Source organism: Magnolia sinica, chromosome 12 (assembly GCF_029962835.1).
Source record: "Magnolia sinica isolate HGM2019 chromosome 12, MsV1, whole genome shotgun sequence".
Lineage (NCBI taxonomy): Eukaryota > Viridiplantae > Streptophyta > Magnoliopsida > Magnoliales > Magnoliaceae > Magnolia > Magnolia sinica.
Genome location: NC_080584.1, coordinates 70,328,038 through 70,472,216, shown reverse-complemented (window position 1 = coordinate 70,472,216; position 144,179 = coordinate 70,328,038). Strand labels below are relative to the sequence as shown.

Genomic DNA, 144,179 nt, shown 5'->3' with positions numbered 1-144,179 from the left:
CCATTTTCTGTATATCCTCGTCCCTAACTCGCAGCTGATGGTACCCTAATTTTAGATCGATCTTTGAGAAATATTAAGTACCCCTCAACTGGTCGAATAAATCGTCGATTCTGGGCAACGGGTATTTGTTCCGAACCGTCACTTGATTCAGTCTTCTGTAATCCACACATAGTCGCAAAGAGCCGTCCTTCTTCTTTACGAATAGGACCGGAGCTCTCCATGGCGACACGCTAGGCCGGATGAAGCCCGACTCTAGCAAATCATCGATTTGAGTCCGCAATTCTTCCATCTCACATGGGGGCATGCGGTAAGTAGGCAAGGAGATGGGCTTGGCTCTAGGAACCAGGTCAATCATGAAGTCTATCTCACGTTGAGGCGGTAGTCCAGGTATGTCTTTGAATACGTCCTAAAAATCTTGGACCACGGGTGTGTCCGTTATCGAGGGTCCAGTATATCCATCCTCCAATGAAGCATAACACAAAATCCTGCGTTCGTAGCTGACCTAGACTGAAAATGTGAGGGAAGTGCCGTTGTCCTCATGTATCTTCACTGTCATTGCATCACAATCGATTTCTGCTTTCACCACCGTCAACCAGTCCATGCCCAGAATGACGTCATAATGGAAGATTTTGGTCACTATCAAATCCACATGTGCCACCGTGCATCCCAAGTCGATGGGGCAATCATAGCATATCTTCGTTGCCTCTGAAAAAGTGCCGGCGGCAGCAATGATCTTTACCCCCACAAAGGGGCTAGGGCGTAGCCCCAAATACTTGACAGTTACATGAGATATAAGAGAAGCAGTAAACCCGGTGTCCACCAAAAGGAATACGGGAGTATCCTGTATGTTGGTCGTCACCTCAAAGGTCGTAGGAGTAGGGACTGCCGCATCTTGGCCCTTAACGGATAGGGCAAGTACCCGAGCCTACTGTGAGAAATTCAACCGTTGCATGGGCCGTTGTGGCTGTCTAACATGAGGTGGTGGTGGACAACAAAACTGCTGGTTAGGCCCCATTGCCCGGCGAAATCTGCAAGGCCAGCTGTGGGGGCCTAATGTTGCGCTGTAGCGGTGTGAAGCTGAAGTCTCTCATCCTCGTAAAACAATAGGGCTCAGAGTGTCCCCCTCTCCTGCAATAAGCACATATCTGGGCCGGTCGTGTAGAAGGGGCCGGTGTGGCGGCTAGTCGGGGTGGTGAGCTAGGGCGCGCCCTTTTTCCTGTAAAAGAGGAGAACGGTCCCTCCACCCTGTTCCGTGGCCCTAACTGTGAACAGTTTCGGGCGACTCGCTCCTCATTCTGCTCCGCCCTTATGGACATCTCAACAAGCTCGGCGTATGTCTTGATGTTGGCACAACACATCTTGGAGCGAATACCGCACCTCAGCCCTGCCGTGAACCGTCTCATCTTGATCGCTTCGTTGGCAATCATTTCGGAAACATAGCGGAAGAGTTTCGTAAAGCGGTTCTCATATTGGGCCATGCTCATCCTCCCTTATTGGAGGCAGAGAAATTCATTCTCCCTCTCATGCTGATACGATCGAGGGATATACTTTTCATAAAAGCGGGCCTCGAATGCCTCCCATGTCCATATGTGGTTCTCAGGAATAGATCGGAGGACGCTTTTCCACCACAAGTCTGCCTCCTTCTCAAAGAGGTAGGAAAGGAGCTCAACGCTCTCTGCCTCGGTACAATGGAGAGGCCTAAGTAGTTTGGTAACCCGATTGAGCCAGCACTCCGCTTCTTCGGGGCGGTGGGTGCCTGCGAACGTAGGCGGTCTGTACCGCTGGAACCGCTCAAATAGGTTGCTCACGTTGTTTGCGGGTGCGGTTAGACCGGGTTGCGCCGGTTGCGGCATACCCATGTTCTGGGCCATGGCCCCCATCATAGTGGCCATCATCTGCTGTTGTTGCTGCATATTAGTGACCATCATCTGTTGTTGTTGTTACATAAGAAGCAGCATCTGGTCTACTCGATCCATAACCGGTGACGGAGGAGGTACAGATGTCGCGGCCTCTTGGGTGGTGCTACCGGTATTCTGAGAACCATTCCCACCTAGGAGTTGGTCTCTCTCGACCAAACCGCCATGAGGTAGGCGGACATATCAACCCTCTTCTCGCGGAGGCATTTCCTGTAAAAACATCCCTGGATAGATTTAGGTACTAAAACGTCTCTCATACCCAGTTTATGCGTACATATGCAAGGTCCATATACAATCCATTCGTGCATATAGGTGACATTCATACAAGCATTTCCAGCGCAACAAGAAATTTCTGAGGCAATCCATAGCTTCACATTGATTTCAAAATGTCATTGGTATGGCCAATTACATGTTAAAGCATGGATTACAAGCATTACTAACACGCCAAACGAAAGAAAAATACAAACTAGTCAAGCAAGGGTCCTAACTATCTCCTAGTATATGAGATTTGATCTATCGGCTTAAAATAACTACAAGTTATCAGTAAGGCTGTGGAGCTACTCGTCTGAGTTGGGCGAAAGTGGGGGCGCTTCCTCCCCCTTGTTGCAGCAGATCAAGGCCTTTATGGCTCGGTACATCTTCTTGTTCCATTTCTCTTGCTTCACTTGGTTCCTTGCTTGGGTTTCCTTGATCTCTGTCACCTCTGCCTTAAGTGCATCGAAGAGCTCACGTATGCCTAGGATGGTAAGTGGTTCCCTGCCAGCTTCTTCGATCTCGTTAGCTCCTCTCCCCCCTTCAGCTTCTTCCTCATCCTCATCCTCCTCTTCGTTACTCTCATCACCCTCCTCTTCCCCTTCGTCTGCATCTCCGTACTTGTCAATGTGGGCCTGTTTCTGTTTGGGTCCCAAACCCATGGAGTTCAGCATCTTGTCCCCCACGATTTTCGTGGGTACGAGATTTCCGTCCAATCCGCCTATCCCATACTGTTCGGCTATGTGGCAGGCCAAACGGCCAAAAGGAAGAGCTACGTCCTTTCGTACCGCCCTTGCGGCTCTCACAATTTGGTAGAGTACGGTGCTAGGGGCGCACACATTTGCTCCTCGACCCACCTGATACATGAACTCCACCATGTAACGGGAGCATTCACTGCGATTCCTCATTCTCGGGTATATATTGTGTGTCGTAATGCTGTAGAGTACCCGAAATTCGGGGGTTAAGGGATATCACGTACAAGCCGACCTCTCGCTTCCAGGAGGCAAGGCAGCCACACAAGAAATGAGTCTGCTCATCGCGGGCTTCTCTCGAGTCGAGATTCGTTTCATCAATTTGCACCTCTCCTAATGGTACTCCCAATATTTCAGCAAAATCCTCAACTCCCAAGTGGACCTCCTTGCAGCGAACCAAAATATCAAACCCAAGGGGCTCGAATTAAGGATTTCTAATCCGAGTGTAAAACATTCTAGCCCGCCCCACATCGGCCTGCTCGTTCACATAAAACATGGAGCCCCAATCCTTTTCCATAAGTCGGTTGAGTAGGGGGTTATTACCTAGCAGATGCTCCTCCACGGAGGCCTCGAATGTGACTTGGCGCATGCGAAAATTTCCCAAGTCTTTAACGAGCGCCTCATCCTTTTGGGAATCGTTCTGCCTCTTAGATCAAAATTTTGAGCTTGCATCCCCCTTCCGATCGGCTTTCTTCTTACTACGCCGCTCTTGGCTCGGCCCCACCTTCTCAGGAGCCGCTCTTTTCTTCCCCATAAGGGAAAGAACTACTGGGATCGTGAAGAACGAGGCAATGATGGCAAGGAATGTCATCCTACTTGGTTGAAGGAGAGCGGGTCTTAGAAAAAGGGTTGTAGCTTGGGTTTGGGAATGGATTTGTGAGAGGATGGAGGAATGGTGGGTTGAAGATGTGGGGTTTGAGGAAGGATTGAGGTGGTTTAAGGAGAATGAAGTTGAGGAAATGTTAGGTGTTGAAGGTAAACTTGAGAATGGGATGGGTTTTGAAAATGAAGATGGAATGGGTTTTAGGAGTTTGTGAGGAAGGGTGAATAAAGGAAATGGGAAGAATTGTAGGAGAATGGGGAGTTGTTGAGAATGGGTTTTGGAAGAAGAGGAAGAAGAGTGGAAGAAGGTTTATGTGAAGGAGAGGGAGGGTGAGTGAAATGAGAGAGAAAGGGTGGCTAATAGAGGAGTATAATGAGGGAAAATGAGGTGGGGTGGTTGGGTTTTAAGGACACAAAGCAGTGGGGCCCACCCCATTTTTGGATTTCCCAATAGCCCACAAAGGAGGTGGTTTCGACGGGGAGCACGCCGTCCGGCGGGGCGCACGTGGATCGTCGGCGGGGAGCCCGCGGCCTGCTGGACGACCGGCGGGGTGCACGCGGTCTGACGGCGGGGCGCACGCGGACCGTCGGCGGGGAGCAAGCTGATTTGGCGGGGCGCCCGCCAGTCGCTGGAGGGTCGGCGGGGAGCCCACCGATTTGGAGGGGTGCACGCCGGTTGTCACGCCCAGTTTTCACAGGTGGGGTCCACATCCAGACAATCCACTCCATCCAACGGCCCTCTATGGCTCCAGACAAGCAAAACAAGCCCAATATTGGGCATATTTCGACGTATAAAAGGGTTAGGGAAGGTTTCAATGGTGCAAACCACCATTTGCTACGGTACGGCCCACCAAGACCTCGGGTTGACACCATATTTTGGTTCAATGCCTAACCTGAGGTTTGGAATGGAATGGACGGCATGGATTGAAGACATACATCAAGGTGGGGCCTACATGAGTGGGCCTCCTCCATTAGCTTTGGAACCAAGCTTGTATTTGTGTTTTCAGCAACCGTCCAGCGTCCCTGGACGCTGGACTCTCTGGCCGAGCAAGGTGAGCCTGCTCATGAGGGCCACCACTGATGGATGGTGTGGGTACAATACATGTAAAGTGGGTCCCACTTGTAAATGGTTTGGATAACATACTAACTTCATGGTGGGGTCCATTCAAGTGGGCCACACAATCTCATTATCATCACAAAAAAATTAAAATAATAGGGAGAGAGATAGAGAGTGAGACCCGCGTGATGGAGGGACCCCGGCACTATGGGCCCTCCCTTGCACTAAATCCTACATCAAGTGGGTCCCATTACATGTGGGCCCATTAAAATTAAATCCAACGGTGGAGATCCCTTCTCCACTAAATTAGACGGTCTAGATGACCCTAAATATGCAAGAAAAATAAATATCATGATGGGGTCCATGAAGAATAGCCTCATCATGGAATGATCATGATGATCCAAGTGGGCCATTGGCCACATCTTAGGGTCCAAAGTGAGATCCAAACCATTGATCGGTTGGCCTCACTTGGCCCATCTTAAAAATATCAAAAACTACCATATCAAAGCACCCACCACTTGATCTTCTTGCTCCCTTGGCTTCCTTAGCTACTTGTGCTTCTCTTTGATGGAGGAAGATGAGAAATGGATGGTTGAGATGAGAGATGAAGGGGTAGGAAAGATGGGCCACACATGTAGCTTGGGAGATATGGGGAGAGGCTCATACGTATGGATTTTTTTTTTGCTTGGGAAAGTTTGAAAATGAGAGAGAGACTTGTAAGGGAGAGAGAGAGAGGGAGTGATGGGTGATGTGTGATGGAGTGATGGATGGGAGAGAGAGAGGGATGGGTGTGTAAGGCTCTTTTTTGACTTTTGTGGCAAAAGTTGTAAGAGAGGTATGGGTTTGTGTAAGAACTTTTTGACTTTAGGGCTTTCTTGGGAATGGGTGAAAGGTGATGTGTACTTGACATGATGGGATTGATGGGATTGATTGATTGATGTGACACCTTGTAGAGATTTCCTCGGAACTCGCACGCGTGGCGTTTTCCTCGCACCGAACGCTGGCCCACATCTCCCAACAAGGGTATCGCCTCGGCGCGCAAGTCGCGGCATCGGAACCGCGGCGATGACGCGGTTACTAAGGTATAAGTCCTGGGTTGAGTCGACTCGAGTTGACGGCATGAGAATCAAGGTCGCGCGCAAATACCGGTTAAGGGTCGAAGGTTGCCGGAATTCGACCGGAAAGACCCCGGAAGCCTATGGAACGGTACGGTCTAGGATACGGGGCTTACATCGGTTCCCCCCTCCCTTTTTTTTATTTTTGACGCTCTCAGGAATCAAAATGGCTCCCCGAAAAGTGCCATATATGATTTTAGTGTGAGAGAAGCCGATCTACGCAACGGGCCTAGTGACTTCGCGAGAATCCTCCCGGTTAGGGGCCAAAATCTCAGTTTTCCTCCATTCCACTAATTTTGGTAGAATCTCGTTCACCCCTAAGCCCCTATCCTCAAACGGTTCGGAACTATTAAATTTTACCTGAAACTATCTTATTCATACGTGGATGTTGACTTTAACCTTCAAATTCTTTGATTTCCTGCTCTTTTCTACCGATTGGTTGAGGTCCTAACCGACTCCCCGATTCGTTTCTTGTCGTCCATGTTTTCCCTCACCACCCCATCCTAATTCCTAATAAGCCTCTACCATTTGCCTAAGATTGCTAACTCAAGGCTCGGGATGGCTCTTAGCGTCCTAAGTCCCTGTCATGTCATTTAATACGTATCCTCTCAAGTCAGCGGACGCGTCAGCGAGCTCATGACCCATGGTCCAGTTACCTCCAAACCATGCTCTGATACCAACTTGTAACACCCTGAAAATCGGGGGTCGCGCATACGCTCGACTCCCGAGTTCCCGAGAGTCACTTTTAACCGATTTCATTAATGCGTTTAATCAGGTTTAGTTGCGCAGCCTGGAGGTTCCTGGAGCATGAAACATAACCACGCCAGTCTACTGAAATGAGCGAAAATCAAACATACATTCATATACATGTCCAAAAATATGAAAGGGGTGCATATAACGCTATCCAACAAAATTTCAAAAGAATAGCAAGCCCAAAATAATAAAACTGAGCTCCCTGCTCAGTGATCCAATCCTGCCTCTCAAGCTGGCGGTGAGCCCTCCATCAACTGGAAGTAGGATAGCTCGTCCTCCTCGTCGAAGCTCGCCTCACCAGGCTCCTCTGCCCCTGAACCACCTGCATCTATAAATGGGCCTGGTTGGTGTTTTAAAACACCGTCCCAGAGTGGGAGTGAGTGATCAACTCAGTGGGTACTATTAGTCTCAAGTTATCTCAGGCATCAATTATAATATGGTCTTAATGAAAAGCAGACAATCACATACGTCTAAGTAATCTTATTAATGCGCATGTATGTAGCATGACATGATGCATGCCCTCACCACAATGCTCCCTCGAGCGACACCATCTAACGATCGCCAATGACAACACTCCCTCAGTGCGACCTCGACTGCCGAGTCGCCACCCTAACTAGTGCGATGCAATGCGATCGTGTTAGCCGAGTTATTAGTTAGGTCCATTCATCTAGCAGATTTGAGAATCTGGTACACCCTACGTATCAACGCCCTAAACGGGTTGTGAGGCCAAGACCCCCCAATGCTTGAGGCTGAGACCCCGCGGTCCGTAATCCCGTCGGGTTCCTCATCCCCGACTTCAAGCACATGAGGAGTGCTGTGAGAAAGGGATCACTCGCGGTCACTGCGGGGAGGCGTGGTACCCCAGCATAGGCCGACAGCTCGGACACTGTCTCATTCCACCATGCCCGGCTCACGAGGCTATGGACCAATTTTAAGTGGGTTATTGATGGGCTACCATGGTTATAGGGTATTCTAGGTTCCAAACATGTGTAAGCAAATAGGGTTAACAATCAAGGTTGGTCAGACGATAGGCCAGACCTCATGAGTCAGGCGAGCGTGAGGCGTGTGACATCGGGCACGAGGGTCCCATGTAGTCGAACTACAACCAACCGATCACACCCGCCTAAACCCACAAGTCCAACCATAGCGTAGTCCTACCGATGGGAATACCGTCTCTCCTCAAGTTCCTGACCAACCCAAGGGTAGGAATAGTGATTCATAGCATGCCAACAACCAATGCAACATCAAGCATATTCAACACCATGTTCTCATGTTGCTCAACATACCATTCAAATTCCTCTAACAAGTAACTATTAATATCATGAATAAAATGTTGGTGTGTGGCGTGGGTTTGTGAGAAAGTTAACCACTTCTTCCATCTCAAGAAATCATATGCACAAGGGTAATAAATCATACACACAATGAAACACCACATGTGAGGAAAAGAATCAAGCAAACATAGGCATACTATCATCCATACATCAAATCATGCGAGAGACAAGATCAACACTATTTTGAGAGCTAACATGCACATCCATACAATTCCAACGAACGTATAACTCCTAGGGTTTTCTCTAGAGTTTCAAATACAACATCCGAGCAATCAAAATCATTAAGCTCATACTAAAATTGGTGCTAGGCCACCTAAGAGTAATAGTCCGCACCTTCGGAGTCGTTGGAGGCTATGAACGACCTATGAGCAGGGATTTTGGGATTGAATCACCGGAATCCCTAAAGCATACATTTGTATGTTAGAATCCCATGTAAGGCTCTCCTCTACACAAGGGTTTCAAGCAAAAAGGATGAAGGATCTTACCTAGACGAGCAACAGATGATTCTTGGGGTTGTAGTGTTGGGTTTTCCCTTTGGAAGAAGGCTAAGGAGATGCAAGTTCAGCTACCTTAGTCCCCACCTCGATCCAGGGTCCACCTTGAATCTCCCTCCCTTTCTCTCTTTCTTCCCTTCACTCTCCTTTACTCTCTTTTTCTCTTGGTGGTTGTAGGAATTGAGAGAGAGTTATGGGAGTTAGGGTTTATTCCCTATACTTGGGCCTTTTGGCCTTAAGTTTCCTCAAATTTTTAAAATAGCCTACTAGGACTCACTTTTGGGGTTGGTGTGGCCCTAATACTCCTTTGCCCACCAAATTTGGTGGGTAGGTGCCCTATGGCCCGATTATAGCCCGTGTAAAATTTAGAAACAAACGGATGGACGGTTGTGGGGTTTGAGTCAATGGTTCTGACCTTTAAACGGCCCTAAGGGGTCCATTCTGGTGATTGGAGTGGTTCTGGTGGCCCTCTGCGTATGAAATTTCTAGGATAAATGCTTCATGGCCCGATGAAGGGCCATGCAAAGTTTGGGGACAATCAGATCTGGGGTTTGGTCGTACAGTTTCGATTTGTGATCGACGGTCACCGTTTCACGATCGGGTCCCAGAGTTAGTAGACGGGTGTAGGAAAATTCATTAGACCTCCACCGTAAACGTGGAAGAGATCCGACAGTTGGATAGCTTGGTATCTCGGTTTCATATGCAAGCGCCAGATTTCGGTCCTGGCATTGGTGGGGTGCATTTAGTCAGTGCCAGATCTCACTTCTGGGTGTCCGCTGGGTCCGTGGTCCGCAATGGTTTACAAGCCCAGTGAGATTTATGGTTCCCTTTATTTTTAGAATTTTCTGATCTTCCTGTGTCATGGTGTAGTCCATACGGGCTGTCACTAAGGGCAAATGAGCCATCTGGCTCGACGGCCCGCACCGGGTCCTGTCATGACCCGACCGGTTTACTCTAATGGGCCAATCCTAGGTTGATTTGCTTGTGGTACCTCACCGCACATGGTTTAAATAATCGGTCCTGTGGAAAATTCTACGTGGACGCCCCAGGACAACGTACTAGTTGGACGGGTTGTTACATAGGTATGGAATGACTTGGGACAATGACCGGATAGAGTTTGATGGGGTGTATGTCTAAAAATACACAGGTGAGATCAAACTTGACATCAATTGTTCGAGTGGTGGGCTCTACCATTGATGCCTCTTGGTTTTAAAAGCACACTTGAACAAAAATGCTTAATTGTCTAATTTGTAACCTTTAACTGGAGGGTGCAAAAGAAGTAAAAAAGAGGATAACTGGTCCACTTTTAAATGGGAAAATCTATTAATGTGTGTCTTGTATTCTCCAATTGGTGTTCCACTGATTTAAATGGCAGTTTCAACTGCAACTCACTTAGGACCGAAAGTAGTATCACTTAACCCAACTCACCTGTTTCGGTCTCTTATCAATCTGGTGACTCATTTTGTTGCAGACCAAAAAAAAAAAAAAAAAACCTCCAACGATTCGTATACGACAATACCTAAAATCATTTATTGTGCTCCATGGGCCATGAGCCATCCATGCAAGGGCCCACTAAATGGACAGTTTATATTCATGAACTATCCTATCGGCCTACCAACATCGAAGACTGGTTCATTGTGTGATGAACCTGAAATATCTCATGCAGATAATGCTCAAGTGAAAAGTTTTTCTCAAAAGAATGTTAGTTGATCTGTTGTACTTTTCATTGCTCTATACTCAAATTCCACGATCTCCACTACACTTTCCTTCTTTCTTCCTCTCTGTAATCAGCATGTTCTTTCAAAAAAGTCACAGAAAACAGGAAATTGAATCTTGTCATGATCAAGTAGACTAAGGAGTCTGCTTCACTTTTTATACTTTTTGATGTTTATATGTCTTTGTCATCAACTAGTAATTGTTGACCCGTTAAGACACACATGCTTACTTCTAGAGCTTACAGATTCCTGTCCAATTACATGCATTAAAAAGAATTTCTTTACTTCTTGAATCTTAGAAGTTCTAAAAAGTCAAATTCACTAAAAGTTTTCATCTTAAAATTTTTTTAAAGTGACAATTGATTCATCGATTCCGATATTTCTGGTTGGCATCCACCCATAGATGAAAGATCAATTCAAGATTCTTTGACTGCAACAGGACTGTTGAATGATTAATTTTAACCCATCCTTTCCAATGAATCATCCAACTTCAATTGGCGACAACAGAATGTGACAACAACAACCCAGTACTTCATGATAATTGAATTACAGATTAAAAAAACCAAGTTTCTTTGATGGGAAAAGTACTGTTTAACAGAATTGGTAATGGTTGTAACATTCTACTCAGCTAGTCTTTTTAACATGTTTGTGAGCATTCGTTTGAAATCTTAGGTGACCGTGAAACCTCAAGTTTAATTTATCGACTCCATCCATTTTTTTTTTCCCCTAAATTTCTTATAACTTTTTAAGAATAAGAATTTATAATCAATAGCTTGTTCAAATTTGAAAGATTGCCTCTTTCTAAAGCTGAGTTCTCTTCCATTTTCCAATTTAGTATTTATAAAATTATGATATCAAATCAGGTCACTATTGAAGTAACTTTTATCTTTCGTTTGAGTTCAAACCAACAGGACCAATTCAGTAGTGGGGTAAGGTATTTTGGGGTTTTGGTTGTAGCCGAATTTTTATTTGAGGTGAATTGACGGTGGTCTCAAATCAACTTAGTTCATTGAATCAGTTTGTAGTCCATCATTGGGTGGGGGTGAGATCAAACTTGGTGAGAATGGATGGGATTACAGTGCTCGAGTTTGAAATATCAAAGCTGTTTGTATGGATTCTCTGGTGAGGGGAATGGGGGCATGGAGCATGAAGCATGTCTGAGGGGTCAAAGGCTTGCACACGGTCACTGTTAGTTGATGTGGTATTGTTTTTGGGGGATCACATCTGTTCATGTATAGAACATATTGATTTTTTTTTCCTCCGATGGATGGGAGTGGTTGGGAGGCGTGATTGTTGGTTGAGCAATTAGATTGCTGAAGAGGTTTTTGGATCTTTAATTTATAGCTTTAATATAAAATGTAAAGTGTGTTACTAAATGCCTTTTTATTGGTTTTCAAATCATTTGACCTCTAGTGTTGTGTATGGATTGGGGAGGTTACTACCAGCAGGTTGCTGGCTTTCGTTGTTGAATGAGGTTGAAATAAAAAAACGTGGTAGAATGTCTTCCATTGTGGTCCCTTAAGCCATATTGGTGCCTGCTTTTGGTTAGAGTATGTAAAGCTAAGATGATAACAGTATAACACTGCACTGAATATTTTGTTTGGTGAAACTGGATTATCGCAACACAACTCTTGATTTGTGATGACTGGAAAGTAATCACATTGGAACTTCAAGTGGCGCTTTTGAAGAATGGGGCGAATATGGTGGACCCAATTGAGAATGGGAGAGCAGCAGTATTGCAAAAGTTGTGGTGAAGTACAGTTGCATCTCTGGAAGGAGTTGTTTGAACATGGGATGAGGCATCAACCTTCACGCTGCTAACCATGTAATCATTGTTGACGGTTCGTGGAACCCTACTTATGATCTTTAGGCTCGGGTTTGAGATATTTATTTTCTAAAAAAAATTAATGCTTAATCTTTTGGAGCGCAGTTTTCTCATTGTTGTTCTTTGTTTCTAAAATGTATTGCATTCTTGCATGTATGGACAAACAAAGCCAGTTTATGCATATCGTTTGATGGCACATGGAACTATGGAAGAAAAAATATATAAACGGCAGGTACAGACAAAGCATGACTACTAATAAATGACCTGTATGAGGCTTTACTTACCATAACATTGTGAATATATAGATCCCATTTTATTGATTTTAAAAGAAAGAAAAAAAAAAACCTCTAGATCTCATTTAAGTTTCAAATCTTTCTTCTACAATCAAAGTTTGGAAGGGAAGAAAATGGATTATTTATTATTTATTTATTTATTTATTTATTTATTTATTTATTTTGATTTTTTGTTACTGCAACAGTTGACAAAGGAGGGGCTTGCTGCAAAGGGTGGTTGATAGGCAACAAATACATCAAACCATTTCTAATTAAGGTCCTGCATCTCTTGGATTTGTATTTTAATTGATGGGACATAATTATGATGATTATTTGTCTAGTTTTCAGGGCAAATGATATTCTTTACATTACCTTATTTCATCATTAGTTGACGTAATTTTGACTATTTACTATATATTTAGATCAGTTTCTTAATCAGGCCTTCTGAGCATCCAAACACGAATCGATATTTAGTCCAATTTCATATTCAGCCCAATCTTGTGAATTATTTTTTGAATGACTATCAGGTGTAAGATTCAAAAAAAAATAAAACATAAAAAATCTGATACTTTTTTTTTTTTTAATTCACAGATATTTAGCGACAGACGTCGCTTGGTAATTTTTGAAGATTCATATTAGCGACGGACATTATCCGTCCCCAATATTTTGAATAATTCGGTGGGTTTTTTTTTTTTTTTTGAATTCAAAAAAAAAAAAAAAAAAAGGACTCAGTAAACAGCCACAGACCAAGTGACGGATGAAATCCATCGTTTATTTGCTTTTACGATGGATTTGGTTCGTCACAAATTCACGATTTTGGCATTGTCTGTCTAAACAATATACTAACCTAAGGAAAGAAAGATGTATGGAGAATGCACACTACAAGAAAAATGGCCTTGGCCGACTGATGGGCCAACCCTTCGCCGGCGGCCTGTTTTAACGGCTGCCGGCAGGGTCCTATGTATAAAAAGAAAAAAAAAAAAAGCAAACCTAACCTAATTCCTGTCTGCGGCTCTCTCTCTCTCCGCCGCTCCCTCTCCGCTCGCTCTTCATCTCCCTCCCTCTCTCTGATGCTCCCTCTATCTGCCGCTGCCTCTCTCTACCTCTCCTTCTCCATCTCCAGCCGTCTCCCTCTCGCGCGCTCTCCCTCTCCCTATCCGTTTCCCTCTCCGCTCGCTCTCTCACCCTCCCACTCCCTCTCCCTCTCACTCTCTTTATCCCTATCTCTCTCACTCTCAAAACCCTAGTCCTCTCTCTCTCTCTCTCTCTCTCTCTCTCTCTCTCTCTCTCTCTCTCTCCTCGGCCCTCTCCTGCAACATTAGGTCTCTCTCTCTCTCTCCGCTTGATCTACCGCACATCAAGGAGTATTCTGCTACAACATCGGGTATCTCTCTCTCTCTCTCTCTCTCTCTCTCTCTCTATAATTTCTGTTTATTTCTGTAATTTGAGAATTCAAAGTGCATTTCATTTGATGCCATTTTGATTTGTTCGCCATGGATTGTTTGAATCTGATTGTTCTGTTGTAGATCCGATTTGGCCACTAAATTGCTTTCTGCCATTGGTTTTGCTGTTGAATTGTCTGCTGAATTGCGTTGCATTCATCTTCTTCTTTTCCCCCCATTTTTCAGCCGAAACCTTTGATATATTTGGTACATTAATATTTTAAATTTTAAATTTCTGATTTAGGCTGATGAAAGTATCATTGTTATTTTTCACACATTGATTTGTTTTATCTGTAGGAGAAAAAGGGCCATGCATCAGCACCTTGCTGGTTTATCACTGCAGAGGAGCTTGACTCTCTGTCATCGTGAGTAGATATTCCTTATCTGAACAGTGATTTTGATGGTGTCTTAGTATCATAGTGAATCAATGATGTCCTTTGTTTGGACCATTCACAGCCATTTTTTGAGTATGTGGTGGAAGCAAATTGCTCCAGAACCAATCTATACTCAACTTGTTGATCTTTCAACTAAATGTTGGAAGGAAGAAATTGCTTTAGTTAAAGGCAATATGTCACTGTTGATAATGGGTTGCCTTGTGAACCCCACTATATGCTAGTATATACATGGAGATGGATTTCTAAGAATGTTGTGAGAGACGAGTGAAGAGAGTTCCGAGAAAGATCATATCTATTGTAATGCATCTAATTATTAGGGACATACATTACATATACTATTGAATGCTCACTTTTCCCACAGAGGCTTGAGTTCTGCTAAATTTTTGGGATTTGTATAGGAGCCAAATGGAACTCCTAGAACATGGAATGTCAAACCAGTTGGATAAATTGGCGATAATTCACAGGGTAGGCTACAGGTAGCTTCTTCACTGGCTAAATTTAGTAGATTTGTGTGGAGAATTCAGATGTCTACTAGGTGTAGTGGGCCTAGCAGCTTTACTGCTGTGATTATGTAACATAAGTCTCAGACTTGAGTTAATTGATCACAAAGCATCTACTGTTCATATATTCTTAACTGTCTCATACCTACCAGAGAAAAGAAAGACTGTCGAGTTTAGCAAGAAGGGCACAATGCACTCTGTTAGCCATTTTTATTTCTCCTTGTAAGTGGTCAGAATGTGGGCAGGGAAAGCTGAATTGACAAGGGAGAATTTTTATTATCATAATTCGAGGGCATCATATTGCATGTTTTCAAGCAGTTCAACTTCTACATCAGCATGTTTCAACTAAGTAGATACAGCCAAAGCTGCCCAACCAATCTCGGGTTTCAATTTTTCTGCATTGCAGCTATATGAGGGGGAGGCTCACACTGGACAAGGGGACGCTTCTGTCAATGACATGGCAACATATGTAGATGCTAATGCCCAGCTTATTGTAGCCCCCAAAAATAAGGTTGGTGTTGTGCCATCTTCTTCCAGTTTTAGTTTCGATTGATTTTTCATTTATCTTGATTTCCTTTATTTTGTCTTGATGAAGTTGGCAGAAGATACTTGGAAAAAGGCTCTAGTAAGTAAATCTCAACTCAGCTCACAATCTGCAAAGTCCATTTGAATAGTTACTCTATAGGCATTCAACTTCTATTCCTGTTGCCATTAGATGGCAAAGTTGAAATACAATGACAACATTACCATCGAAAACATGCAGGAACTAAGAGACATTGCAATGACAGAAGCGCTAAAATGAAAACATTTTTCCTTGAAACTGATATGAAAGGTCCAGGACTGAAGCTTGACAACACTGGAAAAGCAATTCTGACTGTGAGTGTTTGCTTATTATTATTATTTTTAATAACTATATGAGAGAATACAAACACAGTGAGTGCCATCCTAACATGCAGAAGTAGGGTATCAATGAGCAAATCATGTTCAGATTGCATTGTAGAGTTGAAAGATGTATTTGTTTTAGCATGGCCATTAGAGTAGCCTTGCTCCAAGATACGGTCATAAGTGCTTTCTAGAGAGAGAGCTACATCTTTGCATCCCTCACAACTAACTGTGGAACTTGGATTCTTTAATTTACAAACTGAATGAAGAATCTCCATTGCAGATCCAATTTTAGAACTGCACAAACTCTCCATTACCCTCTGGTTTCCCACCTTGCTGATTTCTTCTTTCTTTCTTTCTTTTTCTTTTTTCTTTTTCCTGACAACTTTAAATGGTTGGTAGTATAATAGTTGCTGCAGAACCATTTAGGTAACTAATCAACAGCTGATCACCAACCTGATGTTGCAAACTAGTCTATTTAAATACTTTTTACCTTAGAAAAATATGGAATTTGCTGCCCATCCACTTCCAACTATATTCAAATTGCTTAAGATGAAATCCTTTAAGAAGCTCTGATTTCATTCTTAAATAGGGAATTTGGAGTACCCCTATTTATATGTACACTATAAGAAAGGATGGCACAACATCTCCCTGAACTTCCCACCCCAACTCACTGGATGGAATTTTGTCGGTGGTGACCCCTGTGGAGAGAGCTGGAAAGGAATCATATGCTCTAGAGATGCCATCCATTCCAACTAAATCCTTGGAATGGATTGAGTTTCATAGTATCCCTTTGTCTTAGTGTTGCACATTTTATTTCCTCTTACTTTTGTATGGTTCTTTGCCATCTCACTCACTGATCCACATTTTATTTTCTGTTTTAGCGGCATTTCCTCAGGTAGGGTTGCTTAGGCAATGTGTCTGAACTTTGAATGATCTTTTTTCTTCGATGTCTGCGTTTTCTACCCTTCTACTTTGATTTTCCTTGATTTCTTGTCAGATCTAAGGTTCTTATGTGATATATGGTGTAGATATCTTTTAAAGTGAATGATATCTTTTTATAGATCGCTGATAAAATGCTTTATACCCTGTCCATTGTCTTCCGCAGGGATGCTAACACTGTTAATGATGTTATGGAATTTGTACTTCAAAACTTCCTAGAGATGAATAAACTTTGGGTCCGAATGCATCATTAGGTTAGTTGGAATTTTAGAGAACTATCGCTATTGTGTTTGGGCGCAAACAGTAAGTGCATGCCATAAATGAAAAACTGGAGCATGGGGGTTTGTGAAGGGAAGAAGCAGTGCAGGTTGAATTTCATGCTATTCTACATGTTTGATGAAATAATTATTGTGTTTCGAGCATTAGGATTTGTTGCCGACAAGGATATATTAGAGCATATATGCTATGACTTTTCTGATACTCAGATGATGGGATTAATTCCATCTAATGCAATTCCATACCATTTAATCCCGTGGTCCATACTCAGTTATTTTTAAGTATTCACTGCATGTTTTGTTGGCCAGATTGTAGTTCTGATTGGAAAAGGTCCTAGTGGCCTGGATATCTGTAGAGATATTTCAAAATTAGCTAAAGAAGTCCATCTAACATCAAGATCCATAGATGTTGAAGTTGCGAAGTTGGAGGGCCATGATAATATTTGGCAGAATCTGATGGTATGTTGACCCCTTTACTCTCACTACATCCTGTAGTTCCCACTACATAAAAGGTGTCTGTGCACATGTCTGTGCTAGATTATGAATGTTGTATCTATCAGGGAATGCTCAAAATAAAATGCTAGATTATGGTTTTTTTTTCCCCTTTTAAACTCATTTTTCTTTTCTTGTTTTGTTGGTGGCTGTGTTTCAAGATTCAAGCATTTGAAATGATGGCAATTGCTATGGTACAGAACAACCTCATATGTTTATACTAATATGGAATGGTTTATTGGGTTTTGTTTATGTTGATTAAATAATAATATTCTGATTTTTATTAGCAAAGATCGAAGTGTGAAAGAACTCTCAAGACAGAGAGCTAACATTTCTGAATTTTGCAACAAGGAGATCATCACTACAAGAAACCAGCCCTTAGCCGACCGATGGGCCAACCCTTTGCCGGCGACCAGTTTTAACGGCTGCCAGCAGGGTCCCTATATATAAAAGAAAAAAAGGGTCCGTTTTATCTTTCCCTTCTTCGCTATGTATTTATTTTCTCATGCTTTCTTCATTTAATTGCAGTTTGAAAGTGTTTCATTACCAGGATAATAGTTGATCATGTATGTGTATAGTGTGATAGTTTGCTGTATATGTTTGGATTCTAGAAACTAAGTTTGAAAATCTTGGATGGTTTTGAATCATATAGCAGCACGACCTATGTTGCCTTGAAAGGAATTTCGATAAAAGACAGGATATGCAGATAGTTGTATCTGCATATACTTAATGAATACAACTTCTCTTACACACTTCAAATCTATTCCACTAATTTTATTTTTTTATTTGACAAGTATGAATTTATGATTAAGGCCCTGTTTGGATATCGTCAAATAAGTTACTTTTTCAATTTACAGCAGTAGATAAGTAACTTATTTCAGATAAGTTTTGTTTATGATTAGTTATAAGTAACTTTTTTACTTACAAGTACTTAATCAATTCATTTATATGTGGATCCATCATGATGTATTTGTTTCATCCATGCTGTCCATCCATTTTTTCAAATCCTTTCAGTTATATCCTGATTTGTTTGACCATTCACTAGTATTTTTCTGTTCCAATAACTTGGGTAATTAATTTCTTAGCTTAATTGGTTGCTGATATTTTGTCCAATCAAATGACTATCCTGTTTTTTGGTTGGTTGGTGGGTCTGTGAGGCAAGTTACTGTGCTTAATTTTCTGGTACTTTTTCTTGGCAGATTGCTAAATAAGCTTTGATTTAGGCTCAATTGTCGAAAGAAGAAAATTGTACATGATGAGTAATGCAAGGGTCATTCATTAGTTCTTAACTTCTAACATCTTGATTTATGTTGAAATTTAAGCTTTCAATCCAATAAGAATAAATCCTGGTGGGTCATTGCAAGACTAAATTGTGTACAATGTGGGCAATATAGTTGATGACTGCCCTCATTTTGAAAATAGTACATAAGGCTTGTTTGGATTTTCCAATGGGTGCCTAACCATGAAGAGATGGGATGAGATTTTAGTACATTGTTTTGTTGGCCAGGGCACTTTTTCATTATTTCAGCTTTTGTTTCCAATCGAAGTATTGTACTAGTAGATATTGCTTTCCTTATTATTATTATTATTGTTTTGTAACTTTCCATCTGTGTTCCTATTTATGTTGTGCATGAAGTTATTTGGAAATGTTGTATCTATTATTAGCAAGCAATACTTTTCATTTTCATAGATGGGATCTGCTCTTAAGATGACGTGGCCCAAAAATCAATCATGACTAATCATCAGGCGGTCGCCAATCCGAGATGTGGCCTTCATGGTGATGCTGGTTTTTTGAATTGGCCACTTGGATTCTGATTCACCCTAAGCAGAGTAGCAGACCTCCTTGAGTAGTAAACCTTGATGATGGTGATGCTGGTTCTAATTGAAAATAAGTTGGTCCATTTGTTCCACTCAAACATCTTTCTTTGGTAGTCCAGCAGACTATGAAACTGAACCTTTTCTGGGTCAAACGATTTGAGCTTGTTTTAGTTGTTTCATTTAAGCAGAGCAAGTTTGATTGGATCTTGCTTGCAGCCAGATGAATGCATAATATTTCTCAATTGGTTTTGATTAAATTATTGTTTGGTTTTATCTGAATTTTGCTGGATCTGAATTGGCATCAACCAATTCTCATTTTACCTTTGATTTGTTGTAGGAAAAATCAATGAACTGGAATTATCAAATAATAATGCTGAGAGTTCAGCGGATTTTTGTTCCCTAGACTCGGACTGGTCTTCTCCTGATAAGAGATCCATTTCATCAACTAATGTGTATAAGGTGAACTCCCAAGGAAGCTCAACAAGAACTCCAAATTCTGAGTTGTCTACAAGGTGGAGGCATACCCGCAATTTCTCACCCGCTGCAAGCCAGTTAACACTCTACAAGGTAGAGAATCTCTTACAGCCTGTTTGAAGGCAAGTAGAGTGAACCTTAATGGCAGCTACACAGCTCACCAAAGATCGACAGAAGAAACCAGTCCCTTGGAAACAATAACAATCATTGGCAACAAGGAGATCATTGACATTAACCAAGGTATGTTAGCTGCTTAGATTGGTGTATAATTAAAAAAAAAAAAGCTAGGATACATGTGGGTCACCTTTTCTTTTCTTTTTCTTTTTTTCTTTTTTTTAATACTTTTTGATAAGAAAGCTCTATTGCTACGGATTTTAGGTGGCCGTGATCTCTATAGCTACGGATTTAAACCGTAACAAGTTTTAAAGAGCTACGATCCTAATGGCTATGGTCGTACTGTGGGATACTCATCTTCAGCTACGGATTTTATCAGTAGATTTTGACCTATATTCTGGTAGTGTAGCAAAAAACTGATAATTTAGCAGCGTCCAGCACAACTGTCAGTAAGGTCCTGACCGCCGGTAAAGCCTTTACCGACCGAGGCTTTACCGGCTGTTAACTAACCGCGGGCAAAGGATTTGCCCGCGGTTTTCTGGGCCTTTGCCGGTGGTTTTGACCGCCGGCAAAGGCTAGTTTTCTTGTAGTGGCAAGATGTGAATTTATGATTTTCTTGGAGCCGAGTATACATGTACCTGGCCCATTTGCAACACGTTGCAACCAGTCTTCAAGTGAGAGGATGAATTAAAATGGTGGGCTAAAACATATTTTATTGGAGCCGAGTATACATATACCTGGCCCATTTGCAACACGTTGCAACCAGTCTTCAAGTGAGAGGATGGATTAAAATGGTGGGCAAAAACATCTTTTCACCCTCGGTATAAAATAGGAAGCATGATTTGGTAAATATATGCTTTTAAAGTATTTTATGGTAAAAATAATATCTCAGAGGAATTTTCCAATAGAATCTCTGAAAAAAATACATTGAAAGAAAATGAAACTTTTGAATATATCAGTGGAAACCATAAATGTTTTGGGTTGGACATGGGCCAGGCTGATGGGCTTTAACACAGCCCAAGCCGGCCTCAATTAATAAATGGGCTTCACCTTTAGGCCTAAGCTCGGCCCATGGGCCACATATGCTAGCCCTAGTCCAAAAGTTTGGCCAATCTGGGGAGCCCGACGAGATCCACGCTATCCATCTGTTTTGTTGGCTCATTTTAGGGCATTGTGCAAAAAATGAAGTAGATAGAAATATAATGTGAATAGTGGTCATTAGATACCCACCATTAAAAACTTCTTAAGGACCACCATAATTTTTACTTGTCATTCAATTGTTGATAAGGTCACAGACTTTCTCTCTTTTTTCTTTTCCCCTCACACACACCACAATGAGTACTTGAACCCATGACCTCAGTGTCGAAACTCTTTTGAGTCTATCACTGAGCAATAAGTAAAGACCTCGATGAAGGGAAAACACACGTGTTAGCTTGATCCAAAACTTTTGTAGCCCACAAAAAGTTTTTAATGGTCTATCACCATTGTTTCTTGTGTTGTGGTCTACCTAAGTTTTGAATTGCTTCATTTTTTTCCCTATGCCCTAACATGATTTAGCAAAATAGATAGATGGCATAAATATAAAGCACATATATCACACTGGGCCCCCATGGTCAGGCTCCCACCCACATCATAAGATCGAGGGGCGCGTTCATTGGCAGCCTACCAATGGGCAAAAGTGACCCCAAAGAAGAAACGATGTGAGTTGGACCCTGATTGTGGGGTCCACCTCAATGTATGATTGTATTTCCATGCCGTCCATCCATTTTACTATCTTATTTTAGGGCATGATCCTGTGAACATTGGGCAAAAGAACAAACACCAACGCCGGGCATTCACGCATCATTATCGAATCGGTACTTGTGGTTGCACATGCCAAGCGTGGGCATGTATGATAGGATAATAAATGTAGGGCTAGACACACGGATTGATGATGTGATGGGATTCAGAAATCTAACAAGTCACAAAGCATACATCCAATGAATGTTCATTATCTAATGAATGATGAGATAAATTACAATTAGCTTAAATAAGACAGGATCCGAGATTTCGGCAAGTCTACATAATTACAACTAGTGGAGTGTCTAAATTTTAAGGGGTGTTCATTTTTATATATATTTAAAAAATCTTTGAAAAAAAATGAGATCTAGGCTACCACGGGTTGCATGATAAGACAAGATTCAAAATTCCAACAAGTTCAAAGCATAGACCCAATAAAAATATAGGGAAGAGGGGTTGAGGAGGAAAATAATGATGTCATGAACATCACTCGCATCAAGTACACCCCACTTATTTCCTTTGGCATGGAATCTTTAGATTATGAATGATTCACTTAATTTGCATTTTTCCGTGGTGGTGTAATACATTTCTCAGGGTTAATAAAATTGCTCGTTTGAGCACTTAAGGAGTCACCACTAGCCAGAAAAAAGGCTCAAGAATCTACAGTCGACTAGGGTCCGTAGAATTGCCTAGAGAAAAATGAATCCAAAGAATCCTCGCCTTGAATGACTCTTAAATTGATTTGCACCGTAAATTCTAGGTAAGGGCCTTATTTACAAAAAAAAAAAAGGGGTCAAGCACCCTTTTTCTGTCCGTGCAGAGAAAGGTCTCTACTTTGCGAGGCTTTATATTTTTAAAAGGGGGTTCAAGGAGCTTCGAACAAATTAGAGAAAGAAAAAAATTATAATATCCTATAAGGTTTATGTAAACAAAGAAAAGAATTCGAACAAAGTAAATGTATGAATTGCCAAGAAAATAAGGTAAAATAAAGGATGACACTAAACTCTTCGTTATTCCTTTAAACTACCTTTTTTGATATAGAAGATCCCCTAAAGGGGCAACTATAGAGCATACTCAAAGTGATATCAGGATAAATGCTACTAGTAATAGTGTACGAAAATGAAAATGAAAGCAAAATAAAATGCCGGTGCATGCAAGTACTTTGGATTCGTTAGCCGGAATATGTGGATGGAAATAAAGGTTAGCCCTTGGCTAAATATTGGCATTTGATTTCTCCGTTGAAGAAAATAAAAAAGGAGAGAGCAACTTAGAAAGGCTTGAAGCTTGATCTAGAAAGGAAGCCTGAAGCGGATTCTTCAAAGCTTTCATTCTTTGTGATTAGCTCTCGAATTTCTCCTTCTTAATCTCTCTTTGGCTCTGTTTAAAAAAGACTCTACATACCTTCTTTCCTTTTATTTTGTGAGTACTAAGATCCCTTTAAATAGGCAAAATTGACCGCTCTAGGGTGACATGAAGTTTGGTTCAATTTTGCCAAGCCACTAATCGAGTACTGCTGACTGGGCACAGTGCAAACCGGAATGAATCATTCGATGTACCATATATGCTTTTCTGGTAGGAGAAGCTACTTTAGCCAACCAACCTGCTATATCGAGTTGCCCATATCGAATTTGTCAGATTCCATCAGATTGATGGTTGAAAATCCTTTTTAAGTTCATTTTTACTGTTTATAGTAAGTTTTAATTTGATCATAACTTTGAGCTTTAGGAGTTGTGCCCAACATGAAAGGGCTTAGAAAATTTAGAAGAGTATATTTTTATTACCAATCAATTTATTTTCATATTTATTAGAATTTATTTCTATTTTCTATCTCTCCATGTGGATTGGAGGAATCTTCGTGGGGAGTGTAAAGCTCCGTGAATTCAGATAATTATCCCCGTGACCTCATCACGTATATACTTGCATTGTGTACTCTACTACGAAGACCTCCGTTTACCTTAATCCATGTTTCCTTTCACTGTACGTGGCATTCATTTTTAGGTGAATGCCATCCCAACCCAAGGTTAGATGGCAAATAAACACTATGGTGAGCCTTAGTAAGTTTTTAATGGTGGGCATTCAATTACTACTGGCTTTCTTATGGTGTAGCCCACTTGAGATATGGATCTATCTCATTTTTTCGGATTCATGCATGAAATGATCGATAAAAATAAATAGACAACACATACAGCATGGTGAGGCCCACAGCACTATCAAGTAGCCACCTCCTGTTGGCAGCGTCAGTAGGCAATCTGCGTCCCGGGAGTGCCTGCCGGTTGGAAACCAGAGATGTGGTGCGTCCCTGACCACAGGGCCTACCTCAGTATGTTCATTGCATATCCACGCCGTCAATCTATTTTTTCAGAAAATTTTATGGCGTCATCACAAAAACGAAGTAGATACAAATTCTAGGTGGACCACACCACAGGAAATAGTGGTGATTCAATACCCACCATTAAAAAATTCTTGGGGGCCACCGGAATGTTTATTTTCCATCCTACCTGCTGATAAGGTCAAAAATACATGGATTAAGGGACCAAAAAAATATCAGCTTGATCCAAATTTTCTGGGGCAAACGAAAAGTTTTTAATGATCAATCACCACTTTTTCTTGTGGCGGGGTCCACCTGAGACTTGGATATACTTCATTTTTGGCATCATGCATTAAAATAAACTTTCAAAAAAATATGGACGGTGGGGATGTAACGAAAATACATCAAGGTTGGCCCTACTGTGAGCAATCCACAGCATCCACCAAAGCCGCGCCCTCCGTTGGAATTTGGAAGTCTGTGCTGGAGGGATGCAGATTGCCTACTCGCGCTGCCAGCGGTGGGCGGCTACCGGAAAGTACTGTGGGCCCCACCATGATGTATATGTCTTATCTAAGCCGTTTATCTATTTTTCCATATCATTTTAGTGTATGAGCCGAAACATGAGACAGATCCAAATCTCAACTGGGCCACTGCACAAGAAAACAGTGATGATTGAACATACACCATTAAAAACTTCAAAAGGCCTAATGTAATGTATTTGCCATCCAATCCGTTGATTAGGTCACACAGACAAGGATGAACTGAAAAAACAAATATGAGCTTCGTCCAAATTGTTTGTGTCCCAGTTAGTTTTTAACGGTGGCCGTTCAATCAAACACTGTTTCCTATTGTGTGGTCCACATGAGATTTGGATCTGCCATATTTTTGGTTTCATTGCCTAAAATGATCTTGAAATATAGATTGACGGTGTGGATAAAACATATACGTCATGATGGAACCATAGAGCATCATTCAATATCAATGGGAATCCCTTTCGGTGCAACAGTCGGATGAGAAGTCTCATTTTAAATCTGGCCGCAGATTGGATACTACCCCACAAGACGTATCCATAGAGAGACGGTATTGCCAGGATATCTGTGGGGCCCACCGTGACGTATATGTTTGATCAATGTCATCCGTCTATTTTTACAGATTATTTTAGGCTATGAGCCAAAAAAAAACGGTAGATTGAAGGATCAAGTGGACCACACTATAGGAATCATTAGGGATTGAATTCCTAATATTGAAAACTTCCTAAGCCTACTATGATGCTTATTTTCCATTCAACCTGTTCATAAGGTCGCATAGATGTATCACAAGGGAAATCATAAATATTAGCTTGGTTGCCCCAGGAACTCCATCTGAGTATTGTGGTCCACTTGAGCCTTCAATCTCTCTATATATTTTTAAGCTCATGTCTTAAAATGATCTTTCAAAATGAATGGATGGCTTGGATGAAACATATATATCAGGCTGGGCTTCATAGAGCCCTTGATAGGACCGTCAGTATATATCTAGTTAGGTCTTGGTGGTGGTAGTACACATATCCTGCCAGACAGAGATCTCTTTTCTAAGAGAGTGTGCGGCCCCTTATCATTTCACAAAGTTATAAGTGGTGTGCTTTTTCTCCAAAATAAATAAAAATAAAAATAAAAGGCTAAATTGAACTGAATTTGCAATACTGAGTTACAACTAAATTGCAATTACCTCTTGTAGTATTTATATTGGAGTAGGCTCTAAATTGCAATTTATGTTACTTTCAGTTTGGACTCTGAAAGGAGCGATGTTGAGATATAAAGATTACTTCTTCAATGTAAATACAAACAAAGGCAATTGCAATTTGGTTATTTATATCTCTAAGTATTTCAATTCAATTGAATATAGCACCTAAATGCAGTCACATCAAACCCTAAATCACTGAACTCAACTACTTTTTTAATGCAAACATTAAATTATTTAAGGGATTTAACATTATGTTTAGATGTTCCATCTAATAATAAGAATAATTATTTTGAGCAAATAATAGCAGAAGCAGCAGTCGCAGTCGCAGTAGCAATAGTAATGGTAGTGAATCAATCAAGAGTATGTCTCAGCAATCTTTAAGAGGCAAAGGCATAGTTCCTGTGGTTTAGAGAACATGGGCATATGATCGGAACCATTGATCACTTTCACTTCTTTAACTGGGTCATTCTCAATCATCCAACGTTGGAAATTGTAGGTAATGCATATATCTTCGTCGCACATGATGTAAACTCGGCTAACGGATCCATATCTCTCCTCCGAAAGGATCGGTGCATTTGACTGTTCTTCTCGTGGTAATGGTGTCGCTCTTAACAGTGTTGTTGCCAAGGTCATGTCCTGTTAACAGCGAAAAAAAAAGAAAAAGACAATGCTTGTTAAGAGCAGATGGTTGTAGTTTTATAGAGCTTACAAAATTTTCAAGGAGAAATGATCACATTTAATCTCATCTTTTCTGCCAACGTGTTACGTGTGGAGGACATCGGAGCCATGCAGTAGATGGGTTACACCAAAAAGATTACCTGACTTGAAAATTAGGCCCATCTAATCATCAGGTGGGCCACAGCTTCGAGCTAAGAAGATCATCTGCGTTCATAGATTTTGATATGGTGCAGCTTGCTCTGTAAATGGACCAGACTGATTTTTGCATCAGGTAATCATCATGTTGTGGCCCACCTTTTGCACGGCTAGGGTGTTTTTTTTAAAAAAAAAAAAAATTTAATTTTTTTTTTTACAACAGTGATAGGTTGCTAGGACTGTACAAGGAAGTTCATTTGCACATTCTCTCTATAAACATTTCTAATTTATGAGATTTATCCTAAGTTTATAACAAGTTTTAATATAGCTACCACCTAATAAGTACGCGATACAATCTAGGCTGTTCATCTGATGGTCTACCACTAGATGAACCCACCTTAATCCCTAAGCCCCCAAAAATGTTTAGCTCTCCTTAGAATAGATTAGGTTTTCTTAGTATTTCCCTAATCCCACAATAACACCCATATATAGTGTCGTACTTGGAATAGGAAACAATTCCCACAATTCTGCAAAACTTATGTCGATGGGATCAACACCCATTGAAGGTTCTTCAATGGGGTCAAAGCGATATTTGATCATATCGATTTGGATCCAAAAACAAACTAATGAGCAATTGAAATATATCGGAATTTTTTTCGATAAGATCGAATAGGCTGTTGATGGGATTGAGTGGTCAATCGTTGCCATATCTAATTATAGACATATTTAAGACATATAATAAAAAGTAGTCTTAGAGAGACTACAAGATCTCTAATCAATTTTGTGTTCATGATCAGGGTAACTACTCTTTCCCTAAAATTTATTATTTGATACCTTTTTCAAATTTATTATTTGATGTGCCATTTTCAAATTTCAGGCATTGATCGTCAGTGAACTTATTTTGATTAAAAAAAAAAAAAACCCCAATCATTAAATGGTCATCTTGAAGGAGGAAAATCGGGATTGAAATAAAAAATTAAATAATGATTCGGAAGGTAAAGGAATGAGGTTTGGAATGAGAGAGGAAAAGAGATAAATTAAAATAAATAAATGGGAAGGGAAAAGGAGAAGAAGTGGCAACACAACTTACCTTTGTCATCAGTACAATGGCACCAGATAGTGGCAGTGGGCACTGCCGGCCAACCTGTACCTCTGCCGAGGCTGCAGCAACAATGATAGTAGCAGTTGCTACCACCATCAGCAGCAACAACATCAACAACACTTATTGCCGCAGGCGAATTGTAACACCCATACTTTTAGTACTCGAGTGTTACCTTAGAAATGTAATTAATGTGTGTATGTGTGGAAACACACATATACCTACTTTATACCCATGCATGTAAACCCATTAATCACTCATCTCAACCATCTGAATTCGGGCTAGGACAATACAAGTCATACCCGTAGAGCCTGAAATCAATCTACCTTTCATCTGGACCGTAACATCTACCGTTCATCAGATCCACAACTAAAATTAGGAGATTTAACCCTCAATTGCTATGATTAGGCTATCCGATCAGTTATTCGATTGATGATCTCTGTCTGGGCTAGACTATAAATCCCTAGAATCATCCTATAATCAAGTATATAAGTTGTCCTACCCTTGAATAAATGGAGACCAACATAACAATAGCATTTCAAAATCCATTACTAAGAAATTCTATCACGTGCTAGGGTCACTTACCCATGTAGTCCACCTTAAAATTTAGAAGGCTGAGTTAGTAGCTTCACTAACCGATCAATATATGGAAAATATACCATTACAGTTACTCAGAAAGTCTTTACAGTACCTAGGACCCTAAAAGAGTGAATTTTTAATGATCAAACCATCAAATTTTAAAATTGACCGTTGGATCATCCTCGGCCATCAACTAAACACAAAAAACCCTTGTTGTATGGTCTATTGAACTATGGATCTGTTTCATAGTCAGACTGGTGGCCTATCCTAAGCTTTTGAAACCGATGGATGGACTAGATTTCTGAAAAAAGTCATGATGGACCCCACAATGTACCAAGTGTACACTAACAAGTGTACATCCGCGGTGCACTGGACTGCATTGCCAGTCAAAGTCGGGTTGACCCGACAATTCCAAAGAAAGGGTGGATTCTTCCTCCTTTCTCGTTCCAGCCTGTAGCCGTTTGAAACGGTTTGTCTTTGTTTGATCGAGATGTGGCCCACCATCTCATCCCATTTGGAAGATCCAAACCGTCCATCGTGTCCATGAATGAGATCTGACCAAAACCCACGTAGTTCCACACATTTCATCACACGTGTACGTGTGCAGGAACACAAGCACAAATAGAGGTGTGCGTGCGGCAGTTTCCGAAAACGGAAACCTGCTGCCTTGCTAACCTGGCAATCCGTGTAAGCTCCCATCATCTATCTCGACCGTTCATGCCAAAGAAATCCTAGCCATCCATGGATAGCTACGTGGTTTAGGGTTCCCAATCAAACAACGGCCGATTTTGGTTGTGGCAACCGTTTGCAAATACACTTATTAACAGAGCACATCCCGACCGTTAAATCTTCATCCAACGGCCTATAAAATCTAGGTTTTCCCATAAGAAGGGAGAGAAAATAACTCTCTCCTGTCTCTTACAAAGACCCGAGAAAAACTAGCCGCCATCTTCCAAGCTCGAAACCCACCGAGAAAAGTTCATCTGAGCTTCGTTCCTTCCATTCCCTGAGCTTCCTGGGATCCAATAGATCGGCCCACAACAGCCAGATCTGAGGGAAACCAATCAACTTGAGAGGCGCCATTATCAACCCACCATCTTCCCCGACCCGCTGATGCAGTCTATAACCTCAACCCGGTTGTTGATCCCACATTCAAGGAGTTCGCAGGTGAGCCTTTTTATCAGCATTCCATCTCCACAAACCAAACTTAAATCCATGCCATACATTTAAGGCAGAAACACGACAAGATGGGTGTATGAATGGCGTGTGCACGCTGTCCACACCGTCACACCGAGTCCTCCCGATTTCAGGGTGGGTTTGTTCAATGCCAGATGCCTTGGGATGTAACTAGAGGGAGAAAGAGATTTAGAAAGGAAGGGAAGAGTGAGAGAGTGGTTGTACATCCATCCAGCTCCGCCGAGTTTCAGCAGCTCGCTGTGCGACTCGGTTGGGTTTGCCCAGACCCCATCCGAGTCCAGACTCTGAAGGATCCAGAGAGAAAATAGAGAAGGGAAGAAGAGAGAGGTTAAGGGTTGGTTACTATTGGAGTCAGGTTTTGGAACCGAGTTCGACCGGTTCATGTCTGAGCGTGGTTGAGTCGCGTCTCGGGTTGCCGAGTTAGCACGACTTAGGCTCAGTTCTGGTGTCCATATCTGGACCAGACCTCTGGACCAGACCTAGTGAGGATAAAAAGAGAGTAGGATGAAGAGAGAAAGAAAAGAGAAAAGAAAGCAAGAAGGAGAAGAAAGAGGACGAGAAAGCACTACCGAGTCGACTCAGTCCAGCCTGGACTGAGTATTGGACTGGTTAGTAGTCTATTATATCCAAAGGAGTTGTAAGGTGGGGCCGTAGAAGAAGAAGAAGAAGAAGAAATTATAATAATAATAAAGGGAAAGGAAAGAAAGAGAGAGAGAGTGGGTCGACTTGCTATCGAGTCGATACGATTCTAACAGTTGAGTCCGATTCGTGTTTGGGTCAAGTCATTTGGGCCAAGTTAGGGTAATTTGTATAGTCTTTGTGAGTTGACTTAGCTCGGTTCACTGAGTTTCCAATGTCATGTGAGTGAAGGCTACTTTGAGTCCTCAATCGGTTGTGTCAATTGGGTTGATCAATTGGTTTAGATTGAGACTGTATGTCAAGGCTCACTAGACTACATAATTAAGACCCTCACGTTAATCCTAACAGTATAGTTTCATAATTTGTGATAGGGTCTGACTTTAAGGGCGCACGCATTTCCCAGCATCATTGGTAGGCGATTTGACTTATAAGGTGATGAATCATTCCCCTTGATCTTTCCTCTTCCTTGTTAGTTTAAGTAGTAGTTCATTTTATAATTGATATCTCTAATTCATGATAACTCATGTTAGATATTGAATCTGATTATCAATCATATGCTCAACACTCAACTTGTATGAATATCCATATGTTGTACTTATGTATCCTTTATGTTTATGGATTGTTTATGAATTGCTTGTAGAACTTGAACCGCTACATCTATTAGTGGAAAACTCCACTTATATATATGCATCCAGACTGGGGATGTAACTTGACAGACTATGATGGTAATGGACCCTCACCTAGTGGCTACTTTGATTGATGGATTAAATAAAACATTGATGTGGGCTTACCATCTATGGATTGTTGTGCCTATATAGCTTTTTCATTGCATATTTGTCTTAGGCGGCTTGATGGATTATTTTGTGTGACGTTCATGCGATGGAAAGTCTCACTTGATACACTGTGATTGGCTACTGGTTGAGGAGAATGTCATTAATCATCATAACGATGAAGTCTCATGAGCTGAGAATGGTGGAATGAGACACTATGCCCCGAGCTATCGGCCTATGCTAGGTAACGAGCCCCCCATAGTGACCTTTGAGCTTTTCTAAATTGGATACTTGCAAATTGAAACAATAATGGCTGGGATTAATCATGCATTCATGGCACTTGCATTCTTAATGAATTGACTATTTGAAAGGTCTATTCTCTTATTAGAGATGAGCCGACTTTTCAAAAGGCATATCCCCATGCTTGAATAACCCGATTGTTTGAAAGGCTCATTCTTGCTTAATCGAGCCGACTGTTTGAAAGGTTCACTATCTTACTTTAGTGGGTCGACTGTTTGAAAGACCCGTTCCCTTGCAAGTTGAATAAGCCGACTGTTTGAAAGGCCCATCCTCTTGCTTAATGGACCGAGTGTTTGAAAGGTTCATTCTCTTATTAAAAATGGGTTAACTGTTTGAAAGACTCATCCTATTACTTGAATGAGCAAACTGTTTAAAAGGCCCATTCTTTGCTTAAGCGAGTTGACTATTTGAAAGGCCCACTATCTTACTTGAGCGGGTCGACTGTTTGAAAGACTCGTTCCTTTACAAGTTGAATGAGTCGATTGTTTGAAAGATCCATTCTCTTGCCTGAATGGATTGACTATTTGAAAGGTCCATTCCCCTATTAGGGATGAGTTGATTGTTTGAAAGGCTCATCCCCATGCATGAATGAGCTGACTATTTGAAAGGCCCATTACCTTGCAAGTTGAATGAGTTAACCGTTTGAAAGGCCCATTCTCTTGTACAAATGAACTGACTGTTTGAAAGGTTCATTCGCTTGGCCAACTGGATGTGCATCCCTAGTTGATGTGCATTCACGCATCCATGCACTTAAACAAGATCGCATCATGAAATGTTTTGTATGTCTTATTATTTAAAACTATGTTTAACTAATGCAGCGATATGTAATTTAAGGGAAATTCACACTAAGCTGGTCACTCATTCATCTAATCGTACAGGTAGCACATGCAATTTAAATAATATCCATGTCTAAATTGATGAAGAGTATGCAACAATTATCAGGGATAGATGGTTGTATCTGCCAAGAGAAGCTGCACGATCTTACTGCTCAAGTTTATATGCATTTTGTTATTAAATTATGTATTTCTTGTAATTGTTAACATAGAGACATTGATTTGTATAAGTCATTATGGGAAACCGCTCGTATATTTTAAATGTGTATGAAGATTCCCTTTATGCTGAATTTGTTTCTATTCCGGTAAGTTGCTCACTCTGAAAGAGAAAAGAAAAGAAAAAAAATATACTTGAAAGTTAATTATCTTTAAAGGCTAACACTCGGGTTTTTGGAAAATGAGTCGTATAGTCGGGTTCCGAAAATCCGAGGCATTACACAAAATCTCTATCTCACCCCTCTTTTCCTTTTCCCCTTTCCCATGTCGTCATCGAAGAAACTGCGGTAGAGGCTACCATGGCCGCCATCGCCACCCACAATCATCACGTGTGGCACAACCATCCTCTCTCTCTCTCTCTTAATCTCTTCTCTCTCTTTTGTTAACATAACTAGTGATTTAGGTGGGCCACACCAAAGGAAACAATTGGGAGTGAGATGTCCACCCTTAATTTTTACAAGGCCCACCTAAATGGAATCAACTCCAACCATAGATGCCACATCAGAATATAGGCCTAGGTCCTACAAATCAAGACCATCAATCTCTTTCAATCTCTATCTCTCCTTCTCTCCCTCTCTCACTTTCTCTCAATCCCTCCCCTCTCTTTGTTAACCTGACTAGTGATTTAGGTGGGTTACACTAAAGGAAACAGTTGGGAGTCAGACGTCCACTCTTAATTTTTACAAGGACCATAAGCCTAGGTCCTATAAATTAGGACCATCACTGATTCAGGTGGGCCACACCAAGGAATACAGTTTGGTGGGTGAGTGTAAGACCTGTATCCTAGCCCGTACCGTTCCGTAGGCTTCCGCGGTCCTCCCGGTCGAATTCCGGCGACCCGCAATCTGTTATTGGCATTTGCACGCGATCCTAAGTCGAGTCCCATATATCAAAGTCGGTTCGACCCGAAACTTGTACCCTATCGACCGCGCCGTCACCGCCTCTTATGCTCCGAGGCGATACCTAGGCCAGGAGATGTGGGCTCACATTTATTTCGAGGACAACATCGCGTGTTGCAATTCCCAAGAGAATCTATGAAATCAATCACATCAATCAAGTCAAGTACAATAGGTACTACACTCATGCCTCTCTTACCAACAAAGCATAACACCCCTCTCTCTCCCATCCCCAAAGACAACCTTCCTTACACACCCATCTCTCTCTCCTTACATCACCCCTTTCTCTCATTTCTCTCTCATTCCAAGCAACTCCCATGGGAGCAACCGTTTAAGCTTCTCATGAGAGAGATAAGAGTGTGGCCCACCTTCCTATCCCAAGATCTCTTATCCCTACCATCAAAACTTCATCATCCACCGTCAAAAGTTGAGCATAAGAGCTAAGGAGGCTAAGGGACCAAGAAGGAGTGCGATAGGTGGGTGATATAGGGTTTCCATATTTGATTTTGATGATTTGAAGACCCACTTGTTGTGGGACCCACTTGATGTATGTATTGTATAAGGGAGGGCCCTATAGTGGCGGGGTCCGTCCCCTTCACGTTTCTCTCTCTCTCTCTCTCACTCTCTCTCCTCCCTATTTGCGGCTTACCATGATACATGAATTTTATCTACGCCATCCACCAAGCAAGTCCACCCTGTTGGCCGTCCAGTAGCAATACCTTACTACCGTCCTTGAGCAAACGCTGGATGGAGGGGAAAGCACGAATATCAGCTTCATCCTAATGCAGGTGGGCCACTCTTGTGGGACTCACGTGATATATATATATATATATATATATATATATATATATATATGTTATATCCACGCCATCGTCCAGGGACGTGGACCTCACCTTGAATTATATACATAATATATATTATATACACCTTTCATCCACTGCAGGCAGCAGTGCTGCTGACACTGTGAATGAAGAGAAAACACAAATAATAGCTTGGTCCTGTGGATTCCACCACGATTTATGTGCTACATCTATGCATGTGGGGTGGCCACGTGTGGACCCCTCCTTGATGTGCTGCCTCCACCGTCCAGACCTTGGACGGTGGAGCATGTATTTCATGGTCTGGACAGTGGGGCCCTCTGCCTGATGTATGTGTTGTATCCTCACTGTCCACGTGGATGGTGGGATCAACTATTATGTACGTGTGGTGCATCTGCACCGTCCAACTGTAAGGACGATGGGACCCACCTTGAGGTTATGTGTTGTATCCGCACCGTCCAGCTAATGGACGGTGGGAGATGATAAGCTGGTGTACCTCTCGACAGGTATATAGTTGCTCTATTGACGTCAGCAAGTTGTGGGGCCTGCCTTGATGGCACATGTGGGCCCCACCATGATATCTGTGTTGTATGTCCACCGTCCAGCACGTCACCATGATGTAGTGATTTATCCACTCTGTCCAATCCATGGACGTGGACCACACCATAATGTATGTATTTTGTGGGCCACACATGATATATGTGTTTTATCCTTGCTGTATAGCAACCGTGGGACCCACACACATGTGGACTCCACCATACTGTATGTATTTCATCAACGCCGTCTGTTTGCTGGATGGGTGCGCCCCCCATGATTTTTTATATTTTTTTTTTATATTTTGCAGCCGTCGTCCAGTTCGCTGGGATGTTCAGCCCACTCGATGCATGTGTTGTTTGTCCATTTGTTCATCTTATGAGGCCCGTTTGGGAGGTGCAAGCTCACCTACTGGCTATGTAGGGCCCACCTATGGGGTGGCTCATTGTGATATATTTGAGGCCCATGGGTAGAGGCCCATTGTGATGTAATTGGGGCCCAGGCATGAGGCTTATTGAGATGTATTTGAGGCCCATGAGATGTGGTCCATTATGATGTATAAGAGGCCATATGATATGACCCAATGTAATGTAATTGTGGCCCAGATATGAGGCCTATTGTGACGTGTTGGAGGCCCATGGGTTGTGGCCCATTATGATGTATTCGAGGTTCATGGGACGTGGCCCATTGTGTGTATTTGAGGCCCAGGTGGTATGGCCCAATGTCATGTATTTATGACCCATTTGATGAGGCCCGATATGTTGTATATGAGGCCCAATATGATGAGGCCTGATGTGTTGTATGTGAAGCCTACCGTGTTGCGGCCCATCGTGATTATATGAGGCCTATTGAGATTGTATGTGGCCCATTATGTTGTGTATGAGGCCCTTGTGTGAGCCCATGGGCCCACTATATTTTGGCTTTATATGGGCCACTCCTTGGGAGCAATGTTGGTTGAATGTCCACATTGATGGGTAGTGATGGTTAAATGTCCACATTGTGACCTTCCCTTAGGCTTGTTTAGGCCATTCTCATTATTCTCTAGTGGGTTAACCCAAATTATTAGGCCCCCATTGATATCGCTTGATCCTTCATCGATCGTCCATCTATGGACCTCGCTGTGTGTCGAGGCTGATTATCGAGGCCGACTGTATAGGCCGATTTCGATTGTCGAGGTCGAGTATTGAGACTGATTCCGATTGTCGAGGCCAATTCCGATTGTCGAGAACAATTCCTATTTTCGAGGCCGATTCGGATTGTCGAGGCCGATTCCGATTGTTGAGGCCAATTGTCGAGGCGATTTTGATTGTTAAGGCCAATTCTGATTGTCGAGGCCGATTCTGATTGTCGAGGTCGATTCCGATTATTGAGGCTGATTCCAATTGTCGAGGCCGATTTTTAAGGCCAATTCCGATTGTTGAGACCGATTCCGATTGTCGAGGACGATTCCGATTATCGAGGACGATTCCGATTATCGAGGCCGATTTCGATTGTCGAGGTCGATTCCGATTTTCGAGGCTGATTCCGATTATGAGTGTGTGACAATATAGCATCATGATACATGTCCATACGTATTATCTTTATGTTTGTTATGAGATGTGGTTGACCATTGCATATACTATTGGGTATGTTGCTATGAGACTCCCTGATAGACGAAGATTATCTCACATGAGCGAATAGTATACGCATGATTGATGCATGATTGGATTGTGTGATTCATGCATCTCGCATTATAACCATTATACGCCCTAGCGACATCAGGGCCATAGCCTTAAAGCATATCATGGATGTCAGATGGGACGTCAAAAATCTGTTACTAGCATTGGGCTGTCATAGATGGCCCTGGTGAAAATTTCTAAACCCTCTTGGTACCAGAGGATGCCCCAACGTCTAGACCGAGTGGATATATATGAGTACATGAGAGCCGTATACCAGTAGGTCCCGTCTCCCACTGTGTCGTGGTTGGTTGAGAAGAGTGTGACCTTCCTACCTAAGTGAAGGGGCAATATCTAGGTTGAGTTTGACTAGCTTGAGGAATGGGTCTGCTATCGACGAGTCGGGTCCGATATTGGCAGGTGGATAGTGAGGTCTCTTTCACTTACCCAGTTGTGCGCTCGGATAGGGGCGGCAAGCTGGCGTAGATTGTAATAGACCCCGGTGATGATCCCAGAGGTGTACAGTATTGATATGTGGACTTATTGAGGAGGAGTTGTATACTCAGCATTTTACTCATTCATTCATTCATTCACCATCCACTCGGGCTGGTGGTGCACAACTATTTGTTACGTGTATCTTCGCAACGGCCATGATTTCGGTTGGGGTACGCAACTAACCTGAGATCTGGAGTTTACCATATTGAGTCTGACTATCCAAATTAAGTATGAGACTGGTTTGGATAGAAGTCCCTTGTGATGGACCCCATAGCCTGCGATACTACGTACTATCATCCCAACTTCATACTCAAGCATGGTCATTCCCTTCGCACCACATATTGTGTTACATCAGCGGCATATGACATTTCGGGTTACTATAATTCTGCGGCCTAGATACGGCTGACGATATTCGTAAACTCATCAGGAATTGTATATTACATTGCATCTTCGGCATCAGATATTTGACTCTTTATGACTCCTCATTTGCATAGCTGATCTGTATTACATACTCTGATATTGTATGACTCATGGACTTGTCAGTATTTTTGCTTACTCTAATATCGTATGATTCATGATCTTGTCAGTATTTTCGATATTGTATAATTATGACATCGTATTGAATACTTGGCCATTTCCTTGTACACACACTTACACCACCCTCTAAGCTTTCTATAAGCTTATGTATGATAGATGCGTGCAGGTGGTGTTAGGTTGCAGCAGCGTCAAGCTTGGAGCGTGCAACGGTCTTCTGGAGCTTTGATTTTGGCATATGTATTTCCTTTTCTGCATTTTATTCAAATGTTTATATTAGTGGATATGTGATAATGATGTTGCCTTTGTGATTTGGGTAAACTTGTGGTTATGCTTCTTATGAGACAAATGTACATTGGAAAATCCTTCTTATGGGATCCCAGGATCGAAATCTGGCGTATGGGCACTGGGAACCGAGAATGGGGTACTACGGAGGCTGTCGGCACCGGATTCGGCAATCAAAAATTTTGTGAGCCCGATTTTCAGGTTTGGGGCGTGACAGTGAGTGTTGCCCTTTTCACTATTTTCATTCATGTGGTCCACTTAAACCACGGATGGAGCCGAGTTTTGGACCGTGGGCTTCATAGGGGAAGACATACCAATAAAAATCATGGCGGACCCACCTAAGCTGTAGACCCTCTTTTTAAACATGAGGTAGGCTTTCCATAACTTTTTTTTTTTAAAAATAAAAATAAATTTTTTTATAAAGGTACCTGAATGTAAATTTTACAACCTTAAAGAGGTAGTTTTTTTCTGTAAAATTCCCATTTAAATAACCCTTGGCAGCCTAGTTTAAATAGTTCAAAATCCCACCTAAGTTCACATACAGTACTTGCATGGGGCTATTTCTCATTACGTATTTACCTCTGGCGGGGAGAGTTGATATAAACGTTGCGACAGATACTGAAGGCCGAATAACATCCTGGGAAGCTCTTCTTGTCCTTGATAAAAGTCGAATTTAGTGTCCATGAGATTGTACTGTTTCGACTCAAAAAACTATCATTCAAGAAAAAGATAAATAAATTAATAAAGGAAAATGGTAAATGACACACATCTTCATAAGCAGCAATTGACAAGCTCGAACCTTATCCAAGACAAAAGAGAGCCTGTTAGAAGAATCCGGCATGAATGCCGTCACGAAGACAGCGGCCGACACCTTCTCTGGGTACCTATCCATGGCTAGAGCCAGGGTCAGACCTCCAAGGCTGTGGCCCACCAGAATCACTTTTTGTTGTGGAGGAAGAGAGGCCATGATGTCCAGCAGCGGCTGAGAGTAGTCAGAAAACGTGCAGAACTCGTCGTTGAACTTCTTCGGATTGGTGCCCGAAGATCCAAGATCCAAGGCCGTGACTTGGTTTCCTGTGGATATTAGTAGTGTGGCGACCTTGTACCAACACCATGCTCCATGACAAGCACCGTGAACTAGAATAAAGTGCTGCTTATTCTTCCCTTCCTTCATTTTCTCCTCTCCTTTTCCCCCTTAATTTCTTCCTTTTATAGGCTCGTTTTGTGAGATTGAAGTCCCTAAAACAATAAGTGGGTGTTTGGAACGAAAGTTACCTTAGATAATCTACTGATGCTGCCATTTTTCGCTAATGAGTAAGATATGAAAAGTAAAAAAGTATATTTTGTTTCTAATATCACAAGTATTTATCTCTCTAAGTATGATTGGTCCCCCCACTGTCCATCATGTGCAGACAACCTTTGGTGTGGACTGTTCATTGTGTGGGCCCCACCTTTGATGTGAGTTGGTTCATCATGCAGGGCTAGCTCACCTTTGATGCAGGCCATTCATCATTAGTGGCCAACCTTTAATGTTCACCGTCTATTCTGTAGGGATTATCTTTGATGTTGGTCATCCATCATGTGGGGTTCACTATCAGTGTTATTGTTTATCATGTGGATGAATGATTTGGATCTCATGTGAACGGGTTCATGGCAATAGAGAGCATATTTCCTTTTAAAATTTCATAAGTTGCTACGTCATCGTTACTTTTGAAATTTGAAAAAATTGAAAAAAATAAATTACTTTTTATTAAAAGTTACTTATAATTAAGTTTAACAATCAAACTAAGTTATATTAAGAAAAGTAACTTATTAGCTTTCATAAACTTTGAAAAGCTACGTATTTGGTAGTATCCAAATGAGATAATAAGTACTAGAAAAGGTGGTAAAGTGTTGTTTGTCCAGCAAATGTCTACAGCATGTGGACGAGCAAGGCCAAACGATGCATCACATGGGCATGGACAGAGTCACATGATGCATTTCATTTTTATTTGTGGCAATAGAAAAGGTGGTAAAGTGTTGTTTGTCCAGCAAATGTCTACAGCATGTGGACGAGCAAGGCCAAACGATGCATCACATGGGCATGGACAGAGTCACATGATGCATTTCATTTTTATTTGTGGCAATAGAAAAGGGGCCTTTTTTGTTACCTCCAATCAATCTTGATTGTTAGAGAAAGGAGCGGTACCGGCTAGCAAGGATGGCTTTTGAGTCCTGGCCCAATACGGTTTGGGCTCAGAGACTGGCATTGGGCTCATTGGTGGGTGTTACCCAAAATTTGTATCCTGATTATTAAATGAGTTCCACCCACCTGAGCCTATATTTTGCAAACATTCTACTAATTTAGCAGACCCTAATTAGTTGGGATTAGCTTAGATGCTGATGATGATGAAACCTGATTCAAGTCAAGGAAAAGGCTCATTTTGATGCATTGATAGGGCTGTCAATGGGCAGGGCTTGGGCTAGGCAAAACTAAAATTTCAATAAGCCTGGCCTGAATAGTTCAAAATCGATGCAAAAGCCAACCCCATGCCATGCCTGTTGACAGGCTTACGCATGGACCTTAAATCAAAGGACTAACCACAAGACCGCCCAACTCATATACTAACGTGATGTTTCACCAGCTCTATCGAGCTACTGTCCATGGCATGGGTTACTTATGCTTAAAAACATACACCTATTGAATAGCGCCATCGATGACACTCAAGGACAATGTGGAAATGAAAATAGCTACCGGTACTAGGGCTGTCAACGGGCTTGCCTTGGGGTTGGCTTCTGACGCAGGGATGGACATGATGAGGTTCCTCGGGATAACTACTCTGAATTCACAGAGCTTATCTGGACTCATCACAGAAATTCTTTGAATCCACGAGGAAAAATAGAAAAATAAAAATAATTCTAATAAATTCAAAAATAGCTTGATTGATGATAAAAACGAATTTACAACTCTTTAAATAGTGATATGAAACCTAGGAATTTTAGAATCAAACTCCAAGTCAAACTCCCTAAAATTTGTGACTTACTATAAATAGTATACTTACAATTTATAGACGGCCATGATTTAAAGTAGACTACATGGTTTACGGCCAAAAGTAGTAAGTGTCCAATTTGGACTAACTACTTTATTCTCCTAATTTTTCTAAGCCATTTTCATGTTGGGTACAACTCCAAAAGCTCAAAGGATCAAGAGTTATGATTGAACTAAAACTTATTATAAATAGTAAAAAAGAAATTAAAAATGACTTTCAACCGTGGATCTGATGGAATCTCGTAAATTTGGCATGAGTAACCCGGCATAGCGTGGTTGGGTGGCTAAAGTAGCTTCTCATACCCCAAAATCATATATGGTACGTCGACTAACTCATTCCAGTTTATGAGATATGTCTGTTAAAGGGTTATCCTTATCACTTCCGCCTCCTATCGGGCCTTCTCTGGTCTATCTTGGATATGAAAGTGTCCGCGACTCGTTGTACATTAACTTCGGCCCGGATTTTGAACTGTTCAGGCTGAGTTGATGGGCCAGACCAATTTAAAATTTTGATTTTGTCAAGCTCGAGCCTAGCCAACCCTAGCTAATGGTCAAGTACCTAGTCAAATTGAAGAAAAATCGTGAAAGGTGGGTAATCCATTGTGGGATCTCTGTCTTTTGTAACACCGCACGTGTCCCAACTCGCACCATTGATAGACTGTCTACCACACCCTAGTGCACCCAGCAACCTCACCCAAGTGATTTATCTTGGATGACCTTGAGACCTCTATCATAAGGATCACGTCATCGTTGGTGTCGCCATGGCGAAAACCGTGCATCAATCCAACGCTCCGTTAGTGAGATACGACACATCGAATTCATGGCCTAAATTGCGTATCATGTAACACAAGAAATTTTTATTATGCTAGGCCCATTGGACTTGAGTTCATGTGGGCCTAAAACCCACTTTCTAGAACATGAAAATTATCACAAGATAGGAAAATCACTACATGACAAATTAGGAACTAGCATATTTAAGACAATGCAGTATAAGATAAAATTGGATTCTATCCCAAAATCCATTATTAGCCGTCTCCCCATGCCTTAGAAACTAATCATGGCCCATGTCCACCTCATCTTACACATGCATCCAATACATGTCTTGATTTGTGTCACATCACTTCAAACAATCAATTGTAACACTCTACTTCATCATCCACCATGCATCACCTACAACCCACAATCCTTTTTCACCCATTAGCCAATGCATGCTTAAATTTCTTCCACCTTGGCCAATGCATGCTTAACACCATCCACCTCATCCATCCACTACCTATACCATACACCACCTTCCACCTCACTTTTAACACCAATAAGACCACATAAACTTGCCACATCATCTTGCCACCTCAACTCCCAATTCCATATATAAGAGTATGAGCTCTTTTATACTCAATTCTTTTACTATACTTAGAAAATTCTGAGATTTTAAAAGAGAATGAAAGAGAGTGGAACTAAGGTGTGGCCCACTATCAATCATAGAGGGAGTGGACCGCACATCATCATCCAACCATCCATCCATTTGAGGTGAGTCTACACCCCCTCCTTCCATCCTCCTCATCCTCCTCTTTCTTCATTTTATATTCTTTCGATGCATGTAGGGCCCATTGGTGTGGAGCCACATGTGTTCATATATTACTGTTTATGGTGGTCAGAAAGGTGGCCCACGTTAGTATGGTCTACCATGATAAACATTATTTCTACACCATTCACACGTAATCCTGTTTTTGTATCTAGATAGAAACTTGTAAAACTCGTATAAAATCAATCATGCTAAGATCTGAGTTGAAACTTGGTACTAATTTGAAACACAATATGAGCTAACTCTGTGCCAAATTTCGTAGCCATCTAACGGTCTAATCATCAGTGGCATTAACTTTACTTGGATGATGTCCAGCAATACATAGAGGGTTTCGATTTTCCAAAAAGGTGACCCATTTGTAGTCCCTTTATTAATATCAACCCAAATTAACGCAAGCTTAAAGGAATCCCTCATCTTAGCCTTACATCTAAACCTCATGTAGATATCCATGTAGGAAAGTTTCTACATGAATCACATCATTGCTTGAGCAAGAGGGAGACATCATACATATGGAGAAGGAAGAGGGCGTATAGGCTTCTCCTTCTCTCTCTCTCTCTCTCTCTCTCTCTCTCTCTCTCTCTCTCTCTCTCTCTCTCCCCTCCTTAGACATTGGGGGTATTGGCGTGTGAGTGGAGAAGGGCACGCACACCCCTTTCAAAAGGAGTGGGCGTGTGAGAGGGGTGTATTTCAAATCCCACTTAGATTGGGTTTCTCCAATTTTCCCTTTTTTGATGATATTTCTTTAAATCTAACTTGTCCATTGTGTCAGGGTCATCGAATAGAGCCGGAGTATATGATTTTCTTGATGATCTGAAATTTAGATAGGCTTATCTTGAAAATTCTCCTAACTGGTGCCAAAATGAACTTGATCTTAATTAACGATGTTCACTTAATGATCGGGTCTCAATTTTGGGAGAAATGTGTAGTCAGGATAGGCAAACAGTTGGACAAATTTTGATGGTTAATCTTTGGTGGAAAAAGCTTAAATATAAAATTTCATCTTTTGTACCAAAGGGAAGGAATTGGCTTCAACATTCAACAGTGTAGGATCATAAATCGGGGTCTAAATTTTGTATAACCTCGTAATCATATGAAACCAAAGTATGGTCCAAATTTGAGTTTCGATGGACAGCAGGAAGTGGTTAAATCGAAAGATCCACATTTATAACGAGTTAGTAAGTTTTTAAAGGATAACTTCGCGCCTAAGGAAAAGCCTACCAAAGTGGGGTTTGCATATTTCACACTTGGTTCATATTATAGGCAATCCAAGTCATTCATATGAAGAGAAATATCCTATTACGACTACCCATGAGGTTTCTTTACTAGATGGACACTAAAATCAACGGTTACGTGACTGATTTGTCAACGAGTAACTTTTACAATGATCTAAGGGCTGAAATTCGGCGTGTATGGTTAATTTATGATAAGTAGGCATGGTATAAAATTTTAGATGAAACGGATCATGGGAACCATGTGATCTATAATTCAAAGGTCTAGATTAATGGCATTTTCGTAATTATTACTGATATGAGAGTTTTGAGAAATCTAATAGTTCTACATGGTTACAGGAATGTTTCTAAGTAATTCATATCTAAATAATTATGAATAAAGAATTATTCACCAAATTAATTAAGGGAATGTACATATATCAACCAACATAATGGATAGTCAGATGACATGTTATGTCACGCCCCAAACTCGGAGACCGGGCTCACAAAATTCCCGATCGCCGAATCCGGCGCCGACAGCCTCCGTAGAACCCCATTCTCGGCTCCCAGCGCCCATTCGCCAGGTTCCGATCCTGGGATGCTACAAGGAGGATTTTGTATATCAGTTTGATTCGTAATAAGCATAACCAAAGGCATAACCCACAAACAACAACCAAAAACTCCATCACATTTCCACTATAATCAAAAACTTTACAAGTACAATGAGCATAAGGGAAATACAATGAAGATAGACCAAAACTCCAAAAGAAGATCAGCCACGCGCCCAAGCCTCAGCGCTGCTGCGATCCAACGTCACCTGCACGCAACGGTCGTGCATAAGCTTATAGAAAGCTTAGAGGGTGGTGAAAGTGTAAGCTCAAGGTGATAATGTAGTTATGCAGTATCAGAGTAATGCGGAACATGCTGATGAATGCTAAGAATCCCATTAGCCGTACCAAGGCCATGCGGTGCAAAGAATGATGTCGGCCATACCAAGGCCATGCAATGCAGAATGCAAGTCAAGCATACAAATCCTCATCTAAGTCCACATGTCAATACGGCTCAAATCTGGAATATCACCGGGGTCTAGTACACTCCAAGCCAGATTGCCGCCCCATCGCGCGCAATAAGGTGAGTGGAAAAGACCTCACTATCCGCCTGCCAATATCGGGCTCGGCTCGTCAATAGCGGACCCATTCCTCGAGCTGGTCAGACTCAGCCTAGCATTGCCCCCTACTCTCGGGCGGGTAAGGCCGCACCCCCTTCCAACCGACCACGACACGGTGGAAAGCGCAACCGTCGTAATCGGCACCCAGCGCTCATGCACCCACTCGGTCTAGACGTTGGAGCAACCTCCTGGTACCATAAGGGTTTAGGGACTTTCACCCGGGGATATCTATCGCACCCCATGTAGAACAAGATTTCGGTATCCTCCCGCCAACCACGATGCGTCTGGAGGCTATGGCCCCGATGTCGCTAGGGCGTAATAACAATATCACACAATGCAAATGCATGAATCACACTATCCCATCAAGGAATCCTGCGCGTATCGTGCGCTCATGTAGGGCAACACCCCCTGTACGAGAGCCCCTAAACAATCTGCCCGAAGGCTATGCTATGATCAGTCATTTCTCATATCAAGCATACGTATGATGCATATGATCATGAATCATGGAATTAAATATGTTATATGGGGTGGATGATGCTCATAATGAAGACGGGCCTAGACGGCCTACATATTACACATATGGGCCTATCAGTGGGCCCAAGGGAAAGTCATAATGCGGACATTTAACCACACTACACTTACAATGTGGACGTCAAACCAACATTGCTCCCAAGGCACGACTGCCACAAATATCATTTCATAAGTTATTTTGGGATCACACATTGCAATGGACCTTAGGTACATCCATTGGGCCCTTAAATACATCAAATTAGCCAAGTCATATGGGCCTTACATTCATTAAGTGGGCCACACCAATGGGCCTTATGCACATTGCAATGGCTATAACCCGGGGGCTTCAGAACATATCAAATAGGCCTAAGCTTATGGGCCTTACACGTGTCAAATGGGCCTCGACAGTTGGGCTCCATATGTACATCAAATGGGTCTACTCACCTGGGCCTTATATGTATCAAATGGGCCTCACCAATTGGGCCCCATGTGCACATCAAATGGGCCTCAACTCATTGGCCCCATTACCTTAAATGGGCCTCGACCCATGGGCCCCTAATACATTAAATGGGCCTCGACCCATGGGCCTTTTATATACATCAAAGTGGGCTTCAACCATGGGTCACAAGTACTGAGGTGGGCCTCAATCACGGGCCTCAACATTAGTAAAAAAATATATACATATAATATAGTATATAATATGTATATAGTATATAATATATATACATAATGCATATATATAATATTATATGAAATATGATATTATATATATATATATATATACACACACACACACGCACACATCACAGTGGGCCCACACACTCATCACAGTGGGCCCACACATTCATCACAGTGGCTCCACGTCCACCGTCCAGGCGGACGGTGAGACTAAAGCACTTACATCACTGTGGGCTCCATGTGGGGCCCACCATAATGTTTATATTCCATCCAGGCCGTTGATAAGGTCACCTGGACCCAGGTGAAGGGTGGACACAAATTTCACCTTGATCCCAAACTTCTGTGGGCCCAGAAAAGGCTTCTAGGGTGGAGTTCAATTCACACTGTTTCCTACGGTGTGGGCCACCTGAGTCTTGGATCGAGCTGATTTTTGGGGTGGGCCCACGTCAGGTAGGGGCCCACCATATGAACGGTTTAGATAGCATATAGACATCAAGGTGGGGCCCACGGCTACAGCCGTGCTGGGCTGCTGGTACGCCCGTCCGCCCGGACGCTGGCGTGCGCAGGCAGCGCTGCTGCACCTCTGACGCAGCAGCAGCAGCAGCTGCTGTTTGGATTTTTATGTGTGATGTTTGATTTTTTTAAGGATTTTGCAGGTGGGGTCCACCTCTTGCAGATCTGCTCCGTCCAATGGTTCTTCTTACCTCACGACAGTCAAAACAAGCCCAATATTGGGCCTGTTTCAGAGTATAGAAGTGTTAGAGGGTGTTTTAATGGTGAACGCATTGTTTGCCATGCTATGGCCCGCCTGGAAGTCTGATCGGTCCCATCTTTGGGCTCAACGCCTAAAAAGAGCTTGGGAAGGGAATGGATGGTGTGGATTTAATACATACATCAAGGTGGGGCCTACATAAGTGGACCACCTCATTGGCTTGAAACCAAGGTAACCATTTTGCATCCTCCAACAGAAACGTCCAGCGTCAGTGGACGCTGGACTTTGTAAATACATTAGAGGTGGGCCCTGCTTAGGTGGGCCACCAAGTGATGTTAATGGATGGCACGAGTACTACACATATAAGGTGGGCCCCACTTATAAACGGGCCGAATAAAATACCTACTTCATGGTGGGGTCCAACCTGATGGCCCACACAGCTTCACCATCAAGACCACAAAGAAAATAGAAATAAATAATAGAAAAAGTAAATAAAAGAAAAAAAGGGAGAGAGATAGAGAGTGAGACCGTGTGATGGAGGGACCCCGGCACTATGGGCCCTCCCTTGCACTAAATCATACATCAAGTGGGTCCCATTTTATGTGGCCCATTAAAATTAAATCCAACGGTGGAGATCCCTTCTCCACCAAATTAAACGGTCTAGATGACCCTAAACATACAAGAAAATAAACATCATGATGGGGTCCATGGAGAATGGCCCCATCATGGAATGATCATGATGATCCAAGTGGGCCATCGGCCACATCTTAGGGTCCAAAGTGAGATCCAAACCATTGATCGGTTGGCCTCACTTGGCCCATCTTAAAAATATGAAAATCTACCCTATCAAGGCACCCACCACTTGATCTTCTTGCTCCATTGGCTTCCTTAGTTCCTTGAGCTCCTCTTTGATGGTGGAAGATGAGAAATGGATGGTTGAGATGAGAGATGAAGGGGTAGGAGATGGGCCACACTTGAAACTTGGGAGAAAATGGGAGAGGGTTTTATACGTATGGTGCTCTCTCTTGGATTTGGATTTTTTTGAAAAAAATGAATAAGAGAGATAGTTGTAAAGGGAGGGAGAGAGAGAGAAAGAGATGGGTGATGGAGTGATGGGGGATGGTTTGGGTTGAAAATTGTGAAAAGGTGTATGGTTGTTGTTGAAATTTGGAAAAGAGGAGTGGTGAGGTGGAAAGAATGGTGGACTTTTGAAAAAGGTGGAGATGGGTTGATGTACTTGAGGTATGGGATGCTTTAATGGTTGATTGATGGGACTAATTGTAGAGATTCCCTCGAAATCCGCAACGCGCGGTGTTTCTTCGGAATAAACGCTGATCGGCATCTTCTTGCCTGGGTATCGGTTCAGTGCGCAAGTCACGGCGTTGGAACCGCGGTGACGACGCGGTCGCTATGATATAACTTTCGGACCAAGCCGACGTCGGTGCGCGGGACCTGACTTAGGATCGTGCGCAAACACCGAATACGGTGCGAAGGTTGCCGAAATTCGACCGGAAAGACCGCGGAAGCCTACGGAGCGGTACGGTCTAGGATACGGGGCTTACATGTTAAGAATAGAAAAAACTTGATGGTTACTACCATGATCATGTATATAAATGGGTGTACGGTCAGTTTTGTAACTGGATGATCACAAGTGGGTTTTTGGAGTGATCAAGAGGCAAAACGTGTGTACCGTTAGATTAAAGTAAATCGTTCACATGTGTAAGTTTCTCGGATTGTAGTTTTGATGGTGGGTTAAGTATATTCATACGTAGTGAACAAGATGAACGGATCGGAATCTCAATTCAATGTATATGAGCAGATGGAGAGATCAAGTAGCTAGTTTACTATAGTCAAGTGGTCCAAACTCATAGTGGACGGTTAGATATCTTTACCTAGCGGTGAATAGTTAACTGAACGGTCGGTTATGATGGACAAATGAGAATACTTAAGTATATGATAATCCTATCTTAAAATCAATAGTCAGATGGCTTAATCTATGCATGGAGATTATTTCCAATGGTCAGATTCGTGTTGGAGAATAGATGTAAGGTTAGGATAGTTAGATTGGTATCGTACACATATACATAATAAGTTAAATTTTATGGTAACACTCGAGAACTTTCAATACTCGTTTATTGAAAAGTTTGGGGTGTTACAATATTGGTCCGTATGATAGTATTTGGGCCCTCATGTTGGTCCTTAGGCTTGTATAAAAGACCAGATGAGTTGGGGTATTTATATGCCTTTGTGATTATGCACTTGGTTGTGTGGGCTTTCATGGTGATGTATTTCATGAACAGGTGTTTTGTATGGTGGTTACGTGAAGGCTAATTTGGCAATATGGTTTATGCTGAGGCCTTGTGATGGCCTAAGTATTGATATTATTAGGGGTGCACATGGTTCGGTTTGGTCCGGTTCTAGGGTGAAACCGGAACCAAACCGTTCCTAACGATTCCAGGAAATTTGGAACCGGAACCGAACCGTTGGCACCCTAGAACCAAACCGGAACCAAACCGTTAAAACCGGTTCGGTTCCGGATTGGTTCCACGGTTCTTGGCTTTTTATAATCCAACCTAATTGCAAGCCCATGTCCATCCATGTTGTGGTCCATTTGATGAATGGTTTAGATGTTGTATAAAGTGTTCAAAAATACATTTACGAAAATAATTATTCTAAAGAAAATAATTATAAGGTGTGCAAAAATACATCGGTTCGGTTCAAGGTTTGGTTCCACGGTTCGGTTCTACGGATCGGATCCACGGTTTGGTTCTACGGATCAGTTCATGGTTCGGCTCGGTTCTACATACCCCCAAACTGAGAACCGAACCGATGTCACCGATTCTTTGATTTTTAGAACCGGAACTGGAACCGGTGCACTCTAGAACTGGACCAAACCAGACCATTTGGTCAGTTCCGGTCCGGTTCTACGGTTCTACCGGTTAAATGTGCACCCCTAGATATTATTGATGAGTTTTGAGAAGGGTACACTATGGCCACCCCGGGCTTAGATCTCGATATTGGAGATACCTAACCTCCAATGAACCCGCTAAGATTAGCAAATCGGATCCTCTTCTATCATGTGTCAAGTGGGGGTGAGTACAGTAGGATGGTTCCAAGAGTCCTTTCCACTGCCAGGACCGGAAAGGGAAGAGGTGTGACGACCCTACTTACCATCGTGTGCCGGGTCGAGGTGAGTGGTATTCCGACTGTTGAGGCCGGGTAGGGTGAAACAATTCAGGGTCCCCCATTGTTAAGCTGATGGTTAGATGGGTAGGCGTTGACATGCCCAATACTTTGCTTTTTGAAATTGTTGTCCCACTCTTATGTAAGAATGATGGTTTACCTATGTGTGGTATGTTTGTGATTTCTGGTGGAGATATACTAGCAGATGATGATGGATGTTGTCACACTCTTATGTAAGGATAGTGGATTACCCCTGTGTGGTATGTTTGTGGTTCCTAGTGGATATGTATTATGTGTTGTGGAGATATACTCACAGAAATGAGGGATGTTTAGCATTTAACTCATGAATTCATTCATCCAGTATTCACTCAGGCTGATAGTATGCAAATAAATCATTATGTGAGCCTTCACAATGGCTACGATTTCGATAATGTATAGGACTAACTTAAGATCAAGAGTTTATCACATTGAGTCTAACTATCCAAATCAGGTATGAGACTGGTTTAGATAGAAGTCACTTATGATGAATCTCACAGCTTGCGATACTGCGTGCTATCATTCCGACTCCACACGCCAGCTTTGCCATTGCATTTTCATCGTATGCCCTATAGTAGAATATGGAATTTGATTATCTTATACATGATGATTAGATATTCTCATGATGCATGGTCACTCGTTGAGTGACATGCCTAACATTGATGTCATGTTCATGATAACCTGTGTAGTTATACAAGATCTTGATGGATAACCTGCTCGCCTATGATAACATGCTCGATTGATAATGTGCCTATGATTTTTTTGGATGTCTTTATGGGAGTGCTCTAATAAGTCATGTCTTACTCCCAGCACGCAGTAGACTTATGAGTTATGGTTTACTCATACAGATGACTTATGATTTTTTAGGATGAATGCAAGAGCTGTTGGAGTTTGCCATTGTTTCCTTCATTACTGTTGAGTTGGTGCACCATATTATGTGTGATATGTTGAACAGGTTCTTTTTTGGATATGCGTTGATACCATGTACAAAATGTGTAACCGCCTAATCAAATTAACCGTTCAGAGAAAAATTTCATCTGCCATGAGTTGGGTTTAGTGTTCGGGAAGTTCGCTAATCGTTCACCAAGTCCGGTAAGTGGTGAGGAAGTTCTCCAACCAGAGTTTGAGACTTGGGAAGTAGTAGTGCCCGAGTTCCGAATTTGGGGCATGACATCCATGTTGGTTCTTGGTAGGTGGATTGACTGGTAGGGATGTCAATGGGCTAGGCCCATCCAAGAAAAATCAAAATTTTGATTAGTTCAAATAGTTCGAAATTCAGGCCAAAGTTGACCCGGGTCCCTCTTAACAGTCCAATTTAACAATGATTTGGATCATGCATGGTTCTAAAACTCAGCTCAGTTAACTCTTCGCGATGAGATTTTGAGCTGAGTCACTGAGCAACTCACTTGTGGGATGGGCCTGAATCCCAACTTGGTCAAACTAAGAGTTATCTGAGTCACAGAGTAGTCACAACTCACTTGGTTGGTCCAGCCAACCATTTACAATAAAAATAAGGATCCTTGAGTGGGTTAGTACATGGTGCACCATGCCTAATTTTACCAAAATTTGCCACAAAATTCTTAAGGAGTTTCAATTTTTCGAAATAATGCCCACAGGAATAAAAAAGACAGTGAAATGTCTTTCGAAGAATAAAATAACAAAATTGCACTCATCCATTTTTCTTCTCCTCCTCCTTTTTATTTTATTTAAGTGATAAAGTCAAGATTTGTGGAGCTCATGTATACTTGTATGATGTTCAACCGGTCCAATATATGAATCATATCATGAAGATCGTAAGATTGGAAATTTTTATCTGTTCTTACCAAAAGATGGGCCACACCATAGAAAATAATATACATTGCCAAAAACATTCAAATTCACATCTAACCCATCTTATGATTTGATCATCGACCAGATTTTTTGTTCAATTGATCATCAAGGTGGGGTGCATATTTTAGGGGTTGGAAGTCATATACTTACCAAGAGGATTTAGAATTCTCAAATTTATTACTTTTTAAATAACTAAATAAATAAGCATATGAGGATAATTTAGTACTTCTATTCTCTAAGAATCACTGCCTCATAAATTCAAATCGTAAGGCATTATTTGCTAAAATCAGCATTTTAGAGGAATTTTGGAGTAAAGGTCCTTGTTAATATTTTGTTTTTGACATTTTTCTGGAAAAATTCATCACGATTCCAACATTTACCAAAGAATTACTCTACACAATAAAAAATACATGGATAGTGCTTTCTGAGTAAGGGAAGTTAATTACCAAATACCTTTTTATATTGTTTTTCTAAAAATAAAAAATAAATAAAGTAGAAACTTTTAGACCTCACATGGTATTGATATCACATCCAACCCTTCAAACAAATACACCCATCCATGTTAACCTCGTTAACCAATAATCTTTCTGATCAAATCATCAAATGGGTTGCACGTGAATTTTGTTTCAAGTTGTATATTATTTTTTATATTGTGGCTCATCTTATGCTTAGATTGATCCTTCTTTTTTTTTTTTGTTATTCTGAATCTCATGGCAGATTACATTTATTAATGGAAGGGTGGGATATGATATAAATATCACATGACCCCTATAATTCTCCAATTTACGACTTTCTATGGAGGAAAAAAAAAAGAAAGATATACAATGGGTATTATGTTAATTTCTGCACTTAAAAATCAATTCCTGACATTTCGTTTCGTAGAGGCATTATTTGTGAGGAATAAAAATTCCTATGGGGAACGCTAGTTTATTCTAATTTAATTGGATTTATTTTTTTTTTACTGCAAAATACCTCAAAGATTTAGATTTACCAAATAGTGCCTCAAGAATAGGGTTGTACATCGAGCCGAGTCGAGTCAAGGTGGGCCAAGCTTGGCTTGACTCGTCCATGCTATCCTCGAGTTCGAGCTCGAGCTCAACATTGAAGCTTGGCTTGTTTGCCAAAACTTTCGAGTCGAGTTCAAGTCGAGTTGAGTTTACCTCGGTAGGGTAAGGGAAAGAAAAAAAGGGAATGGGGACAGGTAGGGTCGGATAGGGTTTTTTGGTAAAAACTTTTAAGTTTTAACTTCTTTTTATTTTAAAAACTTTTATATATATATATATATATATATAATATATGTATAATATATATATTATTAAAATATATTACTCGAGCCGAGTCGAGCTTCGAGTTGAGTCGAGTTGAAATACACCATGGTCAAACTTGGCTTGAACTCAACTTGAGCTTTAGTAAACAAGCTTAACTCGCCTTGAGTTGGCCTTTCAAGCCAAGTCAATCCAAGCTGAGTCGAGTAAGCTTTTCGAGCTAGCTTGACTCGTGTACAGCCCTACTCAGGAATTGATATACCTTGGTAGTGCTTTTTTAGAGGAGTATTACATTACTACCCTCATTTAGTTTTTTCTTTACAATAAAGTGGAGAATCAAAAATTATTTTTAGAAACAAAATTAAAAAGTTAGGCTTGTTTGGTTGCCACTTAAAAATGAGTTCATCTCATTTTAATTAAATGTGAAATCCTAATTTATGACAAATGTTAAAACATCAGAGTGATTTGTAATTCAAGTGTGCTACACCGAGTGAAAAAGTTTGTAGGGTGAGTGTTGTCCCATATATAGGTTTTAATTGTATTGTCCTCCAGAAATATGAACGGAATTGATTTTTAGGCCCTAATCTTAACATGCAGTGTGACACTTGGTGGTTGAGTGAATTTAACATAAACACCATGGTGAGCCTACCTAAGCCAGAAATCCCTTCCCTCAAAAGCAACTAAAACTTAAAATTTGAAATTAATTTTTATACTCTATCGGCCGAGCTAGGCCGCAAGGTTTTGGATGTCTAAGTCTAAGCCCATCCTGATTTAGAAACATGCCTGAAAGTTAAGCTCGAGCCTAACCCTTGGGCCTCAGAGTCCCGCCCAAGCTCGGCCCAAGCCCAGAAGCCGGATCGCCAGGCCAGGCCAACCCATTGACACCCCTACTCACTATAATGTTTATTTGCAATCCAACCTGTTGATAAGGTCACAGAATTTTGGATGAAAGAAAAAAACAAAGCAAAGATCAGCTTGATACAAAACTTTTGTGGCCCACAACAAGTTTTAAATAGTCATCACCACTATTTCCTGTTGTATGGCCCACATCTCCTTCATTTTTAGGTTCATGTCTTAAAATGAGCTGGCAAAATATATATATCAATGGCATGGATATACAATATATACATCAAGGTAAGCTCTAAATGGCCCATCGTGTTGGTTGTGGCAGGGGCGCACTTAATCTGCCAAAGTGGAGGGAAATTAATTAAAGTAACTCTTAATTATGATGTAATAAAGGCGTTAATCTCAGCAATTGAAGTCATTATTTATTTAGACATATGTGCACTTTTTGAATTTTTTTAAGAACGAAAAATGCTCTTTTATCAGTTGTCCCTTTATACAACGGTATTTTTTTGCGGAAGTCGAGAGGGCCTTTTGAGAATGGCGATGTAGGCTTTACTAAATCAACGATTGGGGTCACTCTTCGGCCGATATAATCCGTTCACTTTAATCGAACAACTGTGAACCCGCAATAGAGTCATTTCAAAGTTTTTTGGAGTTGTATGTAGCCCACAACTGTATTAATGTTGTGAGTTAATTCTAAAATGTTTCGTCTAGTGTGGTCCATTGGTGATGAGTTTTACTGTAAAAATTGAGCAAATGAAATGAAATATAAAATTCCTTTTATGTGGATCACTTGGATCTGCTATAGGATGATCCAATGGACCCCATACAAGATGTGGGATGAGTTCAATGGGCGGGTCCCTTGCACAGGAAGGTCATTTAGCATTCTCTCTTCTTTTTTTCTTCATTTTTTTAATGGGAGGGGACCATTTGGCTGTTAAGACTATTGCCACCTTAGTGAGACCTACTTTGATGAGCTTCTGCCTAAAACTGGGCATCAAGTTGAGTCGGACCGAGTTAGGGCTGGCCAAACTTGATCTGGTTTTGAAATAGGCTTGACTCGAACTCAACTTGACTCGTTACCGAGTCTAGCATGCCTGACCCGATCCAAGTCCGGGTTTGGCCTGGACTGATCTGGATCGAGTCTAACTCATCAGAAATACCAAGTCAGGTTGAGTTGGGCACCGAGTCGGACTGAGTCGCCAGGTTGGGTTACTAGGGCAAGGGCTTGGGATCAAACACTTGACCTGAAGGCTAAACCCAAGATTAAAAATCTAGCCCTAGGATGTTCAGACTATGCTGGTGGTGAATGCCTCGGTGCAATCATTAAGTGGCTCACTCCTGTACAAAAAGAATGAATGGTTTAAAAGTCATCGATGACATACATGGTTTAAAATATAGGCCTCTTAAAATTACTTCTTTCCTCTCTCATAGATATTTCAATGATCAAAATCATATGTATGAAACAAACCTACATTTTTCGACTACTTCTCTTTTCCTTTCCCATTTAGTGGTATGAGATTAGTCATGTAAAAATTAAAATGTGCCTAGTTGCATTTGTCATATGTTGCAATGCAAAGAAGACCCCTCCTAAAGCTGGGTATCAAGTTGAGTTGGACCAAATTAGGGGTGACCCGGCCCAATCTGGTTTTGAAATCAAAGTAAATAAACCATATCTATAAAATGAATAAAGTAAATAAACATTATAAAAAATCAAAAGTATGATAAGAATCTCATATGGAGTTCCACATATAAACCAATAAGCCATCATTCATTCAATATCCTTTATATGATGAATGCCTTTGTGGCATGTAACCCGAGTAGCCTTGTCTATAATAGTAACCTCCTCTTCCACCTTCGTCGCCAGAATCATCCTTTGGTTCTCTTTTTACGGCTTGAACTGCAGGAGAACTCTGGACTGATCGGTCTGAGTTAGAGATGTCTAAAAGATGGTTGTTTACCTTTGCTCAATCGAATGGTGGAGATGCATTTCCATCATCCTCATTCATAGATTTAACAAGTTTTTTCAGCCTCTTTTTATGATGTGATTTGTACACAAAAATTGTCCGTGCACCCACTGTGCACCATACCATGAATTGGGTCAAATAGGGTTTGACTTGACCTCTTTTAGAAAAAGAGAGATTTCTCTCTCCTTCATTTTGTTTTCACACTAGTGGACGGACAACGTCTGTTTATTTAAAATCGGGCCCACCACCTTCAACTGTACAGATGATTAGAACCATCCATCTTATCGGCCACTCAGACCCGACCAGGACCCCAAAAAGAGAGATTTCTCTCTCTCTCCCTTTTTTTTCGCATACCTTTTAAACTGGTAACGCCCGTTTGCATCGGTTGAGGCCCACCATTTGGAGTCGTTGAGGAGATCAAAACCATTTAATCTTGTAGAGAATTAAAATCCAACCAAACCCCACCTAGTTTTGCACCCTGGAACACATGCATGCACACATTTTTCACTGTAAGTAGGTGTTGCATGTGGTTGAAATTTCGAAAATGGAAACTATTTCGGTTCCACATTGGCAATGCAAGAGGATTCTTCTCCTACTATCTCAACCATCCATTGGAGTTAATCTCAGCTGTTTAAAACCACGAAACACGGATTGCCAGCTGTTCAAATAAAAGATCCGTTAGAGAGATGGGAGCCCTATATTGAATCTTGACATCCACTCTTGATCCAATAGTCTAGGATTGTTATGGCGATGCTATTAGAGGAAGAGGATCAAACAACAACATTTTCTTCTCCATTCCTTGCAACCGCGATCAAAAACTAGCTGATTCGTTCTTCCCTTCTAACCCACAAACCCAACCCTCTCCAACCTTCAAAAATCCACGTCTATAAGCTCTTATGAAGCTATCTGGACCACCCACAACAATCAGAACTCCAAGATCCATGGTGGAGTAAAAAAATGCCATTGGAGCTTGATGTCTTCCCTGACAAACCTCGGCTGCTAATCTGTTAATGGCCGTGTTTTGGGTGTAGTTGAATGAAATGAGAGAAAGGAAGATGAGGAGAAGAAGAATGAAGCAAAAAAATAAAATAAAAAATAAAAATAAAAAATAATAAGAAAAGGAGAAAGGAATGAGGAAGGTGAGTTGTTGCTCGCGGTGTGATGCCACACTCTTGCCGAGTCAAGTCAAGTCTCGGTTGAGTCCGGACTCCAAGAATTTCAGGGGGAGAAAGAGGGAAGTAGGAGAGGTATAACATAGATATAGAGAAGAAGGAGAGCTATCGAGTTAGATCTTTGCACCCTTCGAGTCAATGATGCACCAAGTCGACTCACTGTCGAGTCATTAGGTTGGGTCCGAATTTGCTGGATGTGTTTGGCAGAAAGAAAGGTGGAAGACAAAAGATGAAGAATGAAGAAAGAAAGAAGAAGAGAATGAATAAAAGAAAGATGGGATTAGGGTTAGTGTAGTTGTCGTGTCGACTCTGCTCGACCGAGATTGAGTCAGGCCGGGTTTGGCGGCCATTGCTGGACGTTTTCCAGTAGGAAGAAGGAAAAGAAAGAGATTGGAAGAGAGAAGAGAGTGGGAGGTCGGACAACAGCCGCTCTCTGAGTCCGAGTACTGGGTTAGGTTTAGTGGTTTGTAACCCAACTCGCTGCCGAGTTAACTTAGCTATCATTCTAGTGAGTTCAGGTCGGGCTTTGTCTGAGCCCGAAGATTGATGGACTTCTATTAGAAGAATGAAGGAGAAGATGGAAAGAAATAAAAGAGGAAGAAAGAAAAGTGGGGAGTTAAGGTGTGGCTGAGTTTGACACCAATTTAACTCAGCGATTTTCGTTGAGTCAAAACCCCCCTATTGAAACCGAGTTGGGCTACTTCAGGATAATAGATCTAGTGTGGAATTCCATCTTAGTTCTTCTTCTAGCGGGCTGGTTTTATGCTCCCTGTTGAGCTCAGTTCAGGTCCAAGTTGTGTGGGGTCGAGTTGTCATTGCTTGCATTAACTCGTTGTTGAGTTGAATCATTCTAAGCTCATTGAGTTAGTAGTGAGTGAGTTGGGATTTGAGGGCTGATTCAGTCCAGCATTCCAACAAATGCTCGTGGAGATCCAACAACATTTGGGTGACTCGTTGAGTTTGGTTCGAGTTGAGAGCGAGTCGAGCTTGTGGGTTGAACCAAGTCATTGTAGGTGAGTCATTTTTCATTTCCTTTCACAAATCAGATTCATTACTAATTACTTTTATTATTAATATCATTATTAGTTATTTGATGTTAGTGGTTAATGTCATTTTATTACTATTGATTAAGATTATAATTGATATTATAAATTTATATTAGATTGTTGTATTAACTAGAATTATTATTATTACCACCATCGATTATAACTTCTATTTTTAATTTTCATACCTTGCACAACTTAGATTTCAGAATTCGTAAAATGACTAACCCTAAATCTAAATTGTAGATCAAAGCCCAATGTTAAGATCTTAATCGTAAATGGTATATGTAACTTTGATCTAACCATACAATTGTACAATTCATGGTAAGATTTGAGTCTAAGGGTGCACGCACCTCCTAACCACAATAGTAGACTATTCGAATCATAAGATGATGACTTTCTTCCTTGGACTTTTCGCTTTCATGCACTAATTAAAAAGAAATTGACCAAAGTTGACGGTGTCTTAGCGATTTCCCTAACAGCTTTTAGTAGTTGGCGAACCACAGCAATCCATCGGCAAACGCAACCATTGCATCCTTGTTTTGAATGCACTACCAAAAAAGTTGCTTTATAAGACCCACCGAAACGTGTATGTTTTATCTAACTCCATCCATTTTAGTAACTCATTTCAGAGCATGAGCTAAAAAAAATGAAGTAGATCAAAGGCCAAAGTGGACCACACCATAAGAAATAATGAATATTAACTATCTACTGTTGATATGTGATGTGGTCCACTTGGGCTTTCGATTTCCTTCCCTTTTAAGAACATACCTTAAAACTATTTTTTAAAATAAATGGATGGTGCAGATAAATCACATATATCAGAGTGGGCCCCACGGATCCCTGACATGACTTTCCAGGCTCTAACCCGTGGGGCGGAAGCGGAGTGGCTTGTGTACCACAGACCACCACCCTGGGTGCTGTGTTGACGTCACCAAGTTCTGTGGGCCCCATATTAAGGTATAAGTTATATCCAAACCGTTCCTCTACCTGGGGAGCTCGTTGTAACGCTCGAAACCGAAATTAAGACATCCAAAAATCAAATGGACCACGCTGTAAAAACCAGTGTGGGATTAAACATCTCCCATTGAAACTCTTTTGGGGTCATAGAAATTTTGGATCAAATGTGATATTTGTTTTTCCTCTTCGTCGTTTGTGTTAACTTATGAATAAATTGGATGTAAAATAAACATTATAGTGGGCTCTATGAATGTTTCAATGGTGAGAATCATTGTCTTCACTTTTATTTGTGGTGTGGTCCACTTGAGATTTTTTTATGACTCAGTTTCGGGATCAAGATCTAAAATGATCTCGCCAAATGGATGAACGGTGTGGATATGATAAATACATCACTGTGAGGCCCACGTAACTTTGATCTCCTTTGAACCGTTCGTACCACTCGGACCGTCTGCGCTCGTCTTCAAACGACACATTCCCACATCACCAGCTAGGTTGCCGTCGGGGCAGGGGAAGTTAAAAAAAAAAAACCTTTCCCATTCCCCCCTCTGACGATCTCCACCCCCGATTCTCCACTCATCTCTCTCCTCGCCCCTACCTTCTCTCTCTATCTCTTTGTTTGATCTAAAGGAGGGAGACAAAACCCTAACCCTATCACAACCACGCCCCCATGAAATCTAGTCGCCGGATTCTATCCAGAGACGAGAAATCCAGCCAACGAACATCGAATCCAACAAATTTCCTTTGTAAGTATCTGGTCTGAGATCTTTTGGGTTCTTCTATTTCGTTGGTGCATTTTCCCTGTTTTGGATTTTTTTTTTTCTTTTTTGTACAATTATGGACTGAAGTAATTGAAAATCTTGTACAGAGATTCATTGGGATTTAAACAGAATCCCCATTTTAGATTAATACTCCTTATATTCCAACCAGGCCCTAACCATTTTTTTTTTTTCATTTGTTTCATGTAGGTGTTGGAGATTAATGCTAATCCTCACAGATACTTGCGAAATCTTGCTCGATTTCAGCCATGAATCGGCTAAAATCATCTACAAATGCATCAAAACAAGTTGCTGAAAATCTGAACTCGCAGGTGAGAAACCTTTACCTGTGATGATTTTCTATGTATTTTTATTTTTTTATTAATGTCAAATTTCCTTTACTTTCTATGTATTAATGTCAATTTCCAAATTTGAGGAATTCAGGGTATAGAATGGCTTTCAGTTCTTTTTTGTCTTTTGTTTTTTGTTTTTTGTTTGTTGTTTTTTTAAATGGGAGTTGAGGCTTTTGAATTGTGATGCATACCAAATGTTTGACAAAATGCCAAAGGAGACGTGCATACCAGATGTTTGACTCATTACATGTCTTTGCCATTTACCAAAAATGTAAGTTTCACTATCTAGAGTCAAGCATTCATTTGGAATATTTTCTCATAGATTTTACTGTGGACACTTGTTTCATATTAAGAGAAAATATCAGGTTTATAGGCCATCTACCATTATTCAGTGTCTTTCCAGGTGATTAATGAAACTCTATGGATGGCGAATATTATCAATGGGGTATGGAGAAAAGATTGAAGGTATTTGTGATGGTTTATAAGCTTCAGAGATGCAATGTATATCATTGGATGCATGTGAATAAGTGTGTTACTGATCCTGCCTAAATCTGATAGAAGTCATAAAATTTTAACGATACTTCAGAGATGCAATGTATATCATTGGTGCATGCATATGTAGACGCCTGGTTTTTTGTTGTTCCTTCACATGGGTAAGGTTCCTTGTTTGTTTGATTTTTTTTTTTTAGTTCTGTCTTCACAGGGCTAAGGTTCCCTGTTTGTTTGATTAGAGTACCCATTAAAAAGAGAAAGAGCAAAGTATATGCAAAAAAATGCTCAGCATTTGCTCCCTCCATATGCTCGTAGGTGTCTTATGCTTACATCATCTGAAATTTCTTGTGGTTTCTACTTAATTTTTGCTGCAATCAGTTGTTTGAGTTGCTGTAATACTAATATCACATGGGCAGAATAGTCGATCGTCCTAGTTGGGTTAGCATATGAAAAGGGAAGATGCTCTGTAAGATGTCATGAGCATTTTCATGCTAGTCTCTTGCTATTGTCTTGTCATCATGTCTAAGAAAATGTAGTCCTCAGGAGAAGCTCTGCATTCTGCTGAGCCTCAATTTCCTTGTCTTTGTCATCCTCTACGACATTTTTTGAGGCCTTTCTACTCACAACCGACTTCTACTACGGGCAGTGGTACATGCTGTAATCAGATCTGCTGAAGTTTCTCTAAGAGGTATGATAAAATGCTTGGGGGTGGAGAGGTTGTACGGTAATATTGGAGATTTTCAGCTTGTAAAGTGGGCCTGGTGATTCAATGATTGAAATGTTATTTGACAGGCCTCACCATCAATGGCATGTGCACCAAAAATCCTAAGATTGGAAGAACCATTTGCATATAATTTGGGCTTGTTATTGATTTTGCGCCCTTGTTGTAGGATCTCTCTCAATGTATTTGTTGACCGTCTGTTAAAGGATTGGGTGTTTCCAATCCGGGGGACTTATGGTGCATGATCCATCATCCTCTGGACTGCAAGGAATTTTGGCCATCTGAATTCCTGAGCCATGGTTTTGCTTGCGCAAACTGAAAATCGGAATAGTTTTGCTGTGAATCTTTTTGTTGTGCAAGTCGTCTCAACTTTGGAGTTGTGTTTGGATGCTCGGTTGAAATTATTTGCAACAGCTTAATTCAGCAACAAGGACAAATGTAGGGCTAACCCATTGAGCAATTGTCCGCCAATCCAATGGTCAGATACATCTAGACTGGGACCTGTAATCTGGACAGTTCGCTTTGAAATTGCTTGTATGCCAATTATGGATTTTTAAAGTAATTTCTGGTGCCTGTGTATAATATATTGCACTCTGCAGAATATCAAAGTTCTTCTCTTGATTTCATGCTTTAATTTGAGAGGATCCAAATTGTTCATATGCCAGGATCCATAGCATGTTGTGGACCATGCTCTAAGAGTCACCTTGATGAGACAATCCTAAACCTTTGAGTATGTGGCCTGCAAAGCATTAATTATCTACATTCATTGGAGGAAAGATAAGGATTGGATGGTTTGGATCTTCCTATCTGGGACATTTCACACAATGTTCAATCCATAGTGGGGGTTAGTTCTTTCAAACTTCAATAGTTTGGATCACCTAACTGTAACGTCCTGGATTTTCGCTATTTTGAATTTCCAAAAATCATCGAAAATTTATATTATAAGTAACTTATATTGTCACTTAATGACCATTAACACTCGATGTTAAGTTATACGCAAGTGGTATCAATAAAGAACCGCACAAATATAATTAATCAACTATATGAAGCCAAGAATTCAGCCGATCACTTAAATACTGAGTTCAACCACATGATTTGTTCACATGGGGCCCACATCTAGCTGACCTATCACTTACTAATCAAGGCAACCACAACTAAACAAAGACCCACCTAAAGTCGAGACAACTAGGGGTCGGATCTTAATTAGCAGACCAAACTGACCTAGTATCCCTTTAGCCTAAGAACCGACAGTGTAGAGTTATTATAATCGAATCGTCATTTTCGCTAGTTGCGAATAGGCCACACTGTGAACTTAGCTAATCTAGACCCTAATCATTTCACACAACAAATCTCGTTACCTAATTCATTATAGAAATGCCCTGATTATCTGAATGAGTTCTAGAGCGCTCGTTAGTGGGCCACTAAATCTGATGCTATAGAAATACGTTCGTCTTAGTGGGCTTGACGTCCATTGTGAGACATCGAGTTGAGATCGCGTCTCGAATTGCTCAACTTGGACTCACAAGGTGAGTGCTTGAGTTGTGCGAATACCTTAGATAAAAATCTGGAACTTAAGTGAAACTAGCCACTTTGTTTTTTCATGAAGTTGTAGTTTTCGGATCGTCTATTCATGGCCAAAGTCGGGGTACCGACTAAAGATACTTCCCCACACATATCTGTATAGCCGCGGCCCTGATCGACCATCGGTGACCATCGAACACATTTCTAATCATACCCCTCGATCGGCGCATCCAAATGGCTGACCGATCATATCCATACGTAGATCATCATTAGGGCTAACTATCCTACGGTGTATATCGACATATTCACCCCATAATGAACTCTAGAGGTTAGAAACACTCTCCCATAGTGATAGCATAATGAAAACCTAACCCTTAGGGCCATTTTCACCAATTTTGGTACCATATAAAGCCTTCATTTGGGCACCCCATCTCTCTAGACGAATTTACCTTTGCAAAGGAGAGAAAAAGATAAAGAGAAAGAAGAGGAGAAGAGTGAGAGTAGGAGTAGAGGTTTTGGTGCTTCATTTCATCGGTTTCCTCCAATCAAAACGCTAGTCCCGTTCATTTTCCTCTGCCGAATCTACCCTACTTGCGATTGGGAGGTAAGAAATAAATCTACTTCCCAACCTAGGCTTTTCTATATTAAATTGCATAAATCTTACCTATTTGCTTCTAAATTGGCATATGAATCATTTTTCCCAAATTCCTATTCCTAGCAGCGCTTGAATCGGGCGAATCATTGCAAAGGTACAGATAATAAATGTTTAGGTTATCATTTATTAATTCTACTGTCTAGTCAATAATTTATGATTGCCAACTTGGAATTTGCATGATAACCTATGTGTATTTCGATTTCAGTCCAAATCTTAAGATAGTGACACCTATGTGTTCGATGAAATGTCTGAACGAGTAGATTATTGATTTTAATGATTGAATGTAAATCCAATCATCTTTAATGTTCGTTGACTTGATTAGATTAAGTAGGACTACAAAAGTATCTAGTTAGTCGGAAAATTCTCGAATATGGTTGACCAAATTGGTTTGGCCACCCTAGGCAAGTTCGATCGATTCGGGTCAAACACGGACTACCAACAGTGGCTGGGCCACGCGGGGTGCTTACATACTCCATGCCGGTTACGCCGGTGTTCGCCCATATCAACTGAAATTGTCCAAAGAACCGGCTAACCCTATATATGCTCACCATGTATAATCACAACTGTTTGAATCTGTGACACCCCCTTACCATTTGCAAAGGTCAACTATTAACCATTACTATCGCGATCCTTAAGACTTGTGAGCCAGGTATGGTGGTATCGGACACTATGTCCGTGCTGTTGGCCTACGCTGGGGTGACGAGCCTCTCCGTAGTGATTGTGAGCATTTCTTTTACAACTTGCTTTTCGTATGTATTCAGCTGAGAGTGACAAACCCAAACGGATCAAAGATTACAAGCGTAGGACCGTTGTGGTCGTCCTGCGCCTAGCGATTCAGTTGAGACCGATGACTAAAAGGGAGCTGCCTTAGCTTCCCCAAACTGCTAGATGAATAGGCATATTAACCACTCTGCTAACATGATCATTCACCGCATAGTTTAGAATGTGGCGAAACAGGCGTAGAAGTCACATGTTGAAGAAGTGTTAGTATTTGCGAACCAAGTGGTCGGAGTCGCGTGTTGAGGGAGTATTGATTGGTGAGAGCATGCATCATTTCATAAACTCCATTATTCGCATTAAGAAGAGTAATTAGGAAGTGATTGTTTTACATTGCTTTATCATTCCTGTATTGATAGACTTGATAACATGTATAACCTATGCTTTATGGAACCACCGAGTTGATCGCTCACTCATACTCTGAGACGGTGTTTTAAAATATCAACTAGACGACGCTGATATAGATGCATGGACTATTGAGGCCGATGCATTGGACCAGGCGGGCATGGATGAGGAGTTTTCTTACTTCCATCTTTCTGATGGGCCGATGTAGGCTGCGCACTTCTCGACAGGGAGAGTCGAGCGATCGGGCTTAGCTAGATGTCACCTTTCCACATTTTTTAAAAAAAAATTTGGAATTGTATATTAGACCCATACTCTGGATAATCATACTAGCTTTAATCGTGTTTATTTCGGAGTATGATACAGCGTTAAGTATAATCCTATACGTGCTTAATTGCCTAATGTAGAAGTAACCGAGAAATCAGCTTCCGCAAAGCACAAGTGATGCTTAGAATCTCGGGATTTGAACATTTGCTCGACTCTTGAAATTCAGGGTGTTACACTAACTGTACGACCTGCTTATACAATACTAGCCTCTAATAATTCCTATTAATTTTATGCCTTGAATTGTCTTTCATGTACTATTTGCGATTTTTGTTCGACAAGTATATGAAGATGAAATATATTTGGTAATTTTGTTGCATGTCAATGTATTGTGGATTATTTTCTTCTTTATTCATTCAAGGTCCTTACCGTTCATGGATTCTGTTTTTCCTAACTCTGAGGGTGTAAACAAAGAAATGTTGGCCTTGTTAAATTATCGGAGCCACCATTTACAGACGGACAAAAACACCCTCCTAGACCAAAATCGTTAAATTAGAACGATTGGCATTTTGGTTCAGAAACGGTTTTAAGCCGTTCCTTATTTGAAACGGTTATAAACCGTACTAAAATCCATTGCTTATTTCTACTGTTTGTCCCAATTCAGTTTTGGATCTTGTTAATATTTATTATTTTGATCTATTGTTTTATTTTAAAACAGATGGACAGAATGGATTCGATTATAACCCTCTTAGTGGACCCCACAAGGCCCAAGAGGCACATTATATATATCAGATCCTAATGTATCATTTTCACCATTATCTATCCCAAAATGGAAGCGGATTGGCTGGTGTACCTTACACCGGCTATATAGCTATTGTATTGACTTCAGCAAGTTCTGTGGGTCTGATCATGAGAGCTCTTCTTGAGGCTTAGATGAAAAATAAGACAAATATAACTATCAAGTGGACCACACTGAAAAAAATAGTGGGGGATTGAACGTCTACCATTGAAACCCTTTTTAGGGTCACAGAAGTTTCGGATCAATATGAAATTTGTTTTTCCTCTTCATCTAGGTCTTTGTGACCTTATGAATAGATTAGATGAAAAATAAACATTATGGTGGGCCCTACGAATTTTTTAACGGTGAAAATCATTATCTCCGCTGCTATTTGTGGTGTGGTCCAGATGATCTTTGGATATGATTCATTTTTTGGATAATGCTCTAAAATGATCTCTAAAAATAGATGAACAGTGTAGATATAATAAATACATCACTGTGGGGCCCATGTAACTTTGATCTCCTTTGAACCGTTGGTACAACTCGGAGCTCGAGGAGCGTCAGTGCTCATCTTCGTACGACATGCACCTCCAGCTATAACCTATAGCCTAGATTAGCTATCCTATCCTACAACAACTATATAGCTGTGTATATGGTACACCAGCAAACCTCTTCTTCTCTCTTCTCGATCTCCCTCTCTCTCTCCCTCCCTTTCTCGATCTCCCTCTCTCTCTCCCTCCCTTTCTCGATCTCCCTCTCCCTGTCCGACTCTAGATCTACAAAATCCACCAGCCACTGCAACCCTTTCACTGAAACGACAGTCCCCACACATGGGATATCAGCTTCAAAATGATAAGAGCTTAATCACCAATGTGTGGTGCAAAAAGCACTATGGATGTGTCTTCTCCAAGGTATTCCATAATGGTAACGGGGGCATGACATTTTGTTTTAGGTTTCTTATCCAGGCTAGTTTTCTGTATGCCTTTTGTTTTGATGTTTGGCTAGGTTTTTGCCTATTGTACTTTCCATTTGTCTGTCTTTGATTCTTTGCTTGTTGGGCCCTTTCATCAAAGGATCTTTTGTTTTGAAATGATCTTTCAAAGGATCTTTCATTTTGAAATGATTTTACCCATGCTTCATGCATGAAGGCCCATGATTTAGGCAGTTTGGATTGGCCTACATGTATGCCATGTATTACATAGATATATTATAGTTTTGTATGGATTTGTAGAGTTTGTTGAAATAATTGTCGTTCAATCAGCTTGTTTCTTCATTCTATGACTACACTTTCTGTAGAGACAATACAAAACTCATTCATTCTGTCTGAATTGAACTGAAGAACTGAAGATGCCATATGGAAGTATTTATTTGAATATTTGTGATTCTGCTTGTCCATTTCTCTATTCCAGAAACTTCCATTTTATCTGTGATGAATTGAAGATAGGAACATTTCAAATGGCTTTTAAGGGCTATTTGAATATCGATAACTTAATTGAGCTGTTTTCTGTTCTATCCTGATTCTTGTTTCAGTTGAACAACTGAAAATTTCATACAGGCTTTGGGAGTTTCTTAAATATTTTGATTCGATGGAGTTGTTTCTTAGTTTTATGTCTAGCCTTTAGAAAATTTTCAACATCAACACGCACAGAATCTATCCTTGTTATATCATTCCAATTTTTCATATATGACAATCATATTCACCAATGCATATGGGATTTATGCCCTTTCCTCGATATGGTAAAACAAAAACATGAACATGCTTGGAGCATGGGCTTCAGCTTCCTGTGTGATGTGTGGTGCGTTTAGTTGGCCTTTTAGCCTAGGTGGTTTTTTTTTTTCCAGTTCTTTTGGTTTTCTATTCTTGTTCTGTTCTTTGATTTTATTCCCCTTCTCCCTGTTGCTCCTTTCTTTGTTGTTTTCCTTTTGGATAATATTATCATCTTTCAAAAAAAGAAGAAAAGATAAATCCTATGTGTTCAAAGCAACTAGTTGCATTGCGAGCTGATGATTCAATGAACTGTAGTAGATCCTTTCCCTTTGTTAAACAGTTCCTAATGCATGAATCATGATAATCATGAAGCTGCTCATGCATTTCTTGTCAACTTGTGTTCCCCATTTTAATATTCCCTATATGAGATTGATGCAGGACAATTAACCACTTGCTCTAAAAGCTCGAACTGTTAGAGTATGGCGAATTAATCCTTTTATCTCATAGCCCAGGCCCCACATAGCATGGGTTAGGACCTCGGCCGAACCCCCTTCATGGGCCCCAAATCACATGGGCCGCCCACCCCTAGTGTGTCCACGCATCCCATGGGCTACCCCACTCGAGCCTGGTGTGAAATGCGCATTAATCACCCCTGGTGAGGAGTCTCGAATACGAGACCTCCTCCATGGGCGGCACCCACCCCGAGTATGCCCCTGCATCCCACAAGCGACCCTACTCAAGCCCGGTGTGAAAATGCCCCTGCATTAATCACCCCCAGTGAGGAGTCTCGAACACAAGACCTCCTGCTCTAATACCAATTTGATGCAGGACAATTAACCACTTGCTCTAAAAGCTCGAACTGTTAGAGTATGGCGAATTAATCCCTTTATCTCATAGCCCAGGCCCCACATCACATCGGTTAGGACCTTGGCCGAACCCCCTTCGTGGGCCCCAAATCACATGGGCCGCCCACCCCGAGTGTGTCCCCGCATCCCACGGGCTACCTCACTTGATCTTGGTGTGAAATGCGCATTAATCACCCCCGATGAGGAGTCTCAAACAGGAGACTTCCTCCGTGGGCCGCTTCAACCCCGAGTGTGCCCCTGCATCCCACAAGTGACCCCACTCAAGCCCAGTGTGAAAATGCCCCTGCATTAGAGATGTTCTTTAACTTCTTGAGACATTTCCTTGTCCCTTGTGGGTATAACAATTCATTGTGTTTTTTGGTTTCTAGAAGAAAGTGTAAGACACATTTTTCTGTGAATTAAATGGTGCTTCTTTTTTTTTTTGGTTTTTTTTTTTTTTTTATGCTTGGTTTATTTGCTTGTTTACATGATGATAAAAACTTTAATTTGTTATTCTAATACAATAGTTTACACTGTATATCTTCATAGTTTATAATATACTCATCTTCCTTGGAGTGTATTGCATTTATCCTTGGGTGTCTAGAAGGCCACTGCGAAGACAGTTTCAACTTGTGTTAGACAGCAGCCTATCTAGATCACCCTTGTAGATTAGTAGGCTAATGCTTCATAGTGTACACATGTAGCTAGGAACATGCGGCATTTTGTTGAGTCCCTTATCCTAAAGGACATCAGTTAGCTTAACATAGCAACTTCGTTATGTAGAGCCCATCAAAAGCTGGGTTGCACTTATCCCCTTGTTCATTGGTAGATGATAGGCCCTGTTAGAGTAGACCATTCTGATGATAGGCCCTGTTAGAGTAGGCCTATAGTTAAGATAAAAACATACAAATCTGAATTTTGGCATGTCATGAGTTTACCATAAATGATATAATTGACAAATATAGTTCACACATCAATTGGGATGACCATGGCAATTGTAACAATTGCTATGACTTGGGTGGAGCTCATGTTTTATAAGTCAAAAGATGCAAAAGTGGACAAATTTACAAGATTGTTAATAGTTGAAGGTCCCATAGAAACAAACAATCTTATATTTCATAGTAAAAACAAACAAATCATCATCAAGTATCACTATGTATGTGATTTCATAAAAAGATAAAAAATGATGCTCAAGTTTTATAAATTTGAATATTAGATGACCAATAATTTTTACAACGGCATTAGAGGCAAAAGAATTTCTTTAGTTGAAGAGTAAGATGGAAATGAGATAAAGGCTAAGTTTTTTTTTTTTTTTTCAACGCGCACCCGCCACACACCCACGCACGCCGTAGTGGGATTTCACCACCTATGGGTTTCGAATCCAAGACCTCGTGTTGAAACTCCTTGGAGTCTACCACTCGGGCAAGGACTGGAACCCAGATAAAGGCTAAGTTTAAGAGTGGCTATTAGAAGTAAACTTGATTTTCAAATCTTTGCACAACTAAGATTAGAATTAGTTATTATTTTGCTTTTTATTTTATTTTATAGCAGGTTGCTATTTTGTAAAATAGCAAGTTGTTATTTTAACAAACTGGTGATCTTGTGCTTGCGGTCCCTTCTCTTTGGTTGTACCTTTTGCTACAACAGTAGGTCCAACATAGTGGCTCATACATAAATTCCAAAGATTTCCCTTTTATTTTATTCTTTGTTTTTCTTTTGGTTAAATGAATTCCGAAGATGAATTACAAAACCGAGATCAACATAATGTTTGATTCTGTACACTACATATCAAAGATGCAAAGACACCATTGTTTCCTTAGTGGAAAAAGACATTGCTGTCTCCGATCGAATGCACCTCTACAAGGTACGCATGACGACAACTCGTGTCGAGTTGTAAATAAGCTGATCTTCAGTCATTGAGCTGAAGACCTGTTACAAAACAAACTTCAGGCTGTTCCACTACTCATCCTGCAGGCCACACCTGTCACAAAAGAATTCACTATCCTGAGAGGATTTTGTTTTGTGTAGGCATGTGTTACTCATTTTGAACCGTTCATGTCTTATGTAGTGTCATAAACAAGCTGTGATTGAATCAAACCCAAAAGCGCACTGATCATACACTTTGAAGTGAGGGCATGCTTGGCTTTGCTAAAAGAAGTATTTGTTTTCTATAATTTTGATTCTGAAAATTATTTTTTAAGCCCTAAGTGTGTTTGGCTAGCCACTATAAGGGCCAACAGAATTGATTCTCAAGAAACAATTCTCTGGGATTGTTTCTTTGGAATTTTTTACATGAAAAAGTGTACCTTGATAAACATCCATAAGTAAAACAATTCCCCACTAAGTTTCAATTCATGAGCGTTGAATCCAATGGTTTCCCATGATGTGGCCCACTTAACTCTTGGATCTACCTCATTTTTGAAACATACACTAACATGATATTCAAAAATAGATGGATGGAGTGGATCATCACGGTGGACCCCATGGCCCTGCAAGGCCGGGTTATAAGAAAGCCTTGTTGGTATGCCTTATCTATATATGGGATTCGTGCATAGTGCAAAATCTGGTGACAAACTCTTGAGCTAGTCCTTTTTACAAACGCCAACTAATCAAAAGCACTAGGGCAAAAGATCAATGCTGTTGAAAAATTTCTTTTGATTTCAGCATCATTGCTATTTCTTTTGATTTGTTGTTTGTTTGTGTTGAACAACGTCATCCAATAAATAATCTTTTGTTTTTAATGAAACATTTCTTACTAGTGATTAGTTCATATTCTAATATTTGACCAACAAATAGCAATTGGACAATTCACCTTTTTGGACTGTATGTATGTTTTGACTGTATTTGTGGACTGTGTCCCAAGTACATCTTTTATAGCTTACTTGATTACTTGTTTCTACAGACTGGACATGATAGATGTAATGCAGGTTTTGGAGAAAATAGGAGAGCAAACTTGGAAGATCTAGGCATTTTTACAAGAAGAGAGGTGAGATGCAACCGAAGGTTAAGAGGATCCAATAGTTTGTTATTTTGAGAGGCAAGCAGACTGATGAAGAGATCCAATGCTGAGAAATTTACAGGTATGGAAGATGATGGAATTGAAAGGTTTGTTGAGTTGAATGATGATGCAGATTTCGGATCGAAGCAAAGCCCTTCTTCCTTTGTGAGTGGGATAGTCTTTAGTAATTTATTTTCTTTCTTGTTCTCGCTTGATCATGATACTTGTGCATCATGGATACTCTCATTTTTCAATTAGTTAGAAAATCTTTGTTCAGAATTCAATTCACTTGTGCATCCAAAAGCAGCCTAAATCAGCTTAACTCAGTTAGGAAATAGACATGGATACTCTCATTTCTTCTCAGCTTAACTCAGTTTCCATTGAATAGATGAAGTTTTAATGCTCAAAGTTTTTTTTTTTTTTTTTTGTGGTTATTTAATGTAGATGCTTGACAAACATGGAGTGACTCTTTCATGCAAATGTTCTGCAACAGAAGATGGTGGAAAACTGGGTACATGAATGAGAAAAGGTAGAGGATCATAGTCATGTTGACTGGTCAGCTGAATCAAAGTACCTGTTAGAAGAGGTGTCTAAGATGTATATCTGATGGGCCACAATGTTAGAAATGATAGTGTGTAAATGCTTCATTTATCTTATGGGCCACAATGTTAGAAATGAATGATAGCCCAGAAACTTACCCATTAGATGAGTAGTCTAGCATGGTATGTGCACCATGGAACCTTCAGATGGATATTTGTGTAATATTTCTTCTTCAAATGACCAAATGCATGCAGTCTTCTGTTCTTCTTACCTTTGTGGTTAAAAACTATATTTTTGTGATTTTGGTGTAGTGTGATTGAAGTTATTCCTTCAACAGCTATTAGGTTTATCCTTGTTATACACTTGTGCACTTGTCTGCTCCTTTTCTTTATCTTATGTAGTTGTGTGGTTTTTGGAGTGGTCATGAAATGCTTTGTTTTTCATGCTTCTTGGTGGAATTTTTTAATTAAATTTATAGTCGGTTTGATTTGTCTATGAATCCAGATACCAGGTCTGCCTTTTTGGGTTGAAGCTTTCCAATCCATTGTTGACATTACCTTCATTAATTACTTTGTACCGTGCAGATTAACCAGATCCAACAGGAAAATGAAAAGAATGAATCAAATCTTAGGGTGCACCACAGTGAAGAGCAACATGTCCAGCTACAAGCTGAAAATGAATTGAGGGAGGTAAGTAGATTATGCAGTTAGTTTTACTTCAAAATTACCTAAATATTTTGCATTTACTGATATGAAATGCATGGTTATGTCATTTAACATTTTAACCAATACCCAATTCATTTAATTTATGTTTCTAATTAGTTGCTTCTTGGCAATCTACTCTAAAATGATCAAGCAATCTACTCTAAAACTAACCACTATGTACAAAGCACAGCCGGTATCAAGTCTCATGTATTCTGGGATTCATCTGTTTAAGGAAACAAAAAAGATTTTAGTCATGTATTCTGGGATTCATCTGTTATGATTTTCTTTTGTTACAAACAAGTAATTTTTGTGCAAGAGTTGAGTAAATGAAGGAATTATCTCAAGTAACAGATAAAGATGGAAATTTTCGACTGAGAAAAATTGTCGATTTTACCCAATTATTTTGCACCCTAGCTAAGGTCTTAGGATGAACTCTTAGTTCAAAGGAATTTGATTCCCTTAGACTTCTCAATTTTCACTAAGTCAGCCAAATGGGTCCCCATTTGATTCTTTTAGAAGAGATCCAAGTGCTGCCTCTTGCTGGTGGCTATTCTTTGGTGTGTGTGGGTGGAAAGGAATAGCTGCTGCTTCGGAAATATAAGCAACTTGACTTCTGGGGTTGTTTGTAGGGTTAACTTATGTTTGAGGGATTGCTTGCCTTAATGGCTATTGTAATTTCCTTTTTCTGGTAGTTTCTATTGTATTTCTTTTCCTTCTTTGTTTGTTTGTTTTTGTTTGTTTGTTTTTTTTTTTTTTTTTTTTCCGTTTCTTTTGGCCTCCTGGCTTTGAATAAATTGTTTCTTTTCTGATTGTAATGGTGTGATTGGATATATGGGTCATATGTGACATGGATCTCTATTTTTTTGACCCACAATTGTGGTTTTATACAGTGTTGGTTAAGTTGCAATATAAATTTATTTGGAAGTAGGTATTCACGTACCATGAAGCGGAGCAACCTGGTATTCACGTACCATGAAGCGGAGCAACCTGGGATCCAGGCAACGTTGTTATGAATGCTATGGGAGATTACAATTCTCCCATTTCTATTGCAGCATCCTGACATAGCTCAAGTCATGGAGGGGCTATCTATGTCTTGTTAGTTTGGCATAGGTTGTTTGGGTTTTTAGTAACTTGCAGCTGTTGAATATGTCTGGGAATTCTCTTGTGGGTGTGGTTCCAGCGAGCATTGGGGAATTGAAGGCTGTGGATGCTATTGATTTAAGCAAGAACATTTCCCACATATATATATATATATATATATATATATATATATATATATATATATATATATATCCATTTTCTTGAAACCGCTTTCATCTCAATTGCATTCTAATCAGTTTGTTGTTTATAGGAGTTCATGATCCTTCCCGTAGGAGCTTCCTCTTTCAAGGAGGCAATGAAGATGGGTGTGGAAGTATATCATCATTTGAAGGTCCACAATAATGCTCTTTTCTTCTTATTCCTTGTCCATGTTTACTGCTCAGAGCATAATCTGCTCTTTTGCTTATTCTATTTGCATCATGTCCTGATAACATGATATGATGCAGGCTGTGATAAAGAAGAAATATGGTCAAGATGCAAACAATGTCGGTGATGAAGGCAGCTTTGCTCCTAACATCCAAACGTAATTGAATTCATGTTGTATCGGTTTCAGTTTGTGATAAAGAAGAGGTTTGTTTTCTTCTTTTTTCTGCAACTCTAATGGCCAGAAGTTACAGTGTGATGACACGTAATTGAATTCGTGTTGAATCGGTTTCAGTTTGGGACTTCCAACTGATTTTATTTTTTATTTTTTATTTTTATTTTTTTAATTTTTTGGTTTTCATTCATTGTGGAAAAAAAAGTGTAGAAAAGAAGATGTAGAATGAGGGGGGAGAATATAACATGCAAACAAAATGCCTCCAGTATGCGGTCCTAGAACCCTTTGGCCAACCATAGAAGGAAGAAAAGGTGAAATAAGGCAAAAACATGTATCCTTCCATAGAAAGGCTTTAGAACGCTTTGGTCAGTGGTCACCCAATCTGGTCCTTGAACTGCATTGCCCATCTCATTCTCTTTTTGGTACCTCAAGAACAAGAAATTTAGTTTTATGCTTTTAAGGCTGCAGTCTGAAACAGTCCTGCAATTTCCATGCATGTCCATAAGAATTGGAGCTTTCCTTTAAATGGTTGGAGGGTTTGATAAGTCTTCTCTTTTTGTCTCTTAATTGGCACGACTTTGCAGGCATTTGAGAAGGCTTGGAAGGAAGCATGTTCATCTGCTCCATCTGTTCTGTTCTGGTGGTGCCTAAGAACAAGAGCTACCTTCTTAAACCAATTACATTTTCAGGCCCATGCAAACCTTCTATTAAAGTGATGGTGAGATGAATCTATACATACTATAAAAAAAATGCATTTTTATATTGAAGATAGTCCATGCAACTCATGAAATGAAGTTTCCATGCACAAACTCATACATTAGGTTTGTTTATTGGAGGTGTTTTTTTTTTTTTTTTAAATTATTTATTTATAATTATTATTATTTTTTTATCATTTAATTTTTGAATGTATTAGATCTATGGAACCATCCAAGCTTCCACAAATTGATCGGATTGGGACGGATCAAACTAGCTGCACTAGCTTCTATTCCGGAAGATTACAAAGCTACTAGTTGAAGGTGGTGGAACCATCGATGGCAATGGAGAGATGTGGTGGAAATAATGCAAAATCGACAAATCTCAAGTAAGTTCTTTAGATTAGAATTTGAATTCTCTAAATTCAACATTGACTACTTTTCTTTTGGTTTTTACAAGAACTCACTGTGATTGAATTCTTCTTCTATGAATTTGCAGCCTTGTAAAGACGCCCTAGTGGTATGTAACCCATACTTTCGCATGTGAAATTGTAGAGATTTTTCCATCAACCCATCAAATTCTCTCAATAGGAGTTCTTGAGAGGAAGTAGCTGAAATTCTTCCTCTTTGGTTTTGTTATAACAGGCTATGACATTCTATTCATGCAAGAACTTGAAAGTGAGAAACCCGAGGTTCAAAGACAGCCAACAAATACATCTTTCTTTTGAGATTCATGGATTTTGCAGTATGCTTGACTGTTGCAATTTAAAATTTCATACTGCAAAATGTGATTTGTGCATTTTAGTTTGCTACGTAGGTTTATTTGGTACTGAAATAATGAGATTTTATTTTGTTCACTTCCATCAGGTTATCTGGAGCAGATAGGGAGTGGACTCTCAAAGTAATTCAAACAAAGAAACTTCGAACTTACGAAACGCCTCGCCTTTCTCAACAAGCCAGAGATCCCAGTTCTGCTACTTGGTCATGCATGATGACATATGCATGCTTCACAAAGAGTGGAGCATGGAGGATTTATTTATTTATTTTTCATGTATTTAGACCATTGTAAACTTATTGTTGAAAATATATATAATTTTTAGCATAAAGTTGTTCAATATTTGTTTAATATTAATTTTTAATTGTCTCTAATATTCTTTGGATTTTAAAAATAAAAACAAATACATTTTTCAATTGAAAAAAACAATATTGGCAAGAGCTAGTAGTTGTACAACTTTTATTGGCCATTCCCTAAGGAAAAATATCTTTTCTAAAATTTAACCGTTGGCAACTTTAAGGTCTTAAATTGCCGTTTCTAAAATCTGACTGTTGGCACCGGAACAGTTTAAAACTGTTCATAATATTCCATCCCTGATATTTGAAACGCTACCTAAAATGGTTTTGAACTGGTCCTGTTCGTTTGCGACGCTTCATTTAGGAACGGTTTTAAACCGTTCCTAAATATCTACGCGTCCATCTCCATACATCCATTTTTCATTTCAGAGTTCAATTCAAATACTGTTGTATGATTCTAATCCCAAAGATGAAAAATGGTGAAAAATAACTCTCTCAATCTTGACATGTGGGGATGTGGACTTGGTTCATCTCAACATTCTTTTGAAATGTAACTACAAAATCCTGGAAATGGACAGAGTTCAAATATGTTATCACTGGGTTTCCATTTCATTCCTTTGTTTTTATATATTTTTGTTTGGTTCATTGGAAATGGGTATATCAAATGTTAGATATGCTTGTTTGTTTCTTTGTACGTACCTCTCCATTCATTTTGTCAAAATTATTCAAATTTGAATTAGGGTCTGTACTACTATGGTATTAGTGCCGACAAGGCATTTGGGCGTGGCGTCGTTGATGCCTATTACAAGGCCTGCCTTTATGCATGCATATCAGTGGAATCAATGGCGAAGTCATGCCTGGATAGGTAAATGTTGTTTCGTCCTAATGTTTCTTTTTGCTTTTCTTTTTTTGGATGCATCATGGTATTTGAATCTCATTTCTTATGCAGTGGGAGTATCAAGTCGGCCCTGCTATGGGTATCTCCATAGGTGATGAGTTGTGGGTTTCTCACTACATTTTGGAGGTATTCTTAAAGGCATTGTTTATTCCATTACATAATCATCTAAGCCTTATTCCAACTAATGATTTTGCTGCATGAATCATTTTCTGCCATTCCAGTCCTCCAAGAGCGACAACTTCAGTTAGACCATAGGTCATCAAGCCTAGTTGATTCCATTATATGAAATATTTATGTATAAGGGTTGAATAATTATCAGTCACTTGGTTAAAGACCCACATATTTAATTCAACCATAAGAAGGGAACTCGCATCAGGATCTTGAATCCTACCCTCCCTGCATGTGCCATGTGGCGCTTGTAGGATCTAGATCATTCATCAGGTGGGTACCCCCATGTGTGTATCGTAACCTGAAAATCAGACTAGGTGTTCATGAGATGGGTGATACGTCTACTTTGAATATGGACCATTTGTCAATTCTTTTTAACTGTCCATCTTCCATACAGTTGTAGATTAGAGTACTATACGATATGATTCCACTACCTGTAAATGCTTCCTCAATAATGCACAGTTTTCTGTAAACAGAGGATTACAAAGATTGCTGGCGTTGTTGTCTCCTTCGACCCCAAGCCTCTTCAGGTAGATTCATGTTTTCTGCTCCATGCTTCCCTTCATGTTCTCTGATTTCTTTCCTCATCTTAAGTTGTCATGTGAAAAACGTTATATGATACTCATTATTTATTATTTCTTCGTTGATTGTGGTGTTCTTATATTTTAACAATTGTCTATGGAATGTTTCTTCTCACTAGGGAGACTGGAATGGAGCTAGGGCTCACACAAACTACAGGTAATTTAATATTACTGATTCAATACTGCTATAATGTGCTGATATCAAACATGTACAGCTTTTCATTGTCCTGACGGGAAATCATTTTACACCATGTGGATGTATCTTCCATTTTCCATAGTTATGCATGTCATATATTTTACACAGTATTTATATGCATGTACATAATTATTGGGTATTGCTTTCGTGTTGCCGCTGTGGACATGGATATTGCATATCACTGAAGTTATATATATATAATCTATATTTTACATGGTATTATATGCATGTCCGATATTTTTTTTGGGCATTTTATTAACTGTTTTTTTTTTCTGCCTTTTTCTTTCTGCATGATATTTGTTGTATTCGATGTTTTGCTGGCAGTTACTACATTAAATCAAACTAAAAATATATGGATGCAAATAATTGAAATCTGTGAGTAATTCCAACAATTCTCATAACCTTGCTTCATCAATAATCATCTTGGAAAAAATGCTATAGTATCATCACCATGACCATCAATAATAATCATGTGTGTGGCCCACCTAAGAACTAGGCCAACCTAAACAGTTATCCTCGCAATTAGGCAATTGCATTGCTCTATCATTCATGGTTTGTTTTTCATCTTCTTCTATGGGATTGAATCTTTTCATATATTTTATCAACCAAATCCAGAAGTTTGTGATTGGGGCTTGACAACGAAAAAAAGTGGTAGCAAACCCACACCCAAAAAGCCTCGAAGTGGAACACATCGCCATTACCGACTTTTAAGATACAAAACAGATTCTAATGAGTTTTTTTTTTTTTATTGGAGAGGGCTTTGGGGTTTATCTGCCATACATAGATGAGAATTTCAGTCTTTCTTTTTTTAGCTCCGAAAAGAGAAATTAGGAGACAGAATCACTGCACTCCAGCAACTGGTTTCACCTTTCGGAAAGGTAAATTTGAAAAGCTCCCTTTTACTTCCACAAAGATTTCAACTACAGTTTCTTGTTTTTGAATTCAAAAAAGCTTTGTTCGGTTGAATTGAATTGAATTGAATATAATTGTTCTCTCCTGCTTTAGACGGACACCGCATCCATTCTATTCGAAGCAATTGAATACATCAAGTTCCTCCATGAACAAGTTAGTGTAAGTTCCATGAAAACCAAATGTAGAAGTGAGGAAAAAAAATCCAAGAAAGAGAATTACATGTGCCTAATTTCATCTTTTTCTTCTATAATTTCAGGTTTTAACTACGTACATGAAAAATGATGTTCCCATTCAACACCAGCATGTATATTTCTTTATTGTGAAAAATGCTAACAGTGTGAAGAGGCTCCAAGCCATTCACTAGGCTAGGCCCAACGTAAAACTCATTGGATGGGCCACACATTTAAATCGAATATGGACTATTGGTTGTTTTCTTCTAACCATCCATTTCTTTTGTTCATGCGTGGCCCACCTAATGAGTAGACCAGCCCTTTTTTCTTCATCCAACTTGTTCATGGCATGTGGCCTAGTTACGGTGAAGATCTTCATCAATCTGTTAGTCATTGTTATGATATTTGAAATACTTGTTATGATTTATCTCAAGAAGTTAAAAGATTTATAGTGTATTATGCAGACTTCCAATAAATTGAATGGCTCAGATGGACCAAAACAAGATCTTCAAAGCCGTTGGCTGTGTTTAGTTCTAATTACAAGCACCTTCTTAAATAGTAATGAGGTTGGAACTGATTTTTCGACATCTATGTTTGGAGAAATTTCATAGTTTTGAGGAGTTGATTGCTGCAATTTAACCAAACCCAATGACATTTAGCATAGATTTATTTATTGTATAAACGCTCTTCTTAAGATTGCTTTCATATGGAGTTGGTATCATATATACAATTATTTTTTATGTAAATACAAATTTTATATGTTTGAGATTTGAATGGTAGATTTGATTTTGATTTCTCGGTTCGGGACTTTGGAGAACATGTTTTGAAAAGGGTATTAAGCTAGTTTTGGATATGTGCATTGATTAGGCAATCCATTTTCAAAATTTTTTTTAAAAAATTTAATGAGAAACGCGGACGGTTTTGCCTGTCGAAAACTCCTACGGCTTTGGCCGTCGGATATAACTGTCGAAAACGCCGACGGTTTAAATCCATTGGCGAGCAACACCATTACCCCCTTTCCCGACAGCCCGTCCGACGGCTAAAAGCCACAGGGAGGGTCAAATTGTCGGCGTTGCCCTGTTTTTTTGTAGTGATGTTAGTTTAAGTGATAGTTTTTATTTTAATTCTTAATTGATAAATTGATATCCTTATTTCATGATTACTTGCGTTATTATTGGAATAAATTCTCAAATTGTATGCTCAGTATTTATATTATATAAACCCTACATGTTGCACTTGAGTATCTTCTCATACTTGGGAATTTTTGTAGAACTTGAATTGCTATATCTATTAGTGGAAAACTCCACTTATATATGTGCATCCAGACTTTAGATGTAACTTGATTGATTGTGATTATAATGGACCCTCAACCTAGTGGTCATTTTTGCCTAACGGATTAAATGGAATTTTATTGTTGACTTACCATCTTATGGATTGTTGTGCCTATGTGGCTTTTGGTGATTATCCCTTTTTATCACATTCTTTGATGGACTATTTTTCCTCTGTGGCTTTGATTTCATATTTGCCCTACGTGACTTAGATTTGATATTTGCCCCATGTGACTTTAATTGAATATTTGCCCTAAGTGGCTTTATGGATTATTTTCGTATAACCCTACGATAGTAAGTTCCACTTGTTGAATTACAATTGGCCACTAGTTGAGGAGGTTACTATTAAATATCTTAGTTGGGAGTCTCTTGAGCTGGGGATGGTGGTATGAGACACTGTCCGAACTGTCAGCCTATGCTGGGTGACAAGCCCTCCATAGCGACCTTTGAGCTTTCTTTAATTGGTTATTTACAATTAGAATAATAACGATTAGGCTAATCATGCATTCATAGTATACGAGCGATGACAGGTGACTAATTCAAGATACTATAACATGTGCCATTTGTCGTGGTATGATTTCGTTAGCTCTCAGACCACCGACAATCGATCCAATTTATGTGAGTTAGTCATTACACACGTACTTGATATATTTTCACTAGTGGCTGACCACTTATATTGGTTTTACCCAAAAGCCAACTGGATGAGCATCCCCAATTGGTGTGCATTCACGCATCCATGTATTTAAATAAGATTGCATTGTGGATTGTTTTGTATGTTTTCTTATTTAATTATACTCAACTAATGCGGTGGTTTGTAATCTTAAGGAGAATTCACACTAAACTGGTCACTCATTCATTGAATATATAACCACACAGGTGGTGTAGGTGATTTGAATTATACTCATGTTTAAACTAATGAGAAGTAGGGTACACACATTGGGAATGTGTGTCTGTAGCTACTCAAGAGAAGTTGTGTGATCTTGTAGCTCAATTTTGGCTGCATTTTATTCTCTTTACATGATAAATTGTTTATTTCATGCATTTGTGAGTATTGAGATATTGGTTTGTATAAGCCCTATGGGCAGCCGCTCGAGTATTTTGAATATATACGCAAACTTTCCTTTATGCTAAAGTTATTTTTTCTTCCACTGAAATGCTCACTCTGAATTTTTTAAAAAAAGAATTATATATATATATATATATATATATATATATATATATATATATATATATATATATATATATATATATATATATATATACACACACACATGTGAAATTAGGCTATCTTTAAAGGTTAATACTTTGGTTTTTAGAAAACGAGTAGTATACTTGTGTTTCGAGAACCGGGGCGTTACAACCGACTAGGCAAGCAGAGTGACACGACGACCAGAATAATATCGAAGTGACAAGTGAGATATGTACCATATTTGGAGGACCAGCCGGTGGTGGAGACTCACACCGGGTACACTGAGCACATGCTCGAAGCGTAAACAACAGTGAGATAGAGCTGAAAAGGCCGAGCTAAGAGTCCTAAAGGGGGGGTGAATATGACTATGCCAAATTAAAAATTAAATGCGAAATTTAAACAAATATAAACAAAGATAGCACTTAAACAATCCCACAAAGCAGAAATAAATAACAACCTCAAATGTACAAGTATTGAGAGGTTGATACAAATGTTGTTCTAAGGACAACCTTATACCAAAAACCAATGGCTTATGGTAGGACAACCTGATTCCTAAAACAGTTTGTGCATCAAAATCCCAAACTGATACAGAAGAATAAAGAATAAAATAGCAAAGAAAATAACTAAGCTATTACACCATTCCCACACATACATAAAAATATTACAACATTCTCCACAAATGCATAAAGGGAAATTACAACATTCACACAAATCCACAATCGACCATCCACCACAAGGCTAGAAATTATAGTGGTTCGCTTGTGTGTACACTAACTGTTTAGAAAAATAGCCACACAACTACTCCACTCCTAATATCCTCACACAAAGGATATCGACATTCACTATGAAATAGGTTTTTCAAGGTTCACCTAAAACCCTCACAATTGTGTCTTTCAAGTGGGGTTACACAATTCAAAAACCCTACACTCTGGGTTTTCTGGATCACCTCAGACAAACCAAAAGAAAGAGATTTTTCTGGTACAATCTCAAAGAAACCAAAAGAATAATTAATGTACAAAACAGTAAAATACTTATCTAGATATTCTCCTTGATGCAGCCCTGTAGAACCAATTTGGAGTAGAAGTTTAACGTAGATGTTCAATGTCCAACTTACTAATGAAAATGTTCTAAGTTCTAAATGATTTTTAGATTAAATCACTTTAGGTTAGCTTGATTTGATTTTGATTCCAAGAAAGGGAAAAACTTAAATCTCTTCTTCAAATAAGATTAGAATGTAGAATCTCAAAATCAAATACCGAAAAAAAAAAAGGCTAATTAAAAGAGAATATTAAATGAGCACAATATAACTTAAGAATATCACAAACTTATCTCTTAGAGTAGTGTCTTGATTTTGCTTGAATTCAATGAATAACTCTGAAAATCGTGCTCTATTTATAAGTGCAGAAACTGTTCACTCGACTGTCCTAGAGGTCAGCTTGACTGGTCGAACAACCAACAAACTTTTGAAATTTCGGGCGCGATAAGATAAAGTCGTTCCACGACTGGTCGAAGGAGCTGCTCGACCGGTCGAGCCCTGCCCATGACTGGTCATGTGGGACCCAACTTAGTTGTTGAACTTTAAGTCTAGCCTGCTCAACTGGTCGAGTAGTCTCCACGACTGATCGAGCAGTCTCCAGGACTAGTCGAAGCAATAACAAAAAATCTCGAAAATTAATAATAAACTTAGGACTGGTAGAGGAATTTCTTGGACTGGTCGAGCCAGTACTAGGACTAATCAAACATAGTCTAAGACTAGTCGAAAAACAGTTTATACACTTATGTAATGACCCAATTAAAGTATGCAATCAACAATGACCTAACCTATGGTCAATCTAGGGTCATTCATACCTTATAAGCGATGTTTGAACACTGAAACATCTTTTGCTTCGGTTGATAGTTGATCTTGATGAACATGAAGCTTGTTATCTTGACGTACATGAAGCTCGAATTTGAAACAATTTGTAGCTTGAACTTGAAGTGCTTGGGCTTGAACTAGATGTACTTGTGAGTTATATTTCACCTTGAGCATTCCAAAGTAAAGCTCATTGAAGCTTTGAAAGCTTGAACTATTGAAGCTTGAAAGTTTTAACTATCACTTGGTGTTGTACTTGAACTTGTATATCTCTTCATCTTGAATTTGAAGTTCTTGAGGTAAAGACCTTTGTTCTTGTATATAAGTAGCATAATCTTGAATATATATATGAGCTACACAAGACACAGATTCCACAATGTTTCGGCACTACAAAATTTGACAATTATAGGGGCTAGAAAACATAGCACTTACAAGAGCACCACGTCTACTTTACTGAAAGATTTACAAATGAACAGAAGAAGATGCTTGAGGACTCCACTGCCTGCACGATAATGCCCTGGTAGTCACCATGACCGTTGCCAACTACAAGGTACACTAAATACTGGTTGACACTTGCAACTTGGCAGACATTTTGTTCGCCGCCGCATTCAACAAGATGGGGCTTGGGAGATCCAAACTATGACCCATCCAGACACCCTTGCTCAACTTTGCAGGAGAGAATTGACTTCTAAAGGAAGTATTCTACTACCTGTGACTGCCGGTGAAGGTGTTAACCAGACTATTACAATGATCGGCTTCCTCATAGTAGATTGTCCATCAGTCTACAATGTGATCTTGGGCAGACCGTCTCTAAACACCGTGAGAGTTGTAGTATCCACCTAAAACCTTGTTATGAAATTCCCAACCGAGCACGGTGCTGGCCAAGTCAACGGCGATCAATATGAAGCTCGATACTGCTATTCGACAATGCTTCGAGCAAAAGCGCGGTGATGACAGACAATGCATATCACCTCCCTGGATCCACAGGAGGAGTCTACTGAAAGGGGATATCCAGTGAAAGACCTCATGTCAACACTACTTTACAAGACCAACCCAACCCACACCGTCCAGGTTGGATCGTTACTTAAAATAGAATGTCAAGAGGAGATCATCAACTTGTTGAGGCGAAATGCTGACGTCTTCACTTGGTCTCACTAATACATGCTCGGCATAGACCCGGAGGTGATGGTCTACCGACTAAATGTTGACCACGACCACAAGCGAGTAAGGAAAAAGTGACGCGCGTTTGACCCTAAAAGGTATGTAACAATTGGTGAAGAAGTTGACAAACTCCTCGAGGCCAGGTTCATTGAGGAGATTTATCATCCCGACTAGTTGACAAATGTTGCATTAATGAAAAAGGCTAACGAGAAATGATGAGTGTATGTTGACTATACTGACCTGAACAATACATGCCCAAAAGATAGTTTTCCCTCCCAAGGATCGACCAGTTGGTTGATAGCACTACCGGGGACGAGCTTCTTAGCTTTATGGATGCCCATTCAGGATACAATTAAATCGTCATGTATAAGCATGACAAATAAAAAAAAACATTTGTCACCGATAATGGACTCTATTGCTACAAAGTTATGCCTTTTGGAATGAAGAATGCCAGGGCGACCTACTAGTGCCTCGTCAACAAGATATTCGCCAAATAGATCTACGTCGACGACATGCTCATCAAGAGTACTAAAGTGACAAATCATGTGGTACACCTGGGGCAAATGTTCACGATCTTGAGAAAGTAATGAATGAAATTGAAACCGATCAAGTGCACTTTTGGCGTCAACTCAGGTAAATTCATCGGCTTCCTAGTCAACCAGAGAGGGATAAAGGCAAACCTCGACAAGATCTGAGCCCTTCTGGAGATAAACTCATTGAAAACCATGAAATAAATCCAATGCCTCACAACAAGGATAGCAGCTCTGAACAGGTTCATCTCTAGAGCTATGAATAGCTGCATATTGTTCTTTAAGTAACTCAAAGGGAACATGAAGCCGACCTGGACAAGCGACTTTGAATAATCATTTCAATAGTTCTAGTAATATCTAGGATCACCTACGCTACTCTCCAAACCCGAACTAGATGAACCACTATTGTTATATCTAGTAGTCTCAACTATAATAGTCAGCTCAACCTTAATACGTGAGGTTAGGAACAAATAGCTCCTGGTATACTACTTTAACAAAGCTATGGCTCAGGCCGAGATGTGATATCTCGACATAAAAAAATTGGCACTAGCACTAATTATATCATTATGGTGTCTACGACCATACTTTAGGCTCACATTATCATTATCCCAACTGATCGACCGCTCCGCCAAGTGCTCCAAAAGCCCGAAGCATTAGGGCGATTGGAGAAGTGGTCGATTAAGCTCGGGGTTCAATGTCATATACCGACCCAGAGCTGCCATCAAGGGCTAGGCCATGGCCGACTTCATTGCTGAGTTCACCTATCTCGTTCCCCACAAGAAGTAGAGAATGAACAAGCAGCTAACCCACAGGAATGAACCCTCTACATCGACAGGTCATTAAATTCGAAGGGAAGTGGGGCAGGTCTGATCCTCATTATATCCGACTAGACCAATGTAGAGTATGCCTTAAGGTTTAGATTCTCAGCCTCCAACAATGAAGCAAAATATGAGGCGCTCCTCGCAGAGCTCAGGCTAATTAAGGCAATAGGAGCTCGAGCCTTGAAATTTTATAGCGACTCTTAGCTCATAGTCAACCAGGTCACCATAAAATACCAAGCCAAGGGATAAAAAAATGATCACCTATCTACAAAAAGTGCAAGAATTGCTCAATAAGTTCGACAAGTGCGAGGTCATCCTGGTTCCCAGGTCAGAAAGTTCCAAGGAATATGCTCTAGCTAAGCTGGCCACAACAGTTAATTATGACCTCGCCCCTCGCCAAGACTGTACTGATTTAGTACTTGCTTAAGCCCAGTATTAGCCAGCCCGATTAGAAAGAGACTCTCTTGATAAACCAATCACCAAGATAGATGGATCCGATCAAACGCTACTTGCGGTAGGGCGAGCTACCCGACGACAAGCTCAAAGCCCGCAAAGTCAAAAACAGAACAACTCGGTATATTATCTTGGGAGATGTACTTTATAAGAGGGGATTTTTGTTGCCATACTTAAGATGCTTGCGACCAGATGAGGCCGAATATGTCCTAAAAGAAATTCACAAAGTTTTCTTCAGTAATTATTCAAGTGGGAGAGTCTTGACTCACAAAGTAATTCGACAAGGGTACTACTGGCCGACCATCCATAAAGATGCCAAAGAAACATACAAAGGGAAAAAGGTTCTTTTCTTTGTTTATATTGCTTTGCCTACTAATTTCACGACCTAATAATATACACACTTGATTATTGAGTAAAAAGCCATACGTGTAACTACTATATCGACTAATCACACACAGAAGCGTACAAGACTAGATCAATAAAAAATATAATTTCATTTCATAAAAATTTACAAAAAAATACAAGGAAGGGAGATCTATCCCTGAGGAGGCTCCTCGATAGCAATAGTAATAGAAGGGCTTTTGGGAGTGTCGTCGTCCAGGTAGTGCAAGTCCAGGTTCAGATATCTTTGTCGAACGTCTTCTTGGCATCACTGGAAACTAAGGTTGAAAATCTCCTCTAGGTTGGTCATGTGCTCCTCGGAAGCCTTGAAAGCTTCCACAACTACTGCTTCCCTCACAGGAATCGAGCCCTCGACCCGACCCCCGCTGGTCTAGCTTCTGCATCGACTGGTCAACCCTCCGCCTCAGTCAGCCAAGACTCCACTTCCACCATCTAGGTTGCTAGCTCGGCCTTCTCCCGCTGCTTCGCGACCAACAGAGCGATGTTGGTGGCCTTGTCCTCCTCGGTAACCCTCAAGACCTCACGCTAGGCCTCGACCTCGGCATGGGCCGTCACCCTGGCCTCCACAACCTTGGCCTGGAGCTTAGGCCTAGCAGACTCGAGCCTCTAAGCGACCCCTGAGCTCGAGGAAAGCATGGCGGAAGGCGAGAACCTCAGTGGCACCTTGCAAACAAAAAAAGGGGGCAATGGAAGTCGGCCAACAAAAAAAGAGAGAACATATTAAAAAAGAGATCGACGTCATTACTTGGATCAACATCAACGCCACCCTTCCTAGCAGAGGTTCGGGCTGCAGGGAGAGAAACGAGCTGACCTCGTCCTCAGTCATGTGGTGGTGGTTCCAATAAACTAGTACTGCCTTCTGACGAGGGAGGGATGCCGGAGCTGTGGACCCTGACACCCCAGCCCCCTCAGGAGTCTGACATCCCGAGGTGCTCCCCATCGCTATCTCTGGCTCCACAATTGCAACGGCCTCTACCCATTCCTCCTTAGTGCGGGTCAAAGATGATTCAAGGTCAATAACCTCCCTAGAGGCCAAATTCGAAGGAGGAGCACCATGGGCCAAACCATATGAGGTGGCTTCCTAGAGCACCCCAATTTCGCCTTTTACAGCCACCCTGACTGGCTCCATCTGCTTAATAGGAGAAGAACCTCGGGAGAAGGCTCCAACCTGCCCCCGTCGATCTTCGAAGCATCGACCTCAAAAGCCTATCAGACTGAGGATGATGGAGTATCCTTCCTAGTAGCCTTCCTCAGTTGCTTCAGCTCTCTTGTAAAGGGAAGCTTTAGCCTTTTCAGCCGAGGGTGATCCGCTATCTCTATGAAAACGACAAGAAAAATAGTCAAAAAATAGAAAGAAACTGACAACCTTTGGGAATCCACTTAAACAAACGTACCTATCGACCCGTTTAGTGACAAGCCAACCTGCTCAAAGAGATTCAGTGTGATTAGCTTCCTCCAATCTTATTGACCCAAGGTACACTCCCCGGCGATCCTGACTTGGCAGATTTGGATCGGAGAAAGCTAAGGCTGATGCCGAGTCAGAGTTGCAAGAAGGCATAACCAGGTCAGTGAAAACACTGCAAAAAGGGTAAAATAAACTACAAACAACCAGAACCTACAACTCAATGTTCGACCAAAGGTGGCAAGCTTGATAGGGACCCAAGACCACAACCTGCCCAGCTCCACCGCTGGGGCCTCCCATTCTCCAGAAACAAAGAACCACCTGTTCTTCCAGCCCTTATTGGAGGAGGTGTTATTGGTAATAAGGGCTTGACCTTTGCCCGACAATGAAGAAAAATACTACCAGCCAAGAGAAACCGAACTACTCTTGGCCCGATATAATTAAGTACATGAGCTCGTCTATAGTTAGCTCGGCATGATCGAGCTAGTGCCATAAAACATAGCACTGAAAGACAACTCGCCACATATTAGGGTTAAGTTTATCCTGGGGCAAGTCTCAAGTGGTGCCTTACCTCCCTCACCAATGGGTGGAAAGGTAGCCGCAAGTTGTAAGGAAAAAAAATAAGGTAAAGGGCTACCTCCCCCTCGGGAGGATGGCTCAAAAGTTCCCCGACTTGGGGTAGCCGTAGCCCCACCGAGTCAGGGATCTAGAACTCTGACTGGAGGGCAACCAAATCCCCAACTGGAGCATTGAACTGAAGGGGCCTAATAATGGAGGCGGTCCTTGAGAATATGAAAAATCCGCCTCCGCCTAGGGTGGCAAGACTTCCTCACCATGAGTTGCCATCACCGGAGATGGCTCACTCGGTGATGCTGCTAGCCTAGAATCCACACTACGTTGAACGGATTCCCCATGGAAGGCCCTTGACACCGATATACCCCTGAAACCATATGAAGAGATGATGGTAAAAGGAAAGAAAGCGGAGGCAAACAAGAAAATGTACCGAAAAACAATGAAGTAACTAGACGATCCACTTAGAAAATGAGGAAGGACCAAGAAGGAAAAAAGAAGAGAAAAGGAGGTGGGACAACTTAGACTTCGCAAAACCAGTGAGTGACAGAATGAGGGGGAAACCCCTGTTTATAAAGACACTAGAAGAAGGACGTTTAATGCCGACACTACTTGCGAAGACGTGAAAAGACGCTTCGACGCACGATCTCCTCCACATGGTGATATGGAGTTTGATTAGGGCCTGCATTAATAAAGTAAGGACATGTGTCCACCTATGAGTCACCTGAAGACGAAACGACGCTCGCCACTCTATATATGCATGTCTCTTCGTACGGAACCACTACCATAATATCCTCCTCTATCAATGCAGCATGCGTAGTCTCTTTTTAATTCCCGCATTAACTACCAGGTGACAAAATCAAGGAACACGCATGGAACGAGCCGACCTCCTTCAGTTAGAATCTCAGAACTTCCTGCCCATACATCAGTTCAAAGCTGCTTACTTCCCAAGTTCACGAACATGGAGCTCGGAAGTAGGGGGCATTTGATGTGGGTAAAGTTGAGATGACCTGACGTATGGGACACGTGGCAAAAGAGTAATCAGAGAAGACTCTCTGAGCTACCAAAAAGCAAGAGAAGATGACTCGAGCAAGATGACTCAATGACCAAGCTAAAACAGTTAAACTATTTTAGAAACAAGACTCATCAATAGAGCTATAGACCTTAATTACGAGCATCGATCTAAACCTTGACTTTAGACGATGACCTCGACCTTGAAGGCTGACCTCAAGGTCTGATGCTAACCTCGACGTCAGATACCGACTTCAGGCTGGAAACGAAAACATCTAGAGAGAATCTCGCACCATATATGGAGGAATTGCCTGGGGAGACCTCAGTCGAAGTCATGCCAATCCAGGCATAATCAGAGAAATACTTGAGAAGAGATTCCGATTCCAATACGAGCCCCTCAAGCATATCTTATAAATCTATTTGAATATGGAAGTTGCGTAAGAGCACCTATAAATACATCACCCTCTTCAAATGGAAGGTACACAAAATTATCTTGATTCTACTGTGCCTACTTTGAGTTCATACACCTAACTTAAGCATCAGAAGGTCCTCGGCCACAACTAGTGCCCCCAGTTCTCTTTGTTCTTCATTAAGTTGCAGGTACCTAACAACTTATAGGAGATGGGGCAGGATCGACCAAATTTGAGCAATAATGTTAAGCCTGTGGCAAAGGCTTTCATGTCAGACCTTCGAACCGCCCTTTAAATGTAGTTTAAATTTACATGCAATTATATATATATATATATATATATATCAACCATGTGAAGACATGCCTAAAACATATAAAATCACTTTGTGGGGCTCACCTGAGTTTTGGATGTGCCTGAAACTTAGTATAACCCCTCATATAAGTTGGACAAACACAATGGATGGTCTGGATTTATAAACCAAATATCAGTGGACCCAATAAATGATTCTGAATGTTTTAATTGGAGGGTAACCCCTCTCAACTGTTGTGTGTGGTGTGGCCCACCCAAGACATGGAATGTCTTGATTTTTAAGCCCGTGGCCCACCATGGAATGACACATCTGGCTGATGGGGTAGATGTTCGACACAGTTCACATTGGGGCCCAAAAGTTGCAGTGAGGTCGACTTCATAGTACTATTTCCCACACACACATACGGATATACAAATTTTCACTCTGTAATACGAAATTTTAGACACTTCTGCTTCGTTGGACCGAATGGACTGAGTTATAAAGAGCATACAACTCTGTATATCCGTGTATAATTGCATATAATCCATATATCTGCATGTAAGTTAGGATACATAAATTAAAAATAAAAAAAATAAAAAAAGGTGATAGGAAATGTTCAGGTTTAATTTGGCCTTGATCATTAAAAATAAGGCATAAAATTCAGTAAAAAAACAAAACCAAATAAAACATACAAAGAGTGAAAATTTCAGGTTCAATGAGGTTTCGATTCGGTAAAAGGAATGGCAAAAACATGAAAAGTTAAGCGAAAGAAAGCAATAACCAATCTCTCATCCAATCCAAACATGTCACTCTACTATCACTAAAAATTACTCAACACACAATCCACATCTCCCTAAAAAATAAAGGTATAAAAGGAGAACATGTTTTAGATTAACGGTCCAATATTATCCCTTGCCATTAATAAAGACATTCAACACATTATTTATAAGTCCTTCCATAACCCAACACCTTACAATGTAAGAAACAGATATTTCTAATTTCATACTCCAACCGATCGTATCTAGATTTCAAAGATAGAAATGCATACTTCTCACACAAACTGCTCCATGCCAATGCCCTCAGTGCATTCCGCCACACCTCTTTCTTGTATTTGCCTCAGCTACCCTTCTCACAATCACCATACTCTCCAGCCTTTCTACACAATAGCTCCCCTTCTTCCATTTCTTTAAAAGATATTATAACATTTAAGTCAGCATCCGTTGCATTACCCATGGTTTCTCCACATATGCTCTGACCAGGACTTGACATTTGGGGCACTTCCACCTCTCTTGGTGATGTAAATGTCACAGACACACGATCAAAGGCCACTTCCTCCTTTTTGACATCTTCAACATCCTTTAGCTTCTTAATGACCTTTCTACCTTGCTTCTCCACATCTTTAACATGCTCCAGCTTCTTAACCACCCTTTTACCTAGTTCGTAGAGAGACCAGTAATAGGTAAAATGTCTTCGGGTGATGCTTCTCCATTGATGGAATTCTATTTTTATTGAATCGACCTCCTTCTTAGTGCAAGTTACGCGTGTAACCCAATTCCCTATTTGGAGGGTTAGCTTCCGTCTTTTTGTCAATGGTGCCAAATCAGCTCTTTCAATGCCTTGCGCTTGCCTCTTACTTCTTCCATTGGTCTTGTCAGATTGCTGACATTTTTGTCGATGTTTCTAAGATAACCGATTTGTTGTTGGAGAGGAGGTCCTAAGATGTGGATGATCTGTACAACTGAAATAATGATTGGTAGAATTGAAAGACCAATTTTCAGTGTAGATTCCATCCTGGAAGGATGCAGAGAGAGAGAGAGAGAGAGAGAGAGAGAGAGAGAGAGAGAGAGAGAAGAAAATCTGTTTAGAGTGAGGGAGGGAAGGAGGGAGAAGAAGAAGAAAATCTGTTTAGAGTGAGGGAGGGAAGGAGGGAGAAGAAGAAGAAAATCTGTTTAGAGTGGAGGGAGGGAGCGGAATAGATGAAGGAAAGAGAAAAGTAAAATAACACCGTTCGTTGTCAGAGAGACAGAGGAAGAAATAACAAAGAAAGATGCCAAAGGAAGAACGAAAGAGCAGTGCAATTGAAGGAGAAAATATTGGATACTAAGCCCGCAAATGACCAGGCGCGGATCGCTTCCAGCACCTGCCACAACGGTCGCGGCAGGGTCTATGTGAGGCCCATCGTTTTGTACGCGTTTTATGCACGCCGTCTATCCATTTTTCCATATCATTTAAGTGCATAGTTCAAAAAATAGACAGATACAAAGCTTAAGTGGACCACAACGCAAGAAGCCTAAGTGGACCACAACGCAAGAAGCAACGGATGGACAGGGAGGATTTCTCACAAACATCACAGTGGGCCCCACCTAAGTCCCCAGCGCAGGAACTTCCTGCCAAAGGCTTCCGCAGGAAATCGGCGTCCGCACCTGTGCGTTGTTCGACCGAATGGAATGACTTATACAGATCATGTAACTCTGTATACACATAATTTAGGATACATAAAATAAAATAAAATATAAAAAAGGTTACAGGAAATGTTTGTGTTTAATTTGGTCTTGATCATTAAAAATGGGGCATAAAATTCAGTAAAAATAAAATAAATGCAAAGAGTGAAAAAATTACGTTTAATGAGGTTTCCATTCGGTAAAAGGAATGTAGAAAACATGGAAAGTTAAAAGAAAGAAAGCCATAACCAATCTCTCATCCAATCCAAACATGTCACTCTACTATCACTAAAAATTACTCAACACACAATCCACATCTCACTAAAAAATAAAGGTATAAAAGGAGAATATGTTTTAGATTAACGGTCCAATATTATCCCTTGTCATTAATAAAGAGATTCAACACATTATTTATGAGTCCTTCCATAACCCAACACCTTACAATGTAAGAAACAGATATTTCTAATTTCATACTCCAACTGATCATATCTAGATTTCAAAGATAGAAATGCATACTTCTCACACAAACTGATCCATATCTTCAATGCCCTCAGTGGATTCAGCCACACCTCTTTCTTGTATTTGCCTCAGCTACCCTTCTCACAATCACCATACTCTCCAGCCTTTCTACACGACAGCTCCCTTTCTTCCATTTCTTTAAAAGTTGTTATAACATTTATGTCAGCATCCATTGCATTACCTATGGATTCTCCACATGTGCTCTGACCAGGACTTGACATTTGGGGCAGTTCCACCTCTCTTGGTGATGTAAAGGTCACGGACACACGATCAAAGGCCGCTTCCTCCTTTATGACATCTTCAACATCCTTTAGCTTCTTAATGACTTTTCTACCTTGCTCCTCCACATCTTTAACATGCTCGAGCTTCTTAACAACCCTTTTACCTAGTTCGTAGAGAGACCAGTAATACGTAAAATGCCTTTGGGTGATGCTTCTCCATTGATGGAATTCTATTTTTATTGAATCCACCTCCTTCTCAGTGCAAGTTACGCGTGTAATCCAATTCCCTATTTGGTGGGTTAGCTTCCGTCTTTTTGTCAATGGTGCCAAATCAGCTCTTTCAATGCTTTTGCGCTTGCCTCCTACTTTTTTCATTGCTTGTGTCAGATTGCTCACATTTTCGTCGATGTTTGTGAGATAACTGATTTGTTGTCGAACAGGAGGCCCTAAGATGTGGATGATCTGTACAACTGAAATAATGATTGGTAGAATTGAAAGACCAATTTTCAGTGTAGATTCCATCCTGGAAGGATGCAGAGAGAGAGAGAGAGAGAGAGAGAGAGAGAGAGAGAGAGAGAGAGAGAGAGAGAGAGAGAGAGGGAGGGAAGGAGGGAGAAGGAAGAATAAGAGGTGTTTAGAGCAGAGTGGAATAGATGCAGGAAGGAGAAAAGCAAAAGAAGACGAGTAGCTGTCAGTACCAGAAAGAGAGAGGAAGAAGTAACAAGGAAAGAATGGGGAAAGATGGACGAAGGAGGAGTGCAACTCAAGGAGAAAAGATTGGTAACTACCCCGCTAGGACGGGTCGCCGACTGCGTCCTGCACCTGCCAGGAAGTTCACGGCAGAGTTTCTGTGGGGCCCACCGTTGTGTATGCGTTTATGCACACCGTCCATCCATTTTTTTTCCAAAACAAACATCAGCCTTATCCAAGAAGTTTTTTAATGGTGGGAGTTTAATCACCACTGTGTGGTCCACTTGAGGTTTGGATCTGCCTCATTTTTGGGCTCATGCCCCGAAAAGATTTGACAAAGTGAATGGACGGCCTGGATGAAACACATACACTACAGTTGGACATTTCATTCATTGATCTAGGCTGCTCACTGGTCCAATGCACATTTCGTAGGCATCCATGCAACCATCAAACCAATCACACAAATATTAACCGTTTGATCGATAGTCTTAAATATGAATGGTTAAGATCATTTACAGTTTATTCAACAACTGGATCCATATAATTGTTAGAGTTCATCATGGATTGCTTATCATTCCGAAGAATCGCTTTTTTCTGGGCAATCGTAGTCGTCCCATCCATTGCCCATTGCGTCGAAAAAGAATGGCTATAGAAAATAAAGCCAAATAAAGAATGGATTAGATAGTCTGATCAGTGCGATTTTCCCATTGCATGCGTAGAAACTACATGTGGACTTGATAGACACTTCGGATCAGATTGGATTCTTGTTAGTTAATTCCCCGTGCGCGTGTGAAATTTGTGCGCATATGTTATACTATAAGCGGTGTGTATTTAGACGAGTCCGGATCCTCTGTTATCAGGTAAACAGAGAATTCCTGATACCCTAATTCTCATTGGTCCATGTCACTACTCACTAAAAAAATAAAAATAATAAAAAACAGCTTCGGACGCCAAACCATTAGGGTAATAGGAATTCTCTGTTGACCTGATAACAGAGGAGCCCGACTCTATTTAGACACGAAATTTCCGGGACGCGGATTGCGTCATACCCCCGCCCGGACGGAGGGGTAGGAGGCAATCCGCGTTCAAATTTCCATAGACTTGTTTAGGCTTCTGACAAAGGGTTAAGTACATTTTACAACTCAGCAGGGCACGACGAAATTTCCATGGACTTGTTTAGGTCTTCTCGGGGCATTTTACAGGAAACGGATTGGCGACTCCCCCTGCCTCCAGCCAATGGCTGATGATCGGTGCTCTGTAAGCCCACATGATTTATGTGTTTCATTTATGCCATCCATCTATTTTTCTAGATCATTCTAAGGTATTAGACCAAAAATGAGATATATCCTTATATCAAGCAGGCCACATTATAGGAAACAGTGTCTAAAACTTTTTAGGGGCCATAAAAGTTTTGGATAAAGCTGATCCTTGTTTTTTCCCTTCATCTGGGTCTGTATGACCTAATCAATGGATTAGATGTCAAATAAACAGTACAATGGGCTTATTACAAATTTAATGGTGGATATCCAATCATTATTGTTTTCCTGTTTAGTGATCCACTGAGATTTATATCCCTCTCATTGTTTCAGTCAAGCTATAAAAAAATCTGTAAAAGTGGATGAACGGAATGGATGAAACACATACATCATGGTGGGGCCCACGGAGCACCGACAACCAGCCACCGGGCTGGTGGCAGGGGGACGCGATTTCCTGAAGTTCCTGCTCTGGAAACTTAGGTAGGGCCACCGTAATGTTTGTGAGAGATCCACTCCGCCCATCCTTTCTGCGAGCTCATTTTAAGGGATGGTACCGAAAATGAGACGGATCCAGTACTCAAGTGGGCCGAAAACATGAGTATTGAACGTCCACAGTTGAAATATTCATGATGCTACAGAAGTTTTTAATCACGGTAATATTTGTATTCTCAGTTCATCGCAGTAGGAATGACTCTATGAACGGTATGGATGGCATTTAAACATCACTGTTGACCCCAAGAGGTTTCAGCAATAGGAATTTTCCTGCCCACCTTTTCCTTTAGTGTGGCCCACTCGAGTCTTGTTGCTGTTCGCTTTTGATCTCAAGTCTTAAAACTATCTCAAAAAAATAGATGGACGGAGTAGATTTCTCACAAACATCACGGTGGGCCCACCTAGGTTTCAAGCAGGAACTTCTGTGAAAGGCTTTCGCAGTGAATCCGCGTCCGTGGCAGGGGGAGTAGCCAATCCGTTCAACCAAACCCTATGAATGTATATGAAAGGAAGCGGATAAGGTGTTACGTGATCACGCTTATCGTGGGCCCACCTTGATGAATATTTTGTATATCCACGCTGTCCATCCATTTTTATAGATTATTTTATGGTGCGGTCCCAAAATTTAAGTAGATCCAAACCTCAAGTGGACCACACACAGTGGTGATTGAGTACTTGCCATTAAAAAACTTCCCAAGCTTGAGATCTTCCCATCTTGAAAATTTGTCGAAAGCTAACCTGCACATTCCGCAAGGCCTCTGCAATGCTATCCACTGAAACGTTGTTGTGACAGGAAGATTTTGCTGTTACATTCATTGGTTTGACCTCCAAAGGCTCGTCTTGTGATGCATATGAAGCTTCCACAACGTGTGAAAGATTACTAAACCATTGATATTGTTACTTGTTAAACATGTTGTTAAATGATATTCTCAGTGAGTCCTGTCGGACATATATATGGTTATATGTATGGTGCTTAGCTGAGGTTCGATTGTGCCTGTTGTGTGTACGTACGTGCCAGGTGTGTCAATGCTAAATACAATTTGAATCTAAAAGAATGCCTTGTAATTCCTGGCACCCAAATGAACAGATTAAGACTGAAGCTGAGAAGATCGGCCGTCTACTCAGCCAGAGGTAAGAATAAATCATACGTTTTGCAAAGAAGAGAGTCCCTTATATAGGGTTGTTTTTGCCTTGTAAGCAAGGACTTCCTATTATGCTGGTGATAGCTTTTGTATCGTTTAACAATAATACAATATACTTAAAAAATAAAGCCAAGTGTCAATTTTATTGAATTGATAAAGAGTATAGTATAGTTCGGAAGTAAATAAAAAGATAGAGAAGAAAGATTACCAATGACAGTTCACATGGCAAAATAGTACTGATAGTTAAAACCTTGATAGTCATAAGTAGAGCTGGGCACCGGTCTAGATTGGATCGGATTGGGTCCGACTCAACTCGATTCAAACTCTCAACGGCCCGACCCGAAATCGATTTGATTTGAGACTGAGTCCGGGTCACCTGACTCGGGCCGATTCGATGGATAGTTGACCTGACCCAAATCGAGTACGACTCGATCAGTGAAATCGAGTTAGATCGGGTTCGGTAGAATTCGGATCGTATGAATATAATCTAACTATTTTATGTGGTATGGTCTACTTCAACCTTTAATATATCGTCTTTTTGTGCCCAATGTTTAAAATAATATGTCAAAACGGATGAACAACTTAGATAAAACATAAACATCAAGGTGGGCCCCATGTGGATATGAAAGAACTCTCCTCCACCATATATAAGCTTTTATCGTACATATGTTACTTGCACTGCACGAAAGTACATCTAATGCTTTTCACGCAAGTTCCTTGCCGTGAGCCTTTAACAAAGTTAACAAGTTATGTAGGTCTGATCATGGGGTATGTGTTATATCCAAGCCATCCATCCTTTTGGCGAGCTTGTTGTAAGGCTTGAGACGAAAAATAAGATAGATTTAATTATCAAGTGGACCACATGAAATGTTTAACAGTGAAAATCATTCCATGTTGCTATTTGTGGTGTGGTCCATATAATCTTTGGATATTATTCATTTTTTGGATTATGCTCTCCAATGACCTCTAAAAATATACGAACAGTTTAGATATAATAAATACATCACTGTGGGCCCCATATAACTTTGATCTCCTTTGAACTGTTCGTACAACTCAGAGCTCGAGAAGCGTCATTCTCGTCTTTGCGTCCGTCTGGACGCGGATTGCGTACTACCCCCGCTCGTCTCTAGCTTCGAACGGCAGGTTTGTGGGCGGGCCCACCGTGATGTATCTGTACATCCAAATCGTCGATACCTTTTCTCATATTATTCTAAGGCATGAACACAAAAATGAGGCATATCCAACGCTCAAGTGGACCACACCAAATAATAAGCTTGGTTGCATTAAAATGCACAAAGGATTAAATGTTAGTTGCATTAAATGCAAGATTCATCGGTGGTGTGCTCCATTTAATCGTTGGATCTCCCTCGTTTTTGTTATGATGCCTTAAAATAATATGAGAAAAGGGATAGACGATTTGGATGTACAGACACATCATGGTGGGCCTACCCACAGAACTACCCGTTTGGAGCTAGGGACAGGCTAGGTAGTACGCAATCCGCATCCCGTCTTTGCACGCCACGTACATAGCTAGCCTAGGCTAGGGTAGCAGGTGGTGTCAGTGGTGTGGTATGACGCCTATGGAAAGTAGTAGTAGTGTCGGTGATCTGTGGGCCCCAGCATGATGTATGTATTTCATCAATGCCGTTCATCCATTTTTACGGATCATTTAAAAGCTTGATACAAAATATTAGAGGGATAAAAATCTCGGGTGGACCACACCACAAGAAAACAATAATGATTATATATCCTCCATTAAACTCCTCCTAAGGCTCCGGATCGAGTCCGATCTGGTCAAATCAGATCCATTCGGATCGGGTTTCGGACCGGATCAGTACGGATTGACGACGACTCGATCTTGATCCGAAAATCATTCGGATCTGAAAATATCCAAATTGATCCGCACCGATCCAGATCGTCGATTCGGTTAGGATCGGGTCGAATTGGGTCTGATTGGGTCAGATCCACTGGATTGGATTTGTTTTGCCTAGCTCTAGTCATAAGATAGACGTGGTTTGGTGAATTGGTTGTGGCTTGATGAAATAGCCAAGTGAGGACTTACAAATTTGCTGTATGATGATGAAGTTGTGAATGAACAGCTAAACTAATCCTAACTGCAGCAATGCACTCGCAAAGTGGATCGATGCAAACTATATTAGACTAAAGCTACAATAATCTATTCGTCATCACCGCAGCATTGTGTTGGACAAAAGTGAAGAGGCTAAACAAAAATAAGCATCTATAAGAATGAAAACGTGTGCAATATAAAAGATTTGTGTATTTGGGTCAGTGAGGGACTAAAGGTCTTTGCTCTCTGCTACTCTTATAGGCTTGGATATGCAGTGGCTTTAAGTATGATTCCCCTATCTTAATGGATTAACCAACCAATCAACTAGTAGCATTGGCCTACAATGATTCTAATGTGGGATCATGTCTTATGACCCTTCTAAAAGTTAGCCAACCTTAATGTATATGTGATTTACTGTATTTCTTATTCAAAACAGTTTCTATTTTCCTCCGCATAGCTAGCCATCTTTTCGTCGACATGCATAACTAATTATGTCTTTCGATATCACTACCAAAAAATCAGTTTGAGGATATAGACGATGGCGGTTTTTCGCTACGGTTTAAGCCGTAACTATTTAACTACGGTTTTAATCCGTAGCCAAATGTCTCATAACCATGCCAAATCCGTGAAAAAAAAAATCCCGCGCGATATTTCATTAATGCGGGTCCTTTTTATCTCCCTCTCTCAAATATACCTCCCACGCCCTAGCCCCACGTCCACATCTCTCTCTCTCTCTCTCTCTCTCTCTCCGATTTTGCTCCTTTCAAGTTCCCTCTCTCGTTCCCAATTCTTTCCCCCTTTTCTCTCCTTCTAAATTTCTGATCATTCCCTTTTCTTATTCTAGGGTTAGGATTTTTATTTCCCATTTCTGATCTTTCTCCCTCTCTCTTCTACGCAAGAGGGAGCCCATCGATGGGGGCGATTCGAGTGTCAGCAGCAAGTTTGTAGACAGTGAACAATTTCAGAGGTAAGCAACTACAGGTTCGCTGGAAATGGATGTTGTCTTTTCTTTCATATCTTAGCTTCTCTGGTTAATACATCGTGTTGTGGTTATTGTAATCGTATAAGATTGAGCAGGTGAGGAAACAGATTAATGGGGAAAGGTCGCTGTCGAGCTTGCAGCAGCAGTTTGCTTGCGATGACTTGGCAAGGCCCGCCACGATGGATGCTGCAGCTGGGGTCGCTGCGAATGCAGGACAGGCTTCCGAGTGTAATGTGCTGCCCGTTGCCATCCCTGCTAAGCTATCCAATGGCATGGTTGTTGGGAATGGAGTCTCTGTGGTTGAGATCTTTGTGCCTGTGATTGAGGCAGCAAAGAATGGGTTTTACAATTCAGATAATGATGAGAGAAGGGTTCTTCCCAAAAAGTGGTACACTGCATTTTATGTTCGGGACTGGCAAGAAAGCATTAAATGCTCCTTTGAATTTGGGTTCTAGGAGCACATATGTTGAGAAAACAACTTCTTGGTTTTCAAGGTATGATGAGAAGGATGACAATCAAAGGAGAGTAGAGCAGATGTGTAAGGAGGCTGTGGAGAATCCAAAGGAAATCTCAGTTGTAGAATAGTTCATTAACAGGTCTGCTTGATGAGAAGGTGCATTTTCTTTTTTAATTTCAGAATGCGCTGGTAGCAGTGGGTTATGGATGGTTAGATTTAGAGGTGTGCAGTGTTATGGAATCAATGGGTCTGCCGATAAAGGGTGTTGTATAGATTCATCTTGATGGATTCAAGAGGTAAGTGACTTATGTTCCCATTACACCGTAAAACTTGGCTATGATTAGTTCTTTTAGAAATAAATTTTTGTAGCCCATTCTTCCCAAAAAAAATAAAATAAGGGACAGGTGCCAAGGCCTTTGGCTCACATTCAGGTTAGAAAACACATACCCAACTTGAAATCAGGTTTGTTTCATGAAAAGGTTGGATTTGGAATAATCATGTGTATTTGGGTCGAGTTGGTTCAGTATTGAGGATTTTGTATTGGCTTCAGTTTGGGCATCCTGGTTCAGTACAGAGGATTTTGCATTGGCTTCAGTTTGGGCATCTTGGTTTAGTACAGAGGATTTTATTTTGGCTTCAGTTTGGGCTTCATTTTGGGCATCTCAGTTGAAACTTAATTGTTCAAGTAAACTTATTTCAAACAAGTTCTCAACTTGAGAAACAACATTTCTTGTTCTGATATGATCACCCCTAAAATGTAGAGAGTTTCGTGACTGCAGTTAGCTAACTACCTCTGTTTGGACATATATGTAATCTGATATTTGCTCCTTACAAAAGGTCTTCAGGTGTTAGCCAAATTATCAATCTGATATCATTATGCTTAGCAGCATTATAGAAATTCAAACTATTAAGCATTAGCATGTCACTTTTAGTCTTTGATTGTCACAGAACATGGGCTGGTTCTTAACCTGCATAAGTTCAGTGGTAGGAGCCATGGATATTTAAACTCTGTTATGGAATTTCTTTTTTTTTTTTTTTGGTTTTCCATTGAGTTCAATACAGGTCATTCTGTGTACATGTCTGGTGATTGGGACTTGATAATAATGCTTCAGAAAATAGCAGCCACGTCTTTCGTTTTCCTAGCATGGGGCTTATAGCAGCAACCTCTGCATCATTTTAGGTGGCAATTGGATATATTGCCTAATTTTAGTCGGTGGGGCTTCCTAAATGTACTTAATAGCAACCACGTCTTTCATTTTAGCTTGTTGCAGTTGTTCACACAGTAATCATTCTCGAATGTCCATGCAAGCTACATATTGGAAGAGGATATAGCTCAACAATCTTCATCAGTAAGCTTCTCAAACATACTGCTTTGTATCCATGAATTGTAAGGAAGATGGTAATTTGTAGTTTTGTAAAGTATTCAATTTATATATATATATATATATATATATATATATAGAGAGAGAGAGAGAGAGAGAGAGAGAGAGAGAGAGAGAGAGAGAGAGAGAGAGAGAGAGAGAGAGAGAGAGAGAGAGAGAGAGAGAGAGAGAGAGAGAGAGAGAGAGAGAGAGAGAGAGAGAGAGAGAGAGAGAGAGAGAGAGAGAGAGAGAGAGAGAGAGAATTGTGCACTAATTGTTTAAAGAAATGACTCAACCAAGACCCTTTTAGGATGAAACCATGCCAGAGATCCTCCAGTTTAACACACATAGGTCATCGTACGGTAGGAAGAAATCACTGTATCAGCCATCTAGTTCACCTGACTCTTCTTTGATGGACCATTGTATAAATTCACAATGATTTGACAACTTTATTTGTTAGATCAATGACTATTCCTTGTTATATGTGGACTGTAGGCCATTTTTTGTTTGAAGGACATTGTTCATATGATGATCAGCATCATCTTTTCGGTTTGATTTTTGATTAGTAGTCATTCACAATAAGCTTGCTAAGACGATTGTTTGGATGAATCAAATATGTCTGAGGATGAATTTGGAAACTGTCATCCATGAATAAGCCAAGCAAAGAACCTCAATGACTCCACTGACAGAAAATGTTCTTATCTAGAATGGTGCCATACATGTATGTATTTCATTCACATAAGATTAGCTCACCTGATTTGCATCCAACCTGATTCTTGGACTCACACAGAAGTTGTGGGTGAGGGTTCCTAAGCCCACGAGTGTCCGGAGCATTGCCCAACAAAATGTAGCCACATGCACCAATGCAGCACAAGGATGTGAGATCAAGGCTTTCTATCAAGTGGGTTACACTTTTTATTTTTAGAACTTCTGGCTTAAAAATTAAGTGTTTCACTCCTTTGATGGACCATTGTATACAAACAAATGGATGTCAGAAAGAGTTGTATTAGCCATCCATTTCCTTTATATATTGTGCCCAACTTCAGGAACAAAAGCCTGAATTTGCACATGGCTCATCTAAGGGTAAGCTGGCATCTCACACACATTTTCCATATTGGTATGTGTGACTGCATGTGGATGGTCATGAATCCACACAAGTGTGGGCTTAACCTCTGTTTTATGTTTACTTCATTTGGTTTTTCACTTGTTTGGTCCCATATGATAGTTGGCACTACAACATGTATAATGTTCAGTTGCAGTAGTGTAGTTTTTATTGTATATAGAGAAATCATTGAGAAGCCAATGCGTTTGGATTTGTTTGCATTCATTCCATGATCTTAAGTCCATATTCACATCATGAGCTTGAAACTTGTTTGTGTTAGGTTTTTTTTTTTTTTTTTTGAAAATTAACTTGTTCGTGCTAGTAAGTAGTAATGTTCCTATAATTTTAAAACTTCTCTATTTGTTATGAATTATGACCTAAATCTAATTGGGAGTTTCATGACATCCAATCTCCGGCCATCTTTTTCTGGGCAATTAATGTATTATTTTCATTACTGTCTTTTGTAGGACATTGATCAACATATTAGGAGCTTCGATTTGTAAGATTTTTTTAGCATCTGCCATCTATGGCAGAGCCTATCAAATCAATTGAAAGATGAAGAATTGACCAGTCTCTGATCAATTGAAAGATTTTTTTCTTTTTTTTGAAATGTCAAACTTATGCAAGTTTTACCCATTAGGATTGATTCACTTGGAGTTCTGATTATGCATTTTTTGGTATTTTATATTTTGATCTGTTAATTTTCAATTCTTTTGGTGATTCTCTTGGATGTCTATGAACTTATGCACTGGCAGATTTTGAAAAGTTGACTTAATGCACTGGTAAGGTTTTGAAAAGTTTTTGCTTCTCATTGAATTCCTAACTCCTAAATAATGATTACTGATGGTCTATTCTTGAACTTGAAATACAGACATATGGCTTCTGTTGCTGCAGAAAACCATAGGATTCCAGTCATTGTTGTTGGGCATCGTTTTGGGAATTCAAGTGGCATCGCTCCTCATGCACAGTAATTGATTAAATGATGGGATTCCAGTCATCTGAAAGGTTGTTTCGCACTTTTGTAGGGCGGTTTTTTTTTTTTTTTTTTGTTTTTCTTGGGTTGTAGCTTGGTGTGCTATCTCACTGCTTTTCTAATGAAATCTCGTTGCTTCAAAAAAAAAAAAAAAAAAAGAAAAAAAAAGAAAAAAAGAAGAAAAAAAGAAGAAGAAACCATCATAGGCTGCTTTTTGCATGGTTTTCTTTAGACAGTGGATTTTGAGTAGTGGCCTATATAAGTAGTGGATGTTCTAATTGACATTTGAGATCAATGGCTACATTGATTGATGAGGGTCAGTGAAAGTCAACATTCTTAGCCAAAATCCCATTCTGATTTATCAAAAAGAAAAATAATATATTTGGAGAATCACACGGCATTGATGTGATTATGCATGCTTCTGATTTTTTTCCTCTACACTTTAATGGTGTTGAAAGTGTATTCTTACTTTCATTTGTTAGACCTTTAGTCATTTTGTTTTAATGAAGTATTTTCACCTTATCTTGTGTGGCAGCTATTGATTGCTGTGCATTCGATGAATGCTATCTTTCTCCTTGGTAATGCTGCATTGAATTGCTTGGTGAGTTGCTATTTTCTTGAATTGTATAGTATCTATTGCGCCAAGCATTTTTTTGAATTTAAAGGCTTTCTAGAGACAGAAAGTTGATTTACTGGTACGACGGAGGATGAAGGCTAGGCAATTGGATGGATGTCATGATCCCGCTCTATTTGGCCCATCAGAATCTGATGAATTCGATAGGGCCTTAGCCAAGTTTTGAGCCATTTTACTTGCATAGCTCCATTTTATTCTATTTTTTTTAAGCTTCTGATGAACTTTGGCATATCTGATGTTGGAGACGTACCAAATGCAAAAACATTAGACTCTTTATTTCATCCTGGTTACATTCATTTGATTAAAAAAAAGTTTGTTACTGTTTCTAAGATGATTCAGAATCTAAGAAGCGAAGCCACGGAGTCAGATGATATATTTTTGGATGTCTAAGAAATTCAAGAATCTATCAGAATTGCATTTTTAAATTATTGCCTGGATTTTGCAGGTGTGCTTAATTTTCACAATTTAACAGTTGGGGCCTGCAAAATGTGTTTTTTGTGTGTTAGTTTTCTGTCTAGCCTTCACCATTGATACATTCATGGGATATTCATTTGTGCATGCCACACAGGTAATCTAGTGCGGATTGGAAGTGAGCTCTCTGAAACTAGGTCGAACAAAGAAATGCCATACTTAGAAAGTGGATATATACAAAGGGTCCGAAGGGAAAAGTGTTGAATCTCCAAGCATTGTTGTTGATTCACATCAAAAGATGTTGATGGTCTTGGGTAACATTGGATATTGCAAAGATCAACTTTCATATGAGTTGTACAAATAAGTAAAAAAGAAACCAGAATGGTTCTATCAAGGTAATCCACTGCTTTGTTCAAATACTCGCGAGATATGATTATGCACTTACTGAATTATGTTTACCTTATCATTTTGAACTGCAGACAAACACTATGGCACAAATGGTAAAGGCAGTTTGCATGATTTTAGGGATGGATATGTTTGGATCTGCTCTGCCCAAACATTTTGCTAGAGACATTGAAATTGAAGATGATGCACCTAAAAGAAAGCCCTCATTGAAGGAGATTGATGCCTTGGAGGTGTGCATCCTGTCTTAATATATTTTTATGCCTTTCTATTGCCTTTTTTTGAGGTTAAATCATGTAGTTTGGCATGCTCAAAACTTGTGGCAGTGACAGATGTTGATAAGCCTTCATACTTCTTTACCATTTCATGTCTGCTTATTGATAGCACGTGGGCTTTTCTCTAGATTGGTCATAACACGTTCTAGTAGAGGAACCTAGTTCAAATGATGCTGGTTACAATAATCACATGAGGTTTTGGGCTGATAAAGGATTCACTACAAGAAATTGGCCCTTAGCCGATTGATGGGCCAACCCTTTGCCGGCGGCCAGTTTTAACGGCTGCCGGAAGGGTCCCTCTATATAAAAGAAAGAAAAAAAAAACCTAACCTAATTCCCCCTCTCAAATGCCGCCGCACGACCCTCCCCCTCCCTCTCTCTGCTGCTCCTCTCGCTCTCATGCGCTCTCCCTCTCTCTACCGCTCCCTCTCTCTGCCTCTCCCTCTCTGACCCTCTCCCTCTCCCTCCCTCTCTCTGCCTCTCCCTCTCCCTTTCCCTCTCCGCTCTCTCTCTCTCTCTCTCTCTCTCTCTCTCTATCTCCTCGGCCCTCTGCTGCAACATCAGGTATCTCTCTCTCCGCTCGATCTACCGCACATCAAGGAGCATTCTGCTGCAACATCAGGTATCTCCCTCTCCCTCTCCCTCTCTCTCTCTCTCTCTCTCTCTCTCTCTCTCTCTCCTTATCTATTCATATCAATTTGGCATTTTTTAACCCTTCAAGTAACATTGTGCAATGATTTGTGTATTGGGAATTTTTGAGTTTCGAATACCTAATTAGGATTTGTAGTGTCGATTCCCTAGTTGGGGATGTTCTGATATTACAAATTAGGGATTTTAGAATTTTGGAGATCTCGAGGATTTTTGAAATTGGGAATTTCAGGTGGTTTTGATAGCTGATTTGGTAGATTTGATTTTTATTTGTTCATATTTTGTTTATTTATAGGGTTTTGATGGCCAATTTGGAGGATTTGATGGTTATTTATTCATGTTTTCTTGATTTTTAGGGTTTTGACTGCCGATTTGGAGGTTTTGGTGTTAACTACAATATCCTTTGGTGGCCCTTTGATGATGGACTAGCCAGTGTATCTAGTAGAGATAGGTTTTGCTATATACTTTCCTTTTCATTATCTTATTCTTTAATGGTCGTTTCTCTCTTTTCACCAACAGTAATTTGGTGGCTAGCTTTCCATATACAGAAAAAGATTGGTGAGCTTACGCATCCTTCTAATTTGCATTTTGTATTTTTGGGAATGCCAATTACTTTGCTGAGAAATGATATAAATACATGAATCTAAAATTTCATGCCTTTTTTTGTAGGGTTGTAGAATGCTTTAGAGTGAACTACCCCTATTCTGGGAAAGCAAAGAGTAAGTATAAAGGTCAGGAACTGTGGCTTTTGTCTATCGAAATTATATAGCCATGTAATTTTTACTCATGGTATCTGAAGAAATTTCTTTATGTTTTGACTCTACGTGCAAATAAATTTGAATTCCATGCATTTTCAGACTATGAATAATTCATAAATTGTGGTAGTGAGGCACTACATTGATCGGATCAAACAATGCTAACCATCTGACCACAGATACAACTAGTGTTTAAAAGTGAATGATAAAAAAAAAACAGAGAAACAGTAAGTTTTTCTACAATTTGATTTTCATTTATTGAAGCATGGCACAGAGTCTTACAATTTGTTTTATGCTGGTAAATGGGTTCAATCATGCATCAGTTGCTTTTCATCTCTTCTAGAACACCCATCGTTAGAAACCTTAATAGGAACTGCTATCAATGGTAGAATTCATTTCCTTACAGGATCTTGAGATGGTTGAGTGATGAAGACGAGAAACTGAAAGCAACCAATAAGCAAAATACACATATTTTAACATTTCATTATCGAAGTCGAAAGGAGATTACCTTTCTGGCTGTTGCCATGTGACCTTGGTAATATTTTCTAGAGAAATTCCCATTTCTTTTTTTTTTTCCCCTTCTTATGCAGATCTAGTTTGATTTGGGAATGGATTGAGAAAATACCATCATAGAAGAAGGAAAAAAAAAATGACGGGTTCTGTTATGTGCACACTCAATTTAGCATTTCAGACTCTTTCTATTTGATTTGGAACTTGCTGTCAAAGGAGAGATCCATTTTCCTTTTGTCACGTTTTGTTGCTTCAGTTGGATTTAGAAATTGTTTGGAAGGAAAATGGCATTTGTAAGTATTGGGCATTACAGCTGTTGCTATTTGATTTGGGTAATGGTTTCTGGAGAAGAAAATAGCACTACATCCGCCACTGATATGTAGTGATTTGGGCATTACAGCTGATTTATTGTTAATGTTGGACATTGGTTGAGACTTTTTAACCATCTGTTTGTAATTATTGAAAATCTTCTAGTGGCTAGGATCACCTAATGTTGTGGTTTTCTGAGGTACGGCTAGAAGAATGGTCCAGATCTCATGCATGGCATCACATGTTTGGAGAAGTATTGCTGGACAACTAACTATGATGCAAGTGTCGAAACTGGTTCCTTTCTCAACTTGTTCAATGCAAACGCTTGTTAAGTCTGAAACGAACCCTGTTTTTTTGTAGTGTTTGGTATGCTTCAGTATAGTCATATGCATTAGTTTTTAATTTCTCTATGATCCATTTGGTATAGTCATATGCATTTAATTTATTTTTTTCAATGGACATTGCTCTTGTCATGTGGCATGTTATTAACATATACTCACAGAGATAGGAATTTCCTGAATAATCGGCCATTCAATATACATTGTGATATGTAGTCATATGATTTGCTGACTTCCAATTGCAAGGAAAAAAAAACCCACCTAAATTGACTGAATTAGTTATCTTGTTTATCTTATTATCCACGTTTTTATTGTAACCTAATGTTATAGATGTGTGTATGATTGTAAGTGCCATTGATTTGACAGGGATTTTGGTGTCTTTCTTTGCAACCATTATTTATTAATGTTTTTACATACTAATACCTATTTGATTTGTGATTAGTGTATTTGTGTTTGGATGTATTATGCTTAATTACAGTGAAACCAATAGTTTAGAGTAGAGGCTTAAAACAAACTGTTTCTCCATGTTTATTTTGCTCCTAGTCTGGTCAGTCTTCATCTAGAGAGGAACTGCACTTGTAGCATTTACAATTATAAAAGGAGTTTCAGCTGTCCTTGTACAATTTACTTTAATTTTAGCTATATTCATGGGATGTTAACTATAAAAGGAAAGACTGAAGAGTCGGTGACTAGGAGTTTCCAAATTTGGGATTTTTGTGTTAACTATCGAAAACACAACTTGATACTCACCATCAACACATTGAGACAAATTTGGTGACAAAGAGTTGCTATACATGTTGTCTTCTCATATATCTTTTTGATGATGCTTTTCTTCTTCTTCATGTATAATTTGTTAAATTTCATCTGTCAGTGCTTTTGTTAGATTTGCACTCTTGTTCACTTTGCTATCAGATGTCGACATTTATCTTGATGATAGAATCACTATAACCATTTCATTTATGCATATTCTGAAGCTTCAAAGAGTGTTATGCAGATTTTATGGGAAATTGGAACATCTAGGTACACTGGTTCTGAAACCACATGGATAAAGGAGGGGACCTCCGCCTTTGAATCGTTGACCCATTATGCCAGAATCTCTTAAATGATTTATCTGTGTGTTGCCTTCCTTTTAGTTTTGTTGTAGTATAGTCATTTTATTTTATATGTCATTCAAGGTGACCTTTAAAGAGGATGCTTATGAAAGGGAAAACTTTCCAGGTACAAAATATCCTTACAGGCATTAGATATATAATCTTTATATACATGGAGATGCACTTTACAGGAGCATTACAAGTGTTTGATGGTGGTTTTCCTTTCCTTGACATTGTCTGATATATGATTTTGTCACTGGTTTCCTCTTCAATCTAAATGCAGTGATTTAAACATGTCCATCTAATAAATGCAGGATATCAACTGAACTTGCTGCCTTGTCTAGTTAGCAACATGGTGCCTCGTTTCAAAACCAAAGCAGCAACGATAATTTTTTCCAGCAAAATCTGGGCATATCCAATGATCTCTTAAGTGATCCCAACCAACATTCACACAGGTGGTTATTACTTGGTTTAAGTAAATAAATCTTCAAGTATAGGACTAGCCCACCTTTTGATGGCTATCTATTAGTTCTTTGAGTAGCATATCATGATACACGTAGATGCTAAGATTCTTTCATTCCTTGAACAATACTCATTCACACTCAAATATTTAAATACTTGTGACAGATAATAATGTTTTCCAATGAATTGTCTGTACAAAAACACTTAATTCCAAAGGGAAACAGAGTCATCTTCTTTGAACTTTGCTCTTTTCTTACTTTCTTTTAGTTTGGTAATTCTCTTGAACTTTCGGTGCTCTGTAATATCTGCTTAAGGAAGTCTGAATTAATTTAGAACAATTCTGCAGTCCTTGAGTTCCAATTCTTTTCTTCTTCTCTCTTTCTTTCTTTCTTTCTTTCTTTCTTCTACTTCTTCTTCTTCTTCTTCTTCTTCTTTTTTTCTTTTTTTTTCTTTCTTTTTTTTTCTTTCTTTTCTTTTTTTTTTTTTTTTTTGTCTTCCTAGAAATTTCTGATAGCCCTTTACCAGCAATTACATTTATCACATGGCTATATGTGGATAAATGTGATCCAGCCATTCCATTGTTTCTGAAATTTTCAGAATACACCAAGAAGAAGTCATTTGCCGAATCAGCCTTTAATGACCCTTTTAGGACTCCTATCATTTGAATTCCTAGTTAGAATAAAGAAGCCCCCAATCCTAGAAATCTTATAATCTCTTCTTCCAAAAAATTCTAATTTCCATTATGACAAACATGATTAGTGGTCTCGACAGCATAAAGAAGCACATTTTAAGTGCTTGCAATAAAATATTTGATAAATACTATGGCTGAGACTTGGCCTGCCATTTTTTCACACTGTTACAAGATCTGTAAATTTTATAGCTGATTCTCTTTATTACTTTTGTGGTCTTATCCTTATCTTGATTGCATTTGGATCTTTTGTTGGCCGCTGATATTCTGTTTGCATGTTTTGGCTTGCAAATTTAGTTTAAATTTCTTTAGAACAATGGCCCGTTTGGTAGAAGAGGTAACACCTGTAGTCGTGCTCTCTGAGCAGTAGTTCCTTTGGAGCCCACTTTCACGTTGACCCAAGGGTCTTAGCGTGGAACTACCAGATCTGCCCGTTGAGTCTAAAAGAGAGACGCAATATTTTTTGTTTTTGTTTGTTAATCTTATTTTATGCTTATACCTATAAAGGCACTTAATTTAATGGATTTGATATTGAATTTGGTATGTTTAATTTATATTTTGTTGCTTCATTTATATACTTTCCTAAATGACTAACTTGCAACTCCTCAGAACCCGCTTTGCCGTAAGACATTACGGTGCATGACGGTTCCCAGCAGGTTAAGTTGCAAGTTATTATGCAGAGTTGGTTGGATATCTTCTATTTTTGTATTGGCCCAGGTGGTGCATTTTGTCTTTTAGTATTGGTCTCATGACAGGTTTGGTCTGCATCTTCGCCGATTTGTTGGTCCAATTTTTTTGGGTTTCTCTGAGTTTGGCATATTTTGTTACTTTGTTGGTTTGAAGATTGCTTGGGTATTGATTTCCTTGTGTAGGTATTGGGCTTCAGGTCTGATTTCCTTGTGCAGGTATTGTTTACTTTTTTTTTTTTTTTAAAATTACTATTTTTTTTTTTCTTTCTTTAGAGTTTTGTCTGCATATAAAGATTCCATCAAAGAGCCAATTTGATTTACCGATTTTTGCTTGTCTTGACCTAAGGATTTTAGAGGCACCGGGGATTTTGATTTGATTTGTTTTGATTTCTGGCCATAATCTTCTAGTTTTCCGTCTAAGGGATTGGATTGATCTTCTAGAGGTATTCAGTGATCACGATTTCTGTATAACTTTGCAATAGTAGGCCTTGGTTACTGCATTTAACGTGTTTGCTTGATGGCTTAAATGTATCCAACTCAGTTTTATCCATGTTTTAATCAAATCTGTAATGTGATGGTTCTTCTATTGGTACGTGTGGCCCATTTATCATTTCTTTATAAATTTTAGCATACTATCCTTCATGGGAAGTGAGAAATTGGAGGATAGTCCCAATTCATTAGAATTTAAAATGGTAGTTAGTATTCAAGTGTACCCATTTCGTACACGGGGGGCTCATTATCGTTGATCCACAATATTGATCTTGTGGGATCCATTGCAGATTGAGGATGAGCCAGGCTCTTCCAGATTGAGAGACTGTAACCATTTTTGGGCATGGTCCATTGACAGTGAGTAATCGTGTATTACATTGTGTTTTTGGATTTTCGGTAATTGGCATTTTTTTATATACGAGGTTTGCCATATCATGCACAATATGAAAGGCGGATGTTGATGCAGCAGCAGTTAAAATAGTCATGGCTGGAGCTGGGTGTGAAAATGGTGGTAAAGTGGAACAAGTAAGAAATGGCCTTCATATTGTTATATTTAACATTGTTGCTTTGTGGAATAAAACTGCAAATCCCATATAAAAGAGAGGATATGTGGCTATTAGAGTCTTTTTTCTTCACTTGGAAACTGGACTTTATGGAGGATGCATTTTCGTAGGTTTGAGACATGTCCTACCATTTCTTTACTTAGTTACTATTGAGATTAATGCCCCTAAAATTGATTTATCAGATTTTATTATGCCTTTCTTTTAATAAAAGATGTTTGAGATCCTATCTTGATCTCTGTAAGTTTATTTGCTGATTTGTTGTTTATGGATCTTGAACTGTGGTTAGTTTACCCATATTTATTGATTGGAAAAGCTAATGCAAGCTGATGCAGGGGGTTCTAGCATTGGACAAGAATTGGAAGGTAGGAATGTAGCTTCTCAAACAAGCTGTCAATAAAAGTTCTGGGTGCTAATATAATGATGATAAATCCTGAAAAGTTAAAATTACAAGATGGGTTATCCCCTGTTGGTTATATTAAGCTAAATGTTGATTGTGCTTTAGGCAATAATGTGAAGTTGTAGGAAGGAAAGGATTGGAAAGAGATGGAGAATCTCTTACAGCCTGTTTGAAGGCAAGTAGAGTGAACCTCAATGTAGAAGGTACAAATGAAGCCCAACAATAATAAACTGCACTATATTGATGATGCAGTCGGAGTCGGTTTCTTTCTTTCTTTCTTTCTTCTTCTTACTTGGTTTCTTTTCTTTTCTTTTCTTTTTTTATTAGCTGAGTGCAGATGATGTCCATTGTTAATGGTCAATCTATGCATTAGTGGCTAGCTGAATCCACAACCCTTCACAACTCTCATATCAGATAACCATCCATGGACAAAATCTCTTCCAACAGGTGGCCAACCATTGTGGCTCTTCAATTAGTCAGTTGTAGAAAGATGCATGAACTGCTGTGCTAATGACCTGTACAAGAAATATGGTGTTTCCATGTAAATGGATTTCTGCAGAAGCTCTTTAATGCATGTGAATGTGCCCTTATGTTTCTTATCTCCCTCCATTTCATGAATTAACAGTCGCATCTCTGCTATATGTAATCTGCCTTCGGATTGAAATGTTAGTTATGGGCATTGATGTAAAGTTTTTTTTTTTTTTTAATCTAAGGTATTCAATATGTTTTTCAAGCAGTATTTTGTCTTTCAAACTCCTGCTTTTGAGGGCACAAAGTACTTGGCCTCTCTATTGTTGTAATTTCCTTGCACATGCAAACAAATGCTTGAAAGAATTATTCTTTTCACTGGCTGTGTAGATCCATATATCTGCTTGTATTGTAGCTACTTTTAATGGTTTACTAAAATAAATGATGAATACTTTCTTGTATATAACATATTTCAGTGAAATTCATATTAGCAAACTTTTCATTTCATCTTGCTTTTTCTTTTGCCCCCCCCCCCCTTTCTTTTCATAGCTTTCATGCAAAAAATAAAAATAAAAATCCAGAAATAATGTTACCAAAAATATGCTATTTACTGAGTAACCTCTGTGGGGCTGTTTTGCATTATGTAACATAGCAAAGGTGAGGGCAGATGGGGTGCTTTTATTTATATTTCTAGATACCCTATCAATAACTGTTCTGTGTTATCTAGCCTAACCTATACTCTAGCTGTTTTGCAGGTTGCAGATGTACAAACTCGGCATAACAGGGATCTTCCTTGTTCTTTACAAACAGGGAACTTGCCCTCTTATAATGTCAAGTTCCTCCGTGAAAAGAGCTATGATTATCCTAAACATTTGCTTTTGTTGCATGAATGATAAAGAGTCTGTCGATTATCTCTGTGCATTGCTTCTTTGTCAGATTGATTTGGGCAGACTTCCTGGTTCGTTTCAAAATTTCTTGATCCTTACCGATGTCAGTGGGTGATCTCTTGCTGGTGCGGTTTGTGGTGGGCTTAAGAAAAGTTCAAGAAGATGTTGTGGAGAATGTCTTTTCTCGCAATTTGATGGGTTGTTTGGGAAGAAAGAAATACTAGATCCTTAAGCAACAAGAGTAAAAAGGCAGAGGGCACTTCCCAGAGGGTTAGAATGCTTGTTGTTGAATGAGCTTCTTCTTCTACAAAGCTCAAGGGATATAATCTTGATTTTATTGGTTTGTAGTCAGGTCGCCATCTCAGCGGTTCTGTGCTGTTTTCCTGCTTTTGCTGTTTAAAAAAAATCATTGTTGCCTCTTGAAAAAAAGTCACAGACTGCAACATTTGTGCATGCCCTTCTGTAAGCGAATCGGCCTACCACTCAAGTGTAGCCAATTACTTGGAGAAGAAGAGAGGACATCTTGATAGACTTTGAAGACGAGAACTTGTATTGCATTTGACAACTTAATAGCATGTAACTTCTAAGGTTCGTGAGATTGATTACAAATGAGAAGCCTCCTTTATTTAGATTGGAGAACCTTTAGCTATCTACATCAATGGTTAGGATGAAGTCACGTGATGATTATCTAACAACCAAGCAAACTTGGCAACGTTCTAATCGTCTCTACACAATCTCTTCAATAAAAACTCACTATAGAACTATAGAAACTTTCAAAGACTTCCAATCAAATACGTCTACTATTTTCTATAATTCCTTGCAATTCTCTGCACTCACTATAGAACTTGCCCTCTTTTGTTTAGGATAATCATAGCCCTCTTATAATGCCCTCTTATAATGGCAGTCTTGGAACTTGCCCTGTTTAGGATAATCATAACAGGCAATTCCAGAATATACCCATGATGATTGTTTCAGAGTACCATCCAAAAGTAAGCATCTTTGCATTCATATGGAAATTTTCTAATAGCACACTTGGTTGCTGCAGTCTGCTATAAATGTTTGGTTGTCTGATTTGTGATGTAAAATTTTTTATTTCTTTGAGTTGTCCCATAATTCCATTCTATTGCAGTTTCCCCATACATTTTACTTGTTTACATTGATGTTGATAATACGTATGGCATCACTTAAAATATTATTGTACTTCGGTGGATTTCAGGGAGATTTGGCAAATTATTTTCAAAAGAAAGGACGTCTACAGCCTTCTAAAGCTCTGAGATTTGCTCTTGATATTGCTAGGTAAGCTCATAACTTGATATTTGGCCACCAACTGATTGTTTTTTAATTGAAGATGATGTGGTTTTCACTGACTTCGTTGGTGACAACAAGTAATCAAAAGCTATATCGTTTTTCCCTTAGTTTTCTTTTCTTTCGTGGGGACCTATGATACCACCAAACCCACAAGATCTGACAGTGATGTATAGCTTCATCTACAATTTGGTCAGCAATTTGGACAATCTGGATTTCTAAACAGCTAAAAGTTGTAATTTATCAGATGTGTATCATTACAAGTTATGTAGTAGATACTTTGTATTTAGAGAATTCTATAAGAATATCTGTATCTCGTGTTCTTTGAACTGACTCTGAACATGTCTCATCACATTCTGGAATCAGCCAGCTTGTTTTCACCACATTGCAAAGTAGGACCGCATGGGACAACTTCCCGACAATGGCTATGATACAAATGGTTGCCTGTAATATTTCAATGTGCAGATGGTTGCCTGTAATATTTCAATGTGCAGTTAGGAGAATCTTTTTCCTTGGGCCACCCAAATGCCAAGATTAGGGTCCTCCATGCAGCCCTGTCTTTTGAGGCCCCAAATTATTTAAATCTTGTGATGTGCAGAACAACATAAACCCATTGTAATCTCTCCCTTTGTGCAGGTTCTGGATTGTGGTGAGAAGATTGAGCTTCTGGTAGACAAAACAGAGAAAACCTCCGCTTACAGGTGGTGAACCTCAATATCATTAAGGGCCTGAACCTGCTGAAGGACTTTGAAATACTGGTGCTGATGCCTTTTACTGCTACACAGCTCACTAAAGATCGACAGAAGAAACCAGTCCCTTGGAAACAATGGCAATCATTGGCAACAAGGAGATCATTGACATTAACCAAGGTATGTTAGCTGCTTAGACTGGTGTAAAAAAATAAAAATAAAAATGAAATAATAATAAAAATAAAAAAACTAGGATACATGTGGGTCACCTTCTCTTTTTTTTTTTTCACACTTTTCGATAAGAAAGATTTTCTCTATGCGTACGGATTGTTGGTGGCCATGACCTCTCAAGACGCGGATTTAATCCGTAGCAATGTTTTAAAGAGCTATGGTACCAACGACTACACTCATTTTGTGGGCTAGCACATTTAGCTACGAATTTTATCCGTAGCTTTTGACCAATTTTCTGGTAGTGTAGCAAAAGCTGACTATTTAGTGGCGTCCAGTACAACCGTCAGTAAAGTTCTTGACCGCCGGTAAAGCCTTTACCGACTGAGGCTTTACCAGCTGTTAGGTGACTGCAGGCAAAGGATTTGCCGGCAGTTTTCTGCCTTTGCCGACAGTTTTCTTATAGTGATTGGTCTACAAGATTAGGTGGGAAAATCACTTTCCTATATCATCTCATGGTGAGGATCTTCCATGCCAAGAGTACTAATGGTCTATCACCCATGAATCATCATGAGCACTTGTTCTACTAACATTTTTATGCTTTTATGTCTTAACTTGACACTTTTCCAAACACGTATGTATCTTTGTTGTGCTCATCTTTTCAATCTTATTGTTGATTTGTCCTCCAAATAAATTATTTGATCATGCTACTTTATCAGTGATCCCTGCAATGCATGTTGCTTTAGGAAGAGGATGAATCAAGAGTGAAAAGGTCTTTTATTATACGATGTGATCTTCACCAGCAAAGGGTTTGGTTTGATGCATGGTATGATTTTTGCAGGTTTATTGTGTAGCAAACATTCCCCGAAAGTGTATTTAGATAAATGAACGGTTGAGATTCATGAAAGGCGTTAGGTGTGCAATATATATTTCCTTGTGTATGATTGCTCCGTTCATGTAATTAATTATGATCTTGATTTTGGTTTCTGCAGGGATAGATGCAATTCCAACTTGGATAACTTAAAGCTACATCATTTTTTGTAGGCTAACTAGTAGCTACTGCTAAGTTGTGACCTTAATTGGAGAGGTACTATAATATGTTGATTTGTAAAGTGGAAATGGAAATAAAAGTGTTGAATTTCATGCTAACTTAATGTTGAAGTTTAGTTGTTTTAAACTTATATGTATGGCGTCCGATAGAGCTTTGAATCAGGTTTCTTTTCTTCTTCTTCTTCTTCTTTTTTTTTTTTAAATCTCTTTTCCCCTTTGTTTCTTACTCTCATGTGTAAGAGTTCGTATTGCCAATGTTGCCACCAGAGATCACTATCATATGGTGCCCCATGGGCCCATTGGTGGGGATGGTGGGATGATTAGAGCCATCCGTCATCTGGGCATGAGTGGTGTGAAAATAGGTAGTGGCTTAGATGAGTTGATCTATCAGGGGATGTACTAGCAAATGGTAAGAGACCACTATTATAATTTTTTTCAAAGCCATTAGCTACGGATTTTAACCGCAGCCCTTGATCCATCAGCCCTAGCTACCGTTAACTTTGGTACATTGCTACGGATCTAGTTGTACTTTTAGTTGCACATATTATCGGACCTGTATGCATTATTTGCTACAGATGACCTAGCTACGGCTCTAATCTGTAGCTATTACTTCTATAGCTATGAATTAAATCTGTAGCTATGGCCTTTTAAGCAATAGCTACAGTTCCAATTGCTACAGTCGTGCTACGAATTATAACCGTAGCCATATATCTTTAGCTACGGCTTTAATCCGTAGCTTTTGGCCCTTTTTTTTTTCCGGTAGTGTGTGTTAATGCAAAATATTGCATTAACATTCTGCTTATTTGTGCATTCTTCTAAGAGCTTTAAGGGCACTATAGTTTATGCCACACAGATCATCCCGGGTTAGTCCCTTTTTTTTTAAAAAAATAAAAAATCCATAACACATATCTAGTGGGGGCCATATAGACCAGGCTTCTTGGAAAAGAGATAAGGCACTGGCCAGGACCACTTCGCTGACAATGACTCATAGCAATAGATGGACAACTAATATCTCAAACAGATGGACGACAGCAGTTCTCCATCTGATGGACGATAATGTTACACGAACAACAGATCATGATCTTCTTCAATATTATGAAATCAAGAGACTGTACGTGTCCATAGAGACGAAAAGGAGGCTCCTGACATGAATTATTCTCATGAGAGTGTTGCAACTGAGCAGCTTTAGATCATGTTCTGGTTCTCCACATACGGCTGATGAAAGGCCCTGCTTGTTAGTTTAGTGGATGATCTGGGATAAAAGCTTGTTCGTGGCTCACCGAATGAAGGGATTAGATCTGGAACAATGATAGAGTAATTTATAGATTTGGCCTTGCATATTGTTGAACATGAAGCTGATCCGATATGCTGAAATTGTTGCGGATCTGCTAGAGGTTAACCGTGGTCATTATTGGAGATCAAACATCATCAATTGCTGGCCATAAGAAGAAAGAGGGGAGGGGAAGGGGGTGTTTGGATGAGGCGAAGCTTTCCTATTTATAGAGAAGGAGATGAGGAATCTTGCCACATGTCAATCTTTAATTGGCTTACAAGAATCAGTAGATAGTAGCAGTGTTCAATGTATCAGTATCACTGCAAGTTTCGTTGGCTAGGGATATGGAAAAAATATCTATATTGCTGATAATATTGCTGATAACCAAAAATGTGGGGAAACATAGGAAAAACAGTGGAATCTTCATCGAAACTTCAGGAGATGTTAAAATGTACATATTTGTATATTTAGAAATTAAAAAAAATGATAAAAAGAATGCATATATAACAAGTTTCCATTTAATGGGACCTTAAAAGCATGTGCTAGTTCAAGAAATCAGCCCAACCATCCAACTTTCCATCCAAACTTCAATCGATATTGCAAAATATCAACAATATATGATATTTCACCAAGCAATCATCAACAATTGGAAAGAAAACGAAAGATTGTGATCTCAATATCTCGTATGTTGCGATATCGAAAATATCAAGATATTATCAATATTATCAATGACAAATTGAACACTACATACAACCATGTGCCCAAGAAAAAAATTTGAAATAAAATTTTTTCTAATAAATTTTTTTTTTGATGATATCAATATGTTGGTGATATTATTGAAATATTGTCAATACACTTATGATATAAGCATTACCTAGAATTTACATGGCTAAAAATATTGGCAATACATTGGCGATATTGATGCATTGGCAATACAAGCTACACCTAGAATTTACATAGTTGAAAATATTGACAATTACATTAGTGATATTGATACATTGTTAATACCTAGAATTTCTGATACTTCCAGCCTTATCAGTATCGCTACTAGTGTTATTAGTATCGCTGAGCTAGAGATAAAGATAATATCAGAGATATTTTGATAATATCGGAGATAATTTGAACATTAGATAGTAGTCACGACATCATTGGTCTACATTGTTAGGGGACCACGGAAGCACATAGAGATGAATAAAGTGAAGTAATCTAATCATACCAAGCAGGCACAATGCAAACACTTCGAATTTAAAGTGGAAAAACCTTTGCTGAAAAAAACCATGTCACAAAGCAACATAAAGCACTATGAAAGCAGAAATTACAAGAGATAGAGAGAATCTCCCTTTACAAGCCATTGAAATATTATGAATGAATTATAAAGCCTTAGATACCTCCCAATCCCAATTACACCAAAATATATAGCCTCTAGGAGATTCCCAATTAAAATCGGAAAGAAATCCCACAAATTTACAAATCTGTGTAAATCTGTGTTGAATCGTTTGATGTCATCAAACATACTTCGATGATATCAAAACTTAACCTTTAATGACATCGAAACCACTTTGATGAAATCGAAAAAATACCAAAATGTTCCAGCGACCAAACATGAAAATCTGGATATCACCGATGGCATCGACCAGGCCTTCGATGGCATTGAGCAACCTTTGATGACATCGAACAGTCTTCGATGGCTTCGTAAAGGGCACCAAAGTGTCCAGCAACCAAATCGATTTATTCTGAAAATTCTCGATAGCATTGAGCTGATTTCGATGACATTGAAGAGTCTTCGATGGCTTCGTAAAGGGCACCAAAGTGTCCAGCAACCAAATCGATTTATTCTGAAAATTCTCGATAGCATTGAGCTGATTTCGATGACATCAGAGCCTGCTCGATGGCATCGAACCTATCATCAACATACTATTGAATTACATATTTAAAACATTATCAACAATCTCCACCATGTCTTCATTCACTATCATTTATAGCTTCTTTTCTCATTCTCTAATCCTTCTTTGCATCATAGCTCCATCATCGCTTTTTGCGTAAACTCAGTCCTTCTATTACGGTTTTGCCAAGCCCAGAGAAGTTGCAAAGAACTTGAACTTCTCTACAGGAACTACCTTGGTGAGCATGTCCATCGGATTCACACTCATATGAATCTTCTCCAGAGTCACACTACAAGAAAGGGGGGCTTTAGCCTCGGTTCAAAACTGTAGCTAAAAAGGTTAAAAACTGATATTAAAGCCTTTATTAGTTTTGCCTCAATTATCAAAACCGAGGTTAAAACCCTCGTGGCTAAAGGCTTTAGCCTCAGTTTTAGCAACCGAGGCTAAAATGATATTTATAGCCTTGGTTCTTTAAGTGAAGCTAAAAGAACCTTTTTAGCTTCAGTTTTCTCGAAATGAGGCTAAATCAAAATTTTAGCCTCCATTGTTTCCAACTGAGACTGAATTCAAATTTTAGCCTTAGTTGCCTCCAATTGAAGCTAAATCTATTTTTACCTCAGTTCTCAACAACCGAGGCTAAAGAGAATAATTGAGTAAATTAGAGAGAAATCACAAACCCATTATCAAAATCAATAAAAATAGACACAAAATTCCAACTAAATTGATGGAAAGAAGAAGAAGAAAAAGAAGAAGAAGCCAGACTGCCTAATAGGGAAAACATGGATTCATACACCAGACCGATACAAGCCTACTTCTCAAGCTCATTTATATGTGCATCCTACAATGCAACCTTCAAGAGGAGACTCAAACGAGCATGTCCATGGCTATAAACTTAATGATTTCCAAGTTATTCCTACTATACAGATATGCTGTTTCCATGACTCCATGTAGCAACAAGCTGAATAAGAATTTCATCATGCCGAGGGAAGCAAAAAATTCTTCAGCGCCCATAGCAAAATCATTCACGTAACACTCTCCAAATAGTTTTCGTAGCGTTTGAAGCTCAGGCAAATCTGCACATCTTGCAGCAACAAATATTAGAGTTGAGACTGCTTCCTTAATGTCATTGGGGCAATCCCTGAAATAACAAATTGGAAAACATACATCAGATGATACAACTTGCTGAGCAAGCCAGTCGTTCCTTTTATGCATCATATCAGTGATGAAAGATGCATGTGTTGCTTAACCAATGCTTGGAAAATGGGCATATATGTAGTATAGCATACAAGTACATGAAGTGGAAAAATGGGCTAAAATGACTAAAGCCCGAACCAAGCACATGAGCCAAGAAAGTAAAAAAAGGGTAAAAGGAAAAACCACATGAACTAGCAATCAGTTTAGCCAAAGAAGTAAATGGATAATTACCCGCTGCATTAATTTCAACAACATATGAAGAACATAGACACACACCAAAGGTTCAAGTGTAAAATCCACCTCACGGTCTACTCTTGAGGTGTGATCTGAAATAGTTCCTAGAGTTGTTACCTTAGTATGTTGAAGTTGCAGAAGCAGATATTGCAAAAGGATGTCTTAAATCTTGTATTAACCATGCTGCTCGATCGGTCGAGGGGGTTGCTCGACTAGTTGAGGCCCACTTGACTTGAAGTCCAGCAGCGATGTTTTTTAGAGTTCCGTGGTGCTCGACTAGTCGAGGGTCAGGCTCGACCAGTCGAACGGGTCCTTCGACCAGTTGAAGCCCTCCTTTGACTAGTCGAAGGTTACGTAGATACTGCGTGGATTCTGTGCGGACTGCGTAAATTTGAGGCGGTTTCAGAGAGGTGCATAAGTGGAGTTTCCTAAATTATAAATAGGGGTCCCTAGGGCTTTTCTAAGTAATGCTAAGGCCTCCTAAAGGGTTTCCAAGGGTTTCTAAAAGGCTTTTAGGGTTTCTAAAGGGTGTAGCAAGGGTGAAATTTGAGGTTGTTCGAATAAGGTAAGTCATTTCTCTTTGTAATTTATGCTTTCATAGTGGAATTCTGTCGCTTTGTGCTGTGGTTTTTTCCCGCAAAGGTTTTCCACGTTAAATCTTTGTGTTCTCTTCTGTTTGCTTGGTGCCATTGGATTATTTTCCTAGATCTAGATCTGTGTGATTCTGCAACACACATCCTAACAACAGAGTGTCTGCATCCTGGATCAGGTGGGGCTTTTACCCACAAAAGCCCATGCAACAAGCGCAAGTGTCATCCATATATCTTCCAATTCTGCAGATGTATGTTTTAGAGGATTGATCTCAGCATGCAAAAGAGAGTCGTCTCTTGGATTCTTTTGTGTGTCAAACACATAAATATGACTTGACCTAAAGAAAAAAAAGGACCAACTATTCAATGATGGTGAACTACAAAAAACGAAGGGATCACAAAACTATGTTGGGTTAATTCTTGGGCACCTGATGGCCTATGCCGCATGTACTATTAGAGGCGAAAATGGGCCAGGGCAAGGACATGCAGTTTAAAAAAACTACCAACAGTGCCAAAAGTAGGCAGTAGTTTGGGGTTCCAATAGAGGCTAAAGAAGAAGTTACAATCACCAACTTCTCCACAAAGTGGTAATGGAGTGAATGATGATCAACCTGCTCTACAAAAAGAACTCTATAGATGAACTTGATTTCAATTACATACTTCTATCTAAATTAGGAAAGGATGTAAACACAAGTCTATCTAAAAAATTTTGTAATCCATAAAACAGAGGCCACCTTTGAATTCTGATATTGTAGTTTCAATTTCTTAGAAGAGAAAAGGCATCTCCTTGAGCATTTAGTTTGAAATTTGAATATGCAAATTCACGAGGTACAGATTCATTCACCTTCGAAGGGCTATTGCTGTTTCCTCCAGTGACTAGTGTATCAAAGAAAGCTGTAAACATTTGAAAAACGAACCATGAGAAACAATGATTGATGGTAAGGTACATTCAACATGATGGAAGAAAAGATAAAGCCAAAGAAAAGAAACAATGATTGATGGTAAGGTACATTCAACATGATAGGAGCGATATAGGGTGATACGGCCATATAGGTGGTAAATGATACAATATACTCCAATTGAAAACTCTGGTCAGAATACTGTAGAAGCGCTTTTTTTTAACACTATTCTTAATGGCCATAATCTCAAGAATAGTTATTCACTGACAACTACAGACTTAAAACTACTCAACCAAGAAATATCAACTGATAAGAAGGAAAATAAGGACATAAAAGAATAATGCATCCTCTGGTTTGCCCTAAACCTATTTCCAAATATCCATGCATTATGTATTTTTACATGTTTAAATCACAAATACCTAATGAATACTTATCCAGTTTTCTTAAATACAGCTAGCAACATTTTGAGCAGGCAAAAAGTTACGAGAAATTTTGAATTCTTGAAGCACAATGAAAAAAGAAAGAGAAACTCCTCTTGTGAGAAGAATGTGGTTTTGTTTCACTTAATAGTTACAGAAGCTGATTGACATCTTGAAAGTTTGAGAAAGAAAGACAAGTTCTGGGAAAAAGAAACACATTAGTCAGTCAATAACACATGTAGCCATATCTCGAGAAAAGCACTCACAGTTTGTTCAAGAAGGCATTGACAAACTAGCCTTTGCTCTACTTCCTCGTCATCTGAAGATACAAAGACATTATCCCCATCATTGTACATCTGATCAATCATCTGCTTTGCTTTTTTTGAACTTTGTCGGGTGATATTTTCTGGAAGCTCATCATCCACTGAATCATCTATAGAATCCTCACCCAACTCTTCCTCATCTTCTTCCTCACAAAGCAATGTTGGATCTCTCTGTTTCCAACCACAAGTCAATCTCTGCAAGACATTGTCTGTTGCAGCTGCATCCTGCTGTTCAAGCCACTTTTGAAGAAGTTCATCACGACTCTCACTATCTATGGGCATCTCTTTGTATCCAGTCACAACCAAATCACCAAGTTCCTCATTATCTTCACCATCCTCATCCTCTTCATTTTCTCGGAATCGCATCAGATCATTGTCACCGTCATCCTCTTCCTCAGTCTCGTCATCTACAAAAGCTTTAACAGGATCACCTTGTGCAGATGATGGTCAACATTTTCCTTGTTGTCATATTCTTCATCAGATGAGCTGAAATGAATTCATCATCACACAACGGTTCCCAGTAGTCATGATAGGATACTCAAGAATAAAAAAATTGAGTAGAATGAAAAATATTAGCTTCTTTTCCCTCCTATATATTGTTCAAAAACATTGGGCAGAAACCTGCAACTTCAAAAGTTAAGAGGAGGAAGAAGAAAGGCTTCATATTCATGAAAATGAGGTATTGTTTGGACTAAGGTGTTATTTCTTAGTCATCATGTTTTATTCTTAGCAAGCAAAGAAAAGGGTGAGAAAGTAATCAATTACTTACTCATCAACTGGAGGAGTAGAATCAAGCTTTAAGTTCGTAGCGAGGACAGATGGAGTAAAAGCATCTTCTTCTTGAGAACTTTCAGCAAGATCCTTGGTTTGCTTTTCTTCTGCTTCACTAAGTTGGGATTCACGAAGAAGTTCCTGCAGAACACATTTAAATAGCCAAACAATTAGTTCCCCTTTTCTGCAGTTTATAGGAATAACAAATAAATTCTTATGTGCAAACCTGTGTGTCATTGGTTGTATTTTGCGATGCATCATGAGACTCCTTGGCTGAAGCCTGAACATACATACAAGAATCAGTAGAAAAAGAATCAATTGCCTAAATGTAACAAATTTATTGCCTTCACTCAAAACACCACAGCTACTTCGAGGAGAGAGCTAACTTGTAAACTGGAATGATCTTCCCAAGCAAAGACAGAAGAAAATGATTTCTCCACACCCTTCGCTAGCTTTGAAAGCAACAAGTATGAAACAGGACCAACAAGAACTGGGACAGTCTCAACTCCAATCTGCAGAATGGCCACAGAACATCATCATATCACTGAAGTGTATAGAATTTGACTGAAAAATGCTATCATACGTTAGTAGCCTGGTAAAAAATAAAAAAGCTAAGACTATTACATGATTCTGAAAAGAGACTGTTTGATCAAGTTTTGAGTTGAGTCACCAAGCTTTTGAAATATTTACTAAATATGCATCCACATCGAAGTTTATGGGTCATCACAAATTTCACAACTTACCGGTACCTAAATATAAAGTATTCTTATCTGCGATAACTCGGCAGAGTCATCTGATTCAGGGTGAAGGAGCAACTGTATCATGACAAATTTTCTTTTAAGACGTGTCTTTGAGCATCTAGGAATAAATTAGCAGAAAATAGGAAAAAGAAAGTAATCATGGTTTCTCTCAATCAACATGAATATGGAAGATTAGTATAACCTGTCGCTTGATGAAGGGTGGCAAAAATTCAAACAAGGTTGACGCCTAAGGTGACAGATGCGCAGAAATATTATCAACAGAAACACCTTGGCCATGAAGATCATGAATTTCCTAGGACATTAAAAAACCAAACCATCAATGACATTTGGAATGCTCCACCTTCAAATTACGTTGAAACGAAATTAAGAGAACAAGGTATCAGGGTCAAATAATGCATGTAAAAAAAAAAGAAGGTAACATCATATATTTTTTTATTTGAAAAAAAGAAAAAGAAAAAGAACCAACCATATTTGGATGGCTACGATTTTACTGTGGCCCACCATTTTTCCATCTGCAACCCTCATTTCAAGACCATCACTAAGGCAAATGGCCATCAGTAGCAACAACAACTCCTTCTCATCCTTCTCAACAACTTTATGCAAATTAGGAGCTCTTGGATTCTTTCACGTGTCAAACACATAAATACACATAAGTACAACTTGACCTGAAAAAAAAAGGACCAACTATTCAATGATGGTGAACTACAAAAAACGAAGGGATCACAAAACCCATGATGGTGAACTATAAGAACTCATGAAATGTAACAAAACATAAATATATATGTAAAAGATCACACATAAATGAATCCCAGCAAAAAACTACCTATTGATTCTTCGTCCCCTTCGATTGAGGTCCCCCAGCCTCGAGTATATCCCTAGGAGTGGATACTGAGTCGGCCTGTGCAAATGTAGTTGTTGATTCATGCAGAACAACCTCTACACTTAGTACATTGCCTGAAGTTAGGTCAGTTGCTGCCAATGAGTTCATAGTATCTTTCATTCATGCCATCATCTGCTCTGTTATTCACTCTGTCATCTATTACTCCATCTGCTCTGTTATTTGCTCTGTCATCTGTTGCTCCATTTGCTCTAGATGCTTATCCATATGTTCTTTCATCCGCTCCTCCACCAACTGATCTACCCGCTTATTCATATGTTGTCATAACTCCTTAGTCTCCCTCTGAAGTTTTGCAATGGTATTTCTTGTGCCCCATAACATGGAAGCTATGGGACCTAACCCTATCATGCGGACTTGACCTGGATGCTCTGGTCCCAATATTTGGGATAAAAATTCGTCTCGGGCAGTGCTACTCTGAGAGGACTCAACAGTCTGAGTTGCCCGTAACTCCTCGATCATTTCCTATAGTGTCGAAAAACATTAAATAAGTTGTTTAATATCATGAGTTAATGTAAAAATATTAACTGAGATGTCAATGATTAATAAATTTCTACATACAATAACATGAGCCGACTCCTCGTTCACAACACTCCCACCCTTCTTTCGATGGGTCGTTATGAACAGCGTTGCCAGATCAGGAGACTCTCCATTAAGATTCTTTGCCCACTTTTTCCATGTAAAAACAGATAAGTTGGTAACAATCATATTAAAGCAGAAGGTTGGCATTTCAAGTTTAGAAATCAAAGAAGAATTTACCTCTTCTTCACGCACTTGAGCAAAGCTCCTTGAGCAGGTGGTGTGGGCCATACAATGCTTGCTGTGGTTGATTTTATTCCTTTGAGTGCGGGCTTACAATGAGACACAATAAAAATAACTAAATTTTAATATAAATAATAATATACACCACCATGGATATAATTTTTCTTTATGTTTAATTTCTACCTGTCCTTCATCACTTGACCAATAAGTGACAAGCCACTTCTAATGTGTCGGATCCACTCGATCAGGACAATGAGCGATTCGTTCCTCATTAGTCAAATACTGGTTGTAGTGTTCTTTTTAAAACCTTTTCTTCCACTCCTTCCATGAACCTCCGATGGACTTCATAACCCAATTTCGATGCTCCTTGTCAATATTCCACTTGAGCGGCAATACATCAATTATCAATTATACTTAGCATGCAACTTTGGTATCAGATTTTTTTTTCCAAAGATCAATTATATAAAAGGGCATAATTGAATTTTTGATTTCATATTACCTTCACTTCATTCCAAATCCCGTTCTTGTTAGAAAGTGGCACATGATGCCAACTATCATGATCAAGTGACGCTAAGCACCCATTCCTAGCTAAAATGCCAAGCCATCTTGTAAATTCGTTGTACTTGTGTCCAATAGGCTACCCATACTTATTCTAACTTATATTCAACTACTTATTGGGTGGTAAGTTCACCACCTCACTGATGACTATAGGGCCTCGAAATCGTCTATTATAAATACCGCTCTCTTTATGAAACAATAGAACAAATATGAGCATTCTAAATATTTGAAATATGAGCATTCCAAATAAAATTACATGTTTAACTTCACTTCACTTAAATTATATATTTATATACCCAGAGTCGGTGTTGAACTATCTAAACTCTGTCCGACTTGGCTAGTGGTCAGGACTGGGTTAATAAAGCTCTAATGATAATGGCTGGAGGTCGACATCTTCATTTCCTTCACAAGATGAAAATAATATATGTAATGAGATTGGAGTTAACCAAATAATTATGAGCATAAAAAAGAAGAAGCATGCATCACATTTGTGTTAGGCATCAATACCTAATCATCAGATTCTGACCCAGAATCGTAGTCCTCTTTAATCAAATTAGATAAGTTTTGTGGAGTGTTAACTTCGTTTCCCTCCACATCTATCCTATCCCAACTCACATTATCATTGTTGGCAAGCATAGTCGCTTCCAATGTATGATTAATGCAAGGCAAGCTCTGAAGGTATGTATCATTATCAACAAATGAATCATTCATGCCCATTTCGAACAAATCCCTCGGTTTTGACTTGATAACAACATGCCAATCACAATCTATGAGATCGGGGACATAGAATTCCAGTTGTACTTGGGTTGCTAAGACATATGATTCATCATACAGGTTCCGACTAGTATGCCATAATTGTTTGAAATTCACGAGCATGAACCCCAATTCATCCTTCTTGATTCCCCTGCCTTGAATTCTTACATCCACCCAATCACACCTAAATAATACAACTTTCTTGGACCCACAATAATCTAACTCGATAATGTCTGTTAAAATACCATAGTAATCCACATCCCTTATAACAGGGTTTATATCACTTGTACTTGCAAAGCTTGATGTTCTTTGTCGTCACTACATGTAATGCCCAGAAAATTGGGGGGTGCATACGCTCGACTCCCAAGTTCCCGGGTATCACTTATAACCCATTTTTCTGTTTTGCGTTTAATCCGGTTTAATGAGCAGTATGGAATTACTTGAAATCAGAATCACAATCACAACTAGTTTACTGAAATGGAAGTAGCTAAATATATACAACTCCAAAAATATCAATGGGTCACACCAGGCATCGCCCAACAGAAATACAAAAGAATGATATATTCCAAAAGAATAGTGTGCTGAGTCCACTACTTAATGACCAAAATCATCTGCTAAATCTATGGTGAGCCATCCATTAGCTGGAAGTAGGACAACTCATCCTCCTCGTCAATGCCCGCGCTGCACGACTCCTCGAACTCAGCATTACCTGCAGCTACTGAAGAGTCTGGTTAGTGTTTTAAAATACCGTCCCAGAGTGGGAGTGAGTGATCAACTCAGTGGGTTCTATTAGTCTTAAGTTACAACAAGTATCAATTTTATGATGAATTTAATGAAAGACAAACATCCATAAACACCTAGCTAATCTTGTTAATGCATATGCATAATAAATGAATGACCTCGCAACAACACTCCCTCGAGCGACTCCATTTAATGATCGCGTATGAACAACACTCCCTCATTGCGACATCAACTGTCGAGTCGCCAACCTAACTAGTGCGATGCAATCGTGATTGTGTTAGCCGAATTTTTAATTAATTCCGTTCAACTAGTAGATTGGAAAAACTAGTACACCCCATGTATCATTGCCCTCAACTGGTTGTGAGGTCAAGGCCCCTCAACGTGCGAGGCCAGGACTCTGCGATCCTTGAACTCGTCGGGTTCCCCATCCTCAATTTTAAGTACATGGGGAGTGTTGAGAAGAGGGATCGCTCGCAGTCACTATGGGGAGGCTCGTTACCCCAGTGTATGCCGACAGCTCGGACACTGTCCCATTCAACTATGCCTGGCTCTCGAGTCAGTGGATCAGTTTCAAATTGTTATCAATGGGCTTCAATGATTGAAGGGTGTTCCAAGTTCCATACAGGCGTGAGCAGACAGGGTTAACAAACATGGTGGGTTAGTAAGTGGACTAGACTATGCGAGTTCAGGCGATTACGTGACAGACTATCGGGTACAAGCGACCCATGTAGTCCAACTACTGTTGCCTATTCGCATCTGCCCAAATCCGCTAGTTTAGCTGCAGGATGGTCCTACCAACGGGACCATCTTCTCTCTCCTCAGTTTCCTGACCAACCCAGGGATTTGTTGGTATTCAATGACACTTCTACAAATCAAAATTTATCATCTAAAACAGGTGACATCATGCACTCGTACATCAAACCCAAAAATTCAGATTCCTCTATAGATGGAATTGCTAACAATATTACGAAATAAATGTGCATGTGTGTTGTGTGGGGTTAGTGAGGAGGCTAAGAACTATACATATCTCATAACACAAAAATACACAAGGGTTAATGTATCATACATGCAATAAGGAAACATGATACAAGAATCAAGTAGAAGATGAACGTGCAATCACCCAATTCATGCCCAATCATGTTGAGGAATAATAAACATAACATAATCATTTCATATCAATTGGGAGGATCTAAAATGTAAGGTCTTGCTAGGTTCTCTTTAGATTATTTAAATACCTCACCCAACCACTCATAATTATTAGATTCATAGTAAAATTGATACTAAACCACCTAAGAATAATAGGCCGCACCTATAGATCGTTGAGATCTTGGGAAACGACCTAGAAGTGTCGAACTTGGGGTCGATTGGCCGGAATCCTGAGGCAGTGCATTTGCATGTTAGAATTTCATGCAAATCCTAGGTCAACACAAAGGATTACAAAAAGGAGGGGTGCTTACCTCCCCAATCATATAGAAATCACTTGTGGTTGTGGATGTGGGGTTCTTTGAGGAAAGGGAAGTGGGGTTTCTAGATTTTTACCTCCCTTGGCACCATTTTTCTCTCCCTTCTTCCTTCCACACTCTCCTTCTTTATCTTCTTCCTCTCTCTTTTCTCACTTCTCTCTCTTTTGTGGTTGGGGTAGTAGTGGGAGTGTGTGAGAGAGAGCTAGGGCTTTATTTCCTAGGTTTGGGCCAAATGACCTTAAGTTCCAACAATTTCCTTTAATGGCCTTGTGGGGGCCCCTTTTAGCTTTGGGGCATTCCTGTCACCCCCATGGCCACCAAATTTTGTGTGTAGGTGTCTCATGACCCGATGAGGGGTTATGTAAAATTTGAAGACAAGCGGATGCGGGGTTTTATCGTATGGTTCCGATCTTTAAATGGCCCTGTGGGGTCCATTCTAGCTGTTGGAGCGGTTCTGATGCCCCCTTGGCCACCAAATTTATAGGATAAGTGCCCCATGGCCAGATGAAGGGCCGTGCAAGGTTTGAAGGCAAACAGATGCGAGGTTTTACCGCAAAGGTCCGATTTGCGATCAACGGTTACCGTTTCACGATCGGGTTCTAGATTTTATGGACGGGCATAGAAAAATATTTTAGGCCTTCACCGTAAATGTAGAAGAGATCCGATGGTTGCAAAGCCTAATATCTTAGTTTCATTTAAAAGTGCTAGATTTAAGTTCTAGCCTTTGGGTCAAGGCTGTGGCGAGTTGCGCTCGGCAAGTGCCGTTAGGACGGCGCAGATAATCAACTTTTAGGTGTCTACTGAGTCCGTGGTCCCCCGATGGACCACAAGACTAGTGAGATCTATAGCTTTTCTAATTTTTAGATTTTTCCAACCCTCCTAGGCTGTTGCACGGGCCGCACAGGCTGTTGCCAAGTACAAACAGGTCATCTGGCTTGACGGCTCGCACTTGGCCCGAACCCAACCAGACTGGTCCGCCTTAATGGGATAACCTGAGTTAATTTGTTATAGGTACCCCACACACGAGCAGTTTAAGCGAACGGTCCTGCGAAAAATCCTACGTGAACGCCTTAGGATACTGTTCTGGTTGAACATGGCGTTATATTACAACTCCAATATTCTGTGTTTTTAAGTCCCTCTTATGGTTTTTTGTACGAAACCTAAAACCATTAATGATGTATCCTTTAAATCTTCTTACAACAATGTTAGGGTCCCGAGCCAGGCTTCTAACTTCTTTCGAAACTTGATCATTCCCAACATGGTCCACATGCTTCCCAAGCCAATTTAGAAACTTTTCATTGTCGATGCATTCTAGGAGCCTCGGTGCTCTTCGGGGCATCTCCTCCTTAATCACTTTCCTGTGTTCACTGCATTTTATTCAATTCGATGAATAAGTCGTAAATAAGTGAGATTCTTATGAATTGACATTACAAATAAACAACACATATTTATGTGCCTATGTCCTATCAACATATTCGATAGTAAACACGTCAATCTTTCCCAATGGACGACCTACTACCGCATCCCTAAAGTCCTCATTTCGAACCGGTCTGTTGAGTCTTGTCTCAACACCATGTAAGTACCGAGAGCAGAATGTTAGGCATTTTCAGTTAGGTACCCCTCTGCAATCGAACCCTCTGGCTGACATCTGTTTCGGACATAGGACTTTAGTCTCTGTAGGTACCTATAGTCACATAATAGACATATAAGTATACATGATTTTATCTATTAGAACAAGATAAATGAATGGTCATATTGAGACCTTAAAACACACTTTTGATTGGGTACATCCAGCGGTATTGTATTGGCTCGGCTAACATTGCCTCGCTAGCTAAATGTATAGGCAAATGCACCATGATATCAAAGAATGATGGCGGAAAGATCTTCTCTAAATGGCAAAGCATTAAAGCAATCTGAGATTCAAGAAACTTGAAATCCTGCATCTAACCAACCTTAGAACATAAATCTCTAAAGAATCCGCTTAATTCAATTAGGATTGAGCTCACGTTTGGAGGTAATGTCCTTCGTACGGTGATCGGAAGTATTTGTTGAACATGAGTGTAAAACATAAGTGTCATGACTCTCGAGTCCTAAAATCTTCCTCATTTTGAGATTGGTATATCGTGAGATATTACTCGCATAGCCATCTGGTACCTTCATGTTCTTTATAACGCTGTAAAAATTATCCTTCTCCTTATTCGCCACTTGAAGCACGCAAGGGGCAAATATGCTTTGCCTGATGGCCTCTACTTTGGTTGAAGTGTTTGTCTTATCTTCATTGTTTGGAGGTCCCGACAAGACTTCACATTGTCCTTTGTCTTCTCGTCGATGTTCAAAAACATCCCAAGCACATTGTCGCATACATTCTTCTCGATGTGCATCACATCAAGGTTGTGACGCAATTGTTAAGGGTTAAATATTGCATATTAGACCTGAGTTATTACTTGATTTTACAAACACGATAATGTTTGACGTTCTATTTTAATCGTGTTTGTGTGCAAGGTGAATTTAGGAAGCTTGGACTGAAAAGGGTATTAAAAGCATGGATTTAACACAAAAAAATCACCAAGGCAATGGACAGATCTTTGGAGACCGAGATCGAAGAATTCAAATGCCAAAGATCTTAGAAAATCAAGTGATTGAAAATAAAGAGGCTTGAAATTTTTTTTGAATGCAAGATCACAGGGTTCCCACCATTTGTTTAGCTCGAAACTTTATATCTAGCCGAAAGACCCTAAATTAACCATACACGTTGAAATTCAGCCCTTGGATCTTTGTGGAAGTGGCCTAACGGACAGATCAGCCACTAAATCACTAATTTAGGGCCCACCTGATATCTAGATATGGTTCAATTTTGCTCTCAACCCCTTAAATTGGATGGAGGAGAGGATGAATGGAGTAGATTTATCAAAAACATCACTGTGAGACCTACCTGTGTAATGCGTGTACACAGCAAGAGCACAGCCGAGCCGCACCGGACCTAGACCCTCATTAAAGATCGGGTTGACCTGATCTCTTTCACACAGCGGGCGGACATCTGTCTACTATGATTTGTAGCGGGCCATCACCATCATCCGAGTGGACGATTGGGACCATCCATTCAATCTAGGGGGTGGCCACGACCCTAGCCATGGAGTTTTTCCGCTCCCATGCACGTCTATACACGCAGATCACTGTCAAACATAGGATGAACGACGGGGTGATTTGATACAGTGGGTAGCACCAAAACTCGACCAAAACTACCCCTTTCCGACCAAAATTTTGCCAGGAATCCAATAAATCGAGTGAATTTCTCCGAAAACATCACTGTGGGGCCCACCGAGCATCACAGTGCAAGAACTTTGCGTTTCGTATGTCTAGATGCTGTCCCTTTTCACGGTCATTGCATGATCATGGAAGTGATCAGACCATCCATCTGGACCATCCAAAATCTCAAGAAGTTGGGGTCGACTGCCACCAAGGAGTTTGAATGACTCAGATCCCGGCAACGGATCACTTATCAGCATCAAAAGCAGGCCAAACGCGGTTCTTCCGTTGTTGCTGCGCAAACAAGTTACGCCCGTAACTTATATCTTTGCCGACTCCAGCATCGACGTCCAGTCTCTATAAAAAGGGAGAGAGAGAGAGAGAGGGCGAACTTGGGCAGCCGTGGAGGCGTGGACGTGAGCATGAGGAGGAGAGAGCAACATGTGGAGCATGGGATGGCTAGAGTTTCTTCCTCTTCCTTCATTGCTTTCTTTATGTCTTTCCTTTAAAATATTTTAGTCTTCATGTTATGTTGAACTCTCTTGGATTCTAGTTGTTTATGAAGGAATATTTTTAGTTTTTAATGGTTTGTGTTCACACCCCAAGTGCAAGGTTGTGATGTAGTAATAAACTCGGTAAGACCGAGGTCGAATCCACAGGGACTGAAACCTGTACGTTATCTGAAACCAAGTAGAAATAGAAATAGACTAAGATGTGATCTAAACCAAGTAGAATTTAAGAAATAATTGTGGAACAATTATCTAAAGCTTTAAGGAATTCAGAGGAAAGAAACTAGAGATTCAGAGGATCCACTTGTAGAGATCAGGGAGAAATTATGCCTGCTTCAGAAATCATGGAATTTAACTAGACTTCCTTTAATATAGTTTTCAAGAGGTGAAAGGTATATGAATTAGAATGGATTCCATCACCAAGCCATGCCCAGGAGACAAAGTAAACAACAGAATTAAACTAATTACCAACCAACCAACAATGTATGAGGATCAGGAAGGGTACTGTCATCCTACCATGCCCATGGGACAATGATGAACAACAGGGGTTCCTGACTTCATAAACATAAAAAGGGGAAAAGAAATACTCAAAGCCATTGCAAACCCATTGTAATTTCAGTCACAACAGACCATAAAAGACTAAGAAAAATATTCCTTTGATAATCAACTATATCAAATTCAGTTTATGAATTAAAGGCACACAGTAAAATCTCCCATCTCGCTACAGGCTTCACCTCTTAGCCCTAGCTAAGGGGTTTAGCCACACATGAATGGGCTAAAATAAACAAATAAACGAAAGAAAAAGTAAAGGAAAAAAACTTCTCTCTCTTCTCCCTGTCTTCACGTTCCAATCTCCTGGCCAACCTCCTCCCCCTTTCCCTTTCTCTCTTCTTTCTTATAGGCAGGCATAGGAGAGTCGGTGCTGCCCCCTGTGGAGGTGTGCGTAAGGGCTGAAGTAGGTGGAGAACCTCCTTCACGCAGCTGGGGTCGGTGGGAGCTGCGTAAGGGCGTGCCAATGCAACTCAACTTACGTTGATGTATTGGTGGGGCCCACTTCAGCTAACATTTGGAAAATCCAAGCCGTCCACCTTGTTCCCCTTGGAATTTCGGTTGGAAGGTGTATTTTTGGCCTTCTGTTGATGAGGCACACAGAACTTTTTACTTCACCGTCGGTTGTCTTGTTTGGACGGTTTAAAACCAATATTCATTAACTTCTGCCATTCTGTCATCTAGGCTAGGATTACAGGGAGCGTGGGTTTCTGATGGACGGTCCAGATCTAACCGATGAAGTACAGTGGCGGCCCACAAGATTCCCCCGCAGGCTTTGTTGCGAAACCGAGCCTACGCGTTTTATCGCTGTGATGGTCGGTGGACCCACAACTGATGTCAGTTAAAAATTCCACACCGATCATTGAACTCTACTCAAAAAACCAATTGGAAATGGCTAGTTTTTTATTAGAATCGGTGTGGCCCACGTCGTTTTCTATTCCGCCGTCCATTCTGCGATTGACGGTTGGGAACATGCATACGCTTACATGGTGGAAGAAGGAAACCTAGGCGTTGGTCTTGGCCGTCTCCTGTAACAATTTAACGGTTCAAATCATCTAAACGGATGATGAGTGGGGCCTACAAGGATCAACCGACGGTCGGCGTGGAAGACGCTGCCTGATTTTTTAACTTAAAAAAGAAGTATCGGTCAGCATCTTGCCATGCACGTCTTAGTGCAAAAAGTGTACTATGTACACTGTATGATGATTATGAGAAATCCACACCATCCATCTTGTTCCCCATTTCATTTGAGCCGTGGGGGCCGAAGTTAGAGAGTATCTGGACGGCAGGTAGGCCCCAAATCAGGGTTTTATGGACTGATCTGTTAGTTCAGTCACTTTCACGAGGATCCAATGACTGAAATTTGACGTGTACAGTTAGTTTTTGGTCCTCGAGCCATGTATAAAGTTTCGAGCCAAACAGATGATGGAAACCCAGTGATCTTGCATTCTGACTGACTTTCAGGCCGCTTGAGCTTCAGTTTCTTAATTTTCTTGAATCCCTGGCATGCACATCCGTCGATCTTGGTCTCCTGGGGTCTGTCCCTTGCCTTGGTGCATTCGAAACGTTAATTCCATGTTTTTAGCATCTCGATCCAGTCCCAGCTCGCAATTCCACCTTGCAACAGAAACATGATTAAAATGAGCTATTAAACGGTACCATGTTCATAAATCTAGGCAACAACTGGGTCTGATATGCAATATTTGACCCTCAACAGTTTGTTGTGACTCAAATTACAATAGATTTGTGATAGCTTGAGATATCTTATTTTCATGTATTGAGATTATGAAATTAGGCAATCCCGTTGTTCACCATCATCTCAAGGCATGGTTGGGTGATGGAATCCTCCTAATCTTCTCAATTCTCTTATAATTGGTTGTGGGTTTGGTAAAATGTTGTTGTTTGCCTTGTCTCCTGGGCATGGTTAGGTGACAGAATCACTTTTAAATCTTCACCACTCTCATCCTTTGATGATTAGATCCATGAGAAGTTCAGAGATCTGACAAATCTCTTCTTACCAATTGGATAAGATAGGACTCTGATTCCAGTTATGTCCTTGAATCAATGCAAGGTAACTTCTCAATTGCTACAAGTGGAACCTTGACACCCTAGTTATCACCTTTAAATTTAGTAGCTTTTAATTAATCTATTCACAATTACTCTCTTAATTTTCCTGATTTAGATTACATCTTCTTCTAGTTCTAGTTCTAGTTACTTTCAGATTACGTACAAGGTTCAGTCCTTGTGTATTCGACCTCGGTCTTACCAAGATTATTACTACGCCGCGACCCTAAATTTGGGGTAGTGAACAAGTTTTTGGCGTCATTGTTCACAACCCCAAGTGTAGGGTCGCGATGTAGTAATAATCTTCGACTACATGCTCCACATGTTTCTCTCTCTCCTCCTCGTGCTCATGTCCACGCCCCCCTTCCTGATAGACCGTCCGATGGGTTTTAACCATCGGGGAAGGTAATTGCCTACGGTTTTTAGCCGTCGGCGAAGCCCTATTTTTTGGTAGTGTGATCATGCAATGATTGTGAAAAGCAGATAGCGTCTGGATGTGCGAAATGGAAAGTTCTTACACTACAATGCTCGGTGGGCCCCACAGTGATGTTTTTGGAGAAATCCACCCCATCCATTTATTTCCTGCCCAGTATGGTAAATTGAAGAAGATACTTCTCTTCTTCCAACAAGATGCCTTTCTTTTTTCCTTATTATCATCTCGATTTCTCTTCTTTCCAACTTTGGTATCAGACTTCTTTCTAAATATTATGTTAATTTTGCTCACTTGAGCTAACACTTCATTTCCAGACAGTTGTTTTGACACCTCTCTTAAATCCAGCTTTTCATTAAAGTTCCTTTTATCATGTCTATACTTATCTCGACGATGACCCATGTAACAAAACTTATGGTTATACATCAACCACTGGGACTCTGTGTCCTTATTGCAGTTAGGACAAGCGAGCTTACCTTTTGTGCTCTATCATTACAACATTGCATATCCAGGGAAGTCACTAATAGTTTTTAACAAAGCGGCATGCATTTAAAAATTCAACTTCGATAATGCCGACACCGACCTCCCACAATTTAAGCAATTCTTCTATCAACGGTTGTAGATACATGTCGATATTATTGCCAGCACCATTCGAGCTAGGTATAAGTAGAGACATCATGATGTAAGGCTGCTTTATGCACATCCACGGTGATAAATTATATTGCATTAAAACAACATGCCATGTGTTATGAGCAATACTTATCATTCCAAAGGGATTGAATCTATCAGTTGCTAACCCAAGCTTGACATTACGACTATCACATGAAAAATTCGGGTGTTGCTCGTTAAAAGATTTTCATACAGGAGAATCGGCAGGATGTCTCATGCACTCATCATTGGTTCGTCCCATGTTATGCCATCTCATGTTTTTAGCTATTTGTGCTTTCATAAATAATCTTTGTAGCCTTGGTATCAATGGAAAATGCCACAATGTCTTCGCTGGAATTAATAGTTGTTGCCTTATCGTCATCAGAATAATGTTCCGTCGTTTTTCATCTGGATACACCACACATAGCACATGACTCATCGTTCACATTAGTCTTCCAATACAACTAGCAATCATTGGGGCATGCATCAATCTTCTTATAAGCCCTGTTCTTTAATAATCTTCTTCATCTCATAAAAGGAACTCGGCAACGTCTTACCCTCAGGGGGTGCTTCTTTCAACAATTCAAGCAACGTGGTGAATGACTTATTGCTCCATCCATTTAAGCACTTAAGTTGATACATTAGAATAAGAAAAGAGAGTTTCGTGAACTTCTTACATCCCGGGTACAAGGCTTGTTCGGCGTCTTGCAACAACATAAAGAATCTTTCAGCTTCAGGATTCGGTTCCTCTTGTATTGGCTCCTGTGATGGCAACTCAGTCAGAATGACATCATCCACACCTGATATTTCAAACACATCATGCAATAATCCATGCATGTCATCACGTGGAGGCATATCATCATGTGTACTAGTTGTAGGGCCGGAAGTTGATGGAGAAGACGCCTCCCCATGGAACACCCAACGGGTGTAATTCGGCATAATTCCCTCACATACAAGATGATCTACCACTTCTTTATATGCACGCCAAAAGAGGTTGATGCACTTTACACATGGACATAGGATCTTCCCCTCACTAGATGCATTGTTGAATGCAAACTCAATGAATTTCTTCATACTCTTAACATATTCCAAGCTCACCATATATTGTCCAAGGAAACAAAGGGAACTCTTAAAACAATACAACTTTACAAGGAATCCAAATTCAAAGGAGAAAGTATTGCTTAACACATTACCTTGACTTTTGCATCCAACTTTTATCCATCGCTTGTATCCAACTTTGAACAATGCAATACTCTGCACAAAATTTATGCCAATCCACTATAGCTATTACTCTACTCAACATTGGTCTTGCTACTATCTTATATTCTAGTATAAATTGGTCGCCAAGGCTTCAGGACTCCTCTAGAGTCACCAACACATCCCTTCAACTAGACTAGTGGAAGAGGAAAATAGAAATGGTACAAAGAGAGCTTTTATTCTAAAATGAAATGCAGCTATGGCAGTTATACCTTTTGACAAACATTTTTTTTTTTTTTTGTGAAATAAAATTTTCATTAGAGATGACAAAATTCTGTGATGTGTATGTATAGCCAAAGTCGGCCAATGAAACCATTGTGAAAAATTGACACCACACAAAGTTTCTAATGAAATAAAACCGTCATACACTAGATAGTGGCTCATGTTAAATGTGTCTCTCTTTTAGACTCAACGGTTAGATCTGGTAGTTCCATGCTAGGACCCTTGGGTCGACATGAAAGCGGGCTCCAAAGGATCTACTACTCAGAGAGCACGGCTAGAGGTGTTACCTCTTCTACCAAACGGTCTGTTGTTCTAAAGAAATTTAAACTAAATAATAGAATTCGAAATACTACCAAATGAAGGTTTTTATTTATTTGATAATAAGAAATTCATATGCAAATACTAGAGAAGAACTAGCAAGTGTGGAGAAAATGGTGTACTTCTACTCATCTTGAGAAAACATCTACTAGATGTGTACCTTCTGTAATTAACAAAACATAGCTGGTCTAGCCAATTCATAATGTTAACCTCCATATCTTTGCCTCTAATACAACTTTACAAAGAGTGCATTTGATGTGCCTAGAATGGAGATTGGTTGAATTTTTTTCCTCCCAAAATAATACATGATGCATGTCAGGTATGTGCTTAAATACATTAGATATTGTTTCAGGGTGGCAGTGATGGGAAAATCAAATTCCATCCAATATAGTTCTAGTTCTCCACACCACCACATGTGCTTGCCAGAATGGATGAATATTCGCATCGCCTATGTCTTTGTCCAAATAGTAATTTGGGGCAATCCACCCAAAATATTAACTAAATTTTGTTCTCTACATTTAACCACACCTTCTTAATCTTTACTAAAAAAAATTTCTCTATACTTAATATTTTCCAGTTTAACTATTAGAAATATAATATAAGATAATGATACTGTCCCCTCGAAGTATTTCAACAAATATAGAAGATGCTAAATCTCGAAATGTATTTCAAATGCATGATAATACCTAAATTAAAGATAAATCTCTAAAATCTAAATACATAAACCTAAATTACAACTTAAATCAGCAAGAATCGAAACAAAATCCAATGAAATCTCTAAGAATAAAGAGACATAAGATGGATCGAGATCAAAATGGATCAAGCACCAGAAATTAAGAAAAAATTACAAAATTAAACCCTAAGTGGAAAATTTTGGAGAAATAAGAGGGGGAAGCTCACCTGATTGAAAGTTAAAACTCTTCCTCTGTCCTCAAATAATGCCAACTATAAATCTAAGTAACTGCTTCAAATGAATAATCAAATTGAGAAAAACAAAATCGAAAAGGAAGGCAATATGCATTATCAGTTCAAAATAAAAATAAAAAAACAAAGCTCCAAACAATGAGATTTGAAAGGAAAACAGATCTATCAGCAAGAATTAGATCAAAATCCATCGAAATCTCTTAGAATCGAGAGACATAAGCTGGATTCATATTAAAATAGATTAAGCATTAAAAATTGAGAAAAAAACCATAAGTAGTGGAAAAAAAATTGGAAAAAAGCTCACTGTCTTTTGAGGATCTGATGATTGAAGAGAGAGAGAGAGAGAGAGAGAGAGAGAGAGAGAGAGAGAGAGAGAGAGAGAGAGAGAGAGAGACTGTAGATCTGATGAAGATGGGAACGACGATGGAGGAGCCTTCTTCTTTGGAGAAGAAAAGATTGGAGAAGATAGAGAGAAGAGCTAGGGTTCGGTTCGGTTCCGTTTGGAGAAGAATAGTGGGAGAGGAGCTGCAATCAGTGTATATGCCCCTTGTTTATCTAGCATGGGAAGCAAATTGTGACCTACCTGGCCTGCACTGAAATTGACTCCCTCCCTTCTTTGGATCTCACGGAGAGAGAGAGAGAGAGAGAGAGAGAGAGAGAGAGAGAGAGAGAGAGAGAGAGGATTAGAACCGAGTTTTTTAGAACTCATCCTATTAAAGCTTTGCCAAGCCCACACGCGTGCATGTACAATAGTGATAATGCACACATGCCACTACATGTGCTGATCTGGCACATTGGTACAAGATCTAGTCCATTCATTAGAGATGTAGGTATGGTGAATCTATGGTGGGTCCATCAGATCAACATAGTTGATCACTAAGCAATGGCCCCACTTGTATAAGTCTCTGACGTGTATGCTATTCCTTTGGCTAGTCTAATTGACAGTCTTGAAATAAAGAGTTACATGTAAACAAATCACCAAACACTTGGTGAATGTACCTAACGGGACTCATGCCTATTTTTTTTAATATATCCATGTCGTACATCCATTTTTCCTACCCATTTTATGAATTATTTATAAAAATTAAGCATATACAAATCTCACGTGGACCTCAAGATAGGAAGTAGTGTTGATTGAATGTTCACCAATAAAAACTTCCCAAGGCCCACCATAAGTATATACATAATTTTTTCCAAAATTGTAAACTTTTAGCCTCGGTTCCTATACAATTGAGGCTAAAAAGTAGACTTTTGGCCTTGGTTCCTATGCAATTGAGGCTAAAAAGTAGACTTTTGGCCTCGGTTCCTATGCAACTGAGGCTAAAATGTAGACTTTTTGCCTCGGTTCCTATGCAATTGGGGCTAAAAAGTAGACCTTTCATCCCGGTTCTTATATAACTGAGGCTAAAAAGTAGACTTTTGGCCTTGGTTCTTATGTAACTGAGGCTAAAAAGTAGACTTTTTGCCTCGGTTCCTATGTAACTGAGGCTAAAAAGGAGACTTTACTTTTGGCCTCGGTTCCTATGCAACTGAGGCTAAAAAGTAGACTTTTGGCCTCGGTTCCTATGCAACTGAGGCTAAAAAGTAGACTTTTGGCCTCGGTTCCTATACAACTGAGGCTGAAAAAGTAGACTTTTCACCTTGGTTACTATGCAACTAGGCTAAAAAGTAGACTTTTAGCCTCAGTTCCCTAGCAACTAAGGCGAAAAATGAACTTTTAGCCTCAGTTCCTTAGCAACTGAGGCTAAAAAACACATTTAGTCTCCATTTTTTCAACCGAGGCTAAAATATCGTGGCTAAAGGCCCATTTTTTTGTAGTGGATCACCTCCTTCCTCATGCACTGGTATTTGGATCTACATACTCAACTAACTTAGCCCTTTCCTTTTCAAAAGTTAAGACAAAATCTTTCATACCTCGAATGTATCGAAGTAGCCATTTCACTACTTCATATGTTACTTGCCTGGGTTTGACATATATCTGCTCATAACACTAACTGCCTGTAAAATATTCGGTCTCGTACAGACCATGACATACATTAAACTGCCAATGACATTTGAATAAGGCACACGAGATATATCTTTATTCTCCTCATTTGATTTAGGACATTATAAGCTGTGTGGAGAATGCTGACTGTCCCATACTTGATCAACACCTTATCGAAGTATTCTGCCTGTGATAAACAAATCATGCTCCTCCTCTCGTCTCTACGAATATCTATACCAAAAACCCTCTTTGCAACCCATAGATCTCTCATCTTGAATGTTCCTGATAACTAAATCTTCAGTATATCAATTTCTTACATGTTATTACTAACGATCAACATATAATACTAAGATGATGAACTTGACATCATTTAATGCCTTGAAGTAAACAGTGATCATACTCACTTTTAGTAAATTTTTGACTCAATATGAAAGAATCAAACTTTTATATCACTGCTTAGGCGACTGTTTCAGGCCATACAATGACCTCTTTAACTTGTAAACTTTGTTCTCTGCCCCTTTAACTTCGTAGCCCTCTGGTTGCTTTATGTATATCTGTTCTTCCAATTCCCCGTGCAGGAATGCATTCTTCACATCAATTTATTCCAGCTTGAGATTGTATCGGGCAACCAACACCAATATGAATCTAATAGACACTTGCTTTACTATTGGTGCGAATATTTTTATGAAGTCCACACCTTCTCTCTTATCATAATCCTTCGCTACCAACCTTACTTTGTATCTATCTTGTTTCTTCTTGAAGATCTACTTGCACCCGTTCACTTTTCGACCCATTAGAAGCTCCACTAGCTCCCATGTATTATTTTTGTAAAAGAGTCCATTGCCGCTTTTCACTTTTCTACATCAGGATCATCAAGCCTCCTGAATAGTAAATGGGTCCCCCTTATCTATAATGAGGGCATATGCGATATTAGAGTCATCTCTGTATCTTGCCAGTGGCGTGTGATCTCACAGCCGATTTCTTCTAGGTGGCTACTCCTCATGCTCCTGTACCTCTATCTACGTATCAATCTCAGCCTGAGTGTCGTCTTTGTCAATCTGAACGTCCACGACCAACCTTTTCGGTTCCTTTTACTCTTCCTGATCATTCTTACGGAATAGGGAGTCTTCATCGATTTTAATGTCTTTGCTAATACTAATTTTTTTTGTAACTTGATCATATAGCTTGTATCCCTTTACACCACCACCATAGCCAGTAAAGATGTACTTTTTGGCTCTATGGTTTAGCTTCTCTCTCAACTAACGGTACATACAAGTAAGCCTCACAACCAAATATACCCAAATATGAGTAGTTAATCCTGTGAACACTCCATACTTCCTCTGAAATCTTTTAGTTAATTGCCGTAAAAGGAGACTGATTCACTAAATAGAAGGTCATGTTAACGGCCTCAGTCCATAGGTCCTTGCCTAACACGACATTACTAATTATGCATCGGGCCCTCCCCATGAGAGTCTGATTCATCTAGTCTGCCACACCATTTTGTTCTCGTGTATAGCGCATCGTGTTGTACATAATGATCCATTCATCTTTACAATACTCATTAAATTCATTGGAAGTAAATTCACTATCATTATCATCCTTAAAACTTTAACCTTTCTCCTTGTCTGTTTTTCAACCATGGCCTTCAATTGTTTGAAATTGGTGAAAACTTCGAATTTATATTTTATGAAATAGATCCAAACTTTTCAGGAGTAGTCATCAATGAATGTGACATACCATGATGATCCTCCCGTGGAAACCACAGGCGATGGCCCCCATACGTCAGAATGCACATAGTCAAACACTCCTTTACATACATGTTTTTCATATTTAAAAGATAACCTAGAATGTTTACCATATACACAATGCTTGTATATATTTAAATCAATACTTTTAAAACTTCGAATTAAGCATCGGTCAGAAAGTACCTTCATGCATCACTCGCTCATGTGGCTTATTTGTGCATGCCATATACGTGTAGATGTGGAATCCGTTACCTCAGCCGCAGCTCTACCTGTTGTAGTGCTTCCGATCAACCTGTAAAAGTTACTATACCTCTATGTGCTCTCATAACTATGAGC

At 39.9% G+C, this 144,179-nt stretch overlaps 4 protein-coding genes, 6 long non-coding RNA genes and 1 pseudogene across 14 annotated transcripts; 7 read left to right on the top strand and 4 right to left on the bottom strand.

The window, feature by feature from the left end:
* Positions 1 to 1,490: 1,490 nt before the first annotated feature.
* LOC131220226 (uncharacterized) lies at positions 1,491 to 1,925 on the bottom strand. Its single transcript, XM_058215185.1, has one exon. It carries the CDS (start codon positions 1,923 to 1,925, stop codon positions 1,491 to 1,493), a length of 435 nt encoding a protein of 144 aa, XP_058071168.1.
* Positions 1,926 to 12,116: 10,191 nt separating this feature from the next.
* On the top strand, positions 12,117 to 12,800 carry LOC131220628 (uncharacterized). The gene is made up of 2 exons (XR_009158740.1): positions 12,117 to 12,264; positions 12,511 to 12,800. It is a non-coding gene; the product is annotated as an uncharacterized LOC131220628 (long non-coding RNA).
* Positions 12,801 to 13,752: 952 nt separating this feature from the next.
* On the top strand, positions 13,753 to 15,519 carry LOC131220627 (uncharacterized). Of its 2 annotated transcripts, none has more exons than XR_009158738.1 (4): positions 13,753 to 14,111; positions 15,048 to 15,152; positions 15,237 to 15,266; positions 15,405 to 15,519. It is a non-coding gene; the product is annotated as an uncharacterized LOC131220627 (long non-coding RNA). The 2 variants fall into 2 exon arrangements; XR_009158739.1 differs by having other exon boundaries at positions 14,960 to 15,152.
* A 10,158-nt stretch (positions 15,520 to 25,677) lies between these two features.
* On the bottom strand, positions 25,678 to 38,305 carry LOC131221621 (methyl jasmonate esterase 1-like). 2 transcript variants are annotated; one of them, XM_058216907.1, is made up of 3 exons: positions 37,910 to 38,305; positions 37,690 to 37,821; positions 25,678 to 26,083 (listed from the first exon to the last, which is right to left on the bottom strand). In XM_058216907.1, exons 1-3 carry the CDS (start codon positions 38,282 to 38,284, stop codon positions 25,802 to 25,804), a joined length of 789 nt encoding a protein of 262 aa, XP_058072890.1. In that variant the 5' UTR covers positions 38,285 to 38,305; the 3' UTR covers positions 25,678 to 25,801. The 2 variants fall into 2 exon arrangements, with proteins under 2 accessions (XP_058072890.1, XP_058072891.1); XM_058216908.1 differs by lacking the exon at positions 37,690 to 37,821.
* Positions 38,306 to 58,873: 20,568 nt separating this feature from the next.
* On the top strand, positions 58,874 to 60,493 carry LOC131220626 (uncharacterized). The gene is made up of 3 exons (XR_009158737.1): positions 58,874 to 59,041; positions 59,264 to 59,385; positions 59,810 to 60,493. It is a non-coding gene; the product is annotated as an uncharacterized LOC131220626 (long non-coding RNA).
* An 8,650-nt stretch (positions 60,494 to 69,143) lies between these two features.
* Positions 69,144 to 73,522, top strand: LOC131220625 (uncharacterized). 2 transcript variants are annotated; one of them, XM_058215436.1, is made up of 4 exons: positions 69,144 to 70,672; positions 71,632 to 71,736; positions 73,103 to 73,183; positions 73,299 to 73,522. In XM_058215436.1, exons 1-4 carry the CDS (start codon positions 70,559 to 70,561, stop codon positions 73,377 to 73,379), a joined length of 381 nt encoding a protein of 126 aa, XP_058071419.1. In that variant the 5' UTR covers positions 69,144 to 70,558; the 3' UTR covers positions 73,380 to 73,522. The 2 variants fall into 2 exon arrangements, with proteins under 2 accessions (XP_058071419.1, XP_058071418.1); XM_058215435.1 differs by having other exon boundaries at positions 73,103 to 73,522.
* Positions 73,523 to 73,586: 64 nt separating this feature from the next.
* On the top strand, positions 73,587 to 74,436 carry LOC131220624 (uncharacterized). Its single transcript, XR_009158736.1, has 3 exons — positions 73,587 to 73,701; positions 73,975 to 74,108; positions 74,304 to 74,436. It is a non-coding gene; the product is annotated as an uncharacterized LOC131220624 (long non-coding RNA).
* Positions 74,437 to 75,804: 1,368 nt separating this feature from the next.
* On the top strand, positions 75,805 to 78,272 carry LOC131220225 (glutamine synthetase cytosolic isozyme 2-like; annotated as a pseudogene).
* A 22,096-nt stretch (positions 78,273 to 100,368) lies between these two features.
* Positions 100,369 to 116,539, top strand: LOC131221620 (uncharacterized). Its single transcript, XR_009159497.1, has 9 exons — positions 100,369 to 101,113; positions 102,695 to 102,726; positions 102,983 to 103,009; positions 103,099 to 103,232; positions 103,736 to 103,801; positions 104,403 to 104,640; positions 104,725 to 104,880; positions 116,098 to 116,204; positions 116,371 to 116,539. It is a non-coding gene; the product is annotated as an uncharacterized LOC131221620 (long non-coding RNA).
* A 3,745-nt stretch (positions 116,540 to 120,284) lies between these two features.
* On the bottom strand, positions 120,285 to 121,194 carry LOC131220224 (uncharacterized). The gene is made up of 2 exons (XM_058215184.1): positions 121,130 to 121,194; positions 120,285 to 120,722 (listed from the first exon to the last, which is right to left on the bottom strand). Exons 1-2 carry the CDS (start codon positions 121,192 to 121,194, stop codon positions 120,449 to 120,451), a joined length of 339 nt encoding a protein of 112 aa, XP_058071167.1. The 3' UTR covers positions 120,285 to 120,448.
* Positions 121,195 to 124,013: 2,819 nt separating this feature from the next.
* On the bottom strand, positions 124,014 to 125,049 carry LOC131220623 (uncharacterized). 2 transcript variants are annotated; one of them, XR_009158735.1, is made up of 4 exons: positions 124,957 to 125,049; positions 124,401 to 124,829; positions 124,241 to 124,294; positions 124,014 to 124,155 (listed from the first exon to the last, which is right to left on the bottom strand). It is a non-coding gene; the product is annotated as an uncharacterized LOC131220623 (long non-coding RNA). The 2 variants fall into 2 exon arrangements; XR_009158734.1 differs by having other exon boundaries at positions 124,401 to 125,038.
* Between the last annotated feature and the right edge of the window lie 19,130 nt (positions 125,050 to 144,179).

What these genes read in the sequence shown, in the direction of transcription:
- LOC131220226 (XM_058215185.1), bottom strand. Translation starts at nt 1,925, where the DNA reads ATGGTCACTAATATGCAGCAACAACAGCAGATGATGGCCACTATGATG.
- LOC131221621 (XM_058216907.1), bottom strand. Translation starts at nt 38,284, where the DNA reads ATGAAGGAAGGGAAGAATAAGCAGCACTTTATTCTAGTTCACGGTGCT. An exon ending in TCTCTTTTGTCTTGGATAAG is followed by an intron (nt 37,822 to 37,909) that starts GTTCGAGCTTGT and finishes CTTGAATGATAG; the next exon opens with TTTTTTGAGTCGAAACAGTA. An exon ending in ATCAACTCTCCCCGCCAGAG is followed by an intron (nt 26,084 to 37,689) that starts GTAAATACGTAA and finishes CGCTGTTAACAG; the next exon opens with GACATGACCTTGGCAACAAC.
- LOC131220625 (XM_058215435.1), top strand. Translation starts at nt 70,559, where the DNA reads ATGAAGAGATCCAATGCTGAGAAATTTACAGGTATGGAAGATGATGGA. An exon ending in AGCAAAGCCCTTCTTCCTTT is followed by an intron (nt 70,673 to 71,631) that starts GTGAGTGGGATA and finishes TGTACCGTGCAG; the next exon opens with ATTAACCAGATCCAACAGGA. An exon ending in CTGAAAATGAATTGAGGGAG is followed by an intron (nt 71,737 to 73,102) that starts GTAAGTAGATTA and finishes TGTTGTTTATAG; the next exon opens with GAGTTCATGATCCTTCCCGT.
- LOC131220224 (XM_058215184.1), bottom strand. Translation starts at nt 121,194, where the DNA reads ATGGTTAATACAAGATTTAAGACATCCTTTTGCAATATCTGCTTCTGC. An exon ending in TGCAACTTCAACATACTAAG is followed by an intron (nt 120,723 to 121,129) that starts GTAACAACTCTA and finishes TTGTTATTTCAG; the next exon opens with GGATTGCCCCAATGACATTA.